The sequence below is a fragment of the Lutra lutra genome, chromosome 14 (assembly GCF_902655055.1).
Source record: "Lutra lutra chromosome 14, mLutLut1.2, whole genome shotgun sequence".
In the NCBI taxonomy this organism is placed as follows: Eukaryota; Metazoa; Chordata; class Mammalia; order Carnivora; family Mustelidae; genus Lutra; species Lutra lutra.
In genome coordinates, this window is record NC_062291.1 from 88,533,719 (window position 1) to 88,669,704 (window position 135,986).

The window sequence follows — 135,986 nt, forward strand, 5'->3', positions numbered from 1 at the left end:
CACTCGCCCTCCGGCCCGGCTCTGGACACCAGCCCTGCTGCCCGGGCTCCCGTCAGGCCGGCCCCCCGGCGCTCACACCCTCGGGCTCGCACACGCGTCGGTTCCGAACCACGGCCGTTCCAGCAGCTCGAGGAGGAACAGCTGACAAACGGTTAGAAATTAAAGATGATTTTTATGCTTACGGATGTCTTAAAACCCGAGGAGGACCTGTTTCGGGATGCGAAGCCCTGGGAGAGCCTCGGGGCCTCCTGCACTGCTGGCATCGGGACACCGGTGACTCGGGATATTAATCTTCACACAAACCACCATCCTAACAGAATTGCCAGGTGGAGAGACGTGCTTCTGAGCACATCGAATCTGGTGAAATTGCTTTGGCTCAAGTACCCAGAGCCCTGGCAGGAACCCTCCCGGCCACAGCCCAGTTGAACCGGTGGCCCTGGCCAGGGCACGTGCCCAGGGACAAAGACAGGCCAAGCGGGTCGCATGGGGGACCAAGAGGCTCGAGCTGGACCAGAGGGCTCCAGAGCGGCTGGTCTCCTGGGCCGGCTGCCGGGAAGGGGCCGCAGCCAGTGGTGTCCTGAGATCACGGACTGCTCTGGGCTGCAGCCTTGCACACAAGGTCAGGGCAGGTGCTGAGCGAGTATCAGGGAGTGGTCAGGGTCACCAGAGCCAGAGGAGGGTGCTGGAGGGTGGTGTGTGTAAGGGCAGAGTTCCCGGGCTCCCGGGCTCCCCCACCAAGAGGACCCCATGACATGACGTGGGCTGGAACCAGCTCTGCCTGTATCCACCACCCTGGACGGGGCTGCGGGGCAGGTGTCCAGCCCTTACCAACAGGGATGGGCAGAGAATGGCCCCTATAGAAGGGCCTGCCTGGAGCCACCCCACCTGCGGGGGCCCCACCTGGGAACCGGGCCCTAGGACACAGGCTCCTACCCCAGCAGGGATGGAACCTTTCAGGAAACATCAACTACTGGTTAGTGGTTCAGGTCTGGAAACCAGACTAGACCTACTATAAAACCATTGAACCGCTGGGTGTCTACACTTTGGTTTTGACCCGAGCACAGCGCGGCCGCCGGCTAGGCGAGAAGCAGGAAGCCAGCCGAGGGGAGGTCAGGCAGAAGGCCTGGTTACGAGGGCTGCGTGCTGCCCCTCCTCCCCAGACTCGCCTTAGCTTCTGGGTCTGCAGGACACACGCCCCTCTCCTCTCCACAGAGCCGGCACCGGGGCTGCGGGCTCTGCCAGTGGACACGGCCGCGAGAGGAGCCGCATCCCCGCCACGAAGACGTCCTCCGGCAGAGCGTGGGAGATGCTGCCTCACCCCGGGCCTGTGGGGCTCCAGGCTCCCTTCCAGCCCCATGACGTGTGGATGGGATGCGCTTTGGATCACCTTGACCTCCTCATGGCCCTGTCACTAACAGGACCTGCGAGCGGCCCAGCGTGGCACTGTGTGCTGCGAGCGGCCCATGCCACGTGCTCTGCTCCGGGCACCAACGGGTCCCTGCGGTTTGTTGAACCCTGCTCCGTGTGGAGCGTCCGACCTCACTGTGCTGGCAGGACTGACCACGCACCCATCTGTGTGGTGCTGGTCCTCGGGGTGAGCGTGGGTGGCTGGGGTCACTGGTCACAGAGAGCTCACGGCGAGCACATAGCGTGCTGGTGTATGCCTTGAGACTGCTCCCGGCTCCCAAGGGAAGCTCGGTCCTTCTCCGATGGGCTAGTCGGTGGACCATGTGGGCAGGCTGCAGGGATGGGGACGGCCATCGCAGTGCACACAGGTCAGCAGAGACAGACAGGAGGGCCTCAGAGGAGAATGGGTGAGGAGCTGAGAGGCAGCATCCCTGCCCCAGGAGTTGGAGCAAAGTCCTGGCACATCCAACATTCCCATGAGACTGAGGGCTGCTCTCCCCCCAACACCCACCCTGGCTCCCCAGGCCTACAGAACCAGCAAGCGTTCCTCGCGCACCTGCCCTCCCCACCTGGCTGCAAATAGCATCGCGGCCGTTCCTCCTGATGCGAACCTCCTCAGGCCCGCGTGCCCCCAGCAGGGCCAGAGCATGCCCCTGCGTCCCCCTCCTGAGCCTGGCCCTCCAGGAGCCCTGTGCCCCATAGACCCCTGCCCCGGTATGTCAGTTCCAGGACGAACCCTGAAGGACACTCCTGGGGGTCTGATGTCTAAGAAGGAAGAGAAGAATGTGATCTGAGGGAGAAAAGACTAATTGCGCAAGAGCAACTGGGGCACCAGCACCGCACGCCCATCCCCCGCCACCCCCAGTGTCTACAGACGGGCCATCAGGACGCACCCAGGGGAGGGCCCTCTGCCCACCGGCACTCAGACACCAAGGGCTCCACTTGCCCATGGCCCAAGGAGCCCAGGGTGGGCCCGCTCACAGCACCACCCAACTTTCTCAGGCCCAGACACAGAGCTGGAACCTGCCTAGGCCCTCCCTCCTCTGGGGCCTGCCGACGACACATGCCCCGTGGCCTCCCTGTGGCCTCCCCGTGGCCTCCCCGTGGCCTTGGATGGCGGCCTGGGTCCTCCTGGGGCCCAACAAGTTTGCTCATTTCATTGTTTGGTCTGAGATGAGGCTCCACTTCAGGGCAGAATGAATCTGTTGAGGCCAATCTCGGTTAGAAACGGTCTGCACAGATTCTGATGGACGCCTGGGGGTGGGGGCTGGTTGCCATGGCAACGGGAGAGCCCGTTTCCATTCCACTGTGCGATCCTCGGGTGCTGAGTGCAGAGACACGGGGCTGCTGGCGTGTCCCGCAGCCGCCAGGGCCGGGCTGCGCTTGTGCCCAGAGACGCCGTCCCCAGCGTCCTAGGGCCTCTGCCTGTGCATTCCCGGGGCCCCTGCGGGGGCTGGAAACAGGCGCCTGCTCTGAGGAGAGACGAGTCTGGCCTGAGACGTCAGCCCCGGGAACCTTTCTCATCCCAGCGACCTCGTATTTTTAGTAAGTGTCAGGGTGGGGGCTAGACGCTCACTTCGGAGAGAGGGAAGCCGGCCCCTGTGTTCCCTACGCCCCACCGTGCCGGCTCTGTCCTCGCTGACCTCCCCAGACCACCAGTCAGACCTCTGATTCCAGCCACTCTGAGGCCGATCTGGAGGCCATCCCACCATCCTCCCCCAGAACGTTTCCTCTTCTCCCACGAAGGCCTGTGGGTTCCCAGCAGGTACAGAGAAACCCCAGCCCCCAAACGGAGCCCTGGGCAAGGGGTCCCAGGACACTGGCCGCTCGGCACGGCAGGAGCAGCAGGGTGGGCTCGGCCCCCGCAGTCCTCCCTCCCTGACGAGGCAGAGCCCACACTGCCTGCCCCACGCGGAGCCTGGCAGGCTGTCCAGCCGCCCCGCATAGAAAGCGCCAGCCGCCCACCTCTGCGTCAGAAGCGGCTCTCCCCAGACGGAAGGAACCACCCTCTGCCGAAAGAACAGAGCAGGCGTCTGACAGGTGGTCAGGGCTGAACGTCCACAGGCCAGCGTGGCTCCGTTGTGCACAGAGGGCAGACCCGCGCCCGCAGTGTGAGCCCGCAGTGCAGAGGCCTGTGTTCGTGAGGACAGTTTGTGGAGGGAGCTGCAGGTGGACGGCCCCCAGCTTGGAGGAGTCTGGGCAGAACCCCGAGTTCACTGTGAGCCTTCCCGCCTTCCTCCTTGCCGTGCACATCCAGAACCAGCAGCCGGGGCCCTCTCCCTGGGGAGCGACCCCAGGAAGCCGGGCTGGGTTGGGGCCCAAGGGAGGACGCGCACAAACACCCACTCCGCCACAGAGTCACTCTGCCCCTCCGGTTTCACAGCTGCTGTCTAAAGCCCAGGGCTCCGCACGGCGGCCCCCGGAAGAGAGCCGGGAACACCCCCTCAGAGGCGAGGTGCCACGGGCTGAGAAAGCCAGGCCTGCAGGACCCTGTTGGTGTTTAATTCTTAACGATGCTCCTCCGAGTCCGGGCCCAGGCCCCCCAGAACCTGGCGACTCTCCCAAGCAGGCACCAGTATCGTGACCTTTCAGCCTGGAGGGAAGAGCACTGGGCTCCCAGGGCTCGCGTGTGCCCAGCGTGGTCCCCAGGCCTCCAGCCACACCTGCCTGGGAGCACGGAGCTGGAAGTCCTGCCTGGTAGGGGTCGAGCTGGGCGGGCAGCCCACCCCTGTGCTGGGTCTCGCTGCCTGTCCTCTGCCCCTCACCGCTCCTCTGAGCACCTGGCTGTCACCTGCTGGGGCCAGGACCCTGGGTTGGGGCAGGGCTGCAGCCCATCCCCACCCCCAGGGTCACCCTGCTGGCTCACAGGACCAACACGTGTGAGCTCAGCTTGGGGTGGGCAATTAGGATTTGAGAGTATTTTAATATAAGGCCCATGAAAATTCCTCTGAAATCAATTTTCTTGCTCCCATTTCTGTGCCTGGAGCCCTCAACAGACAAGGATTCCCTTTAAAAATGAATAAACTAACACCATCCAGTCCTCCTTCCGCCTCCTTTCAGGGAGATGTTTAATGCGAGTTGTCGGATTCTGTTGGAAGCGAAGGCAAAACCTGGCCGGTTGTCTCTTTAAATCCGCACCGGCCGGCGGCTGGGAAGAACCATTCCCGCCTGCCGCAGGGAGCCGGCCCCGCGCCGCCGCCGCCATCCGCGCTCCCCCATCCCCATGGTTACGGCTCCTGCTTCCCGGCCGGTCCTCGTCCCCCGGCTGTCGCCCGCCCTCCAAGCAGGCACAGAGGCGGCTGGCAGTCCCCAGGCTGAGTTCTGGAAGCCGCCTGCTGAGAAGCGCCGACGTCTGCGGTCCCGGCTCTGGCTCTGACTCATCCCCGGTGCGGAGCCCGAGGCGCGGGGTCGGCTGCGGTCCTGCAATCTGTTGATAAGTCCACTCGCCTGCTCCCGCCCTCGGCCCCTCGGCATGGAAACCCGTCTCCGGGCACGGAGCTCGCGCCGCAGCGGGTCGGCTCGGAGGAGCACGGCGGGGCCCCCACGGCGGCTTTTGCCAAAATAGGTGAGAAGTTGAGCTGTGGCTCTGGGCGGGGGTTTGGGGGGCCCCCCCGCAAGGTGGTGATGGGAGCGGAGGTGGGGGGAGCCGGGGGCCTGCAGGACGTGGCAGATAGAGGAGGGAGAGGGGAGCCCCCCTCCCCCCAGCCGCTGCTCGCCCCAGGGCCAACCCCGCTGGGGCGGTTTCTGCCATCCCCGGTGCTGTTCCCCAGGCAAACGCTGAATAACTTTGGGTTCCACGGCTGAGGGGAGCATCTGGGGGGCCACGCCGGACCCCGGGGTGAGCTGCTCCTCAGGAGGGGGACCCAGGGTTGGCCCAGGGCTCCCCCCGGAACCTGATAGACGTGTTGCAGGCTGAGCAGCTTGCCAGGCAGGGTGGCTAGCAGACGCTGGCTCCGGGGGGGACATGGCAGCACTCCCAGGGGCAGTGTCTGGCTCTGCACGTCCCGCCCGAGGTCCCAGGCCGGCAAGCAGACCCTGTGTGCCCCGGGCCACCAAGCCCCAAGCCAGATGCTCCATCAGACTGGCCGGGTGGGATGGCCGTGTGGGTCCAGCCCTGCGCTGAGGCCAAGGGACCCTCCGCCCTGCCCTGACCGTGGCCTTCTTCACAGATGGGGACAGCCTCTTGACCCTCACCTGCCCTGCCATCGCCCTGAGACACCTGGCCCGGGGCTCGACCCCACAGCCACTGTGTGGGACCTTGACCTTCGGGACGGCCATGGATGCCGGCAGGGAAGAAGGTGCCACATAATCGGCTCAACGGCAACCCCGCTCTGTCCGGCACGCACGCTGCAGGAGCTTGGCAGGGCTCATGGTGAGTACGAGCCCCCACCGGGCAGCAGGGCCCAGCCATGCTGAGGGCGGCCACCCCTGTCCATGGGGTTACCGCGTGGCCCGTTAGCGGCCTCGGGCCCCCCAGCCCCCGGTCTCCAGGGCTGCCAGCCGGCCGCTCTGCTGTCGATCATACTAATTAGTGGCAGGGGTGCCGCAGTGTGAAGCCGTGTAGTGAGGAGAGGAGATGCGGTCCTGCGTCCCTCCCCAGGGCTCCAGCCCAGGACCCGTGACACCGCCTCTGGCCCCCGGCGGGGGTCCCCCGCCCCTCCTGCCCGAGGCGAGGCCTTCGCAGGGCCTTCCCCCTCCCCTCGGAAAGTTGGCCGGACGGTGGGAGGTGTGGGCTGGCTTCAGCAGCACGTACAGCAGTCACGGGGAGGGCACTGTTCCTCCCCCCAGAGCAGGGGGCACGGCGGCCGCCAGCACGAGCGTCCGGGGACTCGGCGTGCTGGCTCGTGCAGCCTCCGTGCGGTCCTGCCGGCTCAGCTTCCGGGAAGGCTGGCGGAGAGTCAATAACGCATTGTGTGTGCTCGTGAGGGTCGGGGGCAGCGGAGGCCCAGGCGCGTGCGGGGAATGCCGATGGCCCGAGGACACGTGGCCGCGGCTCAGGTGCCAGCACTGACTCAAATGCACCCCCGAGTGTCTGCTTCCAGAGCGGCATCTGTCTGAGTCACTTGTCCGTTTCCTTCCTGTTCGTTCGAGAACCACAAGTAAGGTCGGTGCTCGTTGCCAAGACTCCGCATGGTCCGCAGGGCTGCTCCGAGCCCCGCCGGCCGGGAGGGCGCCCAGACTCCCCTGCTCCTCGGGAGGCCGGCCTGGCCAGACGCCCGGCTCCTTAAGGGACTGCCTGTGGCCGCGCGGCGCCTTGCCAGCATGGCTTGGGCCTCCAGGTCGGCCTGTTCTCAGGTTTTCATCCTCAGGTTAGAGCCTTACTTGCAAAACGGAACCTGTTGTCAGCAGACAGAGGGCAAGCCAGGAGCCGTGGCAGAAGCCTGGGGGCAGGGCGGGACGCCTTGGCCTAAGCCAGCAGCCCTGGGCCTCCTCCCGTCTGACCCTGGCCCTTCCAAGCAGGTCTGCCCTACATCCCACCTCCTGCAGCCGCACCCACGTGCAGAGCTGCCCCCAGCCCAGCCCCGGACACTTGCCCAGTCCAGGACCGTGAAGCCGATGGGTCACACTTGCCGGGAGGGTTTAGAGCCTCAGCAGTTTGTTGGTTTTTTACTCCTAAAAAATAACATGTTCCCTGGAGATTCCCCAAAGAAACGCAGACCCAGCCCTGCGGGGCAGCAGCCAGCATGGCTCCGCACACGTCTCTGAGTCTGTGGTGTGGATGCTGGGAGACCTCACCCAGGGGCCCAGGCGATACGAGGATGAAGACCAGAGGCTGTGGCCAGCAGGGTGGCCCGACCCTGGCCACCCCACACTGCCACACTCACGCCACCTGCAAGGCACCAGCCCTGGGCTGGCCGCCAGCTTCCCTGACACCTGAGGTCGGCAGTCAGCCTTGTGGCTCCTGAGCGTGATGACACACGGTCTCCTGGAGGCACCTTGGGGCCACGCTGGAGTCCGTGTTGCACGGAGGCCCCTGTCCTCCCTTCAGGACGTGCGCCCACCTGCCCTCGATGCTCGGGCAGAGCCCTCCCCTGCAGGACCCGTGGGACCCAGGTCGCCATCATAGCTGTTAGCAAACAAAAGAGGATGTGTGTGCAGTGGCCCCATTCCTGTTCAAATTCAAGCAGCGACCACAACGTGCATCCTTTGCACTCCGTGATCTTCTGTGATTTTCACACTAACGTCCCCAAGGGAACGCAGTGAGAGGCGTTGGAAGGGAGTAAGAAGTCGTCCAAAGTTGTGCACATTCTCCCGTTTCCTTTCAGAGCGTGGGTCTGGTAGATCCCCTGAGGAGCAGGGTGGTCACTGTGAGGGAGGCCACGTTCATTCCGCACAAGCCCGTCTTCCCAGCCACACCTCCTGTGGCAGGCGAGCGTGGCAGGACTCCGCGGATCACTGGGACATGAAGCAGATCTGAGAGGACAAGACGGCCGCTCAGTGATGTTGAACCGAGAGGAAGAGACCCCACTGTGGCGGCTTCTCTGTGATGTGGCCCAGGCCCAGCAGGTGCCAGCAGCCGCCAGGAGCCGTCGAGAACCCCACAGAGCCCCAACTCGCTCTGAGCTCGGGGCTAACCTGTGTCGCCGGACCATCCTTTGGCAGGTCTAGCAGGGGCTGGAAGCTGGGACAGGGAGAAAGGCAAGGCCCACCCTGGCTGTGCTCGGAGCACAGAATCCCAAAGACACAGCATGCTCAGGACACCCCTTTTCTGCACGTAAGGATCCCACATTTGAAAAGGCAGCAGTGGAATTAAAACCCTGAAAAGACCAGGGGCAGATGGAGGATGTAGAGGTGGAAGTGTGGTTCGTGCCCGCCACACGGCTGAGCAGGCGGGGTCAGGGCGGCTGCACCGGCGCGGGCAGGACCCAGCCTGCCCTGTGTCTACGCCGCCACTCGGCTAGGCTACACCTGACAACCTCCAGCCAGCCCCACAGGCTTCTGTGGCACCCGCACGCGCCCGCACGCACCCAGAATCCCGCCAGTTCTCCCCGTGCTGCTCTTCATTCAGCGTCATGTTTAAATTTCCGAAAACTTGCGAGCTTCCCTCATCCCAGAAACGGAGACTATGTCACCCCCAACGTCGCCCCGAGTGCAAGCCCTGCGGCCATGACCCCGGCCCGTGGGAGTCCCCGTGCTGTCCTGCACGTCCCGCCAAGGCAAACATGGGACAAGCGGGACAAACTGAGGTCCGGTGAGGGTGATTTGTGAATAAATCGTTCACCTTCTGCCTCTGCCTTTCTGCCGGGACACTTTCACGGACGATCGACGAGATCAGCGGCCGTTAGCAACACAGACGACGGACACCGGCTCGCTCAGTGCGGAGCCCAGGTGCGGGGGACGCCGAGACCGTCCGCACCTACGGGTACAGGAGGCCCCTTTCCTCCCCCTCCTGCCAAAATGGCCCGTGTTGACCGGACGATGGACACCCACGTAATACCTCCTTCCTCTTTCTTGTCTCTTAACACACAAGCGGATTTATTTGCAGAACATTCCAAAAAGGACGCATCCACCTAAAATGACACAGAGACATGGAAGGAAGGTGAGCCTCGGGAAAGGGGAAGATACTCGCAAACCACGGGCAGGGGCGCCCCGCCTCCAGGCCCCGCAGAGAACGTGGGCAGCCGTGAGAAGACGGAGGCTGCATTTCCCGGGAGCAGAGGCGTCTTCGCGAGGCTTCTAAGGCAGAGCCGTGAGCGGAGACGGCGGGCAGGGGCCGCAGCAGCGGGACGGGTTCTTGACTGAGCCCGGACTCTCCGGTGGGAAGTGCCTGCGGGTCCCAAGGGCGCTGCAGGTCCGTCCCGGCTTCAGCCCCACACGTCTCAAGGATCTTCTCTGTGGGACCCTTGGAAAGTAATTCCTCCAGGAAGAACTCATATACGTATGAACTTTAAAATATAGAATAATATCTCCTTTCTGCATTACCTACTTTGAATTTTAAATGTCACCTCTAAAAATGTAGAAAGGCACAGTTGATAACTAACTTGGAGGAAAAAATAGGAGCCCGAACGGAACTGAAGAAAACACACATTGTTGGTGCAGCTGCTCTGGGCTCAGGAGCCCCCTACACCCTTGCGGCCTCAAAACCGGGCCCTCGGACAAGAAAGCGCCCCCGCAGCAGGGTGACCTCGGCTGTGTGCGCGGGCTGGGGCGTGTGCTCAGACACACTGAGTCTTGCGCTGACACACTCAAGCCTTGGCCTATGACGGGAAGGAGGTTGGATTTCCCACTGGCTTAGCAGAAGGGGGGTGGGGTGTGGGGCCAAAACTTGGCAGGTGGGATGCCCTTGCACGGGAGTTCTCTGACGCAGGTCCTGGGCTCCAGCCCTGTGTGCTACGCCTGGACACGGGCTCCGGGCATCACAGCACGCTCTGCTCCAGAATGGGCGTCTGTCACTCCTCAGCCCCTCTCCACCCGCCACCCCTGCCCCTGCCCCCAGCAGGAAGGTGACAGCACCCCAAGAAAGGCCAAGAAGGGACAGGGAGTCCCCAGAGGGGTAGGCCCACCCCAGGCCTCAACTCGGCTGGGCTCTGTGCACGGGAACACCGTCCCTGCAGCCCGGGCCTTCAGGTCACGACTTTCAGGGTACTTAGACCCCAGGTTAAAGCCCTTGTCTCTGAAAAGAGCTAATGACACACACAACGCGGGCCTGGCTGACCTCCAGGGCGCTGACTTCTGACTGCCGGCTGGGCCGCTGTCCGCCCGTCAGCAGACAGTCTCAGAAGAAACAGCGGTGAGAAGATGATCACAAACCAGGATGTGACCTGGAAAACTCACTTTCCTCGACTTCCGCGTGGCTTACAATCGTCAGGAGGCTGGCGCTGGCTGACGGTAGCAGGTGCCAAAAACCTCAGACCTGTGGCGCCACAGGGAGCGCGCCCGAAGCCGGGGCGGCGGGTGAGGAGACGTGAGCGCTTCCGGCAGCCAGCACGTCCTGGGGAGCCGCGCGAGCCCCGGAGACAGACGAGCTGGGCCGTGACTTCCCGGCACCTCAGCGACGATCTCGGAAACCTGTCCTTGCAGACACAAGTTCCACGTTGCAGGACGGAGCGCCCGGCGGGGGCCATCGAGGCCTCCGGCGACCTGGGTGCCTTCCGGAGAAAGCTCTGTTGGCCGTGGGCGTGGGGACCAGGATGGGCCATGCTGGCGGGGCTGCAGCCCACAGTCAGCCGCAGCCCTTGTCCCCAGGGGGCCCTGCAGCCGTGGTGTCCCTGTCACCTTGTGGCTGGCATCCTTCCACTGTCCTTGGTCTTGAGCCCATGACTTCATGGGAATTGGGGCCACGGCTGCAGTGTGGGTCCTGCTGAAACCCCAGTCATCTGGAGGGGAGTCGTGAGTGTTCTGTGCGTGTCCACATGTGCCCTTTAGGCTTTCTGGCCTGTGGACAGTCAGGACAGTGGGAGGGCCACCATCGCATCCAGCCCACAGTCTGCCATGTGACACGCCTCCTTTGGCCAGCCGCTGGGTCGGGCTTCCAGCCGCTGGGTCGGGGGTCGGGCTTCCAGCCGCTGGGTCGAGGTCGGGCTTCCAGCCGCTGGGTCGGGCTTCCAGCTGCTGGGTCGGGGTCGGGCTTCCAGCCGCTGGGTCGGGGTCGGGCTTCCAGCCGCTGGGTCGGGGTCGGGCTTCCAGCCGCTGGGTCGGGCTTCCAGCTGCTGGGTCAGGGTCGGGCTTCCAGCCGCTGGGTCGGGCTTCCAGCCGCTGGGTCGGGGGTCGGGCTTCCAGCCGCTGGGTCGAGGTCGGGCTTCCAGCCGCTGGGTCGGGGTCGGGCTTCCAGCCGCTGGGTCGGGCTTCCAGCCGCTGGGTCAGGGTCGGGCTTCCAGCCGCTGGGTCGGGCTTCCAGCCGCTGGGTCGGGGGTCGGGCTTCCAGCCGCTGGGTCGAGGTCGGGCTTCCAGCCGCTGGGTCGGGCTTCCAGCTGCTGGGTCGGGGTCGGGCTTCCAGCCGCTGGGTCGGGCTTCCAGCCGCTGGGTCGGGGTCGGGCTTCCAGCCGCTGGGTCGGGGTCGGGCTTCGGTTGTCAGCCAGGTCCTTTGCTGTCAGACCGGGAGGAGCCCCCTCGGTGTCCAGGTCGCTCGGTGTCCAGGTCGCTCGACACCTTTTCCATGGCGACAGGGTTCCGTCTGCCGTTGCCATGACAGCAGAGAGGTCTCGGAGAGGGCCCTGGGCAGAGAATGATCAGGATGCAGAGGCCATAGCTGGATTCCGGGGTGGTCCTTGGCTGTCCCTGGACATCCACCCGAGGAGTCTGACGTTCCTGGATGGGTCTTGGACATACTGTCTTCCCAGACCAGGCGAGGCCAAGTGCCCTTCAAGGGCATTTCCATCCTTTCCTGCGCGACTCGGGCCGGGCGCCATCCTGGAGGAGCACCAGCTGCTTCCCACCACCCTGACCGAGGGGAGGACCCAGCTGCTTCCCACCACCCTGACCGAGGGAGGGGCCCAGCGCCCACCCAGAGCCTGTGTCAGCAAGGCTGCATACAACCACCCCCACCCCCCGACCACCAGCCTGCTGGCACGCCTGGGCAGCTCCATGTGGTCTCACAGACGACCCCCAGGCAGCCCCCTGTGGGCACCAGCCCCCACCTGCCCCCGCCACGCCGATCCGGTCCCAGGGCTGTGGAAGCGTGCAGCCCAGAGCACAAGCTGAGAGGTGAAGAAACCGTCTCACCCTCTGGCCCCGACAGTGGGCACAGGAGCACCCGGGGGCTGCGTCCATCTACTCTGGGGGCCGCGACCAGCAGCCCAGGGGGTGGGGGCAGGCCTAACCAGCACCCCAGGAAGAGCCAGTTAATGTGTACACTGTCCCTCAGTCCTGGAGCCTGGAAGCCCACGGTCAAGGTGTCACGGGGCGGTTTCTCCAGAGGCCGCCCTCCTAGACACGTAGACCACCACCTTCTCACCGTGGCCTCCAACGGGTCTTCCTTCTGGGCAGGTTGTGTCCTCGTCTCCGACTCATAAGGACACGGGTCCTATTGAACCAGGCCTCATCCTGTGACCTCTCATGACCTCGGTCACCCCCATAAAGGCTCACCACCTCCTCTGCAGGCACGTGGGGCATGAGGACTCCAACCCCTGAGTTGTAGGGATAGGTTTCTGTCCACAGCCAGGTGTCCTCGTGACTTGGCGAGTTACAGCACATGAAGGGTCTGGAACATTGCTCAGTGCATGTCAGAGGTCAGAGGCGCACGAGGCCAGGGTCCCCGTCGGCCCCTCTAGGGCCTGCGCCGCAGAGGAGGGTCTGTGCCCCGGGGCCCTCTCCTCCCTTGCACGATCACAGGGCTTGGTTGCCGCGTGCCCGGCAGGGTGTGCGAGGCCTGCCCACATGACGATCGGCTTGGCTGCCACGTTTTCTCTTGGTGGCTTGGGAACCTGGTCCCGGGGCCGGTAAATCTCGGGGCTGCCTATGCCGACATTGCGAGAGCTCACCACACCAGTCTGATGGACAAAGGGCTGAGTCCCTCAGCCTCCATGTCCGGCCAGAGCCCTCGCCCCTCAGCTTCAGGTGCCCCTTGCCCTCCAGCCTTCGACCCGGGGCTGCGATGCTGTCCAGAGGGCCTCAGGGCCGCCCCATCCCATCACACCATCCCGTCCCAGCAACTGCTCTTTCTCCGGGACTGGAGTTGGCTCCCGGGACGTGACCTGGAATTCTCCTGGGACACTCTATAGAGCAGGATGTCCGGGTGCCTGAGGCTGGGAAGTGGGGCTTGGCCACCTGTCCTGAGTCGCTGCCTCTCTGGGGGGCTCCGTCCAGATGCTCGTGGCCTGTGGGTCTGGGGCCCTCAGACAGGCCCACTCCCAGGAAGCAGGGCCCCTGTCCCCAACGCAGACATCCTTGATGGTTTGCAGGGGACAGGCCGGCTGGGGGGTCCAGGCAGCTCCACCAGGTGCCTGGTTCCTGCTCACACGGTCTGCTCTGTGTTCTTCCCAGGATCTGAAGACTGTCCTCTCCCTGCCCCAGTACCCAGGGGAGGTCCTGCACCCTGTGGTGTACGCCTGCACCGCCGTCATGCTGCTCTGCCTCCTGGCCTGCATCATCACCTATGTCGTGCACCAGAAGTAAGGCCCGCCCTGCCTCCAGGTCGCATGCTGTCACCATCACATGCAAACCCTGCAGTGAGCCCCTCCTCGCGGAGCAAGACGTCCCTGGAAGGCACCTCCTAGATCACCGGCCTAGCACCGGGGGTGGCCCTGACAGCAGCCAAGGGTGGCCGAGGGCTCAGGGACAGCCATGCCCTCCCGCTCTAGGCCTCCATCAAGGTCTTCCCTCGGGGGCCTCCGTGTTCTTATCAATCAGATAAATAGGTTCTTCCTCCAATGCCCCGGGGTCAGGTCACATGCCCCAAGAGCCCACGTCCTGGGGAAGTTACAGCAGCCGCCAGGACCCTCACACACCTTTGCCTTGTGCCCTTCAATCTGGTGGGGGAGGGGCAGCTGCGTGTTTGCGGGGGACCCTCATGCTGGGTCCTGACGGGACCTCTCCGTTGCCCGTAGCGCCATCCGGATCAGCCGGAAAGGCCGGCACACGCTCCTGAACTTCTGCTTCCACGCGGCTCTGACCTTCACGGTGTTTGCGGGCGGCGTCAACCGCAGCAAGTACCCCGTCCTGTGCCAGGCGGTGAGTGTTTCCTCGTCCTCGTGCGTGACGGGATGGAAAGTGTGTGTCCACCAATGGGGAAAGCTGTGACCGTGGTCTTGTTTATGAACGAGCACTTGAGGGTTTGCCCAGATGCGTGTCCCGGAGGGAACCGTCGGACGCCCCGGGCGCCCGTATCACAGCCTCTCCCCCAGCGAGGCCCGTTGTTTCGCTCAGCATCAGATCACGTCAGAGAATTTGTTTTCCACGTGACCAGCGAACTGGATGTTCACGGTCCAGCCCCGGACGCTGGTCGCAGGGTTAGAGACGGGAGCTGCCCTCCCACAGCCTGGTGGGGCAGGAGCGCGGGGAAGGGGTCCGCCGCGCTCCTGCCCCCGGCCAGATGAGAGTCCACAGATGCCAATGCCACAGCTCTGGTCGGGGAGGAGGAGCTCTGGCACCAGCCACTGGCCAGGGAGTGCAGGCCACAGAGGCACAGCCCCCACGTGGACCTGTGGCAGACCCCCCAACCTCACTCTGGAAGGTTCTGCTCCCCTCTCAGGTGAAAGGGCTTCAGAGCGTCGCAGCCTTGAGAACAAGTCACCACACGGTCTTCTTCCCTCCCTGTGGCCTCACCGGCTTATCTTTAGAAAGCGAGGAAATACCCGTTGGTCAGAGCTCAGAAGAGACCTTTCCCCCAGCAGTCAGCCTGGTTCCCCAGGCCCAGGAGAGGCGGCCCCAAACCCAAGTTTCTCCATGCGCTCCTCTCTCCAGCTCCTTGCCCAGACCCCTGCTCATAGCCCTAGCTCAGCCCAGATGGACAGTGACCTCCAGGTGGACAGTGACCTCCAGGTAGAGTTTCCTCCAATGCAGACAGTGGCCTCCATGGTGGGCAGCCTCCTGCAGATGGACAGTAGTAAACAGTTCCCTCCAGATGGACAGTGACTTCCAAGTGGACAGTGACCTCCACGTGGACAGTCCCCTCCAGGTGGACAGTCCCCTCCAGATGGACAGTGACCTCCAGGTGGACAGTGACCTCCAGGTGGACAGTGACTTCCAGGTGGACAGTGACCTCCAGGTGGACAGTGACCTCCAGATGGATGGTCCCCTCCAGTGCCCAGGCAGGAGTCAGAAGGGGGCTGACCCATGGACTGAAGAGAGTCTTACCAAGGACTCCCCTCGTGGGTTTCTGTCATCCGCCTAGGCCACATGGAGGGAAGCTCTCGGCCTGGCATCCACAGGCTGTCATGCTACTGCCCTTACAGCCTTTTTCTGTGAATTCAGCACTTCCTGATGGCCGTGGGAGCCGCTGGGGCCTGCTTACCTGCCACCCAGGGGCCACAGTGCCAACCTTGATGGTGGTCTGTGCACACGAGGTGGCCTGTCCCCTGCACAGAGGCGGTGAGCGTCTGCTCCCGCAGGGGGGCCCTGGGGAAGGATGGGGCGCTGAGCTCCCGCTCTGGAGCCCTGGCACCTGCAGGTCGGCACGCTTGCCTGGGAACCCCCACCCAGGCTGTCCACCCCATCAGAGGTTGGATTAGGACACCTGCGCACTGGCCCCTGCAGAAAAGCTGCTGACACACATGTGGAGACCACGCCAAGGGGCAGAGCCGCTTCCTTAAGCCTGTGGAGAGGCATGGAGACAGTGGGGGCTCAGGAAAATCCAACCATGTTCCACCTCTGAGCGCCTGTGGAGGAGCGACGCCGGCGGCGAGCCACGAAATGGACTCCGTCTTCGTGCCTCACTGGGCCACTCAAGCGCGCCCTGTGCCAAGACCCTGGCGATGAGCAGCCTGCCGCTCCCGGGCCCCGCGGCCAGCCCCCCAGGCTCCTCGGCCCCACTGGGCAGCCCATTCCCTCCCCAAAACCTAGGAACTGTGTCTATGCACCAGCCCCGATGGGGATTCCCGGATGCTGGTGTCCTCGTAGCATCTGAGGCCCGGCCAGTTAGCCGTGTGGACAGCCTCGGGACGGCGCAGGCCTGGTTGGGTCCGGAGTACCACGGTCTTCAGAGAGGACGTGTGTGAGAAACTGTTGATTGCCTTGTGGTGACAGGCCTGAGGCACCCCCGTCGGAGGGAGCCCGCAGATGAGCTCTGCAGTGGATGCCCCCCGACCTCCTGACCACGTTCCCACCAGTGAGCAGGACTGTGAGTCGTTCGCTGATTCATTTGCAAACATGCATCGGGACCCGGCCCACGTTTGGGAATGAAGCCACGTGAGGCCTGGCTGGGCTGCCCAGCTCTCTGGCAGGCAAGGAGGGACAGAGCACCTTGTGTGCATTCTAGAGAACAGAGCTGGGGCCCAGGTGAGGGAAGGGGGGCCGGCCAGCCCTCAGGGTGACGCTCTCCCTGCTCTCCCCCGACGATTCTGGAGCACAGGCGTGTGATCAGCAGACGCCAGTGGAGTGTCAGTCACTATTACGGAAGCCACGCCTGGCTCACCCAGCAGGCCCGGATATGCCCGCTACATGCTGGCCTGGGGCAGGCCCAAGGAGACACAGCTGAGACACGGGGTGTCCGAAGATGGGATAGTTCCCTTCAATGTGTCGACAGGACTCTGCAGGGCCCACATTGGGTCAGACTTCACTCTGGGGCATGCATGCAGGTGCCCTCCCCATTCTGGGGCTCATCCACTCCCCTGAGGACCTAGGGACAAGGGCAGAGGAGGGAGGGATTCTCTGTGCACCTACCCGGGCTGCGACATCGGTGCCCAGCCCCTGGACTCAGCAATCCTGGCTCCGACTTGCCCCCCCTCGGGTATAGGACGTCTCAGCCTCCACGTGTCCGGAACCAATTCACCCGAGCCAACGTGCTTTTCCCCCCGTGCGCAGCCAGGCCTGCCCCACCCTGACAAAGGATAGCTCGCCTCCGCCTTTGCGCCTGAACACGGGGCACCCTGGACCACCTCCCCCGTCCCGGTGTGGCTCAGACCCAGGCTAAGAAGACGCCCGGCACGCGGCCGGAAGCGCTGGTCGGCGGGAGGACAGCCGGTTGCTATGGCAACAAGATGACCGGGAGTCTGATTGCAGTCCTAAGTGACATCACGAGCACAGACAGCTGGCCTCCGGTGGTCCCACACGACAACATGCATCAGCGTCCACGCAGGCCCGGGCTTGGCGGTGTGATGGCCCGTGGCTGCCTCCTTCCCAGAGTGGCGGCAGCCCTGTCCGGAAGCCAGGGCGGGGTCCCTAGGACCTCCCCCTGTGTCCATCCTGAAGCAGGCGCTGGGAGGCGGGATCCTGCGGCTTCCTCCTTCCCGCAGCCCCCACGTGGGCACGCGCAGTCTGGGTCCCGGCGAGGCTGGCAGCAAGCCCCTCCCGCTCTCCTCCTGACCCCCAGCCTCCTCCGGGGACTCATTGCTGTTCATCTGTGATGACAGCCACGCTGTTGTCCCCTGAACAGAGAGACTCACTATAGTTCAGTCAAGGGCCAGGCAGACGTGGCCCCTTTCTCCCTCTGGTTCGCGGGTAGAGAGCGCTCACCCCCAGGTCCCTGGCCAGGCCGAGGAGAAGGTTGGACTTGCCACGTGCGTGCAGGGAGCCCACCCAAAACCACAGACAACTCTGGGGTCCCACTCCACCCGTCCCATTCTCATCGATCCTTCTAGAGCTTTCCACGAAGTGAAAATGGAATCTGGATTTGATAAATCGCTGCAAAACATCGTTAGCTTTAGTCAGAGTCTCCGTATTCCTTACACATCTGTGCCCTTTCCAATGACAGCCATAATTTCCTTGTCACCGTGAAATGTCAACTTACTGCTTCCCAGGTGAGCAGGCAGAGACCGAGCAGGGGATGCATACTCCGCTAGGGCAGTGCGTGCGGCCGGGGACCAGCCGGAGCAGCTGCTGAGAGCCACGAGCAACTTGGCCTTGTGGGGAGTGGATTTCAGCATCTGACCCTGAATGTCATACTCATCCCCAAGGCCATCCTGCTAGGGAGACCCTTGCTGCAGGACCGCCGCGCCCTCCTCTTGGGGGCACCTGCCCTCCTGGAGCCCTCAGGGTCCCACGTCCTGGCCACGCTGACCCTGGATGCGTGTACACAGGCCCGTGTGCTCCCAGCCCCGTCCCTCCTCAGGACAGCAGAGCCAACCCGTGCCAGAGCCTCAGCAGCCCACGTACCTCCCCGTGAAGGGGGACATCTGCCTTCACTGGGGACCCCACGTGCCCTCCTGCTGGTCACTCCCTGTCACTACTGAGTTGGCCCCTGAGAAAGCCCAGGGAGCGGGAGGGTGCAGACCCAGAGCTTGGGGAGCACACGGTCCCCTAGGGCAGCGCGCCGGGCTTGCGTTCCCAGGCGGCGCAGCTGAGCAGCCCCTCCCGGCAGGCGGGCGTCCTGCTGCACTACGCCACGCTGGCCAGCATGCTGTGGATCGGGGTGGCCGCTGGGAGCATCTACGAGCAGGTGACCAGGAAAGCGCCCCCGTGCCCGGCCGCAGACCAGCCGCCGTACCCCAAGCAGCCCCTGCTCAGGTACCCGAGCGCACGCGTGCCCTGCCGCCTCCACCACCGGCCGTCAAGGGCCCCAGCTCTGGGCTCCCTCCTGGGGGTCCCAGCAGACGGGCTCACAGGGAAGCTTGGGTTCCAAGGACAAGCCGGTCTGCACAGGTGGCCAGGGGCGGGGCGGGGCACTGGGGGCCGGGTGGGGTGTCTGGGAGGGGATGTCGGGGTGCTGGGGGCTGGAACCAGAGTCAGTGGGTCTGGGGGCCGCGGGTATGTCTCTGTGCTACTGAGCTCCACGCCACGAGGGGCTGTGGTGGAGAGCTGGGAGGGGGGGGGTCCGTGCTCCGGTCTTAGCTCCAGCCTGTCCTGGGCTTCCGTAGGCTGAGGCACCGGCTCCTTAGCTGGGAGAAACTGAGACTTGGTTACCAATCCTGAGGTGGCCACGTGACTCGGCCTTTCAAGGCTGGGTGGCAGGTGGCTCTGAAGCCTAGACTCGGTCGGGCTGGGAGGGTTCGGGACGGGCAGGTGGTCCCCGTTAGGGGACAGCTGATGCCTCTGGTGCTAGGCTGTGGCCTGGGCCCAGGGGCACAGACGCTCAGCCCCTTGGACTGAACTCTGTCCGGGTCTAAACTGGGAGGGCCTCCAGGAAATACCTCAGTGCCCAAAACGCATCCGAGGGACTCATCTTGAGGCAGATAAAACAACGCCCTATGCTGTTTAATAAATACAGTGACCTCGTTAGGTTTTCTGACACGGGGTTTCCGGAGCTCGCACACCCGTTGCCACACAGCTAGCGGGGCCCGTGGCACTCTGCCGCCAACGCCAGCCGGGGAGACAGGGTTTCCGTACCTTGTTCCTCCTTCCAGGGAGGCCCCTGCTCCTTGGGGTCTAAGAATCACTCTCAGAATGAACGTCCTGGTCTGTCGTCGATTGAAAAGCTGCCTGGTTTTTTGAAGAAAACCATGGCAGCCTCGGAATATTCTGGAGCCTTTCTCTCTGATGGTGCACATAATGAACCAGACTCCCAGGTGCTTCCAGGAGCAGTGGGCCCGGGGCATCAGTGGGCATGTGCCCCGTGGGCTGTGGGCTCAGGGGGCCTAGGACAAGAGGGGCATGGGCTCGGTGGCTGTGCTCTAAGCTGGCGTGTCACACCTGCGGGTCACTCTGGGACACTTGCTGTTCCTGCTGTGCTATCTGGAAACCACTGTCACCTCTTCCTCCATGTCCCCTTCTTTGGTACAAATGCTCGACAGTGGGGGCAGGGGCGCGGGGGGCATGTGATGTGATTCCGGCAGCTCCCTAGGTGATGACCCCTCTTGCAGGATGAGACTCGGAAGGGTTGGACGCTGGCTCTGGGCTCTGCAGAGGGCCTGTACTTCTCCACGGCCTTCTGTGGCCAGGCCTGGCCTGGGGGTGGTCATGGTGACCCCAAAGGTTGGGGGCCAGAGTCTTTCTTCCCAGACACCTCCCCAGCCAGAGGCATCCTTACCTGTGATGGCTCTTCGACTGGCCCCCAGGGACCATCCTTTTATCTGTGTCCCTGATCCCATTCCCACGGTGGCAGGTAGCCTGAGCGCAACCTCTGCAGGCCTGTAGCTCCTGAGTCCCCCGGGGAGGGAAGTGACCCCAGGACTCGTGCTGTCCCGGCCTCTCGATATGCTGGGCAGAGCTGCACAGCAGGTCTCGCTGACCTGCGGCGGACCCGGGGTGTGTGCGCCGTCTGCGGGCAGCAGGCACCCCTGTGTCCTCCCTGCTCTGCCGTCTTCCGATGAGCAATAAAAAGGAAGCCGTTTGCGTTAGGACCTCCTGTGTGAACTCAGAGCACACAGCTTTTTGAGAAACAGGTCAGCGGTCTCACTTCTCACGTTGACCTCGCTGCCAGGTTGCCGCAGAGATGCGGGAAGGGGTCTGCCGCGGGGGAGGGGGCCTGTGGGGCCGGGGCCCTGAGTTCCCTGCTCCCGCACCAGGGTCAGCGTGCTCGCTACACAGGCCCCCTCTGTGCTGCTTTGGGGGAACCAAGCCCATTCGGAGATTCCCATTCACATTCACGTAACACTTTGCAGGATTCTGGATTGGAAGAGCATTTCGGGCCTGACTGGCCCCCACCCCCGGCCTGAGCCCTGGGGGCGATCTTGGCTCGGCGGCGGCGGTGGTGGCGGCGGCGTGGGGTGGGGATGGGCCCTGCCAGGCCCAGACCCCTGGTCTGGGGTGAGACGTGTTATCTTCGAGTCAGGCTGGCTCAGGGAGAAGAGGGGCAGAGGCTTTCAGCTTCAGAACTGTTTCCTCTATCCAGGGTCCCTGGCGATTCCGTATGGACATTAGGATCCATTTCTCCATTTCTGTAAAACTGGTCACTGCGGTGTCGGTGGAACCCACCCGGACCCGACAGAGCCCTGGGAGCGGAGAGGTTGACATGAGGACTTTACAGCTTCCGATCCATAAACACGGCACGGCTGTCTGTGTCCTCGGGTCCACGAGACCTCTGCTGGGGACACGGACAGCTGTCAGCGCGCACGTCCCACACCGCCTGGGTTAGACCTCTTTCCTCAGGATCTTCTCCGTCTTCGGGTCGGTCATCGCTTATGTGCAGAGGCACCACTGAACTTTGTGTGTTGGTCTTGTGTCCCGAAGACTGGCGGGATTTGTTCCCAGAGCTGGGAGCTTTCCTGTGGATGCCTTAGGATCGTGTGTGCGCGTGCGTGTGGTCCCGTCATCAGCACACAGGGACACATGTCCTGTCCAGACAGCTTTTAGTTTTAACTCTTCCTGCCTAATCACTCTGGCTGGGACCTCCCGCACAACAGGACCCTCTCTCTCCCTCCCTCTCTCCCTCCCACTCTCCCTCTCTCCCCCCTTTCCCAGTCTCTCCCTCTTTCTCACCTTCTCTCTCTAAGTCAGTCTGGCTGGTAGTTACAACCAGTTTTGTGCACAGTTTTAAAGAGCCCGCGTGGGGTTCGTCCATTCCCTGTGTGGTTTTGCTCTTCCGTGTCTTACGACTCCGGCCGCTGTCCCTGCCGCTCCCGTCCGCCTGTAGCTGGAGTCCGTTCTTTGTGTCTGCTGTCTAGGTCCCCACGGCGTGAAGCTAGACCAGTTCGAGGTCTTTCCATCTTTATCCTATGCAGTCACAGCTACGATTTCTCTCGGGGTGTGATTCGGGCATGTTTTATCATTCATTTTAGTATTTTCTGATTTTCCTGTGATTGTTGTCTTTGGCCCGCTGGCTCTTCAATTTCCTGGACAATTAGGTTTCAGGGCGGTGGGGGGCTCTCGAGACCTGTGCCAGCTTCAGTGTCAAGCTGAGGGGAGGAAACTCCAGCTCCACCAAAGAGGCCTGTGGCTTGGAGGGGACGTCCCTGTTCTAGGGACGTGTAGCACGATCCACGGCCTTGGGGGGTGGGGCTCGGGGATAGACTCAGCTGGGGTGCGGATCTCGGCCCGGGTACTCTGCCTTTCTCAAGCAGGAGGGCGTGGTCCTCAGGCAGGGCCAGTGCTGGGAAGTGCAGGATGCATTTTGGAAGGCGATGACCTCGGGTGGAGGGCATGAGAGGGGACAGCCCAAGAGAGGAGCTGCTCTGTGGGGGCAGGACCGGGTGACAGACACAGGAGGACTGCCAGCCCCAGCCCCCCCGCCACCAGGGCCTCTCTGATGCAAGGACACTGCACCTTGCCCATCACGCGGGCTCTCTTTCAAGATACCCCAAGGGTCTCTGCTGCCAGAAGCCGCCGTATCCCACAATGTCCTTGTGCTCCCGGATCCAGACTTTCACATCCCATGGTGGCTGATGCCTCCCCCTGGGGGTCCTGACAGTGCCCACCAGTGCGTCCACATGGAAGGAATCCCAACCCCGCATTCCCCATGTGTCCACCAGGAACAAACCCCAAACCCACGTCCCCATTTCAGCATCCCATCACCCGTGTCAGAAAGCCAGCACGGCTCCAGATTATTCTCATCCCCTAGCCTGAATCAGGGAGCCCACAGGCCCCGACTCTGCCCCCAACCCTGCACCTCCCCATCCTCCACAGGCCTCGTTCTTGGTGGCTGAGGGTCCTGCCACCACCCTGCAGAATTTCCGTTCCTCCAGAGAGGGAAGCCCGGCTGTGCGTTTCCCTTCCCAAAGCATGCATGGCTGCCCACTGCTGCCCGGCCTGGCCCCGGCCTTTAGCTGGTTTCCCAGCATGCCAGCCGGAGGGCCCACGGCCAGATGCCCAGAGCCCCCTGTCCTCCTCCCCGGGCCCAAAGAAAGGGCTGTGTCCTCAGATTCCAAAACACAGCGCCTGCAGGGATTCAATAAATATTTTTTAAATTGGCCTTAAATACTCCATTTTAGTCACAGGACTGAGTCTGGAAGAACCCAGCCTCGGGTGGGTAAACTCTCCCTTCCGGCCGGAGGGCAGGTCCCAGGAGCACAGCTTTGGGGTCGGTCGGAAGCTGCGTTCCGTGGGGGGAGCCGAGAATGAGGCTTCCAGGGGCAAGTTCACTTTACTCACAGAGAGGGGGAGGCTGTGTGCCCCGCAGGCCCACGATGGCACAACCGGGCGGCTCGCCCCAGCAGGGCGAGGTGAGGACAGATGCCCTCTTGCGGGCCCAGCTGGGGTCCAGCATCAGCCCTGGCACTTTCATGGCGTGGCCAGAAAGCAGGCCGGCCAGGCCGGCATGGACGAGGCTCAGGTCCGAGGTCTGGGTTTGCCACCCAGGGTCTCAGCTCCTTTGGGTGTGATGTGTCCTCAGGACGGTGAGGACGTCGATGAAGCAGCAGAGGTGAGCTCCAGGTGGGGGGGTCCACACAGATCCTCCACCAGCAGCAGAACACACACGGGGTTTCTGCCCCGGAAGCCGGCTTGCCACTCCGTCCGGGTTTCCTCAGGGCCGGCCGCTCAGCCACCCCCGATGCTGACCCTGCAGGTCCTGGAGGAGGCGGACGCTCCTGGGCCCCGGCCCAGCACAAAGGGTGGCCTACGCAGCAGGTGCGTAGGAAACCCACGGAGAGCGGGCCAGGCCGCCCAGGGCAGCCCGCGGCCCCCTGCAAGCCTGCCGCCTCCCTGCTCATTCCAAGCACGTGGCTGGAGGAGAAAGGCAAGCTGAGGGGTCAGTCGGCTCGGAGACGCGGGAGGAGAAAGAACGAGGTTGCTTGTGCAGACTCTGCATCCACCGTGTCCACAGAACAAGGGGCATCGCCGGACCCCGTCTCCGAGAGGTCAGGTTCTGCTGCGGGCACCTGATCGGGTGTTTCCTTGGATCGCTCTAACGGCTACTCACACGTCTTCCCCTCTCACCTCCGTGGGCCATGCTTTGGGCAATTTAAGGACCACGGCCTGCAGCACGCCGCAGGGACTTCCGGCACAGCAGCTCCGCGGGCTCCGGCCCTGAGCGCCAGAGAGAGCAGCACCGTGCTGGCACCCCCGCGCCGCTGCCCAGCCCCCTTCGGTAAAGGCGCCTTCCCAGGCTTCCCGTCTCTCCGTGAGTGTCTCCGTCCGTGCCGCGACTGCCGCCGGCTGGGGCTTATGACAGCGAAAGTGCAGAGTCTGGAGGCCGGACACCTGCAGAGGGGCCAGCGGGCTCGGTTCTGGAGGGAGCAAACTTCTTGCCGTGTCCTCGCGGGTGGAAGAGGCAGGGGGCTCTCCGGGGTCCCTTTCACAAGACCACAGTCCCTGTTCACAAATGCGTATGGCCCCCGCCTCCCGCACACTCCCCTTGGGGTGGGGTTGCCGTTGAGTCTGGGGACACACACTCAGACTGGAGCCGCTGGCCGAGGGACGCCACGTCCCACAAACGGGCCTCCCTGCTGTGGCTCTCCGGATGCTCAGGGCCAGTCCCCGAGTCAGCCGCCTGCGATCATGCCTGACCTCAACGTCACCAGCTCCGCCGGCCTTCCTGATAACGGGCTCCTAAGTCTTTCCTGGTTCGTCAAGGTCTGGTGCTCCCTCTTGAAACACGCAGCTGCCCCGAGACCCAGGTGCTTCATCTGCACACTGTGAGCTCCGTGGTGGAGGGCACTCGCCTACTCACTCCCCAATGCACAGCTGGTGCCAGGCTGGGCCCTGCCACGGAGGGACAGTGCCCTGGGCTCCATCTGTAGGAGCCCCTCTGGGACAGCAGGGCATGTGCTGGGAAGCACAGGGTGGCCCCTGCCCTCAGCTCCTTCATACGGTGTCCCCGGCCAACGCGGCCGCAGGAGCCCCCAGGAGCCTGTGCAGCGCCCAGCGGGAGGCTGCCCCGCACAGGGGTGGGGGTTCCAGGGCCATCGCTGAGCAGAGCATGAGCCACCCAGGCCGATGTCCATGACCTCCTGTGACCCCGTGAGCCCACCCCTGGGGGCAGTGGTCCTGGCCCTGGTTTCGGAACGTCGAAGCTCTGCTGCACCACAGGCTGTCCCCTGCTGGCGTGAGTCCCGCTACTGCCGTGTCTCGGCGCATCTCGTGGTCTGGGCACCCGTCTCATGCCCGGGGCTCAGAACAGGTGTGGCTCACGTTGTCTGCATGATCCCAGGGCCCCTTCTCCAAAAGCAGCTTCTCCAAACCCATGTGGCGACTGCGGGTGGGCGGCCCGGACACTCAGACCATGCGGAAGGGCCTCCTGGTCTCAGCGAAAACCGTCAGTCCGATCGCTTGGAGCTCCAAAGTCACGACCGGCGCAGAGGGCGCTCACTGGACCCGGAGATGGACCTCGTGTGGGGGCAGTGCCTGGGGTGGGTTCCCGCGGCCCCACAGCGGCCCCACAGCGGCCCCCGGGACATTCGTGCTGCTCGAGTTCACCTGGGCTGCATCGCCTCATGCACACCCAGCCTGGACGGCTCCCCAGGACCCATGGTGCCAGCGCGTCGCGGGCGCTGACTCCGTGAGTGGAGGCGCCAGCAGGACAGCCCTGAGCAGAGCAGTCCTAGGGGCGCTCTTCGAGACAGGAAGTGTCTTCTCCCAGGAGGGCCAGTCGGGGTCCAGAAGGCCCAAGAGGTCAGTCTCTGGAAGGGCTCCTCCGCCTCTTGCTGGCACCAGCCTGAGTTCCCGAGCCCCCCACCCCTCGCCTCCCGGGCCGGGGTCCACCTGGGTGGTCAGCAGCAGGTGAAGGCACAGGCTCCAGAGGAGAGAGACGCAGTCTGCGGAAGCCGGGCCCAAAGCCAGACTCAGCCGGGCCCCTGGGCCCCTGGGGGACAATCGGAGCCCGGTCGTGGTGGCCCACCGGCCTGAGGCTGCACGTGGCGGGCGGCCTCCTGCATGGACACCTGTTGCAGGTCCAGGGGGAAGCACTACTAGCCCCTACACAGGCACAGGGTGTGTGCTTTGCGGACGCCCCGGAGACAGGCCACGGAGGCGCAGCAGCTGCCACGCCAAGCACAAGAGGCTCCTCGTGCGTCAACGGGGGTGGTGCCGGCAGATGGACGGGGCGGAGAGATCGGTCTCAGGGCCTCTGGGGCTATGCTGCCAGGGCCGCCCCCAAAGGCTGCGACCACCCCCAGCCCATCTCCCTGCTGCTGGCCGCCCCTCCCCCAAGCGCCACCGTCCGTCTCCTCCCTAGGGACATGGGGCGGGACCCTGCTGAGAACCCCACACCCTGGCTTGTCCCCGTCCCTGCGTCTCTCCTGCAGACACTCGCTCTGTGACCGTCTCACCTGACCGAAGCTCCTGCGTCTGTGTTGGGGGGAACGGGGCGCATCTCAGGTGCGGCCGGCCAGAGGACGGAGCCCTCCAGGAAGGCGAGGTGGGCTCACTGCCCCAGCTGGTGGCCGGACCCCATCATGGGTCCCCCTGCTGGCTCTGAAACCTGGGGCCAACCGCGGGGGGACCAGTCCGCTGTGCCCGCCTCCCTTCTCTCTGTTGCAGGAGTTTTGTTCCCTTAGCGCCCGGGTTCTTGGTCGCGCTGCTTCGAGGAAGGAAGAGGCAGACCAGACAGAGTGCCGGGCAGCAGAGCACAAGGCCCCCCGGGGGCTGCCGTGTTCGCAGCGTAGGGGACTTACAGCTCTTCCCAGGACCTCGAGCGCGGCCTGCTGTGGGTTTGCTGCTCGGGGTTGTCAGTCAGGGCTGTGATCTGGCCCCGTCCACCGTGTCTGTGGGGCCCGTGGGAGGGCGTCTGGAGACTGACCGCCTCAGCTCGTGACAGGGACCGACGTCTCACGGTTAGAGGCTTTCTTTCAGCTCCTGTTGCGACAGTCCCCCCGCAGAAGCAGGTAGACAGGACGCTGCTGTGGTCTTGTCTGGGCAGGAGAACGGGTTGCTAGTGCAGTGTCGTCTCAGCTGTCCCGGGTCCCCATTCTCCTGCTGGGACCCTGGCCCTGACCTCCTCCGTGTCCAACGAACCCCTAACACTGAGGCCCCTCAGACGCACGCCCAGCATGGCTCCCAGGGACCACACGCGAGGAGAGGCGTGGCCAACACATGGTGGGAGGCTGGCGCTGGGACTTTAAGCTCGGGGTTTCCAGTGGCCCTGGAGGCCTGGCCAGTTGCCAGCTGCCCGCAGGCAGAGCAGGCTTGCTTGGATGGTCCGTTCGTGCTGTCAAAGCCGGCTCAGAAGAGCCCAGTGGCTGGAAAGTTCACATCAGGGAAACCATCGCTGCCACGCAGTGCTGGGGCGTGAACGGCCGTGTCCTGGGCCCGTTCCTCTTTCTGATGGGCAGCATCCATGATGGCCCGTCCTCTGAGACGCAGGCCCACAGCAGCCAGCACCGGCGCCAACCCCCTGCTCCCCCGCGGCTGACACCTGCTCGGCTGGTGGCAGAGAGGAAGCAAGTGGCCTCGTGGGAATAACCAGGCAGAGATCTCGACAGGGCGTGGAGGGCGCCGCAGCCATGCGCTGCTGACTGGGCCAGCCCTGACATGGGCTTCCAGATGGTTCTCTGGTCTCCACCTCCGGAACTAAGGGGCAGGCTCCCAGGGGGCCTCGCACTGGGACACAGGGCCCATCCTCGCCCGTCCCCGGTGCAGCAGCTGGCACCCTGACCTGTCACAGTCAGCTCCCGGCCTAGGCGGGCCCTCTGGGTGTGTGTGCGCATGCACAGGCCCACACCGCATGCTCCTCGAGCTCAGCGCACGGGAATAGGGCATGTGGTGTGGCCGGCTCTGACCTTCCGGGGGCTAAGGCGGAGCCGTGCCCCGTGTGCAGGGATTTGGCAGGTGTGTGGCAGCTGAAGCGTGGCCTGGGCTCCCGGTGTCAGGACCTGCCAGAGGGCCCGGTACCCACTGCCTGGAGCTCCGCCGGGTCCCAGGAGCTGGCCTGTCCCCGATGCACCCCTGGTTCCAGTCGGCCGCAGGCGTGTGTGCCGGGCTGGGCCCGGGTCTGACACTGCCCCAAGGCCGGCGCCGCCGCCGGTCAGGTATGGCCTTGACCAACCTGCACCAGGGATTCGAGGGTTCTGCTCCGTTTTCCTTCTGGATTGTTTGGGGTTTTTGTTTTTTTGTTTTTTTGTTTTTTAAATAGAACACTTACACACACACACACACACACACACACACACACACACACAAATGCCTAAGACATCACTGCATCTTCCAGAACTTGTCCTGTGCCCTTCGGGGGAGAAACGGAGCCTCCCCCGCCAGAAACACCGGGGTCATGCTCACACCCAGCCCACAGCCCTCTCTTGGGACTTTCTCTGCCTCTTTTCACAGTTTGTCCACCCAAGTATGCGTCCCCAGACACTGGTTCTGTTGGCACGGGTCACAAGCTCTGAGTACACGTGGGCCCACGGGCCTTACCGTTTACATCTGGCTCCTTTCTGCCCATGGCTTTTCTCAGGCACACGCATGGGTTGCATCTGGGCAGCTCGGCTGACGCAGGCCGGGGGCCCAGTTCACCTGCTCCTGTGGACAGGACGCTGCAGCCCGGACGCCCAGCTCCTCCCGAGTGCTCACCCACACAGGCTCCCCGGCTGCCAGCAGCGCCCCACGGCCGCCGTGCTCCCTGGCTGGGCCACGCTTCTGAGGGCGTCGGGCTTTCTCTCGGTGGCGCGCCCGCTCAAGCCTCTTCCCCACCATCCTTCTGTCTGTCTTGCTGATTTGTTAAAGGCCCTCGTGAGCACCTCACGGGAGCATGTGGTCACGTGGGTCACAGATAGTTTTCCTACTCACGGCAGCTAGAGGCGCATTTGCACTTCTTTGAGGGTGACCCTCTCCAGCCCACACCCACATCCAGCTCCGACCCACACGCCACCGTGGGGGACGTCAGGAGCAGTGCGTGGCTCGGGACCACATTCTTTTCTCCTCCTGACGTAACAAACACATACGTACTGACTTAAAACAGCGCGTTTGCTTCCTTACAGCCCTGGCAGGCAGAAACCCAGAGTCCGTCTCTTGGGCTGCATCCAGGTGTGGCCAGGAGGGCTCCCTGGAGGCTCCCGGGGAGAGACGGTTTCTTGCCTCTTCTGGAGGTGTCTACGCTCCTCACGGCCCCCCTCTGGTTCCCAGACAGCCATGCAGCGACCTCCCTCCCATCTGACCTCCGCGTCCCCTTGCAAGGACCTGCAACAACATCAGGTCGCCTGGACCACCCCCATCCCTCCTCCGCCGCTCAGCCACATCCGCAGCACGAGGTCAGCACACCCCAGCTCTGGGGCCGTCACCAGCCCGCGCCAGGGGCGGACCTTATGTTCCCGAACGTGCACATCCCGTACACGCTCCGTTGACTCATCAGGACACCCAAACCTGGATGTGGCTCTGCTCCATGATCCGCCCGTCACTGGCTGTCCCATCTCCCCCCTGCCACTGTCCCCATGCTCTCGGGAGCCTAGATCTGTCCCCCACCCACACTCTCCTCCCCAGGGGCCTGTGGTCCTGCCCTGTGCACATCTTAGGGTCCTGTATGGCGTCACAGGGCAGCAGCTGGGGTTTCCTTGGGGTCCTGGTTCATCCTTCTTTCTAGGAACCCTGCCCTAAAGGAAGAGGCTGGTCTGCCCCCAGGAGCCAGGTGAGCTCCCAGACATCCGGCAGACCTGCCCTGGGCAGTCTGTGTGGGGACCCGGGAACGCAGACATGTGCGTGGTCCTAAATGGGCCAGTGTCCTCTGGGGCTGTGCAGGCCCACTGATCCAGCGGACAGGACTTCAGTGTCACGAGAGACGGCGGGTCAGTGAGCACAGCAGGGCAGGGTGCCCAGGAGGGAAGGACAGGAGCCCCCAAGGGAGAGGTGTCGCTGGCGTCGACCGGTGACCCCAGGCACTGTGCACGCTGAGGCTAGTGCAGAGCGGCCTGCATCGGGGCCGGGACAGGCCCACGGATGTCCTGCTTGTCCGAATGCCCAGCAGCCACAAGAGCAGCGTCCCGGGTGGGGCCCTGCCGCGGCCTGCAGCGCCCTCTGCAGACAGAGCCCCGGTGGCACCAGGAGCCGAGCTCGGCCGCCCGTCCAGGGGGCTTGGCTACTTGGGGCTGACACGACTCAGGCAGAGGCATGGGGAGCCCCAGCCAAGGAAGAGGCACCCCCTGGCTTGAGAGGCCTGGCTGGAGGCAGTGGGGCTGTGGCCCCCTCACCCTCCAGGAAGCATGGCCGCGAAGGTTTGCAGGGCACGGTCCCCAGGAGCCAGGGGCGCTAGGGCCTTGGCTGCCAGTCAGTCCGCTGGGAATGGTGTCCCGCTCCTGGACTGGCCAGGAGTCGAGGGGGCTATGTCGCCTGGGGGCACCAACAGGGGGTCTCCAGGGCCAGCTGCCCCCAGGTGTTGACAGCTTAGCAATGTGGCCTCTTTGTCCTCCTGGGGACACCGGAGGGACCAGCTCCAGCAGCACGGCCTGCTGGAGCAGAACAAGCCTCACGCTGCTCCTGTCACAGGCTCCCGCGCTCCCCGCTTCTGTGCCTCCCCTGCATTACAGGAGTGACGGGAACCCCAGGGTCCTCATCTCCCTGGAGGGTGGAGGCATGGCTCGGGGAAAGTGGCTTTCTGCAGGTTCTGAGGGGCTTTCGAGCCTGGTCAGCGCTGGGAACAGGGCCACAGATGGCCGTGGGCCGGGCCCCCGCCGGGCCGGGTGTGCCAGCACACACTCAGCTGTGGCCTTCTCCTGCAGCCATTACAGCAATCAGGGATGTTTTCCCTACAGTCTTTTGTGGCTTGGCTCACCACCCTGCTTTGCGTGCGAGGCTGGACCCCAAAGGGCTCCTTCCCTCTCCCCGTGCGCATCCGTGGGAACAAGTGCTCTGGTTCAGGTCGTGGGGCCGGGCTCACCCCCTCCCCCGCCCCAGCAGACCCCGTCCCTCTTACACCCACTGTGCGCCCACTGCGTGGACGCGAGCCCTGCTCGGAGCCGGCGCCCCGGGACGGACCACGAGCCTTTGCCCTCGATGCCGCCCGGCTGATCGAGGACCGCCTGTCTGTCCTGGTTTGCTGAGATCTCTCATGACAGACGTGTGTTAAATTCCGTCAAGTGCTTTACTGCGTCTGTGAAACGATCTCACGGAATCTCCTTGTGCTTCCATGATGAGCGACTTTGATTTCATGAAAGACACTGCGTGTCTGCGGTAACTCTCACCGGTCCTGGTGTTTCCTCCACGGGTTTTCTGCCGCGGGTTTTCCGACCAGGGCGCCTCCTTCGATGTCCGGAAGAGCGTCCTGGGCAGGGATTCGCGTCATCTCTCCCTCAGACAGGGTCCGGTTTCCCCAGTGGCACTCGGGGGGCCTGGGAGTTTCTCTGTTGGGTGTTTGTGGATCTTGGAACCAACATTGAGAGAGTTTTCAGCTTTCTGATGCTCGTCTCGCTGTTGCTAATTTGTATTTTCTCGGGGAATTTGCCCATGTCCTCTGAGCCGCTCCAGTGCTGGCCACGGTTGTTTACACGGGCTCGCCCTCGGTCGTCTGCCTCCCCCTCTTCTCGCCAGCCCCGCAGGGCATGAGAGCAGGGCCATCCGTTTGCCGTGGACTTCACTCTGGGCTGGTCATCCTCAGCCCTGCCCGCTGGCTCTCCGGCTCCTTCCGTCTGCGGACTCCGTGTTTACTTGGCTCTCTCTGCCTCGGCGCGTCGAGCCCTGGCCGTGAACATCCAGCCTCCCTCTCTTCCCACAGACATCAGGGCCATGAATGTCCCTCCAAGGGCTGCTTCTGCTGCCTCCCAGAAACGTGCTGTTTTCCTTTCTCATCTTCTTTGAAGTGTTCTCTAGACCCCCCGTACGACGTCTTCGACCCACGAATGATTCAGAAGTGCGTCGTCTCGCTTCTGAGTGTATGTGGTTCTCCTAGTCACTGTGTTGTCACTCATCGGCCGGACACCGTGGCAGTCAGACCTGACACTCGGTGTGATCGCAGCCCCGGGGAGGCGAGCGGAGCCCGCGCGGGGGCGGAGTGAGTGCGTCTGTTACTGAGCCTGACGCTCCAGGAAGGGCACGGGGCAAAGTGAGTCATGTCGTTGCTCGGGTCTTTGGTCTCTTTTTTTGTTTGTTTTAAGATTTTATTTGTCTGTCTGACAGAGAGAGACACAGCGAGAGGGAACACACGCGGGGGAGGGGGAGAGGAGGAAGCAGGCCCCCCGCTGAGCAGGGAGCCCGATGTGGGGCTCGATCCCAGGACCCTGAGATCACGACCAGAGCTGAAGGCAGATAACGATGGAGCCCCCAGATGCCCCCAAATCTTCGGTTTCTTTACTAATCTCTTGCCTGGTTGTCCTAACAAACGCTGAGCGCGGGCGACTGGATCGCAGGCCACGACTCTGGCCTCATCTGCGCCCGGCCTGGCCGCCGTGTCCCGCCATGGGCTGTGCTGACACTGACGTATTTCCTCCTCCTGAAGTCCGTCCTCTGGCGTCGGTGTGGCCGCCACAGCCTCCCTGCGTCTCCCCGGCGGACGGTGCCCCCTGCCCCGCCTGCTCTGCCGGCCCAGGGCGTTGGACGGTCTAGGTCTTTGTTTTAACCACCGTCCACCTGTCTTCCAGTGTTACTTCTTCTCCTTCTGCTCCTCCTTTCCTGTCCTATTTTGTCCTTTGGGATTATGTTAGCATTTTTCCACATTTCATTTTACTTATCCATCAGCCCTTTTTGCCTATTAATGTCTTCTGTTGCCTTAGGGATCGCAGCCCACAGGCTCTTCCCTGTATCTTTGGCGTGACAGCCACGCTAGTTCACGGAAAGTGTGCGCAGTCAGCCTCCCTGTGGGGCCGTCCCCCCACCGTCTCAGTGGCAAAGTTGCAGCGTCCGTCAGTCCGCATGTGTCAGTAACTCCCTAGGCAGTGTTACAACTCTTCCTTCAAACTATCATATTTTTTTTAATTAAGAGAAAACAAAATTTCTATGTTTGCCCTAATAGTTAGCATTTCCGGCGTCCTCCCTTCTTTGGGGTTTCTATCTGGTGCAGTAGCCCTTCAGCCTGAAGGACAAAACTGAGCGTTTCTGGAAGGTTGGCTGGTGACAAATTCGCTCAGTTTTATTTTTGTCAGAAAAATGTCTGTATTTGTCCTGTTCTGAAGGACGTGTTCTCTGTATATAGAATTCTGGGAGGCACAGAGCCCCAGGGTCACCCTGCTCCCACCCATGGACCTGGGGCCAGTGGCATTCCCCTCGTCAGGGACAAAGAGCCATCAGCCCATTGGGGTGTTTGTGGCATCCAGGAGGGGGCACCCCCTCCCTGTGATCATCTGCAAGACGGCCCCTTAGTCACTGTGACCCTCACGCGGTCAGACCGGCGAGATCCTCACATGCTCGGGACCCAGCCTCAGCAGGTCGGACGTTAGACGGTAGAGGGCCCTCAGTGGAGCTGCCGGCCAAGACCCTGCTGGCAAGAGGGTCAGGCCAGGCCCGGCCCAGGGTGGGGGCCGACTCCATCCAGACTGGCCTGTCCTGGGGGTGGTGTCAGAGGCCAGATGCGTCCCAAGCAGCTGAGAAGCCAGGCTGCTGGCCTGCTCAAAGGTGTGAGGGCGTGAGGGAGGGAGGGAGATGGGTTGGAGGACAGGAGAGGAGGGTGGGGGGGGGACGGGGGCAGGGGTGGACGGGGACGGGAGGGAAAGGAGGGGTGGAATACAGAAAGGAGATGGGGGAGGTGGGAAGGGATAAGGGAGGGGGATAGATGAGGAGAGGGAGGAGAATGGGTTCAGGACAGGAAAGGAGGGAAGGGTGGTGGAGGAGACGGAGTGGGGAAGGAGGGGAATAGAGGGTGGTAGGTGGAGGGGGGCGGCCTGGCTCTGGCAGGAGCCCAACTGGGGGGTTGGTGCTGTCAGGACATGGGGTTCCACCTCTGCCCAAGCTCTGGAGGCTGCCCCTGGGGGACCTTCTCTCCTCACAGGTCCTACCTCATCGGCGGAGGGGTTCCCTTCATCATCTGCGGGGTCACAGCCACCACGAACATCAGGAATTATGGCGTGGACAATGAGGACGTGCCCTAGTGAGTCCCGGGCACCGGGTGGGTGGAGGCTCCTTCCCGGCGGCCCCCTGTATCTCCCCATGCCCGGACCACCTGTGGGGGCGCCCCTGGGACTGCGTCCCACCCCCGTATGTGTTCCCCCCCAGCAGTCCCCCTTCTCACCGAGTCCCCCTCCCTGGGCGCTGTGGGCTGCACCTGGGACCAGGTCAGAGTGCACACGGCCCCACCGCGCCCCGCACCCCCCATCACGCTCCTTCTCCTCGGTGGTCCCCAAAAGGCCAAGCCTGCAGGACACACTGGCTCTGCTCCCTCAGGGGCTCCAGCACTAGGGACACTGAGGCGGGGACGAAAGGCCGAGAGGCCGGCCCCCCCGGCCCAGACTCCCGGCCACACTGTCCCGGCAGGGGCCGGCCGGGTGGGAAGGTCCGCGTCTCCTCACCACGGTCAAGCACACGTACCACAGAGGAAGTCCTCCCACGGCCCGAAGACGGCCAGGCACTCGCCCCCCTGGGCGACCCCTCACTGACCCCTGTCTTCCCGCAGCTGCTGGATGGCCTGGGAGCCCAGCCTGGGTGCGTTCTACGGGCCAGCGGCCTTCATCGCCCTGGTCACCTGCGTCTACTTCCTGGGCACCTACGTCCAGCTGCGGCGGCACCCGGAGCGCAGGTACGAGCTCAGGCTTCGGACGGAGGAGCAGCAGCGGCTGGCAGGGCCCGAGGCCGGCCACCACCCCGGGGCCCGGCCCGGCCCACTGCCCGCCTGCGACGGCCTGGCCGCCTCCCTGCTGCAGAACGAGCACTCGCTCAAGGCCCAGCTGCGGGCCGCGGCCTTCACGCTCTTCCTGTTCACGGCCACCTGGGCCTTCGGGGCGCTGGCCGTGTCTCAGGGCCACTTCCTGGACATGGTCTTCAGCTGCCTGTACGGCGCCTTCTGTGTGACCCTGGGGCTCTTCGTCCTCATCCACCACTGTGCCAAGAGGGATGACGTGTGGCACTGCTGGTGGTCTTGCTGCCCCCACCGCGGGGACGCACACGCCACGCAGCTCGCCGCCCGCCCCGCACTCGACACCAATGGGGACGCGATGGGCCACGTGGCCTGCCTGCAGGACTCACCGTGTCCAGGCAAGCCACGGGGCTTCGGCCGCCCACCCACCGGCCACTGCAAGTTGACCAACCTGCAGGCCGCCCAGAGCCACATCAACTGCCTGTCACCGGCCACGCCGCGCTGTGCCAAGACACACTGCGAGCAGCTGATGGAGGACGCGGCCCACGTCCACGTGCACGAGGAGGACGCCTTTGGACACGAGCCACACCTGCACAGGGGCCTCCAGGCCAGAACTAAGCCCCCCTACTTCAGCCGGCACCGGACGGCCATGGAGGAGCAGGAGTACGCCTACCACATCCCATCCAGCCTGGACGGCAGCCCCCGCAGCTCAGGCACAGACAGCCCCCCCAGCTCGCTCGAGGGCCCGCTGGGGGCACACACGTTGGCCTGCTGCACCCAGGGCGACCCCTTCCCCCTGGTCAGCCAGCCCGAGGGCAGCGACAGCAGCCCGGTGCTCTACAGCTGCCCCCTGAGGCCAGGCAGGGAGTCGGCCTCCGGCCCTGTGCACTTCGAGATGCTCCGGAGGACACAGTCCCTGCCCTTCGGTGGCCCCGGGCAGAACGGGCTGCTCAAGGGAGACCTGTGTGAAGTCCTATCCTTCAGTGCCAATGGCATCGGCAACATCAGGACAGGGCCGTGGAAGAACGAGACCACCGTGTAGCCGGCCTGACGCCACCGAACCCTGGCGGACAAACGCGGCGCAGAGCAGGGTCCTACACGGGAGGCCAGCGGGGGCTCGCTTCTCAGACGTGGCCAGCACCCCCACAGACCCTTGGTTGCGGAGGACCCGAGTGGGAAGATGCTTTGGGCCACATCTGCTTCAGCTAATCCTAAGGTCAGACGGGCCGTCCATGTCCCAGGATCCAGCTTTCTGATCCCATAGTACACAGTCCCCAGGGCAGCCCAGGAACGGAGCAGGTGTTCTATCAGGAAAATACCCTCCGTGCCCGGCGTGGGCCATAGGGAGCTCTGGGGTGAGTCCCATCTGCCCCACCAGCCTGGCCACAGCAGGAGGTACCCCCAGTTTTTCTAGTGTCTAGTGTGTGTCTCATTAAGTTTTACTCCAAGGCACAGGCAGGCTGCCTGTCTGGACCAGGGCCGTCACCCCAGGCCCCTCTGCCGGTCCATGTCACTACCGCCACCTTCAACGGCCGCCCTGGGTGCAGCCCCCACAGGCCTGAGAGCCTCATGGACGCTTGGGCTTGTGACCCAACCCAGGTGCACGTGAGAAGAAGGGGCAGCCTGTGACAGTCCTCCAGGGGACCAGCCGGCGTCTTTGAGGGGCTCTGAGCCTTCAGAAATGCCCAAATGCCCGTCAGCAGACTCGAGAGCCAAAGCCAGCCACTGTCAGGACCGTACCCTGCCCCAACAAGGTCATTTGGGGCTCTAAATTCCCAGCCCTGAGAAGAGGGGGGCTGGCATTTCCAGGAGCATCTGGGCTTGAAGGCCCGACTCAGACGACAGTTGTCCGTCAGAGTGAGCTGTGTATGGAGCTAGGGGCCCTTTGCAGAGGCAGGGCCCGGGGTCCCCACAGAGGCAGAGCCCGGACCCCTGAGAACACGTGTGCAGGACGGCCCAGCCATTCCTCCCTCCCTCCTCCCAGAACCGTGGCACACACGCGCACACACACATGTGTGTGCCACACGTATATACGTGTGCATACATCTCCATGCTTGTACGTGTGCGCGCGCGTCGCACACACTCCATGCCCACCGCACGTGCACCACACGTGCACACACCCGACGCACCGTGCACACACACAGTCGGTGTTTTCCAGACACTCGAGTGCCCATCTCACTGCTCTGCACCACTGTCATCGCTGTGAGACCTCGGCGCGCTCTGCTGTCTGGGGGAGACCTCACCAGGACAGAGCCTCCTGAGCGCACGCCTCGGGGGGCATCGGGTGTCTGGTGTCCCAGGGCCAACGCTCAGTATCTGAGCACAAGGAGCCTCGCTTCTCGGGATTCTTGTAAACCTGACGATGTCCCAAGCCCCCACCAGCCCCGTGTGTCCTCACAGGTCAACCAGACGACTGCCAGGCAGTTTCCGTCTCTGTGCAGCCTGTCCGCCGGCTTCCACAGCCAGTAGGAGCCAGAGACCCGATGCCGTGCCGTGTGCATCTGCAGAGCCGTCAGACAAAATACAGTATTTTGCACTGTTTGCTACTTGTGAGGCTGGTTAATGGTGTCTCTTGTCCTCGATGGGGTGGACCTACCTCGGCACGTGGCTCCTGCTTCTGCCCACAAGGCCCAGGCTGGGGCCAAGGAGCCCAGAGAGGCCGCTGCCCCGGACACCCCGCCCCCAGGCAGTTGTCCCCTGTGGCCCTTCCACCCCGGCAGGCCCGGCAGAGCAGCCTCATTATCAAACCAAAGAAGTTCAGTGTTAAACCTCGCGTGTTTCAATATTGATTTGGCCTCCGGAGTCCACTCAGGACAGTGTGGTGACCCCATTGCTGTCGTGTGTCATCTTTTCAGAGCATGGGGTCCCCCATTCAGCAGCAGTGCAGGGCCACTTGGACAGACTTCCAGAAGGATGTGGCTGGAGGTTGGAGCCGTCCCAGTATCTCTGGCCTTGCAGCGTGTCAGCCCCTCCCCTGGCACATGTGTGTGCATGTGCACGTGTGTGCTGTCTGTGTGTGCACACGTGTGTTATCTTGTGTGTGCACGTGTTTGTGTGGTGCGTGCATGTGTACACATGTACAGTGTGTGTTATCTTGTATGTATACGTGTGTTGTCTTGTGTGCGCACGTGAATGGTGTGTGTACACGTCTGTTGTGTGCATGTATGTGGTATGTGTGCACACGTGTGTTGTGTGTGGTTTTCATGTGTGTGTACTGTGGTGTGTGTATGTGTACGCATGTGTGGTGTGTTATCTGTGTGCCTGTGTACACGTGTGTTTTCTGTGCGTGCTGTGTGTGCACGTGTGTGGTGTGTTATCTGTGTGCGCATATGCACGTGCGTTGTCTGTGTTGTGAATGTGTATGGTGCGTGCATGTGTGGTGTGCACACACTGGTGTGGTGTGTGGTCTTCATGTGTGTATACGTGTGGTGTCTGTGTGTGCATGTGTACACATGCGTGGTGTGTGGTGTGCGTGTGTACGCCTGTGGTCTTCATGTGTGTGCATGTGTGTTGTCTGGTTGTGTGGCATGTGCCCGCCCTCTGCAGAGAGCATGGGCGATGCCGCATGGGCCCGTCTAGCTCCCCGGGGCAGAGGGTCACCATGCTGACCCCAGGCAGCCTGAGGCCTCCGGATGCCCGACAGGTCTGAACAGCATCCCTCGAGCGGTCCGAGCACAGAGCTGCCACAGCGGCCACCACTGCTCATGGCGCAGTCTGCTGCAGCCACTCACGCCTGCCCAGCCGGCCACCACCCTGCCCCCAGAGTTCACCTTGGGGCTCTGCCCTCCTCCGACCGCTGGAGAGCGCTGGCACTCGCCAATTAGCTGAAGGACACCCCACTGCCTCCAGACCTCTCCAAAATCCCCCAGGGCCCCTCTGAATGAGGGACTATAGGGGAGCCCCTGTGGGCCCTGCGGACACGGGCACGGCTGGGTCTGTGGGGAACGCACTGGATCGGGGCTCAGGGTGAACAGTCTTGCCCCTCACACCTTGTCCTGCCTGCCTGGCTGGGGCTCTACACGGTGGTCGGGGTAGCCCTGAGCGCCTAGGAGCCCCGCCTTGGGACAATGGTCAGCTCAGAGGGTGTGAGTGCCAGCTGTCTGGGGCTAGCACCCAGGAGCAGCTGCTGGGGGCGGGCTCATGGCACAGATCCCGTCTGCAAAGGCAGCTATCCTGGAGGCCCCCACATGGTGCCCAGCTCTGCCCACAGCACTCAGGGCCCTAGACAGGTATGGAGCCGGCAGGAAGGGGGTTAGGGTTAGGGGCTGCAGCCAGGCCACATGCATCCCCACCTGTTGCCCATGCGGACCTGCCGGCCCACCACCTCCTCCCCACCATGACCCTCACTCTAAGGGTGGGGAGGGCGTTGCTGCTGGGCCTCAGGCCTGGGTGTCGCCGGCAGCCAGAGGCCATGCATGCGGGTCCTGGCTCTGAGGATGGCCGGTCCGCTGGGGACCGCTGACCCTGCCCACTTGCTCGTGCCGGGGCCTCCTTCTCACCTTGTGAAAGGAGAAGCTTTATTCCATGATTTATTATCAAACAGGCACCTTTGGGTTATAACTTTCCCTGCTGGATCCAAGATCAAAGACCGTTCTGCTGCCCACAGGTCAGGGAGGAGGGACCCTGGCTCGGACGAAGGCCAGCTCTGCATGTGCCCAGAAGGTGGGGACAGGGACAGGGTGAGAGCCCCACGAGGACACGGGGCACATACCACAGGCACTTGCACCCCGAAGGCTTCATCCCAGCCCACCTTCCCTGGAAGCTGGCCCCACTGAGGCCCCACCTCCCATCCCATAGACCAGGAGGCCTTCGCCTGCCATAAACATCCCCACTCTGGCACCCTGGAGAAGGGAACCAGGTCCCTCCAGGGGCCCCCGGGCACAGTCAGGCTCCTGCCAACCAAGGGCTACAGAGGCGGGATGGAGAGTGTGCAGCCATGCCTCGTGCCACCACAGGGATGTGGTTGGACCCCAGGGAGAACGTCTATCTGTGAAGCTCTGGCAGCTGGAGGTCAGGCATGAATCCAGTAGACCCATCTGTAGGGCTGGTCACAGGGCTGGACACAGAGCAGAGAGGACAGAGGCTTACGCCCCCAGGAGCCCCTGCAAATGGCACACGCAGGCAGGGTACACCCACGTCGCCCCCCGCCCGGGCTGTGCGGACCCCAGCTGTGGGCTGCAAGGTTGGTAATTGGGAGCAGAGAGCATCCAGTGGGAGTGGGAGACCGGGAGACAACCCACAGCGGCCTCTGTGTGTGTGGAAGGCCCCAAGGGTGCCTGGGGGACAGTGGGTCCCAAGGACACTGACACTACACAATTTGTATGCATAGGTCACCGCCCTGCCCAACACGTCCCCCCAAGATCCCCAGGTCTGGCGAGACGCCTGGAAGGAGCGTGAGCCCAGGGAGCCCCCTGCAGACCTGGGCTGCCTCCCAGTGCCATGGCAGCCTCACGTGGACGCCAAGCTGGCATGGCACCTGGGCATGAGGACTTTTTAGGGAACGGCGTGTGGAGCCTACAAAGGCAGGATCCACCACCCACAGCTGGTTCAGAAGCCCAGACCAACGGTGTCCCATTAGGAGGGCTCCTCGCCCACGTGAGCACGGGGACTCAGCCTGGCCCCCCAGCTTGTCCGGGTGCGGGCAGGGTCTCAAGTCACACCCCATCACACAAGAGCCATGGCGGCGACTCGGGGGCCTCACAGTGTCACCGAGGGCCACGCCAGCTGCAGGCTGGCTCGGAAACTCACCTGCAGGGCTTTCTGGCTCATCCAAAATGTTATCTCCACCAGGTAAGTGGAGTCTGCGAAATGCTTGAAATAGCAAAACACAGCTTCTCTGGACGTCGCTGTCCTCATTGCAGGGAGCACACGTCGGAGGGGCCGCGGCTGAGCCACGGCATCACACGGAGGGTCCTGCACATCTGTGTCCTGGTGGGGAGCTCGCTCATGGTCCTCATCCTAAAGGGATGGTGTCCTGCCATGGGACAGCCTGGGACAGGACTCATGGTCCACGTCGGGAAGGGACAGTCTCCTGGTGGCAGGGGCCTCCTGTTGGAGGAATGCCTCGTGTTGAGTGGCAGAGGGGCAAGTGCCCATGGCCTCTGTCTGTGAGGCTCGTGGTCTTGGTGTGGTGACTTGGGTGACATTCATGTCTCCTGTGCGGTGGGGGCCAGTGCTCTGGAGGGAGTATCCGGCGCCATGGGCGGCAGTGGGGACTCAGGACTGGGGCACCGTGTGTTGAGTAGGTGCTGAGTGGGCAGTGGCCGGATGTCGATGTGGTCTGCATTGTGGGGTCGCACTCCTGCAAACAGGCGCTCGTGCTCCGTGAGTACAGGGGACAGGGGCTCAGGCACGATGCTGCTCCCGGGGCCAGAGTCCCCGCATTGACGTGGGTGGGCTGCCAGGGCAGGCCTGAGCCCTGCACCAGGAGTCTGGAGCTGCAGGAGGACTGTTGGTCTGTGCCCAAACAGGTATGTCCCGGGGGTCTGTGTGGAGAGATGGCGTGCCCTCCACTGGAGAGCCTGCCCGCGTCCTGCCCCGGCTGCCCGTGGGGATGGGGGCCGGGCCGGGCGCCAGGACAGTTTGGCTCCACCTACCCCAGCCCGTCTGGTCCACCAGCACCACCTGCGCAGGCTTCTGCATTTGGCCTCAAGCAGGATGTTCAGAACAAAACTCCATGAAGCCGTCCATCTTCCCGTCTGTGAGCCTGAATGCCTTCTCTGCACATTTGAAACTCAGGCTTTAGAAGCAAATGCAGAAACTAAGTGGCTGGGTCTTCCTGATGCCAAATTCAATTTAGTCCAGATTTAACCAGATTGAAAATTACTCTAATAAGATTGAGAAAAAAACAGTTTCTGCGCAATGAGTAACTTGGTGACCTTGGTTACTTGCCGCAGGCCCCTGAATGCACTCAGGAGTCTCTTGTGCTTGGAGGGGACAGGAGGCTGCTGAGCCCGGAGCAGCCGCTGTGCTGGTTCTGCACACCCCCGGACCCGGGCAGCTGGCAGGGACAGGGCCCTGGCCTCCAGCCGCGTGCACTGTACAGAGGCCCTCCTGCTCCACTGTACGGCTTCCTGCTCCAAGTGTGCGGGCGTCCTTCCTGCCCTCCCCACACTGTGTCTCCCTTGAGCCCACTGGCCACTCCCAAGGGACCCTCAACCCCACCGAGCAAATGAGATGGCCGTGCCCACCCCCAGGCTGGCCTCCTGGGGCATCCATGCACATTGTAAATATGTGAGGCTCGGGAAATGTCAGTTCTACCTCGGTAAAGCCGTAGAAATGATTTAATAGGCATTCAGCAGGAAACAAGGGTAAAAGAGAGGGGGAGGGGCCACACCAGGGCCCTGCTGGGTACGGCCACATCTGCCGATGCCAGGACCAAGGACCAAGCACGGACAAGTGAGGGTCCTTGTGGGCTGGCGGCAGAGGTGCCTGGGGCCGCCCTGAGAATGGGTCACCATTAGGAAGGAATCAAGATAAGCCTGGGACTGTGGTCTGTCTCCTGGGCCTCGGATGTGCTGGAGTGTCCTGCTGCTGGAGCTGGGGTGCACATCAGCCTTTCTGCCTTCTGAATGCTGGGGCCCCTGGGCCTTCCAGCTTTCCCCACCTGGCTTCACCTACCCACCTTAGCAACCTCAGACTCAGGTCCCCTGCCCCTCTTACCTGGGGCACAGGACAGAGCAGTCACTATAGGGTCAGGCAGACCTCAGAGAAACCGAGACCCTGGGGGTCAGCCAGCTCCCTGGGCCTCCTGCCTGGGGCCATTGGACCTGAGCCACTTGGCTCAAGCTCTAATGGAGGAGCGGAAGAGAGAGAGGGGAGAGAGGGAGGGGGAGGGGGAAGGAGGAGGAGGGGAAGGGGGAGGGAGGGGGAGGGGGAAAGAGGAGGAGGGGGAGGGGGGAGGAGAGGGGAGGAGTGAAAGGGAGGGGAGGGGCCAGCTCAAACAGGCCACGGTGGGGGCAGGGGGGCTCTCATGGGAAGAAGGGAGTCCTGGATCAAAACTGTGGCCCCGCTGGGAGAAAGGACAAAACACCAGAAGGTCCAGACCTTGGGGTGGGGGAGGGCAGGGTGGGAAAGCAGGGGCGGGGTCCTGGGCTGGGTGCCCTATTGCTGGTCTTCACTCTCCTGGCCACCTACTGTGTTCATAAAGAGGTCAGGTTCTGGTCCCACTGCTGGTCAGGGATGGAGCCGGGTCCTTGGAGCCGGGACCTGCCCGAGCTAACTCTGTGGCCTCCTGGAGCATCGGCCGGTGGGCTCCCAGACCGTCCCTCTGCTCCAGGATAACTCACACAGCAGTAAGGACATGGCCTTCTGAGCTGGATTTTGGAGGAAATGCAGGGCTAAAGCGTGGCCTGGGGGGCAGTGAAGCCCATTACAGGCCCCACACACCCCAGGCCCCCAGCTGCCAGCCCAGGCTGGACAGTGGCCACTGCTAGGCCTGGTCCACTCCCAGAAAGGTCCAGCTCCACAGACAGCCGGCTCAGGCTAGGGTCTGGACACTACTTGGGCCGGTTACCAAGCCAAAGCCCCTGGCTGCACTCCACCACTCTCCTGCGCAGGGGTCCAGCCGGGCCCCCAAAGCTGCACAGTAGGAGAGCTCTGTAGATGCATAGCAGGACAGTCCGCAGGTCACAGGGCGTGGGGCTATGGGCCCAGGGGCACCATCTAGCCCCAAGGGCCCGTCCTGGGTGAGGGTTCCCAGCAAGAGACCCCACTGGGCCCTGCAGATCCTGCCTGACCTCCTAGGGAGGGCCGAGCTGCTTGTCCTTCTCTGTCCTGCAGAACGCAGGTGTGGTACACAGTAGGAGCTCAATAAATGCTTATGGAGTTGCAGTGGGGCCCACTCTGTCCAGGCTGATATCAGCCTCCAGCCCCTCATGTTGACCACAGCCCCCCCCAGACCTCCGGCTGCTGTTTTCTCCTGTGGGCCCTGTCCTGGACACCAGACATGGGGCTTGGGCTGATGGCTGCAGAAGATACAAGGGAAGCTGGGTCCCCTTGGGGCAGGGGCTGCCCCCCAGACAGGCCCAGAGCCCAGGCCCTATCTTTGGGGCCTCTGGAGGCCTGAGCACACGCCCCCTCCCTGGGAGCACTGGAGGCCCCTGCTAAGAAGAGAGTCATGACATTTGTTACAGAAGGAAAGGAAAGCCAGACTTGAATCAAGGGGGACAACCGCAGGGTCTTGCAGCAGGGGCAAGACATGAGACTCACGGGCAAAGGGGACTCCACGGCCAGGGAGCAGGGGGTCTGACCAAGGTTCTCTGCTTGGCCAACCGCAGGCCTGCTCCCAAACCTTCTCCCGGGCCCATCCCGAGTCAGCAAGAGCCCCACCCTCCATGCCTCCTCACCCTAGGCGGCCGTCCGCAGGAGTTCTGGGAGGTGAGTGCAGCCAGAACCTTCCAGCCCTAAGGTCCCCTTGCCATAATGTCCCCCGTGTCCATGCTGCATTCAGAACGGGGCACAGCCTGTCTGCACACAGTTGCTCCGAATACAGCCCCCATCCCGCTTTGTTTTCTCTGACACGGTCATGAGGTCTTGACGGGTGGCCACTGGGAGGAAGAGTCAGGAGGAAGGGTTTCTGGCTCGATTCGCCAGCAGGAGTCTTGCTAGAGGCATTGGTGTGGTAAGATGTCCCCGGAGGGGAGGAGGGGCCCCTCAGATGCCAGGGCCGGGGTTCTGCCCAAACTGGCTAGCAGGGCGCTTCCCTAAAGTCGGAGGGTTTGGAGGGAAGCTTGGAAGCCAGGAGTCAGGCCCGACTGGGTGTCTCAGGAAGCTGAGCGAAGAGAGAGAATCTGTCACCTCGAACCCCTCAGTCTTCGGGGCCATGACAAGAACCAAAGGCCACCTTCCTGTCACACACCTGCGCAGACACACACCCTTTGTGGAAGCTGAGGGCCTACGGCCTCCACCCTGTTCTTGGCTGTCCCAGATGTCTCCTCCCCAACCCTAGGACTCAGACAACTCGGGTCCGAGACAGCGCCACCCCTCCCCATGACGTCACATCTGGAGGGGCAAGCAGGGTCTCCCCTCCCCTCACCCACACTCCCCAACAGAAGCAGCCCAGAAAACCTGCTCCTTACCCAGAACTCCGAGGGAGAGGATGCAGTGGTGGGAAAGGGCCCTTCCCCTGTGGAGCCCGGGAGCGCGGGAAGGGAGCCGTCGCCCGAGGCCCCGCTGGGAGATCCCCCACCCCTCCTCGGGAGTGCCAGGCAGCTGTGGTCCAGGCCACAGATGTTGTGGGGAGGCACGTGACCGGGGAGGGCCGGCGGGGAGGTTCTGTGGGATCCAGCTCAGCACGAAATGTCAGGACACCAAAAATTCCGCCGTCAAGACCCACGCGCTAGATTCAAAACCCAAACTGCTGTGGGACGCCCTTTACGAACAGCACCCGGACCTTCGGGAAAGACGGGCTCTTCCCCACCCCCGGCTCCAGGCGCTGCAGGGGTTGCTGGCCCAAGGGAGGGCAGCACACCCCACGGCAACACCGGGCCCCCCAGTGCAGGAGCCACGTGGGTCGGAGGCCAGGGTCGTAGAGAAACGACCCCACAGGCAGGAGATTCAGGGCCAAATGTGCTGAAACCACCTGGACACAGAGGGCAGCCTGCACCGCTTCTCCTCGCCACAGACACGCCCCAGAGCCCCAGCGGGAAAGAGGAAACAGGAAGGGTTCTAAGTCGGAAGTCTGTCATGCCTGTCCTGGCCCTGGGGCCTGAGGGCCACACTTCACAGTTTACCAAGTGCCCCATGGCTGTCCCTGCCTCTCTCCACATCTGGCAGCCTGAGCTGGGGCTCCGGGGAGTGAGGCCCTGGGGGAGGGGGACCCATGGAGAGCCTGGGGCACTGGGACCCGCTGGGCATGCAGGAGACCACACAGGTCTCCGCGGGACCACACAGGGCAACACTCCCACCCACAGTGTCCAGCAACCAGCTCAGCAACAGACAGAGTCCCTGATTCGGTCCCCCTCCCACTCTCCGGCAGCTCGGGACCAATGACGGGGAAAAGCCAAGCTCCCCAGCCCATCAGAGGACTCTGCCTCCAGCCTTCATCGGGGCACCTGAGCCCCATTTCCTCCACGTCTCCCTCTCCCCAGCCTGCCCCGGGTCTCTGCCACACACACATGTCATGGGACCCCCAATTCAGGGCACTCTGAGGAACCAGTCTCACCATTCCCATCTGGGGAGGGGGGCTTCCTTGGTGTCCCCATTCCATGTGCCAAGCATACACTAAAGCAGGCCAGGCCAGGTGCCGTGCACACGTCACTTGTCAAAGGCTGATGTCACACCCCGTGAGCAGATGCAGAGAGGTCAAGTGACCTGTCCGGGATCCCACAGTCAGGACGAGACAGGGCCAGAATGTCCATGTACCACACGCCCTGGCGTCTAACCTGAACCCCGGCCGCTCCGAGGGAGCAGCACTGAGATGGCACCCCCGCCAGGCCTCACCACCGCCCAGCGCTCCCACGTGGAGGAAGGACGGACCCCCCACGACGCACCTGCGGCCTTCTCTACCTCCTCCTGCTGCACAGGCCTCTCTGCCCTGTCCGTGTCTGCTCCCCACGGATCACACCCGCACGGCTGGGGCAGCGGGGGGGCCCCGTGATCACCAGCGCGGGCGGACACACAGCTGTGGGCAGAGCAGTGCAGAGGGAGAGCCCTCCTGAGCGGGGCAGGTGGTATCAGTCACGTCCCCAAAGTAAATCTCCTCCAAGTTCTCCAGACCGAGCTAAAGACACCGGGATGAGGAAAGACAGGTTCTCTCACTTCCCACAGACGCACCAGAACGTGGAATTCTTTAAGCCGCAGACCTGGGAGGAGGCCAAGAGCACTTCCCAGAAGAGGGGCACTGGCCAATGGAGACCGTACGGCATGGCCCACAATCCTCAGATGAAGCCAAGGGAGAAGCCCACCAGGTATTGGGGGGTAAATGATAAGACGAATTCCTGGTAAAAAAGGAGAAGACCGTTGCCAGGCCCGGCACTGAAAGCCGCTGACTGTCGGTGGCCACGTGGACCTCTGGGAAGGCCACGGAGCTCGGCCTGGGTCCTGGGGCTCCGTGGAAAAGTCAGCAGAGCTGTGCCCTGCGGAACTTTGAGAGGACACATTGCAGGACACCCATGAAAGGAAGACACCTACATGGAGTTCAGAGCAGCGAGAGGAGGGAGACACTGGGACGGAGGGAACGTGTGTGCCCGGTGCTCCCGCCGCCGCGGCAGGGCCCCGGGGCCCCAGGACTGGCTTCCCAGGGGCCGCCTGCACCCGTCAGTGCCTGAGTCCCACGTCTTTTTATCCTTTTCTGAGACACATTTGCCACTGACGTGACTGAAACGGAGTCCTGGGCGAGTTTCCCAAGAACAGGAGCATTGGTCCGGGACAGGGGACAACGTTTCAGTGCTTTGTTCATGGGGAACCACAGTGTAAACTCGGTCTCGCTCTTCGTGCATTAGGGAACAGCACAGCCAATAAACTCCTGGCGACTCCCCAGGGAAGCTGGGCTTAGTTGAATTTATTCTGGAATTCTGTGTTTAAAGACTGGTGTTTGTTTCTCACGGGTTAGTATTCATCGACCGGCCGGAATGTCGCGTGGCCCTGCCTCACGCAGGAAGGAGCTACCTCCGTGCTCCAGAGCGAGCTTTGCCCCCGCTCTGGGAGCAGGGGCCCCGATGACCCAGGAAAGCCCTATTGGAAATCCAGTTCCACGGACAGCAACAAGGACCAGAAGCGCTGGTTCCCAGGCGAGGGGCTCGCTCTGCTCGCAGACCCAGGGCAGACACCAGCCACCTTCCAGCGACAGAGAAGGGCTCTCCCTCGCGGTGACCCTCCCCACGCACCCCAACACCCACACGGAGTAACTGAGGGCTTCTGAGCTACTGAGAATCCAGAGAAACGGAGGAGGGGGAGACGTGCCAACAGTAACTGGGGGCACCTGGCGCCATCCCTCCATGCCAGGCGGGCAGTCCCCACCCCACCTGCCTCCGTCTGGCATTGGAATGTCAGAGTCAGGCCCTGAGCCACCCACGCCTGCATTTGTCCTTGGCAGAAACCCTCATGAGCAGCGCGCAGCGGAAACACAAGACAACACACTGCTGTGGCTTCCAGTCATGCACCCTGCGATCGCGGCACAGCCTGCAGCCCGGCCGGGGAACCGGGCTGGCAGGGAAGCTGCGGGGCCCGGAGCTCCACGCCACACCTGGGCCACCATGGAAGCCAACCCACACCACACAGGACGGCCCTCCGGGCTGCTCCTAACTGCACAAAGCCGGACACTCACGGGTCAGGGTCCTCCCGTCCAGGGAAGAAAAGCCCCCGGGCGAGGGCTGCACTCACTCCCTGTCCCCCGCCTCGGGGAGGTCCTGCCCACCGGCAAAGGCTGCTCTCTGAAGCCTGCACAGCTGCAGTAGAAGAACACACATGCACAGCGAGCCCAAGCGCTTGCCCTGAGCGACGGGGGGCCGGCCACGAGCCTGAGGCTGTGCCCTCACCCCACTCCAGCCCTGGACTGTGCAGCCCTTGCAGAGCTCCCAGGCCAGCAAACAGGCTCGCAGGGGTCCCAACAAGGTCTTCATGGTCCCAGGGCCAGCTCTAAGGACACTGTGGTGGGTCAAATGGTGTCCCCAAAATGACCTGTTGAAGTCCTAACCCCAGGCACCTGTGAATGTGACTTTTTTTTTGAAATAAATGCTTTGTATATATAACACAATATGACATCTGTCTTTATGGAAAAAGGGACAGCCAGAGTAAGAGCCACAGAGTGACAGCCATACAGTGAGAGCCACAGAGTGACCCACCACAGAGTGACCGCCACAGACTGAGAGCCACAGGGTGACCACCACAGAGTGAGAACCACAGAGTGACAGCCACAGGGTGACAGCCAGAGTGACAGCCAGAAAGTAATGGCCACAGAGTGACAGCTAGAGTGACCGCACAGGGCTCAGACTCCCCCAACAGAAGCCACGCCAGTGGTGCACAGTCCTTGGGTGTGTGTTCCCATCCCCAGCACAAACACGGTCATTTACTTCACCGAAAGACTTCAAGACTGTAAGACAAGTTGTATGGGTCACTGGGGAAAAAAAGTTTGTTTTTTTTATTTATTGAATTTTTGATGAAAACCTGCATGTGTATTGGTTGCAAAGGCGTGTGATGGGGGATCTACAGACTCTTTCAAGCTGAGCAGTTTTTACTGCAGGATAAAATTCTGGCCAAAATCTGATGTCTGTCATAAGTGTAAGGGAAAACACTCTGATGTAGGTTGTGGACTGGTAAAGAACAAGTACATGATTTTTTTTTAAATGACGAACGGCGGGTGGCACAGCCATGTCTCCGCGGGCACCCGGGCCGGCTCAGGCCTGTGGGGTGGGGGCCTCCTCACCCTGGGGTGGTGAGTCTGAGCCCCACGGCGGGTGCAGAGCTTACTTAGACATAAAACGAAAATCCAAAAACCATGTTGGTATTTAGTTCCTTGGATAGGTTGACAAGAGTAACAGCTTTACTTCAAAATATCCATCTTTACCGGAAATTCCACGCCTGGCAATCATTTACACTTGTGATTTCTTACAAAATTTAAATGTTGACTTCAAAATGTGCGAGCAGTTTGACAGCTTTTCAAAATTCTTAGAAATGAGAGCCAAGACTCTGAAGACCCCCACCCCATTCACATCAGCCGCGGACTGGTCGGGCCGGGAGCCCCTGCTCGCTTTAGCTTGGGAGCGACGCCCCTGCAGGGGACCCGCGGCTCAGAAGAGTGAAGCAAAGTCCTGCTGGTGTCTGAGAAAGACCAGGGTCTGGAGACGAGCACAGGACTTTGCAGGAGACGGCGCCCATCAGGGACGTCCTGTCCTGGCGCTGATCAGGAGCGAGGTCTGTGGAGGGCAGAGGCAGAGGCGGGGAGGGCAGCTCAGGCCAGGGTCTGCAGAAGGACGGCTCTCGCAGGGAAGTGAGGTAGGGCAGACCGGTGGGCAGCGCACGCTCGGACGGGTCAGGGAGGACCACCGAGCAGACTGCGGCACTACAACGTCACGGTCTCAGACTGCAGGGCGGGACTCCACCATCTCGGGACGGTCCTCGGGAGGATGGGGAGCAGGCGCGGCCTGCGCCGGACACACTGACGTGGTGGGACAGGCAGGCACGGAGGCCAACGCTTGGAGGCCACCCTGGGGTCTGCTCATGAGGGTCCTGGCGCTGCTGGAAACTGGGTCAGGAGTGAACTTTGAAAGGACACCGAGGGGCTGCTTGGCTGTCCTCTCTCGTGCGCGTGCTCATTGGCTCTGGGAAGACCGGGAGTGCCGGGGGCGCCTGGGTGGCTCAGTGGATTAAAGCCTCTAACTTCGGCTCAGGTCATGGTCTCAGGGTCCTGGGATCAAGCCCCGCATCAGGCTCTCTGCTCAGCGGGGAGCCTGCTTCCCCCTCTCTCTGCCTGCCTCTCTGTCTACTTGTGATCTCTGTCTGTCAAATAAATAAAAAAAATCTTTAAAAAACAAAACAAAACACCGGGAGTGCCTAATCGAGACCTGCTCTGGTGCTCAGAGTCCTGCCTCACCCAGCCACGTTAATGAAGCCTCTATGCTGTCGGAGGCCCCAGAACACAGGGCGAACACCAGATCCTCTCCCGGACCAGAGCTTGCCACAAAAACAAGTGAGCACTCAAGCCCTCAGACCCGCCAAGCTGCAGGGGGAGACGCCATCATGCCACAGAACCAGGCAAACCAAGGAGCACAACTTTCCCGGGAAAGCAGAGGGTAAGGACCTGCAGGCGGACCCTGCAGCCAGACTGCTCAGCCCTGTGGACGGGGTCTGAGGGCGGAGGTGCACCCCAGGGCCCTCCTGCCTCCCTCTGCCTCCTTCTGAGGCCCTGTGTGTGCCACAGAGACCAAGAGTCAGAGGCAGCTCAGACAGCTGGTCCACATCACACAACTGTGAGGGGGCTTTTCTCCAGCTCCTGCTACCTCCACCCAACCCTGTTGCTGCTCTGAGCATCTGCATGCCCAGAAGTGGGGAAGCTGCACCCAGTTTCTGCCTAGTTGGCCTGGGCAGGCTCGCGGACCGGCATTTCGCACAGGATGAGGCTGACTACCCGGCTACCAGCTTGAGGCCCGTTTCTCCAGTGACTTGAGTGCCCCCACACGCTTGGGCGTCACATGCCAGGGCCCAGTGTCACAGTGACCAGACCCAAGCACAGAATATTGGGAATTAATGTCCCAGTGAACGCTTGGACTTTGCACGCCTTGCCACAAGCCCTGGCTCACTCACACAAGGAGCATTTACGGATCACCTGCTGTGTACCTGGCGAAGCAAGGGTAGGGCTGGCCACGCATGGAAACTGATAGCCTGGCCAGTAGCCTCCGCTGACCCAGAGCTCTGCTGGAAGTGGGGAAAGGACCATGTCCACTTCCTGTGGAAGAGGAGGGTAGGGGGTGCTGCCTTTGCCAGGGTTGGGAGAGTACCCTGGATGTTCAGACAACCACGAGCCCGCCCAGCCTGGGGCAAGGCTCACACCGGTGCTGAGCCAAGTCCAGCCACTGGACCATAAACGGGGCAACGAAGGGGTTCATCAGGCCACAGCAGGACCGCTGAATTGTGGGCAGGTGTCGTCTGGCGTTTGGGTCTCCTTTGCCCCAAGGCTGCCTGGCAAGGTCAGAATGAAACCCTAACTGTTGCTCCCTACATCCCATGAACCCTCGCTCCAGGGAGGAGGCGGGCCAGACCCCCCGCTGCTCAGAGGGGCCCTGCCCGGTCTCCGCCCCCTCCCCGCTCCGCCTCTGCAGCCGCCAAACCCCCCCACCCCCCGCGAGGACTGCGGCAGCCCCGCCCCGGGGCGGCGGGGGAGGGACGGGAGCGCCCCCGCAGAGCGTCCACGACCCACCCAGAGCGCGCCCCACGCCGCCCCCGGCAGTGCCCCCAGCCGTGCGCCCGGCCCTCGGCCTCGGGGGCCCAGGTGGGCGCTCACCCAGCAGCAGGAGCGGGGGCGGGGGCGTCGCTCAGGACACCCGAGGGGCCCCGCCCCGAGCCGCTTCGGCCGCGCACAGGCCGCCGCCTCCGCGCCGCCCGCAGAAGGGACCGCGTCCCCAGGAGCGCGCAGCCCCAGTCGCGCCGCGGCGCCCGCCGAAGTGAGCCAGGCCTTGCGAGCGCGGGGACCCCCAGCCTCCCAGGCGCCGGGTCCCCCGCTCGGGTGACACTGCGGCAGGCGCGCGGGCGGCTCGCCGAGGGCGGGGCCGCGGGGGGCGGGCGCGTTGCCATGGCGGCGGGGCGCGCGTAGCCGGAGCCGAGCCCGAGCCCCAGCGGAGCCGGAGCCGGAGCCGAGCCCGAGCCCGAGCCCGAGCCGGAGCCCGAACCCGAGCCCGAGCCGCAGCCGCAGCCTGGGCCCCGCCACAAGGCCGAGGCCCCCCGCGCCGGTGTGTCCGAGGCGCCCCCGGCGCGCCCGCGGGCTGCAGGCCATGGACGCGGCCGAGCTGTACGAGGAGGATGGCAAGGACCTGGCGGGCTACGACTTCGAGCCGCTCCCCACTCTGCCGGAGGACGAGGTGAGCCCTGGCGCCCGCGGTGGGACCCGCTTCCCCCGGCCTTCCGGGCAGAGTCCGGGGGAGGGCGCCCCCGCCCCCCGCAGGCCCCTACCCCTGGCCCAGGTCTTGGCAGCCGCTCTCAGCAATCCCCCACCGGCCTTGAACATTCTCGCTCCGAGAGAGCAGGCCCCCTGGAACGCCCCCTGGGACAGCAGTGGGTGGGTGGGCACTGAAGAAGTTGGTGCCTTGTGGGCTGGGGGGCTCCGGACTGTAAATGTTGGATGGATGAGTGTGGTTTCGACATCGTGAGGGGGAGGAGCTGGATCCTGTTTTCCTCCTTGCCAGCGCCTGGGAGGTCAGTGGGAGGCACCAGCCAGCAGAGCCCAATCCAGCCCTCAGGTACCGCAGCTGGGGTGGAGGTCCAGAAAGCCCCCCAGGACAGAGGGCTGCTTCTTGAACACAGTGGACAACAGGGGCCTCAGGATCCTGAGTCCTGAGGCATCCCCCTACCCAAGGCTCAGAGAGACCAGCAGCCTCCCTCACATGGAGCTGCTGGTCATTCACTGGACTGGTGCCCACAGAACCCATTTGCCTGCAACTCTGGCTTCCCTAGCGCGCCCCACAGGCTGTGGCTCGGGGTCAGATGAACAAGCCAGGTCCCTCCATGGGATCGCCGGCCCCCAGAGGACGCAGCCGCCCCCAGAAAGACCCGAGGCTATGAGGTCTGGGTGGAGGGCCTTCCAAGCTTCCAGCAGGCGAGTGGCCTGGTCTCCAGGCTTCTGTGCTCACGGCTGAGGAACGCTGGCATCATGCCGCACTCGTGGGAGGGGCTGCAGCCAGATGGTGCTGGTGAAGACCCTCCAGTGCTGGGCAAGGCTGGTGCCAAGGCTGAGACATGGCCTCCAGCCTCCTGCTGCATGAGGGGCTCATAGGGGCCACAGCTGCAGTCTCCACGGTCTTCCACCTCTGCGCCCCCACTCTCGGAGGAGAGCCGGCTGTAAGGACGGAGTTCACACTGTGGGTAGCGCTGTCCAGGGTAGCAGAGTGTGCCCCAGGGCGCCGGTGGCCGGCCAGCCGAGGGCTGCTGCCGCTGCCTGCTCCCTCCCACGCCCTCCATGGTGGCCTGGATTTGGTGACAGTCTGCAGAGGGGGAAGCAAGAGCGTGAACAGAGCTTTGGGCATCTCTGTGGCTTTGATGGGAAATGAAAGGGCGCACCCAGCCCACAGCGGTCAGAGTCTCCCCCAGAGAACACATTTCAGCGTATCTGTTAGAGACTCACCTCCGAAGTCAGCATCCGAAGCAGGTGTAGAACGCAGTTCTTCTGCAGACCCGTGTTGGGTCAGCCAGCCCCCTCTGAGGGCCACCTGTGTGCCCCGTGCAGAGTCAGCGGCCCGTGCCCAGTGAACAGAGCAGCAGAGCCAGGACCCAGACCCAAAGCCGGATCCCCGCCCATGGTCGGCACTCCTATGTGCCCTGGTGCCTTCTCTGGGCTGGGGTTCCCTCGTGCCCCTCTGGGTCGGAGCAACCCCCTAGCTGTGCACAGTGTATAGGGCTGAGGGGTTCCCCCGTCCTGTGACCGGGGCCTCCAGGTGAAGTGGGAAGCCGCTGCATTAGTAGCGTCCACCGGGAGAGCTCAGCTGGGCCCTTGGAACTTCTCGCACCTCTTCTGGGAGACAGAGGCACTGTCTTTGGGCATGATCCCATAAAACAGGAAGCCCGTCGAGTCTCGAGCCTTGGAGCCTGACCAATGTCCTGTACCTGCGAACACACCTGGTTCAGACTTTGCACACACTGAGCTCAGCTGGTGCCGGAGGTTTTACATCTCCATCAGAGACACGTGACTGTGCTGCTACAGCCCTGCAGAGCCGGGCTGCCTCTGGAAAGCTCCTGTGTAAGGGGAGGGGGAGGCAGCCTGCATGGTCACCCGGGGGGGGGCCACGCTGGTGCAAGCCCTGGAGAGAGCCAGGCCGGAGAAGACGCGGGGCAGCTCCCCACGGAGGGACGGCAGGTGTCAGACCCAGGACACAGACAAGGAATTCGCAGTTCCACAGCTGATCACAGCCGACTGCACAGCAAGGCCAAGACACGGGACCCTATGCTCACCCCCACCCCTGCCCAGGAGCCCCCTGGAATGTTTCGCTGGTTGTAACCCTGGAGAAAAGCCGAGTGGCCAGTAAACATATGAAAAGTGTTCAGCTTCATCACAAGGAATGCCGAAGACGCTGATGGCGGGCGTCTCTGCACGAGGCCCGTCGGCGAGGACCATCACCGTGCGGTGGCTGCGTCGGCAGGGACCGGCATGCCAGTGGACGCCCCTGCCAGAGTGAGTGTGCGTGGAGCAGCCTCTCTGGGAAGCAGCTTGGTGTCTGGTGGTGATGTGGAGGATGGGATGGCCGCTCCCTGCGTCCCGGCAGCTTCACTCCGGGGGCAAGCCCTGGAGAATTCTCTGAGCTGGACACCCCCAGAGCACATGGTGAATGGGCCCGAGGTCCTGGAGGGTGTCGCCCAGCCCACTCTCTGGCTTCCTGCAGGCCGTGTGGCTGCACTGGCACCAGCAAGAGACAGGGACGGGGGATCAGGAAGAGCAGAGGCTGGTGGGGTGGGTTGCCAGGCCTTCTGGAGGCTGGTGGTGCCCCTTCCAGGGGCCTTCAGGGGACAAGGACAGGAGCGGGCTTGGGGATGAAGATGGCGCACCGGTTTGGGCCCGGAAAGGAGCGTGTGTCCTGCTCCCTAGACTCCCCGGAGGTCTAAGGAGTATTCTCGTCCCTTTGAAGTTCGGTGAGCACCTCCCTGGCATCTATGGGCTGGGTGCTGGGCTGGGCCCAGGGATTTGGAGGTGGGTGGACCCACAGCTCGAGGGTGCCCCGTGAGGAAACAGATATTCCCGCGGAGCCCCGCTGGGTCCGCGTGAGGCCCCTACCCAGACAGCACAGGGCAGCAGACAACTGGGAGGCCAAGGAGAGCATCGTGGTGGGCGAAGTTTGGAGGGTGGAGGGGGCACTTTAGGGCCAGTGGAAGGCCCCGAGCAGGGCACTCTGCAGAGCTCCCCGGGCCTGGCGGTCCGGCCCCTTGGAGGAAGCTGCCGGCAGGCCTGGAGAATGTCACAGCTGCTCTCAGCAGTGATCCGTGTCTCGCGGGGCAGTTCCTGTTAGGGTGCTTCGAGGTTGAAAACGTGAACATCTAAGCGTACACGTGAGATCCTCAAGAGCAGTCCAGGGGTCCCTGTGGGTCCCTGCGGGTCCCTGCGGGGCACCCTGGCTCACGTGCCCTCTCTGACAAGGGGCAGTGGGGTGTCTTCAAGGCCCAGACTCTCCTGGGGGGGCACACTCTGCCATAAGCAGACAAGGGTCCTCAGGTGGGAAGCTGGCCCTCGCCTCTGAGACCCAGGGACCGGCTGATGAGGGGTGCCCCTCCTCCTGGCCTGGGCGGGTGGAGCTTGTGCCTGCAGGACCTCTAGGGAAGGACAGCTGTCTTCCTGTCTTGCAAGGACTGCGGCTTAGGCGACGCGCACCCTCAAGCCTACCCCACATTCCACCCAGGTGGTGCGTTCCTGGGGAAGAGTGGGGGGGTGGTTCCAGGACCCAGGGGCCCGCCCAGAAGGCTTGGTCTGACCCAGGATGTACAGCCATCAGAGGCTGCCCAGCAGTGACAAGGTCAGGCTGTGCTGGCGGTGGCAGGGGACAGCTGCAGTGTGGGAAGTCGTGGTGCCTGCGGCCTGCCACGGGCCGTCATGGGTGCTGGGCACGTGGGCGCCCCACGGGTGGGGCTGCAGACAGGCATCAGTGGGCGCTGCGACCAGCTTTACTGCTCGCAGCGCGTCACCTGCTTCTGAAATGTCTGCCACAAGCAGTGACGCTCTTGTCCGTCCTGCCCCAGGCCCCGGAGTGTCACTAGGGTCTGTGTCCCAGGACATGCGGGGCCCACCTGGCAGCGTGGCTGAGCCTCTGGGTCTGGAGATGGGCACAGGTGTGCAGGGTGCCCACACAGCTCTCATCTGTCAGGGTGGCCAGGGGTGAGGGGCGTCCCCTGGGATTCTGGTGGAGATGGGCCGGGGACCCTGAGCAGACGACACAGGCTTCCCAGTCTCTTGTCCTTGTTCCCGCCAGCCCACTGGCCGAGTTTCATCCCACCCACCCTCCTAGAGCCACGGACTCAGGCAAGGAAGGGTGATTCTTCTGGGTGAACTGACAGAGGGGGTGTCAGGTCCCAGAGGACAGGTGACCAGGGAGTCTGTGGCTCAGGGTCCCCCAGCATGTGGTGAGACCCCCCCAACTTTGGTGTGCCAGGAAAGCCAGTGGCAGATCTCAGCTCTGTCCTGGAACCATGTCAGCTGAATTGTGCCTTCCCGTCACAGCTGGGCTCTGGAGGGGCCGAGAGCATCTTGTCCGTGAGTGGGGGCCTCGGCCATGAACCGGAAGCAGTGACTCAGGACCCATCAGACCAGCCACCTGTCCGGATGCCCCACCATGAACAGGCGCTGGGGGCTACAGGTCTTTTGGGAAGGAAGAGGTGCCCTCACAGGGGCGTCCTTCAGCCGGACTGGGTGGGGGCAGCCTTGAACAGGAGGTCACGCCACGGGCCATGCGATGCCCCATGGGCACCCCTGACCTGGGCTCCCTTCTCTGGGCAGCGCGTCAACAACTGTGGGGGCTGGCGCGTGCAGCCGGTGCAGGCAGACCAGCGGGCATGAACAAGGCCCTGCTATGGGGACGGGCTCAGACGGGCTCAGTGTGGCCAGCGTGCTTTTCCTAAACAGCACAAACCACGGGGTCTTTGGGTCGTTTGTTAGTGTGTGCCTGTGCGTGTGGGGCCGCGTGTGCACGTGTGTGGGGGGGGGCCGCGTGTGTGTGCGTGTGTGCGTGTGTGTGCGTGGGGGGCCTCATGCGTGTGCACGTGTGCGTGTGGGGCCGCGTGTGTGTGCGGGTGTGCATGTGTGCCTGTGCATGTCATGGGTGTGCACGTGGGTGTGTGGCATGCACAAGTGTGTGCACATGTACACACTCCCTAGCCACCTCCTTAACGAGGCCCCACAGGCACCATGGGGCTCTCCTGCATCCTGGGGAGTCCCCAAGTAGTGCACAGTGACCCCTAGATTGAGCCAAATCAGAAAGACCTTTCGGGGCGCCTGGGTGGCTCCATCGTTAGGCGTCTGCCTTCGGCTCAGGTCGTGATCCTGGGGTCCTGGGATCGAGCCCTGCACTGGGCTCCCTGCTCAGCGGGGAGCCTTCTCCCTCTGCCTCTCCCCTGTTTGTGCTCCCTCTCTGGCTCTCTCTCTCTCTCTCTCTGTGTCAAATATAAACAAAATCTTTAAAAAAAAAAAAAAAGGAAAGGGAAGAACTTTTATCCATGATCCTCAGGAACACAGCAAGGAAATGGGGATATTGAGGTTTTCGGGTTTGCTAGCCGCCTTCACACCCCAGTCTGCTTTATGCTCTCATTCTCCTTTCCGAGCTGCGGACCACCTTCCTCACAGGGGCACGCGCTGCTGGAAGCCAGCTAGCAGCTCTCTGCTCTTGGGTCCACTTGAACCCTGGGGCCCCTTCTTGAAGCGGCTTCCAACGCTGTCCTTCCCTTCTCCATCTGCCCCACGGAGGGAGCTGGAAGGGCCTGGGGACTGACGTGGAGGTCCGTGGTGAGCTCTGAGGAGGAAGCAGACGGTGGCCTGTGCCAAGTCACATGGGCACAGTACCACCCAGTCTCCGGGGTCCCCCTCCCATCACCCCACCCTGCTGAACCCAGAGGCTTAGCCCAGATGCCATGAGAGTCACCCTCTGATTTGTTTCCTTCCTTCCTTCCTGCCTCTCCTTGTCCCCCTTGCCCGTGGTTGTGGGGATCCCTGCCCGCAGTGTAGGTGGGAGATATTCAACGGCTTGAGCTAGACTTTTCCCGACCAGACAGCTAGGCCACACTCGGAGAACAGTCCTGTGTGCTGGGAGGGGTGGGGCGGCTGAGGCTGCGGGCAGGAGGGAGCTCAGTCTTCTGCACCATCGCCTCTGTTCCCCCTACCTCTCCTGACCCCACCTGCATGCGCCCTCCAGGCTCTGGCTGCCCCCGCCGCCATGGGCCAGTGGAGCAGAGACATATGGGCACAGCGAGGTGACCAGGGCATCAACTGCCAGCCAGCTTTGGGCCTGGAGATCCGAGGTGTCTCATGTGAGAATGTGTATGCACATACTCGGGGCACATGTATGTGTGAGTCAGTGTGTGGGCGTCTGGGCATGCACAACTGTGCATTTACGTAAACATACGGCTGTGAGCGTGTGCGTGTGTCTGCGTGTGCATGAGCCTGTGTGGCACGACCACAGAGGGTGCAGGAACTCGTACGTGTGTGCACATGTGTGAGTTTATGCTTCTGCGACTGTGGGAGAGCTATGCGTGCGTGTGTGTGTGTCCCCGTGGTGAGTGCCAATGTGCGTGCCTGCCCGGGGAGGGCTGTGCACGCGTGACCGTGCGTCAGTGTGTGGGTGTCAGGTGCACTTGTGTGTGTTGGGGACACAGTCACTGCTCCCCTTAGTCACAGGGAGGCCTGGGGTCTGGCCCTGGGGGAGGGACCATGGTGACGTCGGGTCCTCTGTGTGCCCTGCCGAGCTAATGCAGGGGCCACCACTCCGCCATCCCATCCGCGTGTTACTGTGTGTCCCGGGTTCTGTCAAATGCTCACCCCACATTGGCTGTTTTGTGAGATTTCCCGGCACGAATGTGCTTCTGTGTCTCCCCCGGTGACCGCCCTGCCCGTCAGCGTACAACCCAAAGAAGCAAAGGCCCCTACAGGCCCACTGAGCCCCGTGTGTGAGCCGGGGGGATCGGGGTACAGGGCCCAGCTGGACACGGGGGCTGCGGGGAGGCCGTGATTTCCGGGACCAGGAGCTGGGTCCCCAGCCCCCGGAGTAAACATCTCTCCCAGGAGCACACCAGTCGTTCTGCCAAATGCTCTGTGGCTTCTGGCATCCAGGGGACAGTGCGGAAGGTGACTCCCTGGGTGGTTTTTTTCTAAAGCCTTTGCCCACAGTCCTGTTTCTGATGTGAAGTGAAATTCCGCCGCGCATTGTCTGCTTCCCGAGAATCAGTGCGGACGCCGTGGTGCCAGGCCCTTCCCGGGGAGGAGGGCCTGCTGCGCCCGGGCCTGTCCCCAGACCCGCCTCAGCCGCAACCTGTCTTGGCAGGAGAACGTGTCCCTGGCCGACATCCTCTCCCTGCGGGACCGCGGCCTCAGCGAGCAGGAGGCGTGGGCCGTGTGCCTGGAGTGCAGCCTGTCCATGAGGAGCGTCGCCCACACGGCCATCTTCCAGACCCTGTGCATCACGCCGGACACTCTGGCGTTCAACACGAGCGGGAACGTGTGCTTCATGGAGCAGCTCAGTGGTGAGCCCAGGGCAGCGCAGGGGTGGCAGAAGGTGCCTGCGGGGAGACCGTGGACACAGGGTCCCAACCCGGGTCCGTGATTGCAGCGGCCACCCTGGTGGTGTCTCCAGCCCCAAGAACTCGCTGAGGGAGAAGGAGTGGGAGGTCCTCACAGGCTGTGTCACCCTGCTCCTGCAGGGAACCTGAGAGGGGCCCACATGCCCTGGAGACCCTGGCCCATCGGCCCGCAGTGAATGGCTGTGAGGCATGAAGCAGAGGGCATGGTGGTCCCTGCAGGAGGCCCCCACTGGCTGCCCAGCCTCCAGGACTCCCACAGCCCCTGCCCTGCTCCAGGGAGGGCCTGAGCAGATGGCCCAACTTTCCCCAACCTGTGCCTTCAGTCCCCTTTCTGGGAGCCGGGAAAACCCTTCTCCTTGCCCTTTGGACGGCTTCCCCGGGGCTTCCAGTGAACGTGCGGTCTCTCCGTTGCACTGTTTCCTCTGACGCTCAACGCAGTCCCCAGGGACGCCAGGACAGAAGGAGGTGGGGGGCAGGACGGGTCCCCTGGTGAGCAGGAGGCCATGGCTCCTGACCCTGGGTGGGTGGGCTTCCTCTTCACCGTGTGCCCTGTCCGTGTGCGACCCGAAGCCTTCTCTTTTCCTTCCCCAGATGACCCCGAGGGTGCCTTTGTTCCCCCGGAGTTCGATGTGACTGGGAACACCTTTGAGGTGGGTGGCAGGAGCCGGGCCCCCACAACCTTCACCAAGCGGGCTGCTGGTGCGAGGCCGACACGGGGAAGGCCGCTGTGGCGGGGACACTTCTGTGCAGGGCACGGGCTGGGGGCGGGGGGCCGCCTTTGGAGCACCCCCCCTTGTCGGAGTCAGGGTTCCCGGTGGCAACTTGGCGTTTGGACGCGTGCTCATCATTATCGTTGTTGAGTGTGTTTCCCGAGTGCGAACTTGACTACGTGTGACATGTCGGAGGTGCCCGGAGTTGCCAGTGGCGGCTGGCAGGGCATCGCGGCTTCCCCGAGGAACGAGCCGGGGGGTGGGTGGCAGCGCCCGGCAGGACACGTGGCCTGTGGGGGATCATTCCCAACCGTCTCGCTCTGGGCTGAGGTCTCCACCCCCGGGCACCCTGTGTGCAGGCCGGGCAGCGTGGCAGGGGGCGTCCAGAGCGGACCTCGCCACGGAGCCTGCAGTCTGAGAGGGACAGAGAAGAACAACTCGGTTGGAACGAGTCATTACAAACTCAAAAATCCCAGGAAGACCCATTAGCTTAGCGACATCAGGTTAAATTTTAGGGTTGGCTCCTCCTGGGCTCAGTGTTACTTTGTAATAAGCTGGCACAGCCCCGGCCCTGAAAGGCCCTGGTCCACGCTCGGGGGCGGGCAGGACCCCAGGACCTGGGTCACTGGTGGAGCAGGCCTCTCAGATCCCCTGGCCTCCGGGGCCAGAAGCAGAGCCTGGGGCCTTGGCTTGTGGCGGTTCCCAGCCCTGGTCCGTGCACAAACTCCCTTGGTTCACCTGCATGTCCAAGTCCAGAGCCAGCACGGAACCGAACTCCGGGAATAAGGAAGGTCCCCCCGAGCCGCCCACCTCCGTGCCGTGGGGCTGGTCTTAATAGCAGTGTTGCTCGGAGTGTGCTGGTTCCCACCTTCTAAGAAGAGTGTCGCTATGTGTTATTTTCTAGAACTTTCTCTCCCGTGCTTCTGGACGACACGTCTGAACCCAGTGGAGGGTCATGTGCAGCCCACGGCTCGTGGGGCATTAGTGCCGCTCTGTGCACCCTTGGTAGATCTGGGCGAGAGCCCCTCCCGGGTGTGGACCCTCACGGGACGGCCACACAGTGGGGCAGGCGCTGTTCCACGGTCTCGGACGCAGGCTGCCCCCAAGTGCTCTCCCGCCGTCAGGTGCCGCGGACCCCCTGCTCCCCGTCTTCCGTGTCGTTGTGTCGTTCTCCTCCTGTATCTGCGCCCGCGGAGTGGGAGGGCAAATGTCCCGCCTGCAGCGAGCGTGACCCTTTGCCTCCCAGAAATGACTGGGTGGCCAAGGGCTTCTCTTGGCGCAGGTTACGCCTGCCTGTGTCGGAGGTTAGAACTGAGACAGACCCTGCAACACACAGACCCGGGAGCTCACTTCAAAACAATAGTCAGCTGTTGCGTGTTAACATACAGAACAGGTTTTTATGAACAATAGCAGTATTTTTCCCCAAAACACAGTGAGAAGAGTAGGGCCGCTTCAGACATCTGCCCGCCCTTCAGCGTCAGGTTCCGTGGAATCCAGCGAGGTTTTCACGGCCCCCCACCTGCGGCGAGGTCCCCAAGGCGGTGTCCCTGGGGTGGCCTTTGGGAGGTCTGGGATACGCTGGGCTGGAAGGAGACTGAGCGTCTCTCTGGCGTGGTGAGGGTCACCCACGGTGGGGACCACACGGCCAGGAGGGCTGCTCGAAGGCCTTCTATGAGGGAAGAGGGCTCTCCAGTTCAGTGGAGTCAAATTTATTCATGTTTTCCTTGTTAGTACTTTTGTTGTTTTTTTTTTAAAGATTTTATTTATTTATTTGACAGACAGAGATCACAAGTAGGCAGAGAGGCCGGCAGAGAGAGAGGAGGAAGCAGACTCCCCCCTGAGCGGAAAGCCCAATGCGGGGCTCGATCCCAGGACCCTGAGATCCTGACCTGAGCCGAAGGCAGAGGCTCAACCCACTGAGCCACCCAGGCGCCCCTCTTGGTCTTTATGCTTGCGCATAAATGTTAGAATGAGTTACCCAATTCTGCGAAAAGCTCTGTTGGCATTTTGCCGGACAGGTTCGCACTCTCCATCCCTTTGGGGAGGAGGGTCTCTGTAGTACCGGGTCTTCTGCGTAAACCCCTTCACCTCCTCGCTGTTCAGCACCCCAGTGGCCCTGAGTAGGAGTCTGGAGCCTTTCATTAGTTGAGTCTCAGGAATGTGCTAATTTCTGCTTACATGCTAACTCGGTGGTCATCTCTGGTTTGTTGCTGGTCTGCAGAGCACAGTCCTGTAATATCTGAATCCTCTGTCCAGCCGTCGCGCTGAATCCGTTTACTGCTTCCCGTAACTTCTGGATTCTTCAGTCTTTCTAGCTGATCAGCTCACCAGCCCGTGCGAAGGGTTTGCGCCCCGTCTCCGCTCCCCGTCCCGCTGTCTGCCCCGGGAGCCGCACCGCAGCCAGCAGTGCGGTGTGGGGGGCGCGCCTCCTGTTTGGGGGCCTGGGGCTCTGAAAGCAGCGTCTCCCCGCACCCCACCCCAGCCAGGGCCGTGTTGGCGGCGCGAGGCCCTTCTGTGCCAGTTCTCTACCGTGGCCGCACCTCCGGCGTATGAAAGTGCTTCTGCGTCCTTTGAAATGACCATTAAGACTTTTAATATTTACATACTTATTTTCTTTTTTTAAATTTATTTATTTGTCAGAGAGAGAGAGAGCACAAGCAGGGGGAGCGGCACAGAGAGAGGGAGAAGCAGGCTCCCCACTGAGCAGGGAGGGCTCGATCCCAGGACCCTGAGATCATGACCTGAGCCCCCCAGGCACCCCGCGTACTTGCTTTCTAACGTTAATTCCCTCCTTCCTGCTTAGAAAAACCTAAAGCGGTAGCTGTCTCGTCCTCAGCACACGGCACGCTTACTGTGGCGTCTCGGGCCATGACTGACCACGTCGGGGCAGGACCGTCCCAGGCCGTGCGAGCGCCCCGAGCACCCCCTCCTCTGCCCACAAGAGCTCGTGCAACTGTGGGGCGCCCCGTCCCCGAGGTCCCATCACCCTTACTCATCAGGACACCTGGGTCCTCGGAGGGAAGGTTTTTGAGAGAGCTCGACTTGGAGTGACGGGATTGACGTTTTGTACTTCTCATTGAGAGCTTTCTGGTCAAGTGTGGTTTCTGAAGTTGGCCCATTTCTCCTTGTGTTTTCAGTTGCTGCCGCTTGGTTGCCGTGTCCCTTGTCGCCGTGCTGTCTGCGGGACCTAAATTCTCCCTCCTTGCCCTTGTCAGGCTCGCTGGGGGCATTCCCTTGGTTAGTTTTTCAAAGACCCCACCTCATGCCACACGATCTCTCCAGATGTCTTTGTTTTCTTTTTCCACTGGTTTCTGCTGTCATTTTTCACTCTCTTCTCCTTGTTTTGAGTTCGGCAAGTATCCCCCTCTGACACGAGTCAGACACTGAGCTCTGCCGCCTCCGGCCCAGCTTCCTTTCCACGCGAACGTTTCTCTCCAAGGCCGTGAGTCTCCCTCGAAACACGGGTCTTGCTGTGTCCTGCCCACCGGTCCGGGCAGCACTGGTACCAGCCTCCACTTCCCAGTGTTTATTTTGTTCCCCCCGGGATTTCTTCAAGAAGGGCTTGAGTTTTCCTGACTTGTTACTGAGATATAATGTGCGTACAGAGACACACACAGGTCACAAGCGTGCAGCTCCACAAGCTTTCCCAGGCTGAGCAGCCCTGACCCGGCATCGACGGACAAAGAGAGCACGCGGGCTCCCTGCGGGGCCCCGTGGCGGTGGCTCCGAAGCCTTAAATGTGTCGCGTCTCTTCACTTGTCCCACTGTGAGTTGCCTTCTTTCCCAGTGGGTGGTGGGTGATCTTCTCTGGTTTTCCACCCACGGAGCTGGCAAGTTCTCCTTACCTGACACATGCAAAGGGCCTGCTGGTGTGTACTGACACCTTGGGCCCAGTGTTTACAGGCGTCCCCCCTTGGGCCCATGATCCCAGGGTCTCTGTTCTGCTCTTGGATTAGCTTCATTCTAGTGTCTATTACTGGGGCTGTGAGGACCCCCCCAGCTGCCTTCTGGAGACCCAGGACATGTCCCATGGACTTATCATGTCTGCTCAGGTGCCCATTCCTGCCCGCAATCTGGGGCCACGACCCCCTACCCACGAGGACCATGGTGGCAAACATGTCTTCTTGGTGGCATTCCTGACAGGGTCAGCCCCTGCTGCTTGACTAGGAGACCTCTGGCCCTGGCCTCTGGGCCTCTGGACTGTGGCAGGAGTGTGGCCTGCCGGGCTGTGCCTGCTGGCCGTGTCAAGACTGAGCCTACAGCCTTGCCCACTGTCCTCCCACCGAGAGGCAAAGATAGAGAGCAATTTTCCTGAATCCCTCAAACAGAATTCCCCCTCGTGGCCCCGCCCCACAGCCCCACCCACCGCTGGGACGATGCCTCAGGCTCCCCAAATCCCCAGATGCGTGGAAGCCGACCCTCCTGGGACCATCCCCTGCACATCCCAGCCCTTGCCCAGGATGCCTCAGAGTTGGGCTCGTTCCCAAAAGCTGAAACTATGACCATGGCCAGCATTCAAGGCCTGCCCCAGGCAAGCCCCTGACCCTCACGGACTCACCGTGAGCATGTTTGGGCTCCAGGACGACACCGACACCCCCCACCCACCATGACTGTCCCTTGTCCACCGACGTGTGTGTCAGGCCTCACAGGGAACAGAGCAGGTGGGCTCCTGCTCCGTGGGGCTCATGGTCTTCACAGGGGACGAACTTGATGTGGGCAGTGGGCTGGGTCCTGAGAGAGGAGAATGGGGTCTTTCAAGGAGATGACAGGGTCCTCGTCCAGCTCAAAAGTCCCTGGAGGCCATTCTGAGAAAGTGATGTTCAGGTTGGAACCTAAAGGGTGAGTAGGGTTCACCAGATCCAGACTAGGAAGGGCTTCCCAAGACAGACAGGAGGGAATGGGCAAAGGCCTTGAGTGGCAAAGTCTCCTGTATTGACAGCACATCAAGAACAGTGTCATCCAACGAGCGGTGGGAAGTGTGTTAGTCGGCTTGTCAAACCCACAGATACGGAGTGATGGGTGGGCGGGAGGATGGACGTGTAGAAGGATGTGTGGGAGGCTGGGGGCTGGTGCGCCATGTGTGGGCGGCTGGGTGGTTGGATGCATGTGTGAGGGGGTCGACGGCTGGATGACTAGATAGTCTGGTGACTGGACAGACGGCACCGTTGTTCCTGGAGGGGAGAAAGCGCAGACGGGGACGCAGACGCCCTGACCTTGCAGAAACAGAGCCACGTTTTATTCTCAGGGCTGAGGTGGGGGTGGGGATGGTGCTCAGGGCAGGCTCGCGGCTCTCGGCCCTGGCTGGAGCCCTACTGGTGGTGGCTCATAGGGTTCACCTTTCCTTCCACCCCACGCATCAGCCACCAGCAGGGTCCCTAAGACATGGCGTCTGCCCCGAGTCCGAGCCGCAGCTTGACTTCAGTTTGGCGCCCTCGGGAGGCCCCGGACACTGGCTGTGTGGGGGCCCAGGCGGAGGACCTGGGGTGTGATCGGCAAGGTCAGTGTGTGAGATGGGCGTGCAGGCTGCCCTCCACATGGGGACCAGGGCTGGGGGTTGGGTGTCTTCTGTGAGAGGTGGGGTAGTGGCCCCGGGGCCCTGGGCAAGCAGCGGGACATCAACAAGGACGGGTATGGGAGGCCAGGGGGCAGGATTGCCCTGTCTGTGGATGACAAGTCTGTGGGCCTGAAATCTAAGAGACTCCAGTGGAAAAATCACAGAATAAGAGACTTGAAGGCCAGCGGAAAACAACATACATCCCGAAAACCACGTAGCTTCTCTTTGTGTTGGTAATTACCAGTTGGAGATGAAATGGAAAGTGTTTCGTTTGTATTAGCAACAGCTGTAGAAAGTCGGGAGTAAGTACAGCAGGAGGGCTGGAAATGTAAAGCGCACCACTTTTCCAAAGACGAGAAATCAAGATGCAAGACGAGGGGACAGACCCGTCCCTGCCCCTGAGCATCACCGCAGCTCTCCGGACACGTAACTGGCCTCTAACATGGTGTGAGTTTGTGCACAGACTAATGATGGGATACGCTTGTGTTTTGCAAACTTCCCCCTTCTGGTGGGTTAGTTAGCACCTCCGTTGTGCAGTCACCATTTCTTTTCGTTGTGAGAACACTTGGGGTCTCCTCTCTGAACAGCCTCAAAGTACTTGTGGCCCTGCCGCCGGCCCTGTCACTGAGCCACGCGCCCGGTGCCAGGAGCTCACTCGCCTCACAGCCGCAGCTCCGGGTCCTTTCTCCAGCATCTCCCCGTCTCTGCCAGCCCCAGCCCTTGGCATCCGGCCCTCCACTGTGTCTGTGCGCTCAGCGTTTTCAGATTCCGCGCAGAAGTAGGATCAGACGGTTTGTCTTTCTCTGTCAGACTCGTTTCATGCAGCGTAACGCCCTCAAAGGCTTCCTTTCTCACAGCCGAATCGGATTCCCTGGTATCTCCAGACCGCATTTCATTTTTTTTTCCTTTAAAGATTTATTTATTAGAGAGAGCACAAGCAGGGGAAGCAGCAGGCAGGGGGAGAAGCGGGCTTCCCGCGGAGCAGGGAGCCCGATGCGGGGCTCGATCCCAGGACCCTGGGAGCATGACCTGAGCTGAAGGCAGCGGCTTAACGACTGACCCCCCAGACGCCCTTAGACAGCACTGCTTTACCAATACATCCAAAGGCAGACACGGCCTGTTTCCACGTCTTGGCTTTTGTAAATACAGCTGCGGCAAGGGGTGCCTGGGGGGCTCGGTGGGTTGAGCCTCTGCCTTCGGCTCAGGTCATGGTCCCAGGGTCCTGGGATCAAGCCCCGCATCGGGCTCTCTGCTCAGCGGGGAGCCTGTTCCTCCTCTCTCTCCGCCTGCCTCTCTGCCTGCTTGTGATCTCTGCCTGTCAAATAAATAAATAAAATCTTAAAAAAAAAAAAAAGCTGCGGCGAACGTGGGAGCACACACATCTCTAAGACCCTGATTTTACTTCCTTTGGATACGTACCCAGACGTGGAATTGCCAGAGAGTGTGGTAGTTCCGTCTGTAATGTCTGAGAGCCTCTGTGCTGTTTTCCATGGTGGCGGCACCAGGTTGCATTTCCTCCAACCGTGCGCAGGGGCTCCCCTTTCTCCACATCCTCGCCATTATCTCATCCTCCCATATTATCTCTTGTCTTTTTGGTAACAGCCATAGCCACAGATGTGAGGTGACGTCTCCTTGTGCTTTGGGTCTGTATTTCCCTGACGATGAGTGGCGCCGAGCATCTTTCCTTGTGTCTGCTTGGCCGTCCGGACGTCTTCTTTCAAAGTGTCTTTTCAGTTCCTCTGCCCATTTTTTAATCAGATTATTCCTTTGCTCTTGAGTTGTAGGAGTTCCTTCTAAATTTTGGGGATTAACTCCCTATGAGACAGATGGTTTGCAAATACTTTCTCCCATTCTACAGACTGCCCTGTCTCCTCTGCCATGCAACGTCGTCCCCACTTTCTTGTTTTTCTTTTGTTGCTTCTGCTCTTGGTGTCACGTCCAAAAAGTCATTGCCAAGACCAATGTCTTAGGGTTTTTCCCTGTGTTTTCTTCTGGGAGTGTTATGGTTTGGGGTCTTACGTTACGTCCTTCATCCATTTTGAGCTAATTTTGTAAGTGGAGTGAGACGGTCCAAGTTCATTCTTCTGCAGGTGATTGTCTAGTTTTCCCAACACCACTTGTTGAAGCTCTGTCCTTTCCTCATTGACTAGCATCGGCTCCCTTGTCAAACATTGGTCGATTGTGTAGACAGGAGTTTATTTCCAGGCTCTCAATTCTGCTCCTTTGGTCTACGTGTCTTCTTATCCCAGTCGGGTCTGCTTGTGTAGCTTTGGGGTCATTTGACCTCAGGACGTGTGGTGCCTCCAGCTTTGTTCTTCTCTCTCAGGACTGCTTGGGCTGGTTAGGGGTCTTTAGTGCTTCCGTATGAATTTAGGATTGTTCTATTTCTGTGAAAAATGCTTTTTTCTGTGAAAAACAAAAACTTTGATAGGGATTGCATTCAATCTAGAGATGACTTCGGGAGGTACGGATGTTGCAATGACACTAAACCTCCCAGCCGTGAGCACGGCGCAGCTTCCCATGTGTTTGTGTGTTCTTTCATTTCTTTCACCGGAGTCTTAAACTTGTCAGTGTACAAAACATTCACTTCCTTGGTTAAATTTGTTCCTAATTATTTTTTTTGTTTTTGATACTATTGTAAATGGGATTGTTTTCTTTACTTATTTTTCCTGTATTTCATTGTTCGTGTATGGAAAGAGAGCTAACTTCTTCATGTTGCCCTTATCTCCTGCAACTTTATTGAATTTGTTGATCCATTCTAAGAGAGCTGTGGCAGAGTCTCTAGGGTTTTCTATATGTAAGACCACATTGTCTGCAAATAGAGACAATTTTATTTCTTCCCTTCTGATGTGGGTGTTTTTTATTTCTTTTTCTTGCTTGATTGCTCTGGCTGGGACTTCCAGTGCTGGGTTGATAGGAGAGGGAACAACGGGCACCCTTGTCTCGTTCTGATCTTAGAGAAAAGTTCTCACCCTGTCACCACCCACTGTGATGTTGACTGGAGGCTTGTCCCTTGTGGCCTTTGTTATGTTGAGATTTTGTTCTGTTTCTTCTGTGCCTAATCTCTTGAGAGTTTTTATCATGAAAGATGCTGAGTTTTGTCAAATGTCCTTCTGCATCTATTGAGATGGTCGTACGATTTTTGTCCTTCATTCTGCTAATGTAGTCATCACGTCCACTGGTTTGCAGGTCTTCTGGATCACCTTGCAACCCAGGGATAAAACCCACGTGACCATGGTGTACGATCCTGCTGATGTGGTGTTCAATTTGGTTTGCTAATGTCTTCTTGAGCACTTCTACATCTCTGTTCATCGGGGATAGTGCTCTCTAGTTTTCCTTTGGTTCCTTATCTGACTTTGGCATCAGGGTAATGCTGGCCTCACAAAATGAGTTTGTGAGTGTTCCCTCCTCTTCAATTTTCTGGAAGGACTCAAGACGGGTTGGTATGAATTCTTTAAATGTTTGGTAGAATTCACTAGAGAAACCATCCGGTCCTGGCTTTTCTTTGTTGAGAGGTCTTTGATTACTGATTCAATTCCTTAGTATGCATGGTCTGTTCAGATTTTCTGTTTCCTCATGATTCAGTCTTGATAGGTTGTATGTTTCTAGGGATTTATCCATTTTTTCCTAGGTTATTCAATTTGTTGGTATGCAGTTGTCCTCAGTCGTCTTAAGATCCTGTGTATTTCTGTGGTGTTACCTGTAATGTCTCCTCTTTCACTTCTGATCCTATTAATTTGAGTCCTTTCTTTTTTCCTGGCTAGTCCAGCTGTAGTGTCCATGGCCAGGACCAAAGTGTATCTCTTTTCCTATTATCTGACACATAGGTGGGCAACATTCCCGCTGGGTCCCTCAGCATGAGGCACTGGCTCACACAGACCCCACACAGGGGCTCTTGGCTGTGAGTGGAGGTTGAACTGCTGTTGAAGGTTAGGCCCTGAAGACATCCTGTTGACCATCTTGGTGACATCCTAAGTGTTTTATTTTGTAAGAAGTTGATCCTTCCCAAATTCTGCATTATCGATGCAATTACAATAAAATCACAACCATTTTTGGTTTATTTTGTGAATGGGAATGGGAGAATTTATATTTGTGCTTTGAAACCAGACAAAAGTGAAAATAATCCAACTTTCTAAGGGAAAAAGAGGTACAGCTTGTCCTCAGGATGTGAAAATACACTGTGACGCTACTATAAGTAAAATAGCACAGTCTGGACAGGACAGACACCTGGACCAGCATCAGAGGAGGGGAGGCCCACTGGGCCCCGGGGTCCCGGGGGAGCCAGCAGGACCAGCAGTGGCGGAGGGCAGAACGTCCTCTAAATGCTTCTGAGGCTGCTCTCCACTACAAGGGAGACAAACCCAGATCCTGACCACATGCCAGCACACTGACAAATTTCAAATGGATTAGAGCTGGATGTATAAAAATTATAAAAAATATGGGAGGAAACAAAAGAAAGCTGTTTTTATCAACCTGGGGTAGGGAAGTTCCTCCTAAGAATAGCTAAAGAAAAAAAGGTCTGATTTCACCAATTAAACGTGAGAATTTTTTAATGTCTAAAGATGGATGAACTACATCCAAAGCTAAGTGACAAATGGAAAGAACATATGTGTGGCACCCAGACCGGCAGTCGGGGCCCGGTGTGCCAGGGGTGCTCCCCAAACAGGAAACAGCCTGGTGGAGTGTGAGGCCCATGAGTGGGCATAAGGAGGAAAGTTAGAACCGTGAATAGCAAAGAACAGATGCTCAGTCTCATTCATAATCAGAGAAACACAGATTTAAAAAGAGAAGACTGCCCTTCGGAGACATGGCCACCATCACGGGTGGGGGTCCTACATCTGCGCACCTTGGGGTGAGGCTGGGGTGAGCCAAAAGCCCGGGGGGGGTGTCCACTGGTCAGTGCAGCAAGGTCTGCACAGACCCCACACCCACGGGCACAGGGCCCCTGCCTTCGTGTCGGCACAGTCACCATGGTGGGGGAGGCACTGCCTTGGCCGTGCTGCATGGGCTGTCAGGAGCAGGAGTCCCCCAAAACACGTGTTCCTGGCCAGTGGAGCAGAGACCGTGTGGGGACGACCATGCTCTGGGGCATTGACCAGCTTTCTGGGGCTGCAGGCTCACATCTACTCTCTGGGGGCCACGCTGAAGGCGGCCCTGGAGTACGTGACTGAACCCGAGCTGGAGCCCAGGCTGAGCCAAGACCTGGAGGTGTTGCTGAGCCGGATGCAGGCAGAAGACCCCAGGGACCGGCCCGACCTCGAGGTACAAAATCACCCTCAAGGCGAAGACCTGAGGCCTTCCCTCTGGCCCCGGGGCCCCAGGGACACACACACACACACACACACACACACACACACACGGGGCCCTCCTGCCCCCACACCTCTCCCCTCGGTCCACGGGCTCTTCTTCACCTGGGACCTGGTGGCATTGCATTTTGCTTAAAGAAGAGCCTGACCTTTTATTATACGTTGTTACTGTGAAGAGTGTGGCTTAGAAGAATGGCCTGGTTTTCCATAATCGCAGGACACATAGCTTTTCTGTGCCAGAAAGCAGACATGGAGGGGGTGGGCTCCCAGAGGGCGGGGCTCCCAGAGGGCGGGGCTCCCAGAGGGCGGGGCTCCCAGAGGGCGGGGCTCCCGCGCTGAGCTTCCCGCGCTGAGCTTCCCGCGCACGTGTGCAGGGCATCATCGCGCTGTGCGAGGAGAAGATGCTCTTCACGTCCTCCTGCCGCCTGTGCCGGAGCCTCTCCGCCATCGGAAGGAGAGTGCTCTCCATTGAGTCCTTCGGAGCATTTCAAGGTAAGCATGTGCACGCACGTGTGCTTGCACACACAGTCACATACACACACACGCATGCGCATGCACAAACCTTAGCACATGCACACGTGTGCATGCCATCACGCTCACCACGTAAACACCCGCACTCGTGCGCACATGCCCCACAGGCACACGTGTTCACACTCACTTGCTCATAGTCCCAGAAGCATACGTGAAAGTGCAGTCATTCACACCTACTGGTGCACGTGCACACTTGCCCACACACATACTTGTGCACAAGCACAACACTCTCCCATGCACACCCATGTTGTAGCCATGCTCATAGACGGACACCTTTGCTGTCACTCTCAGTCACCTTGCACACGCTTTGCAGACACCTGGGCCCCTGGGGGTGGAGCACAGGTCGTGCTGAGAAGTGAGCAGCCCTACACCTCTCCATGCGGGTCTGTGAGCAGGTCGGGACGAGGGCCCAGCGACACTGTGCTCTCCCTTCTTTCCTTCCCACTGGCCAGCACCACGCGGTGTCTGACGGACCCATTACTTCTCCACGAGAGAAGCTGCTGCTGAAGCCTCTGGGGTTTCTTGTCCCCCATGAGGGCTCTGGCATGGTCTCAGGTCACGTTTTGAACAAATGGCAGCGTCTGTGCTGTGCCTGCAGCAAGGAGCCTGGAGAGCCCTCAGGGCAGCCACATGGAGCCTCTGGTGGCAGCAGGCCCCAGTGGCCTGAGGCTCAGCTCCCCCCAGGCAGCAGAGAACAGTCCCCTGGGAGAGGCTGCAGGCCACAATGAGGGCCTGTGTGTCTCGAGCGGCATCCATGGAGGGTGGCAGCTGCATCCCTATTCCATGTCCTCTTTCGGGGACAGCATTCTTGTGATCATACTAGAAAGCAAAGGCTCTTTGGACAAGCTGCTTGGACAACCTTAGGAAGACCCTGAGGGGGCGAGCATGCTGCACAGGGAGCCCGGGGCCCCTGGAGCCTCCGTAGTTGGAATCAGCCGGGTCATGCGATGAAGGAGGCAGATGAAGGTGGTTCTGGGCCAGTGCTGTGGGGGGGGGGAGGCCCAGGAGAGCAGGGGAGGCGCCTACATCCCTCTGGTACCAGGTGCAGTCACTGGGGATGCCCAGCCTGGGCTCAGGTCCCCGGCCGCCTCCCCTGCAGCAATCACCTTGCTTTTGCCCAGATGTCACCGAGAGTGCCTGGAGCGGGAAGCCTGCCGCAGGGAGCGTGGGGCCCAGGAGGCAGACGGGGGTCCAAGCCGTGGACCCAGGGAGCATGCCCCAGCGTCCTGCCCAAGAAGCCCAGGGCAGCCCAAAGCAGCCTGCTGCCTCCCCCTCCAAGCCCCTGCTGTCAGCCCCCATGAGAGACGGAGAGCAGCCGGCCAGTCTCCTCCTGGACTCCCAACACCCCCCGGGCGACACGGACAGGAGGTGCCTGCGGAAGGTGCAGATGTTCCCCAAGCTCCCGCCCGATGGCCCCGAGCCCAGCACCCTCTGCCTGACGCTGACCCCCGCCAAGAACCAGCCATCCACATCCCAAGTCTTCCCTGCAAACCTCAGCAAGGCCCCTCTAGATGGGAAAAACGGCCTTTCCAGCTACAAGTCAGAGCCCAGTTCCAGACTGTGGCCGGGGCGGGAGCCCGAGCTCCAGCAAGGGGGACCCGGAGACGCCAGCCGAAGTGGGGACAGGGCATCTGGGGCGCTGGGCTGGAACCCGGTGGAGCAAAGCGCCCCACCCCGTTCCGAAGACCCTGGAGATGCAGGCCAAGAGCCCAGGACGTGCAGGACTGAGGAGGGGTCCCCGGACCGAGCTGGGGAGCCGGCTAGCGCCACGGCAGAGCAGGTGGGTGATAGCGGTTCCCGCCACATGCCAGGAGGGGGCCCGCACTCGAGCAGGCACTCGGTCCTTGGCTCACATGCGGTGCTGGTGCCTCCGGCACAGAGGGGAGTCTCACCGTCACTCCTGCTCCATGATTCACCAGTTTCAAGCAAGCTGTCTGTTTCTGAAGGAAGTTCTGGGTACAGCCTGCTGTTGTCCCAGGCCGGGCCTCTCCTGCGGCCTTCCCGGAGGTGGGGCGTCCGTGAGAGCAGCCCCACACCCCACGCGTTCGCCACAGGAGGCACCCCTGCTTCGGGGTTAATGTTCTGCCAAAGGAGGGTGCAGGGAGCGGCCTTCCCAGGAGGAGGCCCGGCAGCCCCAAGCCGGCAGGCTTACCTCTGCTGCTCTGTTCCCCAGCCCGGCGGCCAGCGGCGGCAACGCCTTTTTCTCCTAATTATCTCAAAGTCAGGAGCGGGCTCCTGAATGGCCTGGTTGGTTGAGCACCCTGCTCTTGATCTGAGCTCAGGTATTGATCTCAGGGTCATGGGTTCAGTCTCTGCACTGGGCCCCACGCTGGGCGTGATACCTGCTCCCCGCTGAGCATGGAGCCCGACGAGGGGCTCCATCCCATGACCTTGACATCATGACCCGAGCCAAAATCAGCAGCCAGACGCTTGACCGACTGTGCCACCCAGGCACCCCAACACTAGAGTTAGTTTAAAGCAAATGTCTATCCCGGAGATCCCCCTGCACACCCATGTGTCCACACCTTAGCCCACACGGTCTCCACTGGCCTCCGGGGCCCACCCTGGCTTGTGTGTAGACAGCTCCAGCCACTGAGGCAGGAAAACCCCACCACATCCCGGACTGGGCTCACCTTCCCATGCCCAACAGCTTCTTGGCCTGGGACAACAACAGCCCACTTTTCAGACGGCTGAACTGAGGCATGGAGCAGCCGTGCATGCTGGTGGAGGGTGGGCAGCCGCTGAGGGGCAAAGCTGACCGGGGGGAGCCCAGCTACTTAACCACCAGGCTCCCCTGCCCCAGAGGCCTCATGGGACCAGGGCCTGCCCAGACCTCACCCCCACCCCAGGCACAGCCTGCTGGGCATCAGGGCCCCAGATCTCTGCGGCAGAGCTCAACCTGGTTTCAAAGCCGGTGGCAGCAGCCTCCACATGTGGCCAGGGGCGTGGGGAGGGCCGGAACGTGGGCCGCCAGCCGCACTTGCAAATATGTGGCAAGAAGGTAGAAAGAGCAAGGGGCAGCTGCACCCCGGGCGTGAGGGGGTCAAGGGTGCAGATGCTGCCTCGGGGACCCTCCCGAAAGCACGTGCTTGTGTGTCCCAAGTGTAGTGGCTGGGACCTCGCTCTTCCCACAGCCTCCGAGGCAAGGGCCTCCTGCCAGCTGAGTGCGTTCCTCGGACTCCCAGGAAGTCTGTGTGTGGTCGGGGCGGGTGGGGGAGAGCACGCGTCTTGGAAGACGGCCCCTCTCCAGCTCAGTGGCGACCGGTCCCGGAGTCCCGCAGCCAGCCCCAGCCTCCGCCCCCAGCCCTCTCTCACCCTCCCAGATGAAGCTCTGTCCCCGTCCCCACATCCACCCTCTGTCTCCGGGACTGTGACGGCTCCTGGCACCTCACGACGGTGGCGGCACGCACTCCTGGTCCTTCGGTGCGGGCTCTCTCCCTCGGCATCAGGCCTCTGGGGCCCGCAGGAGCAGGTGCAGGCCCGTCCCTCCTCTCAAGGCTGCGGGACCCTCGTCCCCTCATCCCTTCATCTGTGCTGGGCACTCGGGTCCCTGCCCCCCGTGGCTGCCGTGACCCACGCTGCTGTGAACACAGGGGTGCAGACAACTGTTGGAGTCCCTGCTCCTGGCCCTTGGGGGTGCGCGTCCACAGGTGGGATCACATGATCATCTGGTGATTCTCTGTTCAATTCCTGAGGGTCCGCACTGGTGTCCCCACATTCCGGCCAGGCACACTGGCTTCCCAGCCCCTGTCGTGTCCACGTGGGGACGTCGCTCCCCACAGGGCCGGGAGTGGGCCATGTGGGAGGCCCACCCGACCCTTATTCAAAGTGGTTCCCACCTTGCCACTTTGCCAGTGGGCCAGGACCATCCTTGCTAGGGTGCGACTTCTCCCCCCCAGGTCGTGTCCCTGCGGCGGCTTCTGCACCGGCTGGGCCGGCCCTTCAAGGAGTGCGAGCTCTGGGCTCTGTCACACGCGTGTCTCACTGCTCTGCGCGCTCACCACGAGCACCCAGGTGCTGGTCTGTCCTGCGGGTCCATGCTCAGCCTGCCCCCTACCCGTGCGTCCCAGGACACACATGGCCTCTGTCAGGCACATGTGGGCCCCGGGGACAGCCTGGGGCCCGGTGGCTATGAGCCCACAGGGTCCTGGAGGTGTTGGCTCTGGTCTTAGGACCAAAAGGGTCTGGGGGCTGCAGGGGGCAGGTGCATGGAAGGTGGGCCTTGAGGCCAACGACCCTGCTGTAGAGTGGGAGCTGTATGGGTGGCCCACATCCCCTCAACAGGGCCACATTGTCCCCAAGGAGGCAGAAGTGGCCAGGGAGGAGGGGATTTCAGACACTACCCTGGTTTGCAGCTTGCTGGACAGTGTGACAGGCCCACGGCCCTTGATGGGAACACATCGTGGGGAGGGACAATGAGGGCTGACCCCGAGTTCCACGACCCATGGGCCCTTTGGGGCACAGCCTCCTCTGGGACCCCTCAGAGGGGCAGCACTCGGGGCTGGGCTGTGACCCTCCATGCCCCTTCCTCTTCCTTCCTCTCCCTTCCATTTCCAGCCTGATGTGCCAGGAGCGGCCCTGAGGCAGCTCTGGTGGGCAGGGGGGTGTTGCAGAGGACCCCCAGTGCCCCGTCCACCTGGCAGTGTACTGGGCCTCTGAGAAGAAGCAGTGCACCAGCCCCGGCCCCTGGACTCCCTGGGGTTGGGGGGGGCGCAGAGGGGAGCTGCCCACCCCCAGCCTGCCTCTGCGGGTTCCTGGGAGAGCAGCGTTCCCACGTGAGTCCAGCCACCCTGACCCTCTCCTTCTCTTGCAGCCTACCTGTGCCTGGACTCCGTGCTGGTGGCCGAGGACGGGGCCGTGCTCTTCAGCCCACCCCCCGCCAACGGTGTGTACACGGGGTTGCCCTCAGGAGCTGTGCTCTGCCGAGGACACCCAAGGCTGGAAAGAGAACTCAGAACCGGGGCTTTTCTCTCTTAGGCACTTACGACACGTTCTTTCTGGCTCCTGAGGTTGCAGAGCAAGAACTGGTCACTGAGAAGGCAAGCGGGCGCCCCTGTCCCTCCCGGCACCCACAGCACCCACGGCACCCCTCCTGCCCAGAGCCAGGGGTCGGGGAGGAGGCGCGGGCCCAGCACAGGGCACGGGAGAGGCAGGGCCCTCCCGCAGTGCAGCGGTTACATCCAGAGCCTGGCTCTCCTGCCAGGGTGGGCTCCACCTAGCCGGTGCCTCCCCAGGGGTGACAGGGGCATGGCTCTGGGAGTGTCACCCCAGATGGGCGGGACATGGGCATGGACAGTTCGGGGCCGAATGTGCTGGCTTGAGAGAGCCGAGGGCTGAATGGTCAGCAGTGTTTACGAGGCACTTGCTACACAGAGCCATTATCCAAAATTAAACTGTGCAAACTTGGGGGCACCTAGCTACCTCAGTCAGTTCAGCGTGCAACTCTTGATCTCAGGGTCATGAGTTCAAGTCCCACACTGGGCATAGAGCTTTCTTTAAAAAATAATAATAAAATAAAAAATCAAATTGTACAAACTAAAAATTAGGTAAATTATATTTGAAATGGAGGTGGAACTCCACTTCCCTACTCGCCCAATGTACATCTAGAAACCCATCCCTGAAACAAGAATGAGAAGTCTGAAGGGTAGAGAGCAAAAGTCAGCCTGGTCAGGGCCTCAGGCCCGAGGGAGGCACAGTGGTGAGGGCCCTGCTCCCTCTCTCTGCCTCACACATGGGGACAGAAGCCACACTCTCAAGCCAGAGGCCATGGCAAGGGAAGGGGTGGGCCCATGCATACCAGCAGAGATCCTAACCAGATGGTGCCAGAGAAGGCTGAGGGTCCCCACCAGCCTGTAATGGGGCCCCTGCCCGTGAAGCCAGCGGAGACCATGTGGGCACCATGGGGTCACACCCCCCACCCTGGCAGAAGCAAACGCCCCTCCTAGCCAGGTGGTGTGAGAGGAGGCCTTGTGGAGAGCTGGGATTCTGACCATCACCCAGCAGCAACAAGGCCAGCCCTGCCTCATGCTGGGAAAGGAGGTAGGTAAGGAGCAGAAAGGATGCACTCTTCCCCCTCCCAGCCAGAGGCGCATCACTGGAGGCCCAATGGAGATCTGGTCTCCCACCCCCCATGCGGCAGTGAGGAGGAGCCCTCGCCTCAGGTTCCGGACCCTGAACTCCACCACCACCTGGCAATAATGAGATGGTGCCCACTTTCCGACAGTGCTGTCAGAGAAAGCCAGGTAAAAGGTCACAACGTGAAAATGTCCAGGTTTCCAAAAAACCACTTGCCATACCAAGAACCAGGGAAACTTCAAACCGAATGAAAAAAGGACAATCAACAGATGCCAGCATTGACACTGTGGGGCACAGCCATGGCGGGGCTAAGAGGGAAATTCATAGCACTAAATGCATATGCATGAGAAAAGAGGTAAAAGTTCAAGTCCATAATCTAAGCTACCACCTCAGGGACCTACAAAAAGAAGAGCAACGTAGACCCAAAGCAGAAGGACAGAAGTAATGAAGCGCGGAAATCAACGAAAATGGATAACAATAGAGAAAACCAGTGAAGAGCTGGTTCTTAGAAAAGACGAATAAAAGTTTAAAACTTCCAGCAAAACGGACAAAGCAAAAAAAAAAAAAAAAAAAAGAAAGAAAGAAAAGAAGAGGAAGAAGGAGAAAAAGACACCAATTACCATTACCAGGAGTGACGCGGGATACCCTACACACAGTTTAGACATCAGAAGAATAATGGGGCTACAGACAACTCTACACACATAAATTTGACAACTTTGATGAAATGGACCGATTCTTCAGGAAACATAAACTACCACAACTCACCCAATGTGAAACAGATCTTTGAATAGCCCTGACTGTTGAGGAAATGGAATTTGTAATTTTAAAACTCTACAAAAGTAAATCTCTTGGTCCAGAATTACGCTGGAGAATTCTACTGAATGTTTAAAGAAAAATTAATATCACTTCTACACCATCTTTTCCAGAAGACAGAGAACACTTCCCTGCCTGTTTTATTAAGCCAATATATTTCCTGTCAATGTATACTGATAGATAGAGGCCTATATACACCAACGTCCCTCATGAGTATCAACACAAAAGTCCTTACCAAAATATGCAAATAGAATTCAACAATATATAAAAATTATGCACCGTGACACAGTGGAAGTTATTCTAGGGATACGAGGCTAGTTTACTATTTGAAAATCAATCAGTCCAACATATTAACCAGGTAAAAAAGAAAGACCCCATGATCACACTAATTGATACAGAAAAACCATTTGGCAAAATTCAATACCCATTCATAATAAAAAACTTTTTCAGAAAAATACAAACAGAAGAAACTTGCTCAGCTTAATAAAGAGTGTCTACAAACACACACACACACACCCTGTAGCTAACATCATACCAAATGGGAAAAGACTAAATGCTTTCCCCCAAGACTGGGAACAATGCAAGGATGTGCACTGTCCCTGCTTGTACTCAGCACAGTGCTGAAGTTCTAGCCACTACAGTAATGCAAAAACAGCATAAAGACCAAGAAGAAATAACACCATTTGCACATGACATGACTGTCTTTGTAGAAAATTACAAGGAAACCCATGGGATTAAGGAGTGAGTTCTGAAGGTCACAGGATATAAGAACGTTCAAAAATCCATTGTATTTCTGCATGTTAGCAATTAACATACACCAAACTTAAAATACAGCCCCCCCCCCCAAAAAAATACAGTGCGCTCTCTCTCAGCATTAGCACCGTCTTGGAAGCCTCCACACCATGAACGCCATGCAGGAAGGGGCGAAGGCACAGGCTGAGCGGAAAAGGAAGACGACGACGAGGCAGAGGTCCACGTAAGGCACCCGCTGGCGCACCCGTGAAGCCTCAGGAGCAGACACTGGGAAAGCCGGAGGCCGGGGACGCTGGTGCAGACTGTTGGACAGCACACCTACTTTCTAGAATCTGTTTCAGGAGATCTAGAACCTCCCTCGCCGTCCGACCTCAATGACCACTTTTGAGAGACCAGCCTCGTTCATACCAAAACAGTCCCTTTTGGTCCTTTGCCCTGGACCTGTGACTTTCAGGACTAAGTCTGTTCTCAGCTGTGGCCGAGTGTGACGTGTACGATAGATAGATCGTCTCTTCTGTTGTCTTAGCTGAAGAAAAAAAATTTTAAATAAATATTAATTTGAATTTAATTAAAATATAAAATGTAAACTTAATGTAAGTGTACCATGACTCAAAAAAAGGAAGTACTTACATTCAGATCTAACCAAGCACACACCAGACTGAAGGTGCTGAGAACTACAAAGTCCTAATGAAAGAAATCAAACAAAATCTCAGAGATTAAAGGCCAGGCAAAGAGTTCTTAGACGTGACACCAAAAGCAGTGTCCATAAATTTTTCCACAAGAAGAAAAGTGGGCAAGATGAACTTCATCAAAATCAAAAAACTGACCACATGGGCCTGATCCCACGTGTGGAGGACTGACTCAGCAACGGGAAGGTATTACTCTAGAACGTCGTGTCAGTAGGCTGGAGAAGACAAATCGTGTTTATGTCAATAGAGGACCCCTGAGAGGGATCTGGCAGTAACCTCTGGGCACAACACAAAAGCACGTTCTGTGAAAGAGAAAGTCGATGTACGCCTCCATGACAACCTCAAACTTTAAGAGTGAAAAGACTGGCCACAGACTGGCAGGAAACATTAGGAAAACACACATCTGATAAAGCATCTGTATCCCAAGCATACAAAGATCTCTTAAAAGTCAGCAATAAAAAAAACAAATTAAATTTTTTTTTAAGATTTTATTTATTTGACAGAGATCACAAGTAGGCAGAGAGGCAGAGAGAGGGGGGGAAGCAGGCTCCCCGCTGAGCAGAGAGCCCGATGCGGGGCTCCATCCCAGGACCCTGAGATCGTGACCCGAGCCAAAGGCAGAGGCTCAACCCACTAAGCCACTCAGGTGTCCCACCAAATTAATTTAAAAACCAATCCAGTTTAAACGTGGGCAAAAGGCCTGCAGAGCCCCTCGCCAAAGACGTCATATGGCAAACGAGCATATGAAAGCTGCCCAGCGGCACGGGGCACTCGGGAATCGCCCACCAAAACGAGGAGACCGCACTCCGCGCTATGAAAGCAGCTAGCACCCCAAACGCTGCCCACGCCAGAGGCCAGCGAGGATGCGGAACAGGAGCCCCCCGGGCACTGCTGCTGAGCATGGGAAAGGACACGGCCCTTCTGGCAGTTTCGTCAGAAAGTAAACACATACCTGCCTTAAAGCCCAGGAACCACATCCCCAGGCATCCATCCCGGGGAAACCATGTCCCCAGGCGCCTGTCCCAGGGGAACCATGTTCAGAACAGCCCCAAACGGGACACAGCCCAGATGCATGAGTGGTTAAGCACGCGAGGGTCCGTTCGCACCGTGGAACGCTGCTGAGCAGTAAAAGGAACGGAGCGTTGACCGGGCAGTGACCTGGGTGCGTCTCCGTAGGGTTAGGCTGACAGCAAAACGCCAACCCCAAAGGTCCCAGCCCGTATAATCCCATTTATGTGAAACGGCATTTATGGCCCTAGAAACGGACAACAGGTCCCTGGTTGCCAGAGACTGAGAACACGTGTTGGGGCACCCGGACCCCTCCTGACGACCGAATGCTCTGGATCGTGGTGGTGTCAGCCCATCATCTGGACGGGGCCGCTGTCCTGCAGTCTGGCAAGACGGTACCTTTGTGGGCAACTGGGTCCAGGACACATGGGCTCTGTCTCATTTCTTACAACAGTACGTGAATCTGTAATGACCTCAAAATAAAGGGTGACATGTTCTTAGAAGGTCAGTAACCATCTACAGCTAATAATTCCCTCTCGTGTGACTTTCCTGCGCGGGGACCTCCTGGCCGTGAGAGGCCCCACCCCGGGCGCCCGCACCACAGCAGCGGCTCGGGGGCGTCCTGCACGGCGTCCAGCCGCAGAGACGGGCATGCGTGGCCGCCAGCACCGGCAGTTTTGTGCACCGTGCCGACCTAACAGAGGAGGTGTTCACGGTGTGGCGGAGCGCACAGGTGTGTCGTGTCCACGGAGCAGAGCCTCCCGCTGCCCCGCTCACCAGGCCCTCCACGCTGCACCTCCATCTAGCCGTGGAGTTAAATGAGAACACCGGCCAGCGGCGTGTGGCGGCCACTTGTCTGTCGCGGGCGGACTTCGGATCCAAGAGCTGAGAAAAATCTGAGAGCACATCAGGGACCATCCCTGGGCTCTCCCCAGGAGGGCGACACCTTCCCTTACTCGGGAGCCGTGTGCCCATCCTCCCCCAGGACGTGGAGGACAACCGGGAGGTGTAGAGGCGCTGGTCTTGCTCAGAGCCTGCGGTCTGCCACTGAGCGGCGCCCCACAGGTTCGGGCAACCCCGGGCCTCAGACCCCCGAGCTGCGACCTCCACCTGCCTGAGGACCACGAGAGCGGTCAGGTCCCATCGAGGCCTCACATGTCAGTGTGAAGACCCACGGGCGTTTGGTAAACATGCAGGTCCCCAGGCCAGGCCCCTGCGGGATCTGACTCGGGGTCTTGCCAGGCCTCCAAGCTCCAAGGAGGTGCGCGGTGGGGAGGGTCTCCCAGGGGCGGCTGTCCTGCTCATGCCCCAGGCACCCCTGGGGGAGCCCAGGAGGAGTTGCCGCTGAGCAGGGCTGGGCTTTTCTCCACCCAGGCCTCCGTGTACGCTGTAGCTGCGGTCCTGTGGACGGCGGCCAAGTTCAGCATCCCCCGAAACCACAAGCTGGCCCTGCCACGCAGGCTGAAGACCTTCCTCTTGGACATGGCCAGGCGCAGTGCCCAGGAGCGGCCACACATGGCTGAGGCCATCAAGGTAAGCACACTGTAGCTGGGACCCCCATTCACCGTACAGGGCCCGGGCGATGACCGAGCAGCCAGGCTCCTGTTTTCGGGAAAAGAGGACATTGGACAGGGTGGGCCCTGGGTTTCCTTTGTGGACAGGTGGCAGACAGTGTCTGCTGCTCGTGACCCTGGCATGACCCTCCCAGACCAGCCGGTTGCCTCCAGTGTGTTCGCCCGGCCGGAGTTGGCAGGGGGTGTCCTGGGACCAGCCTGACCCGTGTCCCTCTGCCCTGCCAGCAGGGAACAGAGTCCCCCCAGCAACCCAACTTCCCTCATCTCCCCTTCCCTCACCCTCCCAAGACTGCCCCCATCTGCCAAGAGCTGGACAAGTAAAGGGGGGTCCCGTGAGTGTTTCAGTGACCAAGAGGCCACAGGAAGGCCACCCCCTGGAGGGAGAAGCCCCTTGCGGCCTTCTCTGCCCCTGACGCTCTGGGCCTCTCTGGCCTGCCTGGCCAAGGAAGGATGAGGTCTCGCGTCATGGAGAAACACAGCAGACGCCAGCTATAATGCTGAGACGGTTCACTCAGTAGCTACAGGTGGATGGACGGACAGATGGACGGACGGCAGGGGAAGGAGCTTCATTCCACTCCAGATCTGTACGGAGGCAGCCGGGCGTGTTCAGGGAGGATGAGGGGCTGGGGGTGGAAGCAGCCGTGTCCGCCGTCCCCAGACCCTGGGAGCCGGGCCCGGCCTTCCTGAGGATCGACGTTCTGAGCATCAGGTTCAGGTCCTGGGTTGTGAGGGACACAGATGCCTCTAGGACGGGGAAGAGTTCGCAGTCGGGAACTTTGGCAATAAACGCTCTCGGGGGTAGGGGGGGGAGGTCGCAGCCTCTGCCCAGCGTTGGCTGAGCAAACGGAGCTTTTCCAGACAGGAACCCTGGGGGCTCGGGGCCCCCCAAGCCGTGCAGAGCCTGGATGGGGTCGTTCTCTGCCGAGAGTTTTCTGTGGTCCTTGCCAGCGGTTAGGAAATGACGTGGGGGGGCTTAAATGGGGGCTTAAGGAAAGAACCTTTATCTTCACGTTCAGGACCGTCCATAACCCAAATGAAAAATACAGATTCTCATCAGTGACCTTCTGTCCCCAAGACCAGGAAGTCTGAGCTGGTAGAGGCTCAGTTCCCAGGGTCGGCTCCACGCTCCGGGGTCAGGGGTCAGCCCCAGGCTCCGGGACCAGCCCTCACTCCAGAGCCATCCAGGGCCCAGGTGCACCAAGGGTGGGCCTCACACCCGCTTCCGCCCCGGCACAGGCTCAGGGGCCACCCCACGGTCACCCTGCAGGCCCCCACTGCCCTGTCGTCAAGGTCACAGAGGGCTTGGGCTTGTCTGGGTCAAAATGCAGCTACTCATAATCGTCTATAGATTTTTCTCTTGCCTGGGTTTTGGGTTGCGAGTTGGGGGTGCTCTCTTGTCTGCATGTGGGAGCTGACTCGTTCGACCCTCATTCTGCTATGGGTCTTAATGTCTCCCTTCCTCAGTGCTCTTAGAGGGGCCGGTTGGAAAAGGTCATGTGCCCTCGTGCCCCTCGTGTCCAGCACTGGGGTAGCCCCCCCCCCCGCAGCCTGCCCCTCGCCCCTCACCCCTCCCTGCGATGGCTGTCAGTGGGGCAGCGGTCCCAGGAAGGGCTGTGGCCATTTCTGTTGGGTCTTTATTCCTTCCACATGGGGCTGCTGGATTTCACCCCAGGCTGCCCGAGGCTGGGCCTGCTCAGCTCTCCCCAAGGGGGCCCCCGTGGGGTCCCCCTGTACAGGAAGCTCGCAGGCCGCCGTGCGCTCTCTGAAGTCCCCTCCGCGCTTGGAGGGACGTGGCGCTGCCGCCCGGCCTGTGGCATCTCAGAGCGCCCGTTCACGGGCTCATCCCTCTTACAGATATGCAGCACCTACCTCCGTCAGCGAGGCATGGACAGCAGGAGGATTTTAGCCCACCTGAGGGCTTCCAGCCGCAAGGTCGGACGGGGACTTCCAGAGCAGGTGAAGGCCCCTCAGTCTGCGCCTCGGGGGGATGAGGGGCCTTGCATTTTGTAGTTTCCTCTCCGTGTGGAGTGAGCTGGGGTGGTAGCTCCTCTGCTCTCAGAGCAGCTCCTGGGGCAGCCCCATGCCCTGCCCTCTCTGCAGCCGTGGGGGGCGGGAGGTGTCCTGCAGGATGACCCTCAGGTGGCCGGCACACTTGGTCAATGTACCTGCAGCCTCCTGAGCACGGACCAGGCGGGGCCCTTGGAGGGCAGACAGGCTATCCTGAGAAGCCCAGGGGTCCCTGTCGGTGCTGAAGTTCTCCCGAGCCCTAGAAACCTACCGAAACCTTGTTGAACTGGGAAACAGTAACCCCAGAGCCCAGCGGTGGCAGTCAGTGTGGGCTGTGGGCCCCACTAAAGGGTCAGAGAGAGCACCCAGCATCTAGTCTGCAACTACGGGCCCCTGGTGTCACCTTGACTGGGACCATCCGTGGCCTTCTGCCTCAGGTTGACCAGGAGGAAGAGACCATCGGCCTCCAGAACACTCTCTCTGTGGTCGAACTGAGCCCCAGCCCAACACCCATCTCTGGGCCCAGCTCAGGTGGGTCACCAGGGCCCAGCCTCTCCTCCCCCGATGCCACGGCCGCCCCTGCAGCTGACCCCCAGCCCTGAGAGGACACCCACAGGCAGGCACCACTGGGCCCCAGAGCAAGGTGCCCAGAACATCACAGCAGTCACACTGTTTACTCACTCCTCTGTCTCCACGGCCCAGTCGTACTCCCGTGTCGCCAGCCCCCAGAGCAGGCCATGTGGCCGGGCATCCCTCCACTCTCTTCCCATGTCCACGCACACACCCTGCCGACCGCTTCCTGTCCTGTCTGGGTGGTGACCCCAGCCTGCAGCAGGAGGAAGGCCCCCTTGTCCTGTCTGTGGCCTTCGAGTCGCTCCCACCCTCCACCACCCGGCCCCTCCCCCAGCTCCTTCACCCTTGACCCTGGAGGTCCCCGTGGGGTGGGGAAGAGCCACCACAGCTTTGGGGCGTCCGCACTGCCCGCCCTCATGCAGGGTTTGTCCCCAGGCTTTGTTGGGGTTAGCCACGACCCCAGGCTGGTGGCCGTGCAGGGGCCTATGCCCACGCAGCCCCCCAGCACTGAAGGGGCCACATTACCACCAGTCGCCTTCCCCGCCGCAGCCACACACTTCAGGCCCATCGTGCCGGCCCCAGATGCAGCGGCCGCCAGGTGAGCACCCCGACCCTGGGGCTGGTGGGGTCCCCGAGCCCTCCCCGAGTGCTCTCTCCTCTCTGTGCTCTCAGGGACAGGGAGGGCGATGGCCGGCAGGCTCCCGAGGCCCCTGGAGCTGCCAACTGGAAGATGCCTGACCAGCCGGCACCTGGTGCTGGACCACAGGGAGCGGACCCAGAGCCTCTCAGAGAGTCCACGCCAAGAGACAAGGCCCAGGGGATCCCCTGCGTCCCAGCCCCTGGTCCAGAGGGGGCGTCACCAGTGATGCCCGAGCCTTCTGCTGATGTCCCACTCCTGAAGGCACAAGCGCTCGCCACGGAGGAAGGGCCCAGTGTGACCCGCCGTGACCCGAGTCACCCAGCCAAGCCACTCAGGAACAAGGCCACTAAGGGCCCAGGCCAGGAGCCTGAGGGTCCGTCATCAGCTCCGTGGGACCCCTCCCTGGCCGAGGCGAGTCCAGACAGCCCCAAAGGCACCTCTGTCCCAGAGCAGGATGACCAGGCCACAGACAGTCACCACGAGCGGCCCCTACCAGCAGACCGCAAGCTCGGTGTGTCCAGTGTGGATGCCTCGCCCCTCCCGAAGAGGACAGCCTGCCCGTCGCTGCAGGAGGCCACACGTCTCATCCAGGAGGAGTTTGCCTTCGACGGCTACTTGGACAACGGACTGGAAGCGCTGATCATGGGTATCACGGCAGAGGGCCCACAGGGTTCCCCAGACAAGCCCCAGGACCAGGGAGAGGCCGTGGGGGGACACAGTGCCCTGGGGGTGGGCCAGTGTGTAGGGGAACTGGGGCCCCCATTCGTCCGTCTGCATGAAGAGTTTGGGGGGCCGAGCCGCGCCCAGGGGTGGGTCTAGCAGCAGAGCCTCAGGCAGGAAGAGGGTCTCAGAGCCCGGTCCCCCAGCTCGGGCGTCTCCCCCACCTGCAGCTGTGTGGCGACAGGGAACCCGGAGGGGACGCTCCCCCGTCGTGACTGGCCGCTGCCGTTTTGCAAACCAGGTGAATACATTTACGCCTTGAAAGACCTCACCTACGCCACTTTCTGTGGGGCCATATCGGAGAAGTTCTGTGACCTCTACTGGGGGGAGAAGTTGCTGCAGAGTCTTTTCAAAGTGGTGAACGGGAGGACGTCCCCCTCCGAGAAGTGAGTCCCCCTCCTCAGGCCCCAGGCTTCCCCCACCCTGGGGTCCCCTGCCAGGCGGGACGGCCCTGGTTCTGCCTCCTCTGGCCCACCGCTGTGTTCCCCACGTCCTCCTATCCCCTGAAGTCCAGCTCCCCTGGCTGGCTGGCCACGCGGGTTCCTCTCGCTTGTCCTGAAGCCCACCCTAGCCCCCAGCTTTCCCTCTGGGCACCGGGCTCCTTCGTGCAGGAGGAGAGGACTGTGGGCTCACGGGGCGGGAAGCGCATCCCTGCTCAGGTACCAGCTTGAGGAGGTCAAGTGACCGGGAGCCCAGAGGGCAGGAGGCCCCACGGGGAACAGCATCTGCCCCCATCCCTCATCCAGGCAGGCACTGCATGACAGCTCCCCTCCTAATGGTAGAAAGGGGGTGATGGCTGCCGGAGGACCAGCCCCTTCACAGACTGTGCCCTATGCTCCTCTGCCGTGGACTATGGACAGCCATGTGGGTGGAGGTGGCCCCGAGGGCTGGGACCATGGCTGGACCCCAGTGCCGTGACACCTCATCCCTAAGCTCCAGGCACCCCCACAGCCCCGTCTGCCTCCAGGGGCCCCACCAGGCAGGTAGGACAGGGGTCCCTTAGCATTTGCCGTGGTTGCTGGGGAGGGCACCTTGCCGCACTCCCTGCCTGGGCAAACAGGTCAACAGAGCACCGAGATGAGTGCCCCCCGCACTTTGCTCTTGGGGCGGGGAGAAGGGCCACCCAGGGACCTCCCGAAAGAATGTCCAGAAAGCCCTGGGCCCGTCCTTGGGCGCCCTTAAGCGCTGCGGAAAGAGGGGCCTTGTACCATCCTGTGGCCTGGGGTCACGTCGTCCTCGGGAAGCTTGCATGGGACGGGGGACGCCCCTGTCAAACGGTGTGCATCCGGGGTGCTGGCACAGGGTCACGGGCAGGCCCCCACCTCAGCCTCAGCAGGGTTCTCCTCATCCTCTAAAGCTTCCTGCTGGAAGGCAGAGCAGGGAAGCCACTGTGCTGTGGGGAGGGGCGGGGGGCCACGGGGTGCCTGCAACGTCCTTCCTTCTGATGACAGTGCTTCAGAGGAGGCTGGGGCAGAGCCCGAGGGCAGCGCAGCCGGCACTCCGAGTGGCTGCTCGATGGCCAGCAAGAGGCCATCGCCGCACGGAGCGGGTAAGAGACATGGGCTCGGGGTCAAGAACCCCCTTCTTTCAGGAGAGGCTCCCGTCTGGCCCTGGGCCCCAGCGCCCCTTCAGAGGCCCCAGAGCAGAGCCCGTCCTCCCCTGGAGGCTCTGTGCTAGGAAGCGGGTTCTCCCAGGCCAGCAGGTCGGCGGCAAGCGGGAGCCCAGTAGACGGGGCTGGGAGGGCACTTCTCCCTGGAGTCACTGGCCGACAGCTTGCGACAGGGAGAGCTTCACATCTTTCCTAGAAACGTGGCCCATTGGAAGACCCTGAGGTTTATGTCCTGGAATGTTAGCGCAGGGTTCCAAGGTAGCAAAGGTCTTTACAATGTCACGAAATCAGTCCGACCAGGACAAGGCTTTAGGAATCGGGTGGCAGGACTGTGATCACATATATGACAGCCCTGGGGGGACGGCGAGGACAGGCCCCCTTGTCCCACCCCTTCTGCCGCACGCACACCAGGAAGTTTGAGAGCAGAGGGACTGTGCCCAGGGAGCCCCTCGGCCCCTCTGCCCCTTGGTGCAGCCTGGGTCGTGCCCATCTCCGCATAAGCAGTCCACCAGCCCTGGGGTGCCCTCTGCAGACTCCGGCCCCACGGGATGACCTGTGTTTGGGAGGGGACCCAAGGGACCCTCCTGGGAAGCGGGACCACCGCCCTGAATCCGCAGGACCCTGCTGGCCCCTAGAGCAACAGAGGGGCACCCGGCCGTCTCGAGGGGCCTCCTGTCCCCGACTCAGCACGAGCGGCCTCTCTGTAAACAATGAGGGACGGACTCTGCCACACGAGCCACAGTGTCGAGTGGAGCCCTCCTCTCCTGCGCAGGGAAGGAGAAACTGGCCACGGCGCGTGTCGGCCGAGCTCCCTGCCCGTCCCCGTCGCTGTCCGATGTGGACCCAGACGAGCTATCGCGGGGTAACTTTGAGGTGGGATTCCGGCCTCAGAAGTCCGTCAGAGGCGAGCGGGAACAGCAGCTGGAGGCCGGAGAGCACGGGCAGCAGGGTGGGGGCCCGAACCCCGAGGCCGTGGCCCGACTGGCCAGGCCCAAGGAGGGGGGCCTGGCTGCGCACCCGGGCCCGGCGGAGCTCCAGAGCTGCAGCCCGGGCTGGTGCAGCGCCTTCTACGAGGCGGACTGCTTCGGCGCAGACGTCCACAGCTACGTGCGGGAGCTGGCCGGTCAGAAGGCAGGCGGGGCCCCCGGCGCGGACGCCCAGAGCCTGGTGAGTCCCGGGCGGCTGCCCGCTACCGGTGCCAGGGAAGGGGGTGCTGTGGCCGCAGAGGCACCCTGGGCAGGGAGTGCCGCGTCGCAGCAGCGGGAGCTCCCAGTCACTCAGGCAGAGGGGGCACAGAATCCCCCCCACCCCCGTGACCCCGGCACTCGTCTGGGTGCTCTCCCTGTGCGTCTTCCCAGGGCACTGTTGTGCTCACCGGTGTGTCCCCCACATCAGGGGTAGGACGTGGCCTTTCTCTCTCTCAGCTGGGCACGTGGGCGGCCGTGACGCTTGCAGGAGGTCACCTTGTGCTGACCATCACAGCTGGCCGCGGGCCATGTCTCTGGAGGGGGCAGGCAGGCCGAGCCCCTCGTCCCAGGCGGCCTCCTGTTCCTCAGGCAGCAGCACTGAGACAAGAAGACACCGTTTGGGCCTTGCCCAGGGCTGTCCGTTCCGGCTGGACCCGGAGTGCGTCTGGCCTGGGCTTCTCTGGGGGGCCGCGTCCCTCCTACACCATCCAGCCGGGGCACGTCTCCCTGGTCAGCAGGGTGAGAGGAGCCCACAAATTTGAGGTTGGCCAGGCCAAGGCCCTAGGTGAGGGTCGCCCACAGAGCTCTGCACCTCTGGTCGCTGCGCCTGCCACTGGGCACCTGCCCCCCATACCCAGTGGCTCTGACCAGGGCTGCAGGCCCCACTCCCAAGTGACCTAGAGCCCGTGGACCTGGGACCTGGGCTGCAGCCTTCCCCTGTGACCAGGAGCTCCCACGGGGCCTCATCGCACAAGGCCTGACCTTCCAGGACAGCAGGCGGGAAGGACCCCCTCAGCTCACGTGTTCTGCTCCCGGCGCCTCTGCTTGGCCTGTGCGACGAACTTCCTCCGGCCTCCAAGCCTCCGAGCGGAGCCACAGGAGCACCATGTCTACCCGGCCCTGACCTGCCCCCGTCTGGACCCTCCCCGGGGCTCCCCCTTGTTCTCCTCCTGCTACTGCCTGAACGTCGCGCTTCTGCTCAGTTGCACGCGGGACAGAGAGCAGGGCCCCGTCCCTGGCCTGCACACGTGACGGTGGGCCATGCCCTATGGCCTCACCCTGTTCTCCGGGCTTTGTGCTGTGGTCCGCTGCAGAAGCCATCGCGGGTGCCGGACTTCGGGGCCTGGTGGGGGCCTCCCTGGGGGCCCTGGCACGGAGGGTGGCCCCCACGTAGGGCGTCAGGGCAGGGAGCGCAGAGTCCGACCACACGGCAGCTCCGTGCCGCTGCGGCAGAGTCCGGGGCTCCCAGCCCCTGGCCGTCTCGTCGCCTGCCCTCAGGGGCCTGTGGACCCTCACTTCCTTGCCTGAGACGCGGATTTGCACACAGTGACGCTTGCCCGGGGCTGCCGGAGGTTCCTGTCCCAGCAGCACAGGTTTTCCACTGCGACGGCCGTACCCACAAGTGGGAAACGAACAGACTACAGAGGCAGAAAGCCACACCAACCACCCCTTGGGGGACCAGCTGTCACCGTGACAGGGCCCGGGCCCGTGGACAGCGAGTGCCGGCCGTGGCTTCCGAGGGGAGAGTCACTGAGTACGCTCCCTGCGTTTCCTGGCTGTGCTGGCCGAGGGCCTGCAGGTGCTGACAGCCTCTGGCTCCAGGCCCGGCCTGCAGTCAAGGGACCAGGGCTCCTGGGAGAGACCACGGACCCCGGGACTGGGGCAAGACCTGGGACGAGGAGCCCATGACCGGGGCCCGTTGGAGGTCGGGGGAACAGCGAGGGGCCCCAGCAGCCCAAGTCAGAGCAGCCAGAGAAGCAGCGCAGAACCGGCTCCTAACTCGGAGCGCGCCTCACCACACGTCCACACTGACACGGATCGTTGAGCTGAAGGGAGCAACGGCGCAATGACGCGTCTCAGGAAACAGAAAATCCCGCCTGCAGTTCACACAGACTCTCTAGGGACTCAAAGAGCCAAACAATCCTGGAAAAGGAGCAGAGAAGTGACGACTCACTCTTCTGATTCCAAACTTGCTGCAGAGCTACCGTCGTCCACGCAGTGTGGTCCGGCCCGAGGACGGACGGACAGACCAGCGGGACAGATTGGAGAGGCCGGAAGCAAGCCCGCGTGAGATGGGTTTTGACCAACGGCCAGACCAGCCAGCGGGCAGAGGACAGCCTTCGTGACACGCGGCGCTGGGAAAACGGTGTGACCTGCGGAAGGGTAACGTCGGGCCGTGTGTGCGCCACTTCCAGACGTTAACTGAGCCGTCAGAGGCCTGAACGTTGGGGCTAAATTACAAATTATAAATTACAAATTATATTATAGAAGAAAACAGGAGGAGCTTCACGGCACTGGACATGGAAACGATTTCTCGGGTACGATACCGAAAGCACAGGCAACAGAAGTGAAAATAGAGAAACTGCGCTCGATGGAAACGCGGTGCGTCCAAGGATGCCGCCCGCAGAGGGGACGGGCGCGCCACAGAACAGCGGGAAACACCCGCACACGCGTCTGAGAAAGGTGAAAGGCCCAGAAGGTCTAGGGAACAAGGCAGCAGCCACGCGGGGCCTCCGCTGAGCCGGGGCTGACGGACCCGCGTAGACGTCTCCGCAGAGGCCCGACGCAAGTAGCCGAAATAGTCCCCTTCACTGGTCACTGTGAAAAATCAAACCGCAACGAGACGCCACCTCACACCCAGTAGGACGGCTCCCACCAAAATTTGAAAAAGAAAGAAAAGACCGTGTTGGCAAGTCGCGGAGAAACGGGAGCCTGCGCATGGCTGGTGGGAATGGGATCCGGCACGGCCACTCTGGAGTTTCCCCAAAAAGTAAGCGTGGCTGCACCACGTAAGCCGGCAAGCCCGGCTCTGCGTGTCCGCCGGGGAGAGCCTCTGGGAGCTGCCTGCGCCGTGCCCACGGCCGCCCCGAGGTGGGAGCAGCCCACGCCCAGCCGCAGACGGCCGGAGACGGAGCTGGGGAGCGCACACGCCGCGGGATGGGCTGGCACCCGCCACACGAGGAGGAGCCCCGAGGCCTGCTGAGTGACAGCCAGACACAGAGGGACCAGCACCGTGTGCCACTGACCTCGTGAGGTCCCCGGGGAGGCCACGTGCACAGAGACCGCACGGGGGCAGGGATGGGGCTTTTGTGGGGACAGAGCCTCGGCCGTGTAAGCCGGACGTGGAGGGCGGGCCGGGGTCCCACAGGGTGAATTACTTCATGCCACTCAGCCGCGCGACGAGAAATGTTACCGTCGGAAATTTCATGTTGTATATATTTTGTCACAAAAGAATTTTTTCAAATAAAAACTTGAGAAGCAGTTGAGAGCGGGACACGTAGGTGGCACCGTTGGTGCAGCGGCCGACTCTGGGTCCCAGCGGGGGTCGCGTCTCAGGGTTGTGAGGTCGAGCCCCGCGACGGGCTCCACGCTCAGCAGCGAGTCTGCTTGGGACTCTCTCTCCCTGCGCTGCTCCCCACCATGCGTGCGTGTTCTCTCTCAAATAAATAAATAACTCTTTTTTTTTTTTCAAGATTTTATTTATTTGACAGAGAGAGAGAGATCACAAATGGGCAGAGAGGCAGACGGGGGGGGGGGGAAGCAGGCTCCCCACTGAGCAGAGAGCCCAATACGGGGCTCGATCCCAGGACCCTGAGATCATGACCTGAGCCGAAGGCAGAAGCTTTAACCCACTGAGCCACCCAGGCGCCCCAAATAACTCTTTTTTTAAAAGTAGTTAAGAATAAAAAAAGGGGGAGAGATGATCAGTGACCATGGGAGCCTGACCCGATGCTGGCAGATGTCATTCTAGTTGAATGTGAGTGAATGGAGAAGAGCGAGGCAGGGTCCCCGCGCAGTTTCCTTTGCCCTCAATCCCTGCACACGGCCCGCCACCAGCTTGCCACTCTGACCTCAGCTGGACCCAGAGCCCTGCTGACCTGGGGACAGGGAGGCCAGGGGGCTGCTCACGCCCCTGTCACAGAGGGTGGGGCCCTTCCCAGGGCAGCTCACTGTGTCTACACCGCCTTCCCCAGCAGCTTAATCCCAACAGTTGTTGGGGGGGTGCTAAGGGTCCAGGTGTGTCCTCCAATGTCATAGGTCATCCTCTGACATCACAGGTCACGCCTGCTGACTACAGCCACATCTTTGGGGTGGGTGGCAATGGACAGACAGCCCTGTTTCCAGCCCCTCGTGTTCAGTGCCACAGAGAGTGGCTCTCGTGCGTGCGAGAGCCCAGGGTAGGCTGACGGGGCCCTTCGCACCATCCCGCGCTCTCCTCAGGGTGGTGGCCCTTTGCAGGGAGTGGCACCTACTAGTGACACCAGTCACCCCTGCACCACACTCAGGTTGCTCTTGAAGGTGGGCTCAGAGACAGCTCAGGCCAGGAGTGTGCTGGCGGCCAGCACCCGCTCTAATCCGGACCGTGGCCTTGTGGTTGGGACGAGGTGCCCTGGGCCTCCCACCTCGGAAACTGGCTCGGTCCCACAGTCACTCTGTGGGTGGCACCGGCGGGGCAGTCAGGAGGAGGGAGGCAGTTTGAGGGACACTAGGAAGTGACCCGGAGTGACCTCGTTTTCCTTTTTGTTCCTGCCCACCTGGGGAAGACGTCTCTCCTGGAACCAGAATGCAGACAGGTGAGTTCCCCGCGCCCTCGTCGGCGTCGTGGGTGGGCTGGGTGAGGCCGGCCAGTTTCACGTTTCTCTTTGAGAACCCACTGCTTCTGCTTCAGATCATGAGCCTCGGGCTAACTCGAAAGGAGTAAACAGCCCTCGGACCCCCCCCCACCTTCACTCCCCAAACCGAGGGAGTGCGAAGCAGGCCCAGGTGGGGGAGGGCAGAGCTGCTGGAGGGCACAGTGTATGTCCCCGAGCGTGCGCCGATGTGCCCCTGCCGTGAGGGCCAGCTGGGTGCCCTCGTCTCCCTGTGCCCACGCCATAGGCGCCCCTCCTTTGCTCTCAGGACGTAGGTGAATGGTGCTGATTTCGGTTCATCCCTCTTTTCTCTCCCTGCCCACAAGTTCCGGCTCTCCAGCTTCCTCCGTCCGCGGTTCTCTTTGTCCCCGGGGCGGGCAGCCCTCGGGCCTGGGACGGTTGAGGGCTGTTGTGTGGCTGTTCAGAGCACACTGACACTGACTCCTCATAATTCTACGGGGAAAGTCCCTTGTTGGGTGAGGCCATGGGGAAACACCTCAACGCAGATGACCCTGAACGTTTTCCTTAGACCTTGCCTGTCCGTGTCCCCTGGGGTCGGGGCTGCTGGACTCCTTCGAGGAATGGCCGTGGTGATGCCCCACTCGAGTGTGTCTTCTCCATCATCCCCTCTTGTGTGGAGTTTAGTTCACATAGATTTAGCTTTAAAATCAGTCAGAATGGTCCTGGAGTCTGTGAGCCCTGTTCCAGAAGGAAGCAGGTGCCTCCCATCGGCCCTCTCTGGCGGGAGGAGTCTGGATCAGCATCCGGACGGTGTGCGAGGGGGCGGCGGTGCCGGACAGAGCCTTATGCAGAGTCGCTGCAGAAGGGCCCTCGCTGTGGCGGTCCTGAGCTGCACAGAGGGAGAACCCAGGAACAGAGAGCTCAGGGCCGCCCTTCCCCTCTTCAGACTCTGAGGGAGGTCAGCCAGGGTCATGGTGTCTTCAGAAAGCCAGGGGCAGAGACACCGGGTGGCTCCGTCAGTTAAGCAGCTGCCTTTGGTCATGACTTCAACGTCCTGGGATGGAGCCCCGAGTCCAAGTCTCTGTTCAGTGGGGAGTCTGCTTCCCCTCTCTCTCTCTGTGTGCCCTTTCTCTCAAATTAATAAATGAAATCTTTATTTTAAAAAAAGAAAGGGGGGGCGCCTGGGTGGCTCAGTGGGTTAAAGCCTCTGCCTTCGGCTCAGGTCATGATCCCAGGGTCCTGGGATCGAGCCCCACATTGGGCTCTCTGCTTGGTGGGGAGCCTGCTTCCCCCTCTCTCTCTCTGTCTACCTCTCTGCCTAATTGTGATCTGTGTGTGTGTGTGTGTGTGTGTGTGTGTGTGTGTGTGAAATAAATGGATAAAATCTTTTTTAAAAAATTAAAAATTAAAAAAAAGAAAGAAAGCCAGGATCACAGAGAAGCACACAAGGATGGGACGGCAGAGCCCCTGGTCCTCGTGCGAACCAGACCTCCAGGGGATGGAGAGGAGTCCATCTGGAGCACAGCTGTGGGGGCGACATGCGGGTGCTGCTGCCAGGGTTTGTGGCGTCCCACAGGACTGTCCTCAGGGATGACACGTTCCAGATCTGTGCCACCCACCGGGTAGCCAGCAGCCGTGTGTGCTGAGCACTCAAGGTGTGGCCCATGAGACAGGAGTTGACACTTTCATGTTCTTTTTTTTTATTATTTTTTAAAAGATTTTATTTATTCATTTGACAGAGATCACAAGTAGGCAGAGAGGCAGAAAGAGAGGAGGAAGCAGGCTCCCCGCTGAGCAGAGAGCCCGATGCGGGGCTCGATCCCAGGACCCTGGGATCATGACCTGAGCCAAAGGCAGAGGCTCTAACCCACTGAGTCACCCAGGCGCCCCTCGTGTTCTTTTAATACTAGAGCCACCACAGGTGCCCATGGCTCCCACGTCCAAGGTGCACGCAGGCCCTGCACACACAATTCTGCCCCACACACCACGGGCCCTCGTTCTAGCCCCCACGCTGGCAACCAGCGACTGGGTCCTTGGGCCGACAAGGGGGGAGGCAGGTTTGGAGCCAGGCTGTGTGACGTCAGACCCACAGGCTCCTCACGCAGAGTCCTGGCCAAAAGATGCCTGAGCAGCTCTGGGGCCGCGGGAGCAGTGCTCGGCCGGCTTCCTCCCCAAGCAACTGCCTCCTGTGTGGATCTCGCTGTGGTCCAAATCAGCGTTCTGTTTCCATGGAGATAGACGCCTGCTGCCCAGGGTGTGACGCCCTCCCCCTGCAGCTTGCTTGTGGCCCAGCTGGAGAAGGACCCGGAGGCCTCTGGGGACCTGAGTTAACCACTGAGACGTGGAGGAGGAGGTGAATCTGTATTCAGTCTGCACCACGTCCCCCAGCAGCAGACCCAGCCCCTGCCCCCACAGCTGCCCGGGGCCTGGCACGTCCACCACCTGGTGTGGCCGTCGGCTGCCTGGCTGTCAGAATAGCAGCACAGGGAAGAAGACAGCCACATGAACCACCTCTTCAGTAAAACCACTAGATAGAGGGGATTCAAATATTTAGATTAAGACACCACCTGCATTTTTAATTTCACAACATTGTACAGAAATAACTGCTCCTGACAAAGCCAAGTCCCTTGTTGTCATCAGAGGAGAATGGAGGAAGCTTGTTTGGGTTTGAGCTGATTAGATGTGCCCAAATGAAGACCACAGGGTATTGGCTTTCAGATGAAGGTTCCTGTCAGTGTGGCCGTTTCAGGGTCCTGGGGCCACTGTGAACCCGGTTAACAGGAAGGTATTCTGGTGGGAGTCTGAGAGATCCCTGGGCCTCTGCCCCTTCCTCTGGTTCCTGGCCCTGGCCAAGTCCCCCTCACTGTGTCCACCCTACACCCCTGTCCTACTCCCGCAGGTAAAGGCAACCTCACACCCACAGCTGGAGACCCGTGGAGGCTCAACTCCCCCTCCCAGGGACGTGCCAGGCTTCCAGCACCCTCTCCGCTCCAGATTCACACCCATCCTCAGCCCTGGGCCCCCGCAGGGTGGGGACAGTGAGCCAGGCTACATCTGTCCCCTCCTTCCTTGAAGGGAGGAACGTGTCTGGATTCTGGTCATTTCTAACAGTCGCTGCCCTGAGCCTGCCCAGCCAGCAAGGCTTCCCTGGTCCCTCTGGGTGAGAGAAGAATCCAGAGCGTCCTCTCTGGAGGACAGAAACTGCTCTCGCCAAGCTCGTGTGGACCCGTGTGGACCTTCCTGCGAGATGCACATTCTCCAGGAGGGGCTGGGACCCCTGCTTCTGGGCGCCCGGCACACCGTGACACGAGGACGCCCCGCTGGCACCAGATCTCTGAACTGCCCGCGGGCAGCAGTGGCCACGTGTCCTGGCCGCTGTCCCCGTGCAGCACGGCCGAGGGGCCAGGAGGGAACGGGGGGTGGGGGGGGTAGTCAGCCAGAATCTGGGCAGGGACTCCGCACCGGCGTCCCTCGGGCTCGACCACGCGCACCGGACAGCCGGGCCTCAGGTGGGGTCCTCACCCGCGGGGGCCCAGGTGCGGGGAGGCGGCAGCCCCGTGGGGATCCTGCAGGGGCCTCGCGGGGCAGCTGGGGCCGTCGGCCGGTCGGGGGGGGACCAGCCCCCCCCCCCAACCAGCCAGAAGCGGTCCTGGACACCTCGCCGAAGGGCAGCCCCTCGGCGGGGCGGTGCCTGAGCCGCAGCCCCTGCGCCCCGGGGCGCCCCAGCGCCCTCCTCGTGCGGGGGCCCCAGCGGACGGCCAGGAAGGCGCGAAAGGCCACGGCTGCCCGACGGGCCTCCGCCCGCACGGTTTCACGTAGCCCAGCGGGATCTGCCTGGCAAATACCCGCGTGCTGGGTACTATCTCTGCGCCCCAGGTCTGCTGACCTTTCCCAACAAAACGGTCCCTCAGCCAGAAAACGGCTCATTCGGCGAAGCGCACGGCCCCGCCCCCACAAGCCAACTAGCGCCCACCCACTGCCGGGAGGGGCGGCGAGGAGGCGCTTTTATAGGAGGACGTGGGGGCGCCTGTTGTAAACTAAAAGTCCATTGGAGTAAACGAGGGGCTGCAAGAGTAGGAGCTTCTCATTGGTTGGGCCCTGACCACCTCCCATTGGCTGGCCGTGAGCTTCTCTCATTGGCTGGGCTGTTGCCGGGCCAGGAGGAAACCGTCCGGGTCGAACCGGGTAGAGCCGCAGGTCCACCTGCAGGGTCCCTGCTGGGTCTGTGTCGGTCCGAGCTGGCGCAGCTGAGCGCTCCCCCACTAGCCTCCTCCCCGCACTCCAGCGAGGTTTCCCTTCACGTTGGCTGGTCCCCTCGTCAAAATTCACGTCTCCCGGGGCGCACACAGATACCCTTTCTGCGGCTGGATGACAGTGTCCCTGTGAGGTCCCTAGGAACCCTGGTGTCCCCGCGTGGGACGTGTCCCACGCTCTGGCTCTGTGCAGGCCCTGAGGGGAGGCCGGATTCTGCGAGCAGGCCGGGAAAGCGCGGTGCGCTGGGGCATCACGGGCTCTTTCCTGGCCAGGAGCTGGAGCAGCAGCTGCTGATAGAGAAGAGGAACTACCGGAAGACCCTGAAGTTCTACCAGAAGCTCCTGCAGAAGGAGAAGCGCAGTAAAGGTAGCAGCGGCTGGGCAGAGGCGCTCCTGGGGGCTGGGGATGGGGGCAAGGGCCTGGGGCCTGCTTTGTGGCAACTCTGCTCTCCTCCAGGCTCCGAGGTGAAGACCATGTTGTCCAAACTGAGAGGGCAGCTGGAAGAAATGAAGTGCAAAGTGCAGTTCCTGGGACTGGTCAAGAAGTATCTGCAGGCAAGTCTGCCCGAATCCATGCCCCCCACCCCGGGTCAGTAGCAGGTGACCCAGCACCCGGTCCTGCCAGCACCTGGTGGCACAGGCCAACCAGATGAAGGCAGCTCGCTTCCCCCTACAACACAGGTCATGTATGCCGAGCGGTGGGGCCTGGAGCCCTGCGCCCTGCCTGTGATCGTGAACATCTCGGCGGCCCACTGTGACACGCTGGATTTCAGCCCCTAGACGAGTCCTCATCCCTCATCTTCTACAACGTCAGCAAGCACCCGCGAGGCGGCAAGCAGAGGAAGGCCCGCGTCCTACAGGCCGGCACACCTCTGGGGCTCATGGCATACCTCTACTCCAGGTGCGGCTGCCCATGCCCCAAGTAGGAAGGTGGGCCTGTGAGATGCCCTGGACCCCTTCATGCCTTTTGAAAGCAAAAGGGAGGCAGGAAAAAAGAAAACAGGCCCCCAAGAGGTGACCGAGGTGAGGAAAGTCTGCCTTCCCTCATCTGAGATGGGTTTACACTTTTTTTAATTTAAAAAATATTTTCATCAGAACTTTAAGCGGCCTATGTCCGCTGCCATTCGCCTTCTTCACCAAGCTCTTGGCCAGACCTGCTCCTGGAGTTGCAGGTACACCCAAGCAGGTGCTGGGAGGAGAGCTGGGGAAGGCAGCCGCGCACAATTAACCTCCCAGGAGGCTTCTAAAGTGAAACACACACAGGAGCCTCAGAGACATGCCTGGATCGCAGCCACTGTGCTGGGTCAAACCGCCCCATAATTAAACGTCTAGCTCCGCGGGGCCCACTGGGGAGCTTCATCTCAGTGCGCTGCATTACTTTTGCGGCCACTGTCTCTAGGCATGAGCATATGTGCTCATTAGACCCCCAAACTGATGGGCAAGGTGTATGCACTCACCCTGCCGCAGGGAGGACCAGCCCCCTCATACCCAGGGTCACAGGCACCCCCAGGACACCCCAGACCCCTCCAACCTCGGGCCCTCCTGTCCACCTGGTACACAAGCACAGGACCTCCTGGCAGATTCCATGACCCAACTGCCTGGTCCACTCCCAGGCCTGGGGCCTGGCAGCTCAGGGGTGATGGGTACAGACTACCTTCCCAGGCGGTGGTGGGAGGCCTCACCCAGTCTTGGCTTTGGGAGACCCATGACACACTTGGGAACCCCCAAGGCCTTCTTTGCGCTGGAGGCTCTGGAGACCCAGAACTGATGGTCAGGTGTCAGCAGGGGACACTGGGGGCTATTGGGGAACAAGGGAAGTCCCTGAAAGCAGGGGCCTTCCAGTCCTCTGAGGACAGCAGTCTCTGCCCATGCAACCTGAACTCCCAAGGTGGGCTGCACCTGGCTGTGCTGGGAGCCTTCCACTGGCGATGGCCCAGGTAGACCCTTTGCAAGATGGGTATACGACACACACACACACACCGAGGGCTGGCTGTGTGATTACAGGAGACGTCTGTGCACGTGTCTGCATGTGTATGAGCAGTATGTGTGTGTGTGTGTGTGTATGTGAGTATGAGTGGGGGTGTGTATTTGCATGTGTGTGTGTGTGCACATGGCATATGTGCATGGGCGTGTTGTGTGCATGTGTGATGTGTGATGGGATGTGCACATGTGTGTGTGCTATGCATGTAGGGGGTATATGCATGTGTACATGGGTGTGTATGCATGTGCGGGTGTGAGTGGGCTGTGTGCATGTGTGCTAGGTGTGTGAGTGTGGGGTGTGAGTGAAGTATTTGTGTGCATGTAGGGGGGATGTGAGTAGGGTGTCGGATGTGTGTATATGTGCATGGGTGTTGTGTGCGCGTGGGGGGTGTGAATAGGGTGTGTGTATGCATGTGTTACGGTGTGTGAGTGAGGTATGTGTATATGTGCATGCAGGTGTGTATGTGTGAGTATATGTGCACATGTGGGGGTGTGAGTAGGGTGTATGTGTATTGCATGGGTGGGTGTGTGCATATGTGCATGGGGGCGGGTATGTGCATGTGGGGGTATGAGTAGGGTATGGGGGTGAGTGGGGTGTGTGCGTACGTACATGAGTGTGTGTGCATGGAGGGTGTGAGTGGGGTGTGTGCATGGGTGTGGGGGTGTGAGTGGGGTGTGTGTACATGCATGGGAGTGTGTGTTGAGGCCTCCTGTGTGGTGTGGTGTGCTGTGTGTGTGTGCACAGGACCTCCAACGACGGGAGGGTCTTCACTCGCAAAGGCTGTGGTTTATCCTCACGGGCTGGGCCTGACCCCGGCCACAGCACCCCCCCCAGAGTGACCAGGTGGCTGGCCCCCCTCATTCTTTGGACACCAGGTCTCCGCTCTGCAGCACATCTTCCAATGGCTAGGGAGGCGGCCTTGCCAGCACCCACATGCCTTCCTTGTTTCTGGAACTCAGTCACTGACCTGCATGGTGTCACCTGACCTCGGGCTCTCTGGGGCACCCCTGTGGGTGGGGGACACTCGGTGAAGGGTAAGGACCCTCATTCCCTCAACTATCTGGTTTTGCCCTGAAGAAACTGTGAACTTCAGGGCACGGATTGCTGCTCTCACTTCTAGTGCAGTGAGTTCCAGTATGGGGGCTGGGGTCACTGCACGCACATAGGAGATTTCTGAGTAGGTTCTAGAAGCAGATAGTGAGGGTGCCTCCAAAATCAATGGTGAAGAAGGTCCTCTCACCAGGAACGGTTGGGAGTCCCTACTGTTACCAGCACCCCACGTGCACCTTTTACTTCCCCAAAGGGTTCTGTTGCCCATCATCCTCCCAGCATGGGCACACGTGTACACACGCTCACACACACAACTCACATGCCTTCACACTCACGCACATTCACACACGCGCTCTCTCACACATTCGCCCCAGAACCGCTAACGAAGGCTGCAGGGAGCCGGGCCTCCTCCACTTTCCTGCGGCACAGGGAAGGTCAGGTGGGAGGACCGGCTGCTCGTGTGCGCGGGGAGAACCCGCGAGCCGGGGCCGGGCCTGTGACCTGACCGCCTCCTCTCCACCCCAGCGACGCCTTCCTGGAGGGCTACGTGCAGCAGTTCCTCTACACTTTCCGCTACTTCTGCACACCCCAGGACTTCCTGCACTTCCTCCTGGACCGCATCAACAGCACCCTGTCCAGGTACGGCCGTGGGCCCGGGCCTCACAAGGGCAACACAGCCCCAGGGTGGACCCCATGGCGCCCCATTAGTGACCATGAAGGGCGACAGGGTCCCCCAGTGACCCTGATGAGGATGGGGGCAGAGCTGGGTGGGAGAAAGAAGAATGCGGACAGGGGACACGGGGCCCTGAGGGAAGGGAGGCCGGAGGGGAGCGTGGCCAGAGAGAGGCCTTGGCTCGTGGAGGCCGTGAGGATCGAGAAAGGCTGAGGGTGGGGGCAAGACAGGTAGCAAGGTGACTGGGGGGAGTGCCTCGCCCATCCGCTGGAGAGGAGCAGCCCAGGGGGAGGAGGGCCCTGCCAGCCCTCAGCCCGGGGCTGGGATCCTGGGATCAGGGGAGAGGCTAGAGGGACGTGGCACCGCCAGACTCCCCGTGCACTCCCTCCCTGGGGGCAGGGACTCACAGGAGAGACATCGGCCTGTGGAGCCCAGCTCCCACCCCACCTCTTGCTCGAGTGTCCGCATGCTGCCTCCCAGACCCCAGGCGTGTCAGACCCTGGCTGCAGAAGACGACGGGTGCTCCAGGACTGGGCGCCAGGCAAGGGCGGAGGAAAGCAGCAGGTTCCTGCCCAGTCACCGAGCCTGAGGCCCAGCTGTGCAGCGACTGCCTCTCCTGTCCCCTAAGATGGGAGGGTTGTGCAGAACTAGCCCTGGAAGACAGAGCCACGCTCAGACCCCACTCAGACCCCACTCATGCCCCTGTGCTCGGCGGGGTGACTGCCGCCAGCCATCTGCCCAGTGCAGCAGACAGACCTGCCAGGGCCAGCCGGCGGCCCCCGCATGGCTCAGGCCCCCTCCCCTCTGCCTGCAGGGCCCTCCAGGACCCCACCTCGATCTTCACCAAGATCTACAAGCGGAGCTTCTGCCTCCTGCAGGCCTGGCTGGAGGACTGCTACGCGGTGGACTTCATGCGGAACTCCGGGCTCCTGGGCAGGCTGGAGGACTTCATCTCCTCCAAGGTGACCGGGGGCAGAGCACCCGAGCAGCCCCCGCACCACCACGGGCCGCACTCGGGCGCTGAGATCCGCCGCCCCTGTCTGGGGGGCAAGTGACCGCCTTGTGCTCCTGCCCAGATCCTGCCCCTGGACGGCTCCGCTGAGCACCTGCTGGGCCTCCTGGAGGTGGGCACCGACCGGCGGGCCGAGGGCTCCTCACGCGGCACCGACCTGGAGGACCCCAAGGAGGCCGAGGACGACGCCAGACCTCTCAATGCCCTCTGTAAGAGGCTCTCGGAAGACGGCATCTCCCGGAAGGTGGGGGCCTTTCCCAGGCAGGGCAGCTCCCCGCGCTCAGCCTGAGCTCAGAGAACACGGAGCAGGCGTGCACGCCCACGCACACGTGTGAACACGCACAGGCTCACCCATCTACGCATGCGCACACGCTCCCCAGGTTGCCAGTCCTAGGCACTGGCCCCAGGAGGTTGGCACTGCCCTCCCCTCCTCGCTCCTCGCAAGGCCAGATGCTCAAATGACCTAACGTTCCTGACCCTTGGGCCAGAGGTCTGGGTGGAAGAAACCATTGTCAGGAAATGGCCTGGGATGGGGGCCGGGTCTGTGGGGATCTGCTCATGATGTGGGGGGACAGCCCCAAATCTCAGTGCCTCTGTCCCTGGGGGACCTGCTGAAGTGGCCAGGACAGGTGTCCTTGAGCCAGCACGGCCCCAGCGGGAGGGGTTTGCTCTGTGGCTCTACCTGAGGCGGCCTGAAGGGTCCCGGACCCGGAGCCAGCCTGCTCCCCCTCCAGCGCCCCACCCCCAGAGGCTGCCCACAGGCAGGACGGGCTGTGCCGGCGGCCCTTCAGCACAGCCTGCCCTTGCCCTGCAGAGCTTCCCCTGGAGGCTGTCCCGGGGCAACGGGCTGGCCCTGCCGCACAAGGAGCGCCAGTACACCATCGCGTCCGCCCTGCCCAAGCCCTGCTTCTTCGAGGACTTCTATGGCCCCTATGCCAAGGCCAACGAGAAGGGGCCCTACTTCCTGACCGAGTACAGCACCCACCAGCTCTTCAGCCAGCTGACATTGCTGCAACAGGTGATGGGGGCCGCCGGCCGGCCCCGGGGGAGGGGGGATGGTGCCCCCGGGGCGGAGGGTGAGGGCCTGTGTGCAGCTCACCCGCAGGGGCGTCATGAGGAGGGATGCTCTGGTGCTACAGAGATGTTTGCAGGAGGGACGTGTGGAGGGCAGGGAATGGGGCCAGATGCACAGGTAGGGACTGTGGGGAGGGCGCCCAGGAAGGGCTGCGGCAGGCTGACCACTCCCCTGCCGCCTGCCCCGTTGTCCCTACACTCCCACCTTGCAGGCACTAGAGGCGCCCTGCAGGCCTCCTCCTTCCTGGCTCCTCAGCTCCTCCCCAGCCCCGCCCCCAGGCACCCCACCCTGTGACACCCCCTCCAACCCCCGCCATCCTGGGCCCTGTGTCACTTGGCAGGAGACAGTAGTGATGGTGACCCCAGTGATCCTACCTGGGGTCACGACAGCCGGGCAGAGAGAGGATCCCCCGAGACGCCGTCTGGCCCGCGAGGCCTGGGCAAGGACTGAGCGTCTGTGTCCTTGTCTCCGACAGGAATTATTTCAGAAGTGCCATCCCGTCCACTTCCTCAACTCCCGGGCCCTGGGTGTCATGGACAAAAGTGTGGCCATCCCCAAGTGAGTGTTCACCTGTGGGGCGTCACCCCAGAGTCCTGGGACAGATGGCTGGTGGTAGGGTCTTGGGGCCTCATCTGAGTGTCTCGTGGACACTTGTGACCACAGGGAGACACCGTTGTCGTGACCGGCCTCGGAGCCGGGCCCTCCCCTCTTCCCCGCGCCCATCCTGCAGTCCCCGTGGATCCGGAGAGACCCTGCAGCCCCAGGGCCGGGCAGGGCCACCTCCCCGTGTCCTCCTCGCTGTGATGTGCACCGCGTCCCTTCCAGAGCCGGCGTGTCCGAGTCTCCGTCCGCCAAAGCCTGCACCTTGTTTCCGCCGGGCTACGTCCAGGACGCGTACCTGCTGCGTCTCCTGCGCCGCGCGGACGACGTCAGCACCTGGGTGGCGGCGGAAATCGTGACCAGCCACACCTCCAAGGTGGGTGCCTCGGCGGCTGCCCCTCAGAGAACAGTTGGGGCAGTGCTGCACGGGCACACAGTGCCTCCCGTGGAACCCAGTCGCACGCTCTCCATGCGCCGGGAATCCACAGACCCGACCCCAGGCCAAGGGGGACAGTGGCGCCTCAGCTTCCATTGCTGGTGACACCAGACGCCGCCCGGCTGTCCGCTGGGCACCGCCGGCCACACCCCGGTCTCCCGTGACTCTTCAGTCTGGCAAATGCACACTGGCTCTGGTCACCGTGACCAGCCTCTCCTGCATGGGACTTGCACACGTATGTGTGTGCACACACAGAGTCTCACACGTGTGTACTCCCTGATACACCCACGGTCTTCCACAGATACACCCCTCACACACCCTTCCTGACCGAGTACAGCTGACACACATACCCTCTTCTCACACGCACTCCTCCTCACACACACTCCTTCACACTCCTTCTGACACTCACACACTCTCTCACACACATACCCCTCACGCTCACACATTCCATCCCCCACACACGCCCTCACTCTCACTCCCTCACGGTCCTCCTCACAACCACACCTACACCCTCCTCACATGCTCCCTCACTCACATGCTCCGTCACACTCACACGTACTCTCTCTCACAAGGACCCTCTCTCGCACACACACATTCCTCTCACACACACTCCCTCACACTCACACTCACACAAACATCCCCTCACACTCACACACGGGCTCCCTCTCTCACACACACAGTTGCTTTCACGTCCATCCTCTCTGGCACACAGGAGCCTCCTGTTCCCACGTAGATCTCCTTCCGGGTTCCCTGACACACGCACCCCTCCCCCACACTCATACCACCCTGCTCACACGGACCCTCCCACGCTCACGCTCACGCTCAGGCTTCAGTCAGAGCATCGCCCTCGGGGGCTCCGTCCACACTCCCGCACGAACCAGGTCCCAGGGCTGGGAATCGTGACTCCCAGGCGTCCCACGAACCCGGACTCTCCGAGGGAGGGGACCCGCTTGGTCACGGCGGCGTCCCCTGCAGGCGGCGCGGGGTGTGTTCTCGGCCTGTGACACTCAGGTCGGCCCGTTGAGGCCGAGCGCTTGCTGCTCCGGGGCCTCTTCTAGGCCTTGGGGCCGTGGCCCGGACGGAGGGTGTCTCAGCCTCGGCCACTCACCTGCTTCAGGCCGGGTGCTGCGCAGGCCAAGGGGGACAGTCCCCTGCCTCAGAGCCGGCACCTCGCTCCAGGGTCCCACCGCTCAGGAGGGCCGGGGGGACAGAGGGCCCCGGTCTCTGGTGCGCCTGCGCCTCTGGCCCACCAACGCCCTGTCACCGAGGCCTCCAGCTTCCTGCCACCCGAGGCCGGCGGCGGACGGCGCGTCCCTGGAGTCCTGCCCAGTGACGCGGCACATGGGGAGGGACGGCCGGGACCGCTCGGGCTCCTCCTGTGAAACAGAAGCCCCTTCCCACGGGGGGCCCCACCACTCCGAGGGCAGCAGCGGCCACACGGCGGACCCCGGCCCCAGTACCGGGTCCCCTCAAGCACGGGTCCGCTCTGGGCAGAGCGTCGGGGGGACACTGAGGGGTGGGGGTGCTGCTGTTCCGCCCCGGCTGCCCCCAGCCCTCGGAGGCCATCGCTCCTCATCGGACAGCAAAGCGCAGGTGAGTCTGTTCCGGTGTCACCGGTCTCTGCGGCTGGTCTTGCTTTTTCCAACGTCCCTGCGTGTCGCTCACCCCGACGCGCAGCCCATTAGCACACGCAGTGCTTCTGCTTTTCCCTCCGCGGGGAGTTTCTGAGCCGTAGGGGTTTGTCGGCCGCAGACCGACCCATCCTCGTTAGTGCCGGGATGCGGGGAGAGCTTAACGACTTCGTGGTGTCCCGAGCGGCATCAGGACGTAGCTTCCCAAATCAGGGCTGCAGATGGGGCCGTCTACGGTCCCTCCCGACCTCTGCTTCCCAGGGGGTCCTCCTCCGCCAGAGCCCCAGAAAGAGGGAGGATGGGTCCCCTCCCATCCCGAAGGAGAAGCTGGGCTCTGTGTCCCGAGCCTGCAGGCGCCCTGCCCAGCGGGGCAGCACGGAGCGCGGACACACGCGCTGGCCCACGCGCTCGACGGGGCCATCGACGGATGCACATCTGGTCGCGGGCGCCCAGCTTAGAAGGGCAGGAGGGACTCGTGGGGTCGCAGGGGCAGAACTCCGCCCCCTGCCGTGAAAGGCTTCCCGCATCCCCGTAAGCAAGGACAGAACGACAGACGAGCGGCCCGCAGCCCTTCCACAGACCTGCTTGCCGCCTGCTGGCCGCCGTCTCCCGGGCTGTGTGCCGTCTACTGTGACGTCACAACAGTCCAGAAGACTGACTTTTGCATTTGTGAACTGTAGTCAAGAAAAGAGCTAAAATTCAAATTTTGAGCCGGAGACTGCGACGGGGCCGTCATCAGACGTCCCTGGTGGCCGCCGTGCAGTCCGTGCAGGCGGCGCAGCGCAGAGAGACAAGGTGAAGAAGGAAAACGCTGAAGCTCGTCGCCCTAAAGGAGAGCTCGCGGACTCTTTTTTTAGATGAAAAATGGTGGGTTTCAGTCTCACCAGACAGTCTTACATGTGCTAGAACACGGCTGCCAAAGATGTCCGTCCACGGGCAAATGAGTGAACAAGACGGGTCTGTCCGTCCTGCGGACTCAAGCCCCGTCTCAACGAGGAGTGAAGTCCTGACCCAGGCTAGAGCCTGCGTGAGCCTGGGGGACAGGACGGGGGGGGCGGCCAGTCACAGGAAGACACACGCCGCGTGGCTCCAGCCTAGGAGGCCCCTGGGGCAGCTGAAATCACACCCCGGAAAGTGGAAGGCTGGGGCCGGGGCTGGGGCGAGGGGAGGGGAGCAGGGCTCGGACGGTCACCATCGCAGATTTACGGAGGCGAGAGACGCAAGCTGTGGCACGAGCAGGCGTGTAGCTAACACTGCTGAGCTGTCTGAAAAACAGCTCAAGAGCAGATTTTATATTATGCATTTTTACCACATTTAAGAAAAAATGATGTGATGGAACAGTTTTCTCTGAAAGTGCTGGAAAGTATATTTTGCATCTATTTAAATATATGAAGAAGAAATTGGGATGTCAGCTTAAAAAGTATAAGCCAGTAAATGTCGTTCAAGATCCTTTAAGAGCCTGGTAAGCCGGTCAGCCGGGAGGCCACCATGGGGAGCGAGGGGCCGTCTGTGCGACCACACAGGCAAGGCCCGGCCCGGGAAGGGGAAGAGGCGTGTGGTTGGGACCCACAGACAATGTCCCCACCTGAAGGCTGGTTCCCGGCCCTGGTGGCAGTTCGTGAGCAGCTCTGAAAGGGTGTGCCCCATTAGGAATGAGAACCCCGTGGGGTGTTCCCGCCAGATCTGCTGACTGGCCAAGCACAGAGGAGCAGGGAGTGGGGGGACCCGCGGAAACGAAGCCACGCCACGCCGACCCCCGTCAGGCTCTGGAACCCCGCGAGGGGGGGTCCCCCCCGGCAGAAAATGAGAGGAAGCTGCTGGCTGGCCCCCCTTGGGCCCCTCGATGCACCCGCACTAGGTGCACCCTTCCGACCCCAAAGCTGTGCCCCTCCCCCGCATCTGTCCCTCTGCTGGAGCAGAGGTTTGTCCTGGGAGTGGCCGTGCCCTCGAGCAGTGAGGGTGACTTCTTTTCACATCTTTGTGCTTTCGAGTCAAGCCTGTCTTCCTGCACCTCCCGACAACCCCTCTCGCCGGCCTGCTTCCCCCACGGGGCGCCCCTCGCTGCCCCGGGTGCCCGGCGCTGGGTCACTCTGCCGGGTCCCCGGGCTGTCTACCTGCTTTGGTCCCGTGGGAGGACCAAAGTGTGAGGTGGTGAGGCCCTGAGTGTGTCCTCTGGTTCCAGCTGCAGGTGAATTTGCTGTCCAAGTTTTTGCTGATTGCAAAGTCTTGCTACGAGCAGAGGAACTTTGCGACGGCCATGCAGATCCTGGGAGGCCTGGAGCACCTGGCCGTGAGGCAGTCCCCTGTGAGTCACCCCGCAGAGCCACGGGCTGCAGGCAGGCACGTGGGCACCGCGTGGCTGTGGGGGGCTCACCTGTGCTTTTATTTCAGGCCTGGAGAATTCTACCGGCAAAGATAGCGGAGGTCATGGAAGAGCTGAAAGCCGTGGAGGTACGGGCACTGTGTGCGCGCTTCTGGAGGCCTGGGTCCCCAGGGGGCTCCCCTACGGACAATCTCTGCACATCTCTGGGGGGTCACCAGGCATAGCCTGCTTCATGGCCCCACGCCATCCCCGTCCCGCGTTGGCCTGGTCTTGCCCGTCTCCCCGCGGGGCAAAGACTGCAGGTACAGATGCCCAGAGGACCAGACGGAGCTTGGCTGACCCGCTGGCCTCCTTGCTTCTCTCAAAGGGCAGAGGCAGCCTCCCGAGATCTCAAGCCAGGAGACGCTGGAAGGCTGGGCATTTCCCCAGAGGAGGCCCTAGGAGCCGACCGCCGCCCCAAACACCGCTCTCTGCAGGGTGGGAGGGCCATGTGTGTCCTCAGTTGACACCAGAAACAGGTCCCTAAAGTCGGGCAGCCTGGGTCACGGCCTCCTTGGGGCAGCTGGGTCACCCGGCTATTTTCTGGAGCCCAGAGAGAGTAAGTTAGGAAACAAGTTTGCCATTTCTGATGGTGGGAAGTGTGTGGCTTTCTCATGGGCGTCCACGTTCCCTTGGTATCTGCCAGCTTCAGGCGTCCGGACTTCCGACCCGGACCCCATCGTCCGAGGTCCAGTGTGGATGGGATGTACATCAGGGCTGTGTCATCTCCTTGCAGGGGCAATCCCAGTGCCAACTGGGGTTGCCTGAGCTGAGCGCCCCAGACTGACCTCTCCTCCGTCTCCCCTGCTCACGCCCCTGGCTGGGCCCCCAGGTCTTCCTGAAGAGCGACAGCCTGTGTTTGATGGAAGGACGGCGCTTCCGGGCACAGCCCACGCTGCCCTCGGCCCGCCTCCTGGCCATGCACGTCCAGCAGCTGGAGACAGGGGGCTTCACCATGACCAACGGCGCCCACCGGTGGAGCAAGCTCAGGTGAGGGGGCTCTGCTCCCAGCAGCCCCACAGGGCCCTCGCGCTGTCTGCACAGCACCCGTGGCCAGTCCTCTGCCCAGTCCGGTGGTGCCACAGTTCCCCTGCCTGGCACCCCTGGGGGCCCAGGACACCTGGGAGGTGCAGACTGGGGGCTGCTCGTGAAAACCACTATAGCGACCCCAGACAAAGAGGGTCACGCTCATCTCTGCCTCGGAAACCACAAGCTGCCTCCAGCCCTCCTCTCCTGGGGGTCCCAGGCCTCAGTGGAGATGCCCCCCCATATCTCACAGGCCTGGGCCAGCCTCTCTCCTGGGCACCCCCACAGCCTTGGACACACCTGTTCTTCCACACCCTGCGTCACCCACGCATGCAGACAGGTGAGGCCGGTCAGGCCACGGTCCGGCTGCACACCCCTTAGGGTCAGGGCAGACCTCAGGAGGCACAGCCCAAGGGACCTGGAGCCCAGAGGTTCCGACCTCCTTCTGGTCACCAACTCAGTTTTTTAGGAGACAACACAGAGCACACTAGTCCGTGTTAGCAAAATGGAAACTAACAATCGGAGGGAAGGCCACGACCCAGAAGGAGCAAGGGCAGAGGCCCACTGCCGACTCTTCACTCTGTTTTAGGTCTGGATGTATATTCATGTCTGTCTGTATTTATCTGATGGAGAGAGAGATGGGTGGCAGGGAGGGCAGAAAGAGAGAGAATCCCACGCAGGCTCCATGCCCAGCGCAGAGCCCCACGCGGGGCTTGATCTCAGGACCTGGATGGAGATCGTGACCTGAGCTGAAATCAAGAGTCGGACACATCGCTGACTGAGCCACCCAGGCACCCCGCATGTTTGCCTTTTAATGACCAAAGTGCCGTCCTTCATACGGGAGGTGCAGTCTCTTTATCCACAGTCAGGGTGAGAAATCTGTCTGCACAGTCCACGGCCTCCCTGGGGCAGAATTACCGACTTCTGCTTCGTGATCTCAGTTTTCTTGGATGACGCCCGAGGGTGTGCTGGTCACAGTCCCCTTCCAGCTCTCCGGGCAAGCAAGCCCCAGCTCACAGCCTTGGCCAATGCCCTGGGTGTAAATACTTGGGTGATGGTGGCTCTTGATGTCCCTGAACACGGAGCTGGGGAGAAACACGAGCCCAGGGATCCCTAAGCACATCCTAACTGACCCTGCATCTGTCTGGCTCCTCTCCTCCGTCGGAGCCCAGGGGCTGACACCGGGGTGTGTTCCCATCAGAACCCTTAGTACCAACCAGGCCCAGCACAGCTTTTCAGTACATGTTTATGGACTGAACAGTGGCTGCCTGGACTGACGGTCAGAAGGACGAACAGAGGGTGGACAGGGGTGCAGGCGGGCAGACAGGCCCGAGTACTGAAATGAGGTTGGGCCCTGGGAATAAATACAGAAAACTCAGCCCAGAGTTTGTACTGGAAGAGGCATGGTTGGATATTCCTGGGACACGCTGGGAACTGACCAGCACAGGCTCGTGCAGACTGACGGACACTCACTTCTTCTCCCTACACAGAAACATAGCCAAAGTGGTGAGCCAGGTGCAGGCGTTCCAGGAGAACCCCTACACGTTCGCGCCCGACCCCAAGCTGCAGTCCTACCTCAAGCAAAGAATCGCACGCTTCAGTGGGGCTGACATTTCCATTTTAGCCGCAGACAACAGAGCCTCCTTCCACCAGATCACCAACGAAAAGCACTCCCGGAAAATCCAGGACAAGTTACGGAGAATGAAGGCCACGTTTCAATAACGGGGACAGTGGGTCTGGTGTGAATTTCAAAGCGAAATGGGTAGAAAAGAGGCACCTGCTTCCTGTCCCAGGCCCAGAAGGCCCCAGCAGCGCAGCCCCTGCCGCCATAGACTAGGGAGCCTGACAGCGCGGCGCAGGGGCTGGGGCTCAGCCTGGGCGGCAGGGTGCATGCCGGGGGGCACCGGGAGGCAGAGGCTCAAGGGCCCAGCTGAGCCGGAGAGGACGGGCTCCAGTGCAGGTCGGGGTGTCTCTGCTAGTGTAAAACTCTATTTAAAAATTAAACAGAAATAGAATAAGTGAACTCCCCAGGAGCCACATACCCATTCACACTTCTTAACTATAAACCCGCTCTCACCCAACTCTCCAGGGATCCTGCCCCCCAAAACTCCACACCCACCCACCCTGACTCAGAGCACTGTTCTCACGAGTCTGGCTTATGTCTGCTCAGCAACCAAGGACCAAAATGACCTCTGACCCCCATGCCAACCACAGGGCTCCAGGGGTTTCCAAAACCTTCCAGTGGGGCCCTGAGGCTTCTCAGTGGCCCAAGTGCCAACCTGGGTCCACATTCCTATTCCCATGCCCAGATCTACCCCCAACACTCCAACCTTCCCCTCCCTTCCACTCAGACCCTCCCAAACTCCCCCCACCCTCTCTCAAACCTTTCTGCATACCCCAGACTTCCCCTCCTCACACCCCAGACTTCCCCGACCCCTCCTTCCAGACCACTCTAGGGGCCCAGCTCAGCTCGTCCCCATGCCAGCACGCATGGGGGCACCTGGGTTTTGCCGACCCTGTCCCAGCAGGCCTGATGGGGTCTTGTCCTGACCCAGCCTCTGGCTGCTGGCGAGCCTGTCCCAGCTCCACGCCGGCAGCCCCCCAGTGCCCGTGGCCCTGCGCACTCTCCAGCCTTGCCAACCCCCGCCACTTAGAACGGCTCCAGGTACGGCCTGCCAGGCTCTGCTTCCTAGCCAAGCACATGGGACACAGACTCGGGCCTCAGGGGCCCTGTGAGCACCCCTGTGCCACCCAGTGGCCTGGGGGCTCAGGCCTAGGGCCCACGCCATCTGCCTCAGCAGCCATGCATGCCCCACGCCCAGGCTCTGCTCACCTTCACCCCGCTTTGTTGGCACGGCGGTGGCAATGACGTTTGCCGCTTGGATGGTACCAGGCTCCTCCCCCAGGGCTCCGTTCCCCAGCGGCCGGCGTTGGGTGTCTCTCTGCTCAGCAGGTGAAAGGCGCCCTTGGCCGGAGGCACCAGGGCCAGGACGGTGTGACGGATGGTGCGGAGGATGGTGCGGTTGCATCCATCGTGCCCGGGAGCTCAGACCCCGGGCACCCCTGCCCCGGGCACCAATGCTGTCATGTCGCAAACTGCTGGGAGACCCCAGGGGGCTCTCTGTTTCCGGAGTCATGGATTCTCTGGAACAGGCAGCTGGGGGTGTTTCTGGAAGTCTGCTCCTGGTGCTCCAACACCGAGTCTGTCACCTCCAGCTGCCTCCCAGAGATCGTCCAGAACAGGGGAGGGACCCGTGCTCCGGCCGTGCAGACGGGCTTTGGCCTTTGTGCGACGTCTGGGGTCGTCCTGAACAACACCTACGTTCTCAGACGCAGACCTGCACACAGGTAGTGTCACTGAGCCGGAAACTGAGTCAGCGTCTGGCGCAAACGAACGTTCCAGTCCTAACAATGCCTTCACGGGGCGGTGACCGGGCTTTCAGCTTAAGCACGACCGTCTGCATGTCGCCCAAATGTCACCGGCACAGATTTCTAAATAAAATAATTTCTACCAATGGCTTCCGTGGGCCTTATTTTGTCTGTCTCCAAAGTGAGCCTTGCTTTTGGGGTCAGGGTGGGCTCCTTCGTGGCCAAAGACAACTCCAGGGGTGCTCACGAAGGCACAAGGGGACGAGAAGTCCCAGCCACAGCCGCGTCCTTGGGTGGCACAGACAAGGGCCAGATCTGCTTATTCACTGAATTCAGGGCCCGCCACAATCAAACCCCGGAGACCCCAGGCCCGTGAGCAAGCTGCGGGAAACGTCACTTGCAAACCACCCGAAACAGCTGAGCCACTAAGGACTCATGGCACACAGTCCCAGAGCTGCTCTGCCACAGACTCTGCCCAGCCCCAGCCAGTTCCCATGTGGCATGCCCCACGCTGCCGCAGGCGACCAACCTCACCCAGAGCCTAAGGGCAGGACAGCCTGCGCCCCCCTTCCCAGGGCGAGGCAGGGCTGTTCCCTCGAGGCCCGCACTGTGAAGGGTCCACACAGACAAGCTCGGGACCGGGGAGCACCGCAAAGGAGGGCTGGGAGGCCAGGGGCTCAAAGAATTTGGGGGCTTAAATGGCCGATGTGTCCTGTGGCAGAAACATCTGGGGATGTCCCTGTAGTGAGGATGAAGTCCTCCGTGTGGCAGGGCAGTCCCCGCAGAGTAAAATCACTTCGCAGTAGCGGCCTCCGTTAGGTGGTTCTGGCGTCCCCGTTGTGGGCAGGTGGGTGGTTTCGGTCCTCACCCACCTTCAGGTCACGGAACCCCGGTGTCTCTTCCTTCCTGGGACGTGAGGAAGGCCGCGCAGACCAGGGTCTCCCTCCACTTCACTGGTCTAATCAAATCAATGGGTTTTCCTTTAGGTGAATTGACAGCTCGTGACCCCTTAGGACCCCAACGAGGCATGCTTGCCAGGTCCCACCACCATGTCGTCCCTCCTACTCCAGATGGAGGCTGGCTCAGTGCACCGATGCTCTGGGGGCAGTCCCCACTATGCGCAACGTCTGACCACCCCCAAGACTGCCACGCTGTGCAAGCCCAAGGTAACCCTACTGAGCTTAGTGGAGATGGAGAGAAGGGTGTGGCCGGCCCAAAAGCCGCCTTCTAGAGAAAGCCTGTGGAGCCCCAGGCCCTGGCCTGGGAAACGGCACCCAGTCCGGAGGGAACACCCAGCAGCGCGCCTGCGCCTGGGTCTCAGCTCTCAGCACAGAACCAGCAGCATAACCGCACAGCGCCCAGCTTACTCCTTGCTAACCCTCAGTCGTCCGCTGTGAGCTGTGGGGTGCATGAGCTCTCTGCTCCCGGACGGGCTTCTGGTCTGTGTAAGGGGACCCCGTCCGCAGACCAGCCGGCCAGGGCCCCTGCAGACGGGCGGTTTGGGGTCGCTTCCTCCGGCTGCTGCTGCTGTTTGAGGCCCGCTCTACAGGAGTGGGGGTTCTTGGGGACACACGGTGCCAGGGGCTGCTCCATCTCTTTACCCACCTGCCAACCCTTTGGGGGGGCCGGCCTACGCCACCATGGGAAACAGCAGTTTGAAAGGAAAGGGTGTGGCCAAAGACCACAAAGGACCACGCTCCCGCCAGTGGACTAACTTCTCGCTGGAGTCGGGATGAGCAATCCCAAAGCTCCCAGGCCTACACACAAGGGCTCATCAGTAAGTAAGTACATCGTAGATGAGGTTGCCAGCCTCCTGCTGTTGGAGAAGGAGCACCTCTGGTATGTACCCCCAGGTGCCAGCAGCACCCCCAAGTCGTGTCAACTAATATCTCCGCACCTGCCCAAATAGACACTGGGGGGAACTATTCCCCCCAAGAACCAGTGGCCTGGAAGCAGTGACACCCCCAGAAGCATCAGGCACACCTTGTATCCAGATCTTGGATTGCAGATCCCATTTTCCAAAAAAAAGGAACCAGAGATTTTTGGAGAAATGGTGGAATGGCTGATTCTAGGGCTGGACTGGAAAAAGTCCAAGAAGAATGGAAGAATCTGGTAGTGCCACAAAGCAAAGATGTGCCAGGGGCAGGGGGTAGAGCATGTCAAAAGGACAAGGACAGGGGTGCCTGGGTGGCTCAATCATTAAGCATCTGTTTTTGTCTCAGGCCATGATCCCAGGATCCCGGGATTGAGCCCTGCATCAGGCTCCCTGCTCAGCGGTGGGAAGCCTGCTTCTCCCTCTCTCGCTGTCTCTCTCTCTCTCTCGCAAATAAATAAATTAAATCTTTTTAAAAAATCATTAAATTTTAAAATTTTTTAATTTTCAAATTTAAATTAATTTAATTTAAATTTTTAAAATTTTAAAATTTTTAAATTTTTAAATAAATTAAATCTTTAAAAAAAAAAAGGACACAAAACAAGAGGGAAAAGGGAAAAGAGTGGGTGATCTGAGCCCCTAACGTGACAGCGCGGGACTGCCCCCGGGGACAGAATACCCACGAGTCCCCTGAACAGGAAGAATTACAGGAGATTCCTGAACAACACATGTACGTGTCCCCCCGAAGTGCGGCCTGGTGACCCTGGGGGTGAGGCGCCCCTGGTGACTGGCCCCAGCTGCAGGGCAGGAGGGGGAAGCGGAGAGACGGGCACTGCTTGGACTCCTAGGTCTTCTTCCCAAAAGCCCATACCCACAGGCTAATCATGAGAAGGCACCTGACAAACCCAACTAGAGGGACACCCACAAAGCACCTAACAGTGTCCTGGAAGTGTCAAGAACGCGGAAGAAGCGTGAGCTGCTGCCAGGGTCCGGAGGGGACAGAGGAGGCAGGACGACCAAACGCAGAGCAGTCCCCAAGACCGGGTCCAGGGCACGAAGGACATTGTCTGTGCAAAACCTGGGGAACCCTAGAAAAACCCAAATGCAGTCTGCGGCTCGGCCGATGGTGCCATGCCCACGAGCTTCTCAGCTTGACAAAGGTGCCCTGGTCCCAGGGGACGCTCATCGGAAAGGACGCACAGGGACGCCAGCGCCTCCTCTGCTACCTGTAAATCTAAAATTGTCCCAGACTAAGACTGCTGGACCTAGTATACAAAATACAACTGAGTTTTGTTTATTGCTGTGTTCAATGACCTTGCTAAATTCATCCATTAATTCTCATAATGTGCTGGCCGATTATTTTGTATTTCCAGGTTTACAATCATATCACATGCAAATAATGATGCTTTCACTTCCTCCTTTCCAATCTTTATAAACCTTACTCCTTTTTCTTGTCTTATCGCTCTGGCTGGACTTCTAGAACAACGGTGAACAGAACCAGGATGCTGGGCACCACCCTAACCCTAATCGCAGGGGGCAAGGCTCAACCTTCTGCGAGTCACGACGTGAGCCGTAGCTGCTCTTTATCAGAACAAAGCCGTGTTTCCTCTGAAGCGTGTGTGTGAGTGAGGACCCCCGGCCTGAACACTGGTCGTAAGTCCGCCGGGACGACCCTCAGCGCACTCTCGGGCACACTCGGGCACCACCGCACGTGGGGGCGGGGCCCGCACACCACCGCCTCCGCGAACCACAGGCCCGGACGCACCTAAGGCAAAAGGGAGGGGCGCGGGGGCGCCTCCTGGAGCTGGAATGTTCCACCGCTCGCTCTCGGGGCGGTGAAAGGGCACGGCACATGCGTAAAAACGGACCGACCCTTGCGCGCCTGAGGCCAGCGGCCGTATCCCTTTGCACCTCGGTGCCCGAGTTTGAAAAGGGCCGCCCTGAGGTTTAGCAGGTTGTGCCCGGTCAGGGCCCCGGCCGGCCCAAGTTGAAGTTGGCGGGCAGGGGGGGCGGGGCGGGGCGGGGCGCGCGGGGGCGGGCGGCGTAGACCCGCGCCGGCTCCGGCTCCCGCTCCCTCTCCAGCGAGGTCGCGTCCTCGGAGCGCGTGTGGGAGGCTTCTCTCCGGCCGCCGCCGCGACCCCGCGAGCTCCGCCGGCCCCGGGATGTTGCTAAGGCCGCGGCGGCCGCCCCCGCCCGCGCCCCCCGCGCCGGCATCGCCAGCCAGCCCGGACCCCGAGCCGCGGCCGGCCGGGGGCGCGCCGGGAACCCCGCCGGGGCGGCCCGCCTCACCCGGCGCGCTGGCGGCGTCCGCGTCCCCCGGGTCCCCCGGCCTCCCCGGGTCGCCCGTGTCCCCGGGCTCGGCGCAGCGCACGCCCTGGAGCGCCCGCGAGACGGAGCTGCTGCTGGGCACGCTGCTGCAGCCGGCCGTGTGGCGCGCGCTGCTGCTGGACCGCCGCCAGGCGCTGCCCACCTACCGCCGCGTGTCGGCCGCGCTGGCCCGCCAGCAGGTGCGGCGCACGCCCGCGCAGTGCCGCCGCCGCTACAAGTTCCTCAAGGACAAGCTCCGCGACGCGCAGGGCCAGCCGTCCGGGCCCTTCGACGCGCAGATCCGCGAGCTCATGGGGCTGCTGGGCGACAACGGACACCGACGCGGCGGCCGCCGCCGCTCCCCGGGGCCCGGGCGCCCCCCGCGCGGACGCCGCCCGGCCCCCGCCGTGCCCCTCTCGCCCGCGGAGCCAGGTAAGCGGGGCGGGGCCCCGGGAGCGGAGAGGGCCGGGGAGGTGAGGGGGTGCCTGGCGCGCCGGCCGGTGGGGGGAGTGGGGAGGGGGCCGGGGCGTGAGGGCGGCGGCGGGCGCGCCTCCAGACCCCGGCCCGACCGTCCCGCCGCGTTCCAGGCGTCCCACCGCCGCCGGCTACGCGCGGCCCCGACGCGGACCGGGCCTGGACGCTCAGGTTCAGCCCCACCCCGCCCAAGTCTGCGGACGCCCCTCGAGCTCCCGGCTCCCCGACGGCGCTCTCCACGGCCGGCCCCGCGCCGGGCCGGCCCGAGGACCGCGCGCCTTTCCGCGTTCCAGGATCCCCGCCGCCGCCGGTCCTGGACCCCGCCCGGGAGGACCCAGACTCGCCGCCCAGCCGCCCCGAGGACCACGCGCCCCCGCAGTCCGCGCCCCCGTCGCTGAACGCCGCCCTTCTGCAGACCCTGGGGCACCTGGGCGACATCGTGGCCATCCTGGGCCCCCTGCGTGACCAGCTGCTGACCCTGAACCAGCACGTGGAGCAGCTGCGCGGCTCCTTCGACCAGACCGTGTCCCTGGCCGTGGGCTTCATCTTAGGCAGCGCCGCCGCCGAGCGAGGGGTCCTAGCGGACCCCCGAGAGTGAGGCCTGGCCTGCACCTGTCCCTTCTGTAGCACCGTGTCCCCTCTGCCCTGACCCCATTCTGTGACCCTACCCTACTCTAAATCTAGGTATGTTCAATAAAAAGATTGTTTATTTGTAATTTAATTCTAGGAGCATGTGCAGGTCTTGTGCTGGGTAGGACTGGGCCCTGCTGGTAGGGCCTGGGCGGCCAGGGCTGTCCGGGCGCTGGGGTGTGCTGGGATGCTGGCTAGGATCTCCCCTAGGAGGCCAGTTTACAAGGGTCACTCGAACCCATAGTTGGGGTCCTTGTAACACACTGGCTTTCCCAGTCTCCCAGGACTTTGTAGAACCCCTCTCAGTGGGTGAGTATTCTCCGCCTTCCCTGGGAGTCCTGCTGAGCAGGAGGAGGGGGAGGTGGGGTGCAGGGGGGGGCGGCGGGTGGTCAGGGGCTCCCTCCACTGTGCTGCCCCAGCGGGGTCTGATCTGGGTTGCATTTGGGGTGTAACCAGAGTCCCACCTCTGCCCCAGGCAGGCCTGAGCCTCACTCCTGAGCTCGATCTGGGAAACTCCTCAGAAGTGACGAACAGGAAAGCTAATGAACCACACCAGGGAAGACACCTTTTGTCCCCAGGGTGGTGATTGCTGTGGGTGGGCCGGGGACAGCCGGATGGGGGCTCTGAAACTCGACTTTGGTCAAGGACCAGGTCCCAGGGCGTCTGAGAGGACTTGACCCAAACCGCCCCGGGAGCATTTTCCAAATAGTAATTGTGGCCCCACCCTCTACCAGTCGGAAAGGACAACTGGGTGGGCCCGGAGATGCTCCCACCCCCAGGGAGATAAGGAAATAGCCCGGGGCACCTGGCCAGCATCACAATACAGTAGGGGCGCATTCAGAGACTCGGGCCACAAAGCTGAATGGGGTCTGGGTGTTCTTGCTGGCCCTGTGTTCCAAGGTTCCCGCAGTCCCTGGGCCTCTGGGGTGGGTGGTGGGACATCTCCCCCAAGGCCTTTTCTGGAGATGGAGGGGGAGAGATCCCAGTTCGACCCTTGGCCTACGGGGACCCACAAATGGGAGCAGGAGTGGTCTCCCCAACCCCAGAAGCTGTTCATTGATGGCAGGTCCTGAGGGGCTCTGATACCAAAACCACAGAAGTGACTCAGTGTCACTTCACTTGAGACACTTACCTCTGCTTCATGATGAAGTCCACACTGTGGTCCCGGAGTCTCCAAGCCGCTGTGGCGTGATTCCCACTTGCAGACCTACCCACACACACAGCCCCCACTCCTAAAAGGTCAAGCCACAGGCTGGAGCAAATATTTCCCCCACCCCCAGGCTAGAGACAATGCCAGGAAGTGTGGGCCTCACTCCAGTCGCCAGGGACCCTCTGCCTTGGAGAAAGGCTGTTTCGTAACTGTAGGAAATCTATGGAAGCCACTGAGTTTGAGATGCTTGGGGTCACCAAGAAAAACCCATCTGCCTGACTGTGCGTTGCAGGTGGTGCAACCCCGTGCCCTGCTCCCCCCCGCCCCAGCTCAAGTGGAGCTCACCCTCGGGCTCTGTTCACTGCTGCACTGAGGGCCAGGAAGTGTCCACGTCACCTGCATCCCTCACCAGCTCAGCCTAGGAAGCTCTGTGGCCAAGGGTCCTCTCCTCCCTGCTGTGGGGTCTGCCTGCCCAGCCTGGCCCCTCTCCCTTCAGGAGTGAAGTGTGCGTGTTTTCACGTCGTGCTGACCCATCACGGACCAGTACTGTCCAGGCCCTTGTGCGGCAACCTTTTTCTGGTGATCAGTGCAGTTATACGAGAAGACCTCAATGTTAAATATTCTCCAAATAAGCAAAGAACCCTATCGATTTGGGTGCCGCTGTTTTTACTCCCGCCTGTGTCCGCACCTGCTGTCTGGAGTGAGCTCTGGCCCCTGTGCTCTCTCCGGTGCCCAGCTGAGCCTAAAACCCTAACAAAAGTAAACTTCCTTTGTGATTTCGTGTTTGAAATTGCTGTCTTCTCAGTCGTCGTTGTTTATCTGTCCAAATTACTGCCTCTTCCCTGTTTCTTCCTCTAATTACATCATCTGTGTACTGCTCTACGGATAAACATTTCGGCGTTTGCCACACTCAAACCACTGCTGCTCTCCGACTCGCTCTGAGGCAGAGCAGGCTCTGAAATCTGCATTTCAAGTCAAAGCCAACGGCTTCCAGTTCCTTTTTTTTTTAATAGTTTTTTTTTTTTTAAGATTTTATTTATTTAGGGGCGCCTGGGTGGCTAGGTGGGTTAAAGCCTCTGCCTTCGGCTCAGGTCATGATCCCAGGGTCCTGGGATGGAGCCCCACATCGGGCTCTCTGCTCAGCGGGGAGCCTGCTTCCCCCTCTCTCTCTGCCTCTCTGCCTACTTGTGATCTCTCTCTGTCAAATAAATAAATAAAATCTTTAAAAAAATAAATAAAAAAAATTTTTTTTAAGATTTTATTTATTTATTTGACAGAGAGCATTATTTATTTGATGGGGGGTGGGGAGTAGGCTCCCCGCTGAGCAGAGACCCCCCCCCATGCGGTAATCCATCCCAGGACCCCCAGATCATGACCTGAGCTGAAGTCAGCGGCTTAACCCACCGAGCCTCGCCCTTCTTGTTCTTGACCCATCGTTTTTGCAAAGAACACATCCCTAAAATTCTGGTAAATATATCTCTCATATGATTTATAAGGAGGTAGTACAGCCTCCTCTATATTCCTTCAATTTTGCTGGAGGCCAGTGGTCGGCCTGATTACCGCCTCTTTTCCAATTTCAAGGAGTCCGTGATTTCTCCCTCCCGTGATGTCCCCGGGAGGCCAGCCCTCTGACTGCATGACTGGTTCCTGCTTGACCTCCCACACCAGTTCTGCCCCTAAGAAACCATATTGCTCTGTATTACGGACTGGGAATTGCCATGTTGGAATCCTAACCTCCCTTTTGATGGTGTTAGGAGGTGGAGCCTTTAGGACGGCTTGGGCCGTGAGGGTGGAGCCTCCTCACTGGGATTAGCGCTTTCTGAAGAGAGACAGGACAGCGGAGAAGGGACCAGATGCTGGCCGGGAGGTGGCCCCCACTGGAACCCTGGTCTCGGACCTCCAGCCTCCAGACTTGGGAGAAAGGAGTGTCTGTTTAGTTCTCCAGCCTCTGGTGCTCTGTTAGAGCCAAGCTCCCGGGCACTTGTCAAATCGACCACGCTTCGGGGTTCAGGGCCCAGTCCACTCTAACTTTCCAGAGGTCTTCCCAGCCACCCCTCACTTTGTTTTCCGTGGTGCCCACCAGGGCTCATTCGCAGCTGCTCTCTCCCAGAACAGTCACTTGTGATAATTCTAGAGAAATCCTAACGTTTTTTGTTCTTCGATTTTACAGGCAACGGCTCTGTCAGTGTCCTCCTCCTGGCCTGGCGCAGATGCCAGCCCCACAGAGTGCCTGGATCTGTCCTGGTGGGCTCGCCAGGCCTCGTTCATGGAGGCAGCCCTCCTCTCCATCACCAGGAGCTGGGGAATCTGTTGGGGTCTAGCTGTTGGCGGGAGGCAAGCGGCTCTGCCCAGAGGGCGAGTGTGACTCTCACCTCGGCGACAGCCAGTGGGCCCCGCGCTCCTTCCCTTACTTCCCAAGCCCTGGGTTCTGAGCCATTGTTTCAAGGGCCCTTCTGGCCTCACCCGCACTGTCAGGTCCCAGAAGGATCAGCGGCACATCGCACTCCCTGCCATTCAGAGGAGACCTGATTCGCCCCGCCAGGTTTTGGTTCTCCCCTCCCAGGCCTGCCTCAGGACACAGAGCCGGAGGGTCCTGTGTCCCTTGGCCCTGCCGCTGTGGCGCGAGGGAGGGTTTGGGGGTGCTTCTGTCTCCTCACACCGGCAGCCCGGAAATCCGACCCCCACCCAGCTGGGGTGGGGTCCGGTCCACCCCGTTCCAAGCGCGCGCCGAGGTTCTTTCCACCAGGGGCACAAACAGGACGTCGGGGGGCTCCAGCGGAGGCGGTGGCGGGGGGAGCCCAGAGAGGGGCGTGGGACGGCCGGGGGGGAGTCTGAAGAGCCGGGGGCTCCGGGGCAAAGAGCGGGGGAGGGGTGGAGAAGGAAGGGGAGGGGCCGCCCGGTGGGCGATCGGAGGTCGCCGTGCGGCGGGCGGTGGGGGCGGTGGGGGCGGGCGGGCCGCGGGGCTGCGGCTTCCATTTTTCCCGGAGCTTGGGGCGGCCGCGCGGGGCCGGAAGGGGAGCGGCGGGGGACCGTGGACCTCCTAAAGGGGTGGGCGTGGAGAAGGGGTCCTGGGCGGGGCGGGCCGCCCTCGGCCGAGCGTCCGGGTTGGCCCTGGAGGCGCGCGGGGCGGGGCGGGGCGGAGGCGTCGGGGCGGCGGGACACGGGCTCCGGAGCGCGGGCGGACGGCTCGGGTCCGGGAAGGTCCCGTCGCGGAAACGGGGGCTTAGGCGTGAGTCGGGGGCGGGGCTGACTCCGCCGGGGGCGCCCCCTCTCCGCGGCGAGCACCTGCGGGGTTCGGGGGGAGGTCAGCGGCCCGAGCCGAGGCCACCCCGCGGGAGACCCCGACCCCGCGGAAGGCGGCGGGCGCGGGGCGCGGGGGGCAGGGCCCGCGGCCCGAGTGCGGGAGCGGCCGGCGGGGCTCGGCGGGAGCGACCCAGACGGCGGCGGGGAGGGGAGACCCCGGCGGACACGAGCCCCAGCCCCCGGGCGAAGGGAGGAGGCCCTGAGCCCAGGGCGGTGCTGGCGGCCGCGGTGGGGGTCGGCTGGGGCGTGTGGGCGGGAGGGCGCCCCGACGGAGGACCCCCGGCCGGCTGCGGGATGGGAAAGGAGGAAACCGCGCGCGCTAAGGCGGCGCGGGGCCGGGGCGGCTGCGCTGACCCCCGGCGTCTCCCCCGCGAGTGTGAGCGCGCGACGCACTCGTGCCCGCGGAGGTTCTCAGGCGGCCCGAGCTGTCTGGGAGGGTGACTGACCGTCGTCCGGCTGGCGCGGCCCCCACGCCCCCTGCGTGGGTCACGCCGGCACACGCTGCGGGCACCCGCGGGGTCCGGTGGACCGACTGGCTGGCGCAGACGCGTCGCGGTCCCTCCTCTGACCTTTCACGGGCGGGGGTCAGCGCCTGCTCCATCCCGCCGCGCCCGCCGGACTCCGACTTCACCCCCTGCCCGGCCTGAGAGGCTCGGAAGGCGGGGTTGGGGGTGTTAATCCCGGCCAGGCCCGAGGGGCCTTTGATCCCGCAGGGCAGGGCGGGCGCAGAGGCCGGCGGTCCCGCCCAGGCTGGCGCCGGCGCCCCCAGGAGTCGGGGTGGGCTGGAGCCACCACACCCGCTGGCGTGGGGGGTGGCACTCGCCCCGGAGGCCGCTCTTGCCTGTCCTTGGGGTCGCGTCCTGAAGAAAGAGGTGGTGGCCACCTGAGGACGTGGGAGGGGTGCATGACCCCAAAGGGACTCTTCCCTGGAGCCCCACGCAGCCCATTCATGAATGAGGACGCTGTACCCTTTGGGCTTGGGGCTCGAGCTTCCCCTGGCGGCTCTGGGCCTGTGCTGACCACAGTGGGGGCAGCCTTTGGGAGGGGGAAGACATTGGTTCTTCAGTCCTTCCTGCTGGGGTCCTTCTGGAGCAGCACAGAGGAGTCCATACTCCCAGCGGGCAGACACCCACCTTCTGTCCCTGGAATCCAGCTCTGTGGCACCAGAGTGAAGTCGAGGCCGGGGAGTAGGGTTGTGGGGGGCCACAAGGTATAATCTGAGAGAGAGTGGCCAGTTGGAGCCCCAGGGACTCCCTGTCTGGTTGAAGTCCTCATCCAGGAATGCCTGCTCTCCAACCCTGCTGGACATCTGCCCTGGGACCCCCTCCCCCGCCCGCCCGCCCGGTCCTAGGAACACTAATGTGGACTCCCCCGACTTGAAGCAGGTGTGCACACCTGTCGTCTTCGGCACTGCAGATCCCCACGGGGTGGGAGACAAGGTGGCTCCGCATCCCGCAGAGGACAGGCCTGCAGCGTGGGTGCTCAGCTGGGAGGGACCAGCCCAGGTGGGGGTTGGGGGAGTTGGAAGGATGTGACCAGTGCTCCACCTCCACAGGTCCTCTAACTGGTGGCCACAGCCCCGCCCCTCTCCAGACATCTTGGAGCCGGGGGAGGTGTGAATGGCCTCCTTTGTGCCTCTGAATTGAAGGCAATTAGGTGCTACTTATCTGGGGGTGGGGGGAGGACTTAAGCCGTATACGCCTACCAGCCTCACGAGCTCCCTCCTCCTGAGCTTATAAATGCCACTCAGCTCTGCTGAACCTGCTGAGGACCCTGTGCCTAACCCTCGTCTGTCATCTATTCTGGGAACGTTGCGGCCGGCCCCACAGCCATGTCTCCCTCCGCTGCCCCACCCAGTGGCCCCAAGCCATCCAGGTTTGGCTGCGTGGACTGGCTTTCCCAGAGCAGCCATGTGGGGCAATCACACACCTGCAGGCCTGCTGAAGTCTCTTGGAGAAGCCTCTCTGCTCCAGCCAGGGTATCCAGCAGCAGGGAGTTCCCTCAGACTGGGGGCATGGAGGAGAAGCCCTCAGAAGTGTCTTCGCGGGGGACGCCCACGGCTGGTAGGTGTGGGGATGGGCGGGAGGTTTCTGCCTTCCCAGACTGGGACGGGAGCCAGGGAGGGTTCAGGGGGAGGCCTTTGGAGGTGGGGACATTCTTACAAGGGCTGGGGATGGAGGTTCCATCTAACCCCTCTGGCAGGCAGATAACTTGCTCTGGGAAGCAAAAGCCACAGTGGAGTTTTTCTCTCCTCAAGTCCCTTGGGGGTTCCTCTTCCCCGCCCACCTCTTCTGGCTCTGGCGGGGGGACCACCACATCCTTGCGGCAGCTCCCCACTGGGAGCCGGGACTCCGGACATTCGCCCTTTTGGCTGGCTCCAGTTCTGCAGTATGTCCTTGGGGCCCATTTCTGCAGGAGTCACAGGGCTCTGGACACGTGTGTCTTAACGCTTATGAATGCTGTCCTGTTCAGGGGTCGTTGTGGATCTTCCCTCAAAGCTGGGCGCCTTGGCTGGCATCCAGATTTCTGCCTATTCACAGTGGACCTGGAACCCTGCGGGTCTGGAACCGCCCTGCTCTCCTGTGTTTGGGAATTCCCAATACCTTCTGTGCCTTGGCTCCGAGGTCCTTCCTGGTGACTTCTTTTTTTTTTTTTTTTTTTTTTACGATTTTATTTATTTACCTGACAGAGATCACAAGTAGGCAGGGAGGCAGGCAGAGAGAGAGAGGAGGAAGTACGCTCCCGGCTGAGCAGAGAGCCCGATGCGGGGCTCAATCCTGACCTGAGCCGAAGGCAGAGGCTTAAGCCACTGAACCACCCAGGCGCCCCTTCTGATGGCTTCCTAAAGACTGTCTTAGCCTTGTACTTTGCTGATGAGGGTTTCTCAGTCTGTTTCTTCGTGGTGTAATCATTGGTTTTAGCTTTAAAGTCCTATGTAGTCAAAGTGGGATTGATATTATCTTTTTTTTTAAGATTATTTATTCATTTATTAGAGAGAGACACATAACAAAAGAGGGAACACAGGCAGGGGGAGTGGGACAGGGAAAAGCAGGCCCCCCGCTGAGCAGGGGCTCAAGCCAGGGCCCTGGAATCGGGACCTGAGCCGAAGGCAGACACTTAACGACTGAGCCACCCAGGCGCCTCTAAGTTTCCATTTTTGAAGAAGTTTAATCTTATGGAAGTATTTTATACTGTCATGAAGTAAAATTTTAAGTGTATCATTTGCAACCAGTATGCCCCCCTCTCAAAAAAAAACCCAGGCAGTCATCCCTGCGTCCAAATCCTTCATGCTGACGAGTCACCCCTACCCCCTACCCCAGCCCCACGTGTCCTCCTGCACACTCCAGCTAAGTGTTAGAATTAGTTTGTAAGATCTGCTTCCCCCACAAAAAGCCTATTGGCGTCTTGGTCAGTCGTGCTTTGAAGAAAGAGCGGTAGCGCACCTCACCGCACGGTGCCGTCCACCACCTCCTGATTCAGAAATCGGACGTGGGGTGCTGGGGGACACAGCTGTGCAAAGTGTCTGACTCGGGTCCTGACCTCAGGCCCCATGAGGAGTCGGCTTGAGATGCTGCCTCTGCCCCCGCCCCTAAAATAAATAAATGTAAAATCAGAAAGAAATTAGTCACAGATTCAGTTGGTGGCAGGGGAGCCTGGGGGCGTCAGGATGAAGGCCCTGTGCCCTCAGGGCCGCCCCTGCGACCTGGGTTCCTTGTGTGCAGGCCAAAGAAACTGCTCGCTGGAAGGATGGGGGTCCGCGTGCAGTGGCGGAGGCTGACGGCTGCACCAGAGCTGTGCTGTTTGGAGGCCTCGTTGGGTGTTGGTGTCCCCAGACTCCACCCCATGCTCAAGCTGGCAGGGCAGGGGAGGGGAGGGCTGCCGCCTCCATCCGCAGCTGTGCCCAGTCACGGTGGGATGGCAGAGCAGAGAAAGCCGCCTGAGCCAGGAGGCCCTGCTCCTGCGGGGACTCAGTGCCCCTCCGTTCCTCCCTAGGCTGGAGCAGGGAGGCAGACGCCCTGCGGGCTCCCCGCGTGCGCACGGCCTTCACCGCGGAGCAGGTCAGCACCCTGGAGAGCACCTTCCAGCGCCGCCGCTACCTGGGCCCCGCGGAGCGCCGGAGGCTGGCCCGGGACATGCAGCTCTCGGAGGTCCAGGTGAGGGGCCGGCCGGGCTGGGCAGGTGTCCGGGAGTTGCGGCGGCCGTCGCCCCTGCTCTGATCGCGTTTTTCCCACAGATAAAAACCTGGTTTCAGAATCGCCGCATGAAACACAAGCGCCAGCTACAGGACTCCCGGCTGAGCGGCCCCCTCCCGGGAGCGCTCTGCCCACCCCTCTCCGCCCTCGGCAGTGGCTTGCAGCGTCTGTGCCCTTGGGCATCCCCGCTGGGGCCTCCCGCTCTGACACAGCCCCCTGGCTCCATCTGGGATTCCTGCCAAGCGGAGCAAGCCTCCCTGGCCTTGGCGTGGGCCCCGCGCAGCAGGCAGCCTCTGATGCTCTGCCTCCCGGAGCCTGGGGGCCAGGAGCACACGCTGGGCCCAGCCCTGTCCAGGGGACCCTGGGACCAGTGTGCCCTTCCCCAGACCGGGGATGCCTTTTGAGGAAGTGTGATAAGCCAGAGACCTGGGCTGGAGCGGGAGCTGCCCCACCCGGAGCAGGTGCGTGCAGAGCGGCGCCCGGCATCTCCCAGGAGAGCCGTCCACCGTCTGTTTCCATCACAGCAACGCCGGGTGTGAGCTGGGTGCCCATCCGCAGGCGGGACCTGGAGCCCTGACCCACCGTAAGGTTCCAGAGTGTTACAGTTGAAGACATTCACTGAATACTACTCCAGGCTTAGTTTAAGAATGAAGTGAAGTGGTCCGTCAGCAAAATCAAAAGCCGGAAGTGGACTTGATGAGTGTTGGGTTTCTAGCGCAGGATCGAATGGTAATTTATTCATTATGAAGTGTTGGAAAAATAAAGATTCAGGGGTCCCTGGCTGGGTGGAGCAGGAGCGCAACTCTGGATCTCGGGGTTGTGAGTTCAAGCCCTGTGTTGGGCATAGAGCTTAAAAATAAAATTTCTTAAAAAGTAAGATGGAGACTTTCTTGGGTTGTATGCTTATAAGCTTTGAGTGGAAACCATGAGGGATCAGAGGAAGTGAAGTGTTTGTTTTTGTCACCTTGGGGTTTGAGTTCCATGTTAACAGTGACCCCAAAGCTGGAACCAGGGAGGAATGCAGAATGCCTGTCTGCCCACTGCAGCCAGAGAAGCCAGTGGGGTTGCAACCTCTGCTGTGTCTTCAGAGCCCGTGCAAGCTGGCCACAATGCTGCGTGCTTCTCGTGGCCCTTCTGCTTTTTCTGTTGGCCAGAAAAACGTGGGGAGCCGGCATCCAAACCTGTGTACGACCTGGCTCGAGGGCTCAGCCTCTTACCAGTCCCTCTGGCCGGGCTGGCCTGGGCTCCTGGGTGCCTGCCAGGAAGAAGGCTGCCACGGGACATGGACAGCTGCTCTGCCCAGCTCCAGCAGCAGGAGTCTGGGCCTCCGAACAGACCTGTCCAGGGGCAGCAAAGCCACAGGCCCGTTAGAGGCCAGCCTCAGCCCTCTTGCGGGGACGGACGCTAGGCCGCCATTTGTGGTTCCTTTGCCGTCCTGTCAGGCCTTTTCCTGAGGATTTCTTGGGGGTGAGGGTTTGCTTCAACACACACTGTCAAGCTTTGTGTGTTTTCATCTTTGGTTCAAAAACCCCTAACTGGATTCTTCCTTTCTACACCCCTAAAAACTCAAGCATCTAGTTACCTTCTACTTCCAAGTTGCCCAGTGTTTCCAAGGGAAGCTGAGAGTCACAGTGCCTTGTTTCCTGTGTCCTCTGTCCGGTGTGACCGGGGCATCTGTGCTGTCTCTGTTCTCAGGACCCACTCACCCTGCATTGGGGCATCACGTGTCTGGAATATCCGCTCGCTTCTGGGCAGAGGACGCCCCTTCGCCTGGTCTCCTCTATAACCCGAGTGGCCTTCATGGCCAGCAGTCACCGTCGGGTTCGGGGATGGGACTGACTGGTGGGTCCAGGCTTCCTAAGCCCCTCCCCACGCTGCTTGGACCACTGTAGGACACCGGGTCCCCCTCAGCTGTGACCAGCACAGGAGAGCTGGCTTCACCCTCTGGCTCAGCACCGACGGAAGCACATGTGAAAACAGTCTCGCCAAAAACCTAAATTCCGGTTTACAGAAAATAGGGACTTCACCATGGACCCCAGCTGGGGCTCCTCTGAAGTCACTTGTCAGGGGTCAGGGAGCTGAGGCAGCGGTGGCGACCTCTGGCTGAACCACGGGAAAGCAGCAGGATTCCCGGCAGGGTCTCACCATGGGCCGGGTGGCAGTCAGTGGACACGAAGCCTGTGTCCTCGAGCACTTCTCTAAAACCACAGCAAGTGGCCGCTGGGGCCGCTGGGGTGCTGGCTGCACTAGAGGCATGCCCAGGCGGGACAAGGCAGGCCCCAGGCGGTAACCTCCACCCCACCACCCTGCTAGCAGAGGCTGTCTGCTGCCCCCCCACCCCACTCTGGGGTGTCTGTGGGGACCCTGCACTGCCCCAATGGTGAAAATGCACACCTCTTATTCTCTGCACACGTTCTACTCTGAGTACTCAGGGCGAGAAGGAGGGCTGTCCCTGGGACCCCATCATTGCCCAGCAGCCACAGTTGTGAGAGGATGACCTCCATGGCAGTGGCCCAGCCCCGTAGGGCCCTCAATCCCAGCCGAGGCAGCTCTCTGCAGGTCATAAGGCAGCAGCCCACCCAGATCCAAGTGGTCGGTCGACAGGGACCCCCCCCCCCACCAACTCCGCAGCGCTGGCATGAGGCCTGTGACCACAGTCAGCCCAGAACCCTAGGAAAGCCACAGCCACGCTGAGGGATGGCCCTCCCGGTACCCTGGAGCCAGGCCCTGTCCACCATTTCCACATTGAGCGCTGCTGGGGTACCTGCTTTCTTGCAGCACTCTAAAGGGTCGCGCTGGGAGCCCTCCCCGAAGCCCCACCGGGACAAAGCACTAGGAGGGGCTCCAGGGACTGCCCCACCCTGCTGCCACCCCGCCTGTCCCTTCCCCTCCTCCCAGAGGCTACGGGCTGGGAGGGAGGAATGATCAAATGAGATTAGGGGACAGGCCAGCTGATAAAGGGGGCCTGTAATTGCTCCCTTTGCTGGGCCGATTAGCCGACAAAGGCCCACGATGGTTGTGGAAGCGCTCGGTTCCTGAGGGCTTCGGTCCAATTCTCTACACCAGGAAGTTAAGACCACAGGCTCCTGGGTCGAGGGGCCCCCACCCTGACCCGCGGGGGCTGTGGCAGATTCCCGGCCCACCCAGCCCACCCTCTGCTCCCAGGCACCCTGGGGACACCCGCCCGAGGTGGCGGGGCCCTGCTGCCGCTCAGGCCCGCACCCACCCAGAGCCAAGTCAGCCGCTCACGTCCATGTCCAGACATTTCCTACTAAGTTCCTCCGAGACCGAGATGGTTCCTGTGCGACCGCCCCCCACACGCACTGGCGGTGAGAGGAGGCCAGCCTGGGCAGCTGCGATTTGTGCTCTGGCGCTCAAACATGATCACACCTGAGTTCATGTGAAGTCAGCTTTATTGACATTTCTGATCAGAAAATGAACTCACACTCACCATTACAAGGAGCAGAAATCGCCATGACCCGGACCCCACGGCACCCTCTGCGAGCTGCCCGCCGCCTGCCCCAGCCTCCCGCCCACGGAAGCCACCCTCGTGGGGCTCCCGCCCCCCGTCCTGCTCCTACAGCTTCTGGGACTCTCTCAGGGGCACGCCGGGCCCTGGGGGCAAAGATCAGCCACGGTGGCCCCCTCGCAGACACACAAAATCCTGTGCTCCCGCCGGTGGGCCTGCAGAAGGACGCAGGGTCCTGGGAGCACAGGCTTGGGAGCGGCTGGGTGGTGAGGAGGACCTCGTTGCCCCATTTTCCCATGCCTACACCTCTTCAGGCCAGACCCGCAAAGAAGTATATGCATAGGAAAAAGGAACAGCGAGCAGCTTCCGCAGTCCGGGTCCTAGGCGAGGGTTCCTGTGAGCAGAGGCCGCAGAGGTTGGCGAGGAGCAGGGAGGCTGCGGGTCCCCAGCGGTTGGCGCCGACGAGGAGCCTGGGAGCACGGACGAGACCCCGTCTGCTGCTGCGGCTGGAGCTCTGCCTCTGCCGGCTGGTCTGCCCCATTTATGGGAGGCCGCGACCTTGGGGCCCACAGAGCAGCGGCAGTCACATGTGGTTCCAGGCTGAGCCGTGCCAAGGAACCCGTCCACCCCCGCGCCTGTGAGATTGGGGCACAAAGACCTGCTCGGAGCAGAGTGCTGAGCCTGGGCCCAGCGGGTGGGCGGTGGGGCCATGGGGCCTGGGGGCTGCCTCCTGGGACCTGGGACCAGGCCAGCCCTGGCCAGCCTTATCTACCAACATGCTACTTTGCTTGCGTCAGCCGGGAAAATGCACATCTCTTCCCTGTCCCTCCCTTCCCTGCTGGTGCCCCTGAGCACTGAGTCCCAGACCCCCATCCTGGGGAGACCCCCGCTAGGAGTCCTGAGGATGGGGGAGGGGACAGCTCTCCCTGGGCCCCACACACCCAGGGGACAGCTGAGCAGGGACCCAAGACCACCACACAGAGACACACACACCTGTGGCACACATACCACGGGAGCCCAGGGGACAGCCCAGGGGCCGGACAGACCACACACCCCCAGGGAACCCAGGACACAGGTGGGGACCTGGAGACCCTTCTGGTTCAGATTTGGCCCCCAGCTCTGTTGCTCCCCACAGTCACAAAGTTCTGTGAACAGAGTTGTGGACACTCCCCCATCGGCAGGAGCTGAGCTGCCCTGCGTGCCCTCCGCAGCCCGGGAGCACCTGCCTAGGAGAGGGTGGCATGTGTGCGTGCACACGCGTGCACACGACCCTCAGCGGGAACCCCCACCCCCGCCTGTAGAGCTGGGCTTGGTGCCGCTGCTCTGAATCTCTCACCAGGCTGGCTCTAGGTGGGCAGGAGCGGGACCCTCAGGGGCACAGGTGGACACGTGAGGGAAGCCGGGAGAGAGCACGGCCATCAGCCTCCCATGGACACGCGTGGGCCCTGCTGCCTGGTCCAGGCCCTCCTGACACGCACCGCTGTGGCCTGGGCCTCTCTTTGGAACAGAGCATTTGTGGGCCTAGGGCCTCGGTGGGGGACAGTCCCCGGTGCTGGCCTCAGGCCTCTGCCTCGGGCTGATGGGTCACAGAGGCACAGAGCCCGGCAGCTGTGGCGTCAGGGACAGACGCTCCCGAGCCCATGATGGAGGCACAGCAGGGTGTCGGCCCCCATCCTCTGCCAGAAGGAGCGCCCCAAACCCGCGCTCGTGCCGGAGAGGGAGCCGCCTGAGTTTCGGGTTGACGGAGGGACCCCTTGTGCCCCAGTCCTCCAGCCCAGTGGTGGCTCAGGGGCCATCCCTTCTGGCCACTGTTCTCTGTAACTCCACAGGGATCCCGCTTGGGTCTGGGGTCAGACTCCCCCTCAATCCTGCCCCGGAGCTTCTGGGAAACACATTGTCACCCTTGACCCTGAGCTCCTGGAGGTGGGTCTTCAGGAGGGGAGGAGGCAAGAGGTCGGGGAGGAGACAGACAGACAGACCGGGAGGTGAGGGCAGTGGGGTGGGGACAGGCCGTGCCCCAGAGCACTGGGACTTCGGCACTTGGTTTCCTTAAACTTGTTTTCCAGAGTAAGTCCACACCTGCTCAGGACAAAGCACTTCCAGAGTCTAGAAGGGTCTAAAGCGACAGTGTCCCCCCAAGGCCCCGAACCTGCCCACAGCTGGGTGTCCCTGGACCCCTAGGGTCACCTCATTATCCCCTGGCCTGCCTTTCCCTTCCAAGTTGGAGGAGCCCAGGGGTTTCCCTTGGGTGTGGCAAGTCCCCAACCAGCCAGGAGAGAGGACCAGACCACTGCCTGCGTTTCCCTAAACCCCCAGAGAGCCAGCGGCGACATCTCGGATTCTATGCCCAGGAGTCCCCTCTGCTGCCTGCCTGTGGAGCTGGTCAGAGGGAGGAGGCAGCCGAGAAGCTGGGTGCTCCGTGTGGGGGGGCCCAATCCCAGGAGCCCACCTCGCTGTGGCCCCTGGACAGCCCGACGCTCAGGGCATCAGCCTCCCGCAGGTATGAGCTTGGTGCTCCCAGAGGCGGAGGAATGGACAAAGGGAGAGCATCAGCCTGGCAGGTTTGGGGAGCCCCCAAGCAGGGGGACACTGGGGCTGCACCCTGCCTGCCCACCCTGCTCAGAGCTGCTGCTGGCCCCCTCCCTGTTCTGAGTGAAACCCAAATCTGGAGCAGGAAGGCCGGGCCCCAGGCACACAGGGCCACACAGCCCAGATCGCGCCTGTCCAGGGAGACTCCAGGCCAGACTTTTCAGCATGCCAGTACGCTGCCCCCCTCACGTGGTGAGGACAGCTCCCAGTGGGTAGACACGGAGGCTGGATTCCAAGGAGGCACCGAGCCCCAGCTCGTGTGGGGTCTTCGCAGCACTCCTGGGTCCTTTAGACAGACCCCACCCCTAGGAAGCCTTCCCGTTGGCCAGCCCCTTGGAGTCCGTGTAGGCCTGGGCACTGTGCCTTGGTCCCTGTCACCTGGGGCAGGACACCCCTGCCAGATCCAATTAAACGTTGGGCACCGTGGACCCCAAGAGCAGCCCCTACAACTCCAAATGCACTGGGCCTGGCCCTCCCTTGCCTACAAGACAGAAAATATCCTTGTTGGCCCTGGGAGGACGTGCTTGGCTCTGAGCTGCTGGGCGATAAGGGGTGGCCTTCAAGACGACTCGCTCCCTCCCTGTGCTCTGTTCCGGGTGGGGAGGGGCTCTCCCACAGCTGTCTGCTCAGCTCTGGGGGCTCCCAACTCCCAGAAGGCAGCCTGCTGTTAACTCTAGCTGGATTCTCCCTGTCTATTCCCAGAGAGGGTACCCCACTAGTCTGTCAGATACCGAGCTTTCAGTCTTGCCTATCCACACCCCAGCCTGCCCGCACCCCAGCCTGCCTGTACCCGCCAGCCTGCCCGCACCCCCCCAGACTGGCCGCACCCCAGCCTGCCCTCACCCCAGCCTGGCTGCACCCCAGCCTCTCTACACCCCAGCCTGCCAGCAGCCCCCAGCCTGCCCTGTACTGTCTTGGATTCATTGCGGTTCTGGGCTAGGCTCCGCAGGCTCTCTCCAACCAGGTCAGGCAGGGTGGACTGCCCTCCACAGAGGAGCCGCTGAGGCCTAGATTAAGGTTCATCATGGCACCACTGCATGGGCTGCCTCTCTTGGCCTCAGTTTCCCCACCTGTCAAAGGATGTGCTGGAAATGGCCAAGCCCTCTGGAGACATGAGGTTAAAGGTTATGTGCCCACCCCCGGGTGCCTACCCAGAGGACTGAGAGCCTTGGCCCCTGACAGACTAGAGCGAGGACATCCTTTCACAGAGGTGTGGGGAGCAGAGGTCAGAGGCACAACAAAAACTGCTCATTGATCTGGCTTGGAATTGAGCTGGGTGTCCTGAATTTCGATTGGCTAAATCTGGGGTCCGGACACCCTCGTCTATGGCCTGGACCAGAGCTCAGGCAGTGTACTAACAGGAAGTCAGTCTGGGCCTCCATCCTCAGCACTGGGCTGGGAGAGGCAGAGATCCCTGCGCTCCTGGGGGTTCCCCGAGGCCAGTGCAACCTCAGTCAGAAGGTCCTGTGGCCCTGGGCACCCATGGGATGCCATGTGTGGGTGCCAGGTCCCTGGGACATGTGCTCCAGGTCAGGCCAGGTGGGGCCTGTGCCCAAAGGCTCTGCAGGAGGACGGATGGGCCTCTGGGAAGGGATGGGATGGGGAAGCAAAGGGTTAAGCCTGGCTTGGGAGGCCCCTGCCTCTCTCTGCGTCAGGGTTTCAAGGCTGTGTCCTGTGACTCCCTCTCTGGGGGAGATAATCGTGGCTTCTTGATATTTCTCTCTCCCCTCCCCTGCCGTATCAGAACACTGGCCCGGCCACGGGAACTTTCCTCTGCCCTCCAAGGCCACTGTGCACAAGCCCCTCCCAGGGCACCCTTGGCCTTTCCAGGACCACCCCCACCCCCATCCCCAGAGGAACTGTGGCCCTTTGTTAGGACTGCTGACCAGGCAGCCCAACCTCCAGCGCTTGGGAGCCCCTCTGAGCTCCTAGCCCGGAGCCTGGGTCTTTGGGCTTGTCCCACAGACGTGCACACACATCCACACAAGCACGTGTGTGTGCACACTCACTCCACACTCACGCTCAGGTCTCTCCCTCATACACCTGCCCGCACACACTTGGCCCACCCCTCTCCCACCCAGTTGTCTAGACACCCGGCTCAGCCCAGGTCCCCAGCTACTCACCCTAACCCCAGCTCGGTCACCACCAAACATGACCTGGCAGCCTGGGGTCTCTTTCTCACGGAGGAGGGGGCTCTGTCCCCCAGGTGTAGGGAGGGGCCTGTCACCTTCCACCTTCCAGCCACTGCCATTCCCTCAGGGCCTTCTCGGGTCCCAGGCCAGCTGTCCCACAGAGAGATCCCTTCCTCAGGCTTTGGCTCGGGATGCCCAGGGGTAGTGCAGACCCCTCAGCAGGAGTCTGGGGGTCAGTTAGGAGTTGGGAATGCTGTGGGCCAGACTGCCAGTCCCCACATCCATTAGCTCTGGCTGGGCCTGTGGGGCCCTGGGCCTTGGCCTCACTTTGTTGAGGGGGAAACCGAGGCCCAGGTTGACAAGGTGAGCCTAGCGTCCAGGGACATGGGCCAGGCGGGGTCGGAAACAAGTCTCCCTGTTCCAGGCGCTCCTCGGGAGGGCCCCTTCCCACTCTCTTTGTAAACAGAGAAACTGCCTGGCTGGGTCGGTGGGAGCTGGATGGTGCCCCCTGCCCTGGGTGGGAGCTAGGAAGTCTGAGTGGACCCCAGATCTGGAGAAGGGGCTGGGCTGGGGCCAGCCTGTCCTGGCTGCAGGGCTGAAGGCCACGGGGCGAGGAGCTCCGTGACCTGTGGCTCTGTGCAATTCTGGCTCACGGAAAAGAGGACGGGCGGGAGACCATGGGCAGGTGGAGCCAAGGAGGGCGCCCGGGGGACCGAACATGTGCTCACACACATGTGTGCACCTGGAGTGTG

General features: G+C 61.7%; 4 protein-coding genes across 5 annotated transcripts; all 4 read left to right on the forward strand.

Moving 5' to 3' along the window:
• Positions 1-4,551: 4,551 nt before the first annotated feature.
• ADGRA1 (adhesion G protein-coupled receptor A1) lies at positions 4,552-36,507 on the forward strand. The gene is made up of 7 exons (XM_047701323.1): positions 4,552-4,972; positions 5,577-5,779; positions 13,330-13,457; positions 13,893-14,016; positions 18,302-18,447; positions 33,593-33,691; positions 34,214-36,507. The coding sequence occupies exons 2-7, from the start codon at positions 5,777-5,779 to the stop codon at positions 35,433-35,435; spliced, it is 1,722 nt and encodes a 573-aa protein (XP_047557279.1). The 5' UTR covers positions 4,552-4,972; positions 5,577-5,776; the 3' UTR covers positions 35,436-36,507.
• A 15,255-nt stretch (positions 36,508-51,762) lies between these two features.
• On the forward strand, positions 51,763-113,252 carry KNDC1 (kinase non-catalytic C-lobe domain containing 1). The gene is given in 31 exon segments (XM_047703468.1): positions 51,763-51,906; positions 59,050-59,248; positions 59,897-59,955; positions 70,685-70,831; positions 71,250-71,367; positions 72,528-73,186; positions 75,306-75,420; positions 76,220-76,291; positions 76,384-76,445; positions 82,119-82,277; positions 84,173-84,274; positions 84,763-84,856; positions 85,334-85,496; positions 85,571-86,184; positions 86,500-86,644; positions 87,710-87,807; positions 88,640-89,034; positions 98,173-98,266; positions 98,357-98,454; positions 98,581-98,668; positions 98,671-98,800; positions 101,456-101,569; positions 102,418-102,565; positions 102,680-102,859; positions 103,430-103,633; positions 104,166-104,248; positions 104,516-104,666; positions 108,540-108,662; positions 108,749-108,808; positions 109,552-109,709; positions 111,236-113,252. Coding segments are annotated over 31 exon segments (5,151 nt in total). The 5' UTR covers positions 51,763-51,819; the 3' UTR covers positions 111,468-113,252.
• Positions 113,253-117,149: 3,897 nt separating this feature from the next.
• UTF1 (undifferentiated embryonic cell transcription factor 1) lies at positions 117,150-118,431 on the forward strand. Its single transcript, XM_047703589.1, has 2 exons — positions 117,150-117,726; positions 117,882-118,431. The coding sequence occupies exons 1-2, from the start codon at positions 117,150-117,152 to the stop codon at positions 118,364-118,366; spliced, it is 1,062 nt and encodes a 353-aa protein (XP_047559545.1). The 3' UTR covers positions 118,367-118,431.
• A 4,317-nt stretch (positions 118,432-122,748) lies between these two features.
• VENTX (VENT homeobox) lies at positions 122,749-127,872 on the forward strand. 2 transcript variants are annotated; one of them, XM_047702921.1, is made up of 4 exons: positions 122,749-122,777; positions 124,709-124,914; positions 126,845-127,005; positions 127,086-127,872. In XM_047702921.1, exons 2-4 carry the CDS (start codon positions 124,866-124,868, stop codon positions 127,446-127,448), a joined length of 573 nt encoding a protein of 190 aa, XP_047558877.1. In that variant the 5' UTR covers positions 122,749-122,777; positions 124,709-124,865; the 3' UTR covers positions 127,449-127,872. The 2 variants fall into 2 exon arrangements, with proteins under 2 accessions (XP_047558877.1, XP_047558876.1); XM_047702920.1 differs by lacking the exon at positions 122,749-122,777 and having other exon boundaries at positions 124,465-124,914.
• Positions 127,873-135,986: the final 8,114 nt, after the last annotated feature.

What these genes read in the sequence shown, in the direction of transcription:
- VENTX (XM_047702920.1), top strand. Translation starts at nt 124,683, where the DNA reads ATGTCTCCCTCCGCTGCCCCACCCAGTGGCCCCAAGCCATCCAGGTTT. An exon ending in GCGGGGGACGCCCACGGCTG is followed by an intron (nt 124,915 to 126,844) that starts GTAGGTGTGGGG and finishes GTTCCTCCCTAG; the next exon opens with GCTGGAGCAGGGAGGCAGAC. An exon ending in TGCAGCTCTCGGAGGTCCAG is followed by an intron (nt 127,006 to 127,085) that starts GTGAGGGGCCGG and finishes TTTTTCCCACAG; the next exon opens with ATAAAAACCTGGTTTCAGAA.
- ADGRA1 (XM_047701323.1), top strand. An exon ending in CCCAAGCAGCCCCTGCTCAG is followed by an intron (nt 18,448 to 33,592) that starts GTACCCGAGCGC and finishes CTCTCCTCACAG; the next exon opens with GTCCTACCTCATCGGCGGAG. An exon ending in GACAATGAGGACGTGCCCTA is followed by an intron (nt 33,692 to 34,213) that starts GTGAGTCCCGGG and finishes GTCTTCCCGCAG; the next exon opens with CTGCTGGATGGCCTGGGAGC.
- UTF1 (XM_047703589.1), top strand. Translation starts at nt 117,150, where the DNA reads ATGTTGCTAAGGCCGCGGCGGCCGCCCCCGCCCGCGCCCCCCGCGCCG. An exon ending in CCTCTCGCCCGCGGAGCCAG is followed by an intron (nt 117,727 to 117,881) that starts GTAAGCGGGGCG and finishes GCCGCGTTCCAG; the next exon opens with GCGTCCCACCGCCGCCGGCT.